At 44.4% G+C, this 101,989-nt stretch overlaps 2 protein-coding genes across 3 annotated transcripts; both read right to left on the bottom strand.

Annotated features, from left to right (window-relative positions):
* Positions 1–9,798: 9,798 nt before the first annotated feature.
* Positions 9,799–45,925, bottom strand: LONRF2 (LON peptidase N-terminal domain and ring finger 2). Of its 2 annotated transcripts, XM_050912386.1 has the most exons (13): positions 45,160–45,925; positions 28,822–28,940; positions 25,652–25,774; positions 24,473–24,634; positions 23,784–24,009; positions 21,654–21,750; positions 21,170–21,284; positions 19,767–19,888; positions 18,770–18,928; positions 15,532–15,694; positions 13,405–13,554; positions 12,867–13,039; positions 9,799–12,486 (listed from the first exon to the last, which is right to left on the bottom strand). In XM_050912386.1, the coding sequence occupies exons 1-12, from the start codon at positions 45,923–45,925 to the stop codon at positions 12,881–12,883; spliced, it is 2,361 nt and encodes a 786-aa protein (XP_050768343.1). In that variant the 3' UTR covers positions 9,799–12,486; positions 12,867–12,880. The 2 variants fall into 2 exon arrangements, with proteins under 2 accessions (XP_050768343.1, XP_050768335.1); XM_050912378.1 differs by lacking the exon at positions 9,799–12,486 and having other exon boundaries at positions 12,846–13,039.
* A 23,425-nt stretch (positions 45,926–69,350) lies between these two features.
* CHST10 (carbohydrate sulfotransferase 10) lies at positions 69,351–88,049 on the bottom strand. Its single transcript, XM_050899108.1, has 6 exons — positions 87,960–88,049; positions 82,543–82,677; positions 79,605–79,702; positions 76,694–76,928; positions 73,939–74,044; positions 69,351–72,022 (listed from the first exon to the last, which is right to left on the bottom strand). The coding sequence occupies exons 2-6, from the start codon at positions 82,652–82,654 to the stop codon at positions 71,485–71,487; spliced, it is 1,089 nt and encodes a 362-aa protein (XP_050755065.1). The 5' UTR covers positions 82,655–82,677; positions 87,960–88,049; the 3' UTR covers positions 69,351–71,484.
* Positions 88,050–101,989: the final 13,940 nt, after the last annotated feature.

The following is a 101,989-nucleotide window of genomic DNA, read 5'->3' as shown; positions in this document are numbered from 1 at the left end:
AAAGTTATTGGCAGGAACAGAGTCGGTGGGACGCAGCGCAGTGAGAAGAATTGCTGTAGGGCTCTTTCCCCTGGTGCCTGGGAGCGGTTAAGGGGTAGGGTAAGGGTGAGGCCCTTGGGCTGGCTCCGTACAGCGCAGGAGGCTTTTTGCCCATGCAAGAGCCGAGAGCCTGGTGTTCCTGTTAGACGATATGCAATGAGGTCAGCTGGGTAAACAGTGGTAACCAAAATAAAGGTTTACTGTGCTGGCTGTAATGACAGCTACACGCAGCTCTGCTACACACAGCTCCGCGACCTCCTGTGGTGTTCAGGAGGGGCTGGAGCGAACGGAGGAGTGTGGTAAGTCAGGTTGGGATGGCAGTGAGGTGGCTCAGCAAAACCATCCAAGTTCTGGCTTCTTTTCAGACTCCCCCCGCTCCCCTCCTTACACTCCAACTCTTTTGCCTGCCAGTACAGGAAAAAGAAAGAGAGACAGAAAAGGTGTAGGGAAAGAAGAGCAGGGAAACTCGGCAAAGGACTGCTAGATTTAGAAGACTTCAGAAGGAAAGCAATTCGATGAACCATAGAATCACAGAATCATTTAGGTTGGAAAAGACCTTTAAGATCATCGAGTCCAACCGTTAACCTAACACTGCCAAGTCCACCACTAAACCATGTCCCTCAGCACCACATCTACACGTCTTTTAAATACCTCCAAGGATGGTGACTCAACCACTTCCTTGGGCAGCCTCTTCCAGTGCTTGACAACCCTTTCGGTGAAGAGATTTTTTCCTAATACCCAATCTAAACCTCCCCTGGTGCAACTGAGGCCATTTCCTCTTGTCCTGTCGCTTGTTACTTGGGAGAAGACACCGACACCCACCTCGCTACAACCTCCTTTCAGGTAGTGGTAGAGAGCGATAAGGTCTCCCCTGAGCCTCCTTTTCTCCAAAGTAGACAAATGCAGAGACCTCAGCTGCTCCTCATAGGATTTGTTCTCTAGACCCTTCACCACCTTTGTTGCTCTCCTTTGGACACGCTCCAGCACCTCAGTGTCTTTCTTGTAGTGAGGGGCCCAAAACTGAACACAGTATTCGAGGTGCAGCTTCACCAGTGCCGAGTACAGGGGGACGATCACTTCCCTAGTCCTGCTGGCCACACTATTTCTGATACAAGCCAGGATGCTGTTGGTCACCTTCTTGGCCACCTGGGCGCTCTGCTGGCTCATATTCAGCTGGCTGTCGACCAATACCCCCAGGTCCTTTTCCACTGGGCAGCTTTCCAGCCACTTTTCCCCAAGCCTGTAGCGTTGCATGGAGTTGTTATGACCCAAGTGCAGGACCCGGCACTTAGCCTTGTTGAATCTCATACAATTGGCCTCGGCCCATCGATCCAGCCTGACCAGATCCCTCTGTAGAGCCTTTCTACCTTCAAGCAGATCAACACTCCTGCCCAGCTTGGTGTCGTCTGCAAACTTACTGAGGGTGCACTCGATCCCCTCATCCAGATCGTTGATACAGATATTAAACAAACAGAACTGGCCCCAACACTGAGCCCTGGGGAGCACCACTTGTGACCGGCCGCCAACTGGATTTAACTCCATTCACCACAACTCTTTGGGCCTGGCCATCCAGCCAGTTTTTTTACCCAGCGAAGAGTAGCCTGTGCAAGCCATGAGCACCCAGTTTCTCCATGAGAATACTGTGGGAAAGGGTGTCAAAGGCTTTACTAAAGTCCAGGTAAACAACATCCACAGCCTTTCCCTCATCCACTAAGTGGGTCATCTTGTCATAGAAGGAGATCAGGTTAGTCAAGCTAATGAAGAATACTTTGACTAGACCTTGTTCTGTTGAGCTTTCCCCCTCATCCCCAAAGGCATGGCTGTACCCAAGGAAGAACCAGGGGAGCAGCCCCAGCTGCAAGACACATGCTCCCTCTGGCACGGTGTGGTCAGCCAGGTCTCTCCTGCCAGCCCTCTCACCCAGCTGGGATCGCATCCAGCTCACAGCAGAATCAGCACTACTTATAGCAATCCAACCACACTGGGAAGTCTCCAGCATTAATTCTCTTTTCCTTGTCTTGTGAATAGCTCGCTCTCACTGGCTTGCTTTGGGTAGGCTGGGAGAGAGGGGGAGAAAGGTGTCAGCCTACAATGGGTGATGGAAACACAGGATCCAGAGGAAGGAGCAGAAGAAGCAGCCAGCAGAAAAGATGGGCCCAGCTCTTGGCCAGAACAAAGCCAGGCTGAACAGAGTGAGACCTGGGAGCACCTCTGACTCTCCCAAATACTAAGTAACAGTCAAGTATTCGTACAGTGCCTAACTGGTAACACTAGCATGGTCTGCTGTCAGCTGACGCTCCTGAAGCTCAGAGGTGACCTTCAGCTGCCACCTTCCTATGGTGAATTGAAGGGGATTGAAACGCGTGGTTTTAGTCTGATTAGCATCTGTATTTTGTGGCCACTTCCCTCACATATAGCAGAAAAATCTTCTACTTCATTCAGGTGCTGCAGGCAGATTTCTTTTTACTGTCTGTTCTGCATTGCTAGCTGTTTGGCTTTCTAAAGCTGTGGGCAGAGGAAATGGCAAAATTGCCTGTTGAATAGAAAAAAAAATGGCTAAAAATATGCTTTTATCACATCATGCAAACTCCGCTGCCAGCAGAAACATCTCTGACTTCTTCTGGCAAAGACCTGGATGTAAGGCAAACAATGGCATCAATCCAGCTGCCTTTGGGGTTGCCTGGATGCTTGGCTCACTTGGGCTTCCGTGAACCCACCACAGACCTTGTGCATAGAGATGCCTCTTTTCTCTTGATAATGCTGAGTCATTCAGGGTTATATGGGTGAAGGCTGATTATGAGGAATCAGAGGAGGGATCTAAGAGAGAGAGTGACTGAGCCTGGACTCTCTGGTCTGATAAAGGTCTATGCCAGCACTAGCAGTGCATTAAAAGTGGAAAAAAAAAAATAGATTGTGGGCCTGGAGAAAGAATCCCTTCCCTTGTTCAGCTCCTGGTGCCTCCTGTTGGTGCCTCTTAGTTCCCGTATCAGAAGAGAGAAACGGTGAGCTGTTAAGGCTACCTGCGCATGACTTCTTCCAAAAAATCTACCTTCACTAGCCCATCCTTCCCCACCCAAGTCCTAAACAGACCAAGCCCCTACAGTTTACCTTTAATCTTCAAATACAAGGGCTAGGGAGCACAAAGGGAAGCTAGTAAGATCATAGTCCAGAACAAGAAGTACTCCTTCACACACTGTTCAGCCAGCCTGTGGACATCCTCGCCAAACAAGGCTGTGGATGCTGAAAGTTCCCATGGGTTCGAAAAGGTGCCATAAAAAATATGGAAAAGAGATCTACTAAAGGCTCCGAAACACACAGACGTCACATCTGGCTCAGGAAGTCTCTTTGGTGCTGGAAGCTGGGAGATGAAGTATTAGTATTGCCCTGTTCTCCCCTGGGTTTTTTAGCTACTGCTGGAAACAGGGCACTGGGCCAGACAGGCCTTTATTCCAGTCCAGACTGGTGGCCTTATGCTCCTTTTTGGTGCAGTGTACTCCAGGCTCTTTGGTCATCATCAGCCCTGTATGCACAAGCCTGGGCTTGTATCCTGTCCTCATTCAATGGGAAACATGACAGACAAACCCCTTAGGACACTTCCCTCTGATTTTGTCCAAAATTTATCACCACTTCTCCAATCTTCCACTCCTTGCCCTTCCCACACACTTGGCAGACCAAGACTTTATACTCCATTTAGGGAGATCAAGCCAGAGCACTGTAAAGCCTTGTGTATGTGCTTGTCTAGGAGATGCCTGCTAGGATTCGCTATGCCAGTCACCAGCGTCATATCCGAAGCCAGCCAGAGCCAAACTGCTTCCCTTACAGCCCCACTCCCAGCTGTGCTCACCCCCTCCCACACCCAGAGTCCCTCGTCATGAAACTTGTCACTACCTAAAACAACACGCAATATAAGAAGAGCTGAGGAGGGCTTTAGGCTCCTGCCAGATAATGTTACCACCCCCACCCGCCCCCTCAAATTTGCAGCCACAGCTCAGGAGTTAGCACAACGCAGGGGCCCTTCCCGATAGGTACTTTGTGTGAAGCTGCAGATTTTGGGTGGGAAAGAGGGGTTAACACTGTGGACACACACAGCTGCTCTGTGCCAGGCAGTGCTTGTGCCAGAGAACACTCTCACACGCAGTTTATGAATGGAGGCACAGCCAAAAACGTCCCTGCTTTCCCTGTATTCCTTCTTCCACCTCAAATGAATGGAGGCGAAGCGATGAAGCGTCCTTAGCTAATCCTCCCCAAGTTCTGCACGTCCCTTCCCCTCTCGGTGCGTTTTTATTTGCAGTGGCTGTTCCTTGGTTTCTGCTTGAGCGGGTGCATGTCAGATGTGAGCCGTGAGCCGCGCGATCCTGTTCCAGGACCGGTTCCAATCCCATACGTGCTTGCAAGCAAACCCACTCCCAACACAGGGACAGATGACTCAAGCGAGAACTCAGAAATGTTTAACTCCTCTGTGCCAGGAGATTTTCCAGCAGTAAGCGCAGAAGGAACAGAGTGCTGAGCGAAAGGCAAACTGCAATCAGCAGCTGGCTCTCTAAAGGGGACTAGATTTCTCCGCTAAAAAAAGATGTACACCCAGGCTGTCTTACAACTGGAAGAATATCAACTCTTACCAATGTCTTGGTATGCATCCTCCAAGAGGAATTACCTGTTGTTACCCACAAAGATAAAATCAAGAAGCCTCTGCACTGTAGAATTAGCATGTAATGGCAATATTTGAAAAGGTCCAGCCAAAGCTGACACTTACGCAGAGTCAACTGCTGCAAAGTAAACAAGAAAATTACTTGCTTGAAAGCACCATCTGGTGAGGAGGCACCTCTGCAAAACAAGGAGCCTGCGATTCAGACACATAGCTTCTGAACGTAATCCCGCAACTGTCTGCACAGCAAACAAAACACTCTAAGTGTGCGAAGAGTGGGAGGCACATTTTTTTACAGTTCCTTTGTTTAGGAAAGTGTGATCGATTTGGGCTTCTCTAGCAAAAGAAAACATACCAGAAATAATAGAAATTCTGAGACTGGACAAAACAAAACAAAAACAAAAATGAGGAGAAATAAAAAGATCTCTGTGCACAATTAATTTGAGGAATTTGTTGATACACCGTGGCACTGAGGTCACAATATTGCAGGGTTAAGGAAGGAATGGATTGTTTTTTATGAATGTCATGACTATACCGCATTACTTGCTAAAGGTCAGAGCCTCCCTCAAATTCTATATACCGCAAGTTTGGAAGAGGAAAAGAAAAAGCTTTCCAGGACATATGGAAGCCTCAAATTGAGGGATTTGGGAGAAATATCTTGCCAGATTATTTTTTTTTTCCCATTCAAGCATTTCTTGTACTTTTCAATGGTCTGGTACTAGTCAGTGTTGAGAAAGAACCTTAGGCCACTTGGAACATCATCCAGTTCTTATGGAGGATTTACTCTGCCACTGTGCTTAATCCTGAGCTTCGTAGTTACACCTGGTGTGGGGGCAGAGGGGGCAGAGAGCTGATTCGTAACAACAGTGAGCAAAAGAGAATAAAAACTTACTCTAAAGTAACTTCATATCTTCCAGACAGTTTTTCCACACATACACTTAAGCTTTGGGGATGGTGCACCTTAAGCAAACCAGGCTGGATACTTCAGTATTAGCCATTCCTCTGGAATTACTCTCAACCCAACACAGAGCACGGTGCTTGAGGTTCGGGTGCTCCCTCACGTCCTCTCCTGCACTCCACTTCGAGCAGACACCAAGGAAACAAAGAACCAAGAGGAGGGGGAAGAGGCTGGGATGGAAATGCACATGGCACACATACTCAGTGATTTCTGGTTCTGGGTAAGTAACTTTTGTTTTCTTTGAATACCTCTATTTGAACTTCAGTCTCCATTAGCTGGCAATTAAGCTTTGGGTCTACATCCTTTGGGTCCTACTTCCACATAAGACCTCACAGATTTACTTAAACAGAAGTTGATCTCAGAGTGCTCCACATGAAGAAGCACCTGTTGATGCGCCTGTAGAGAACAGTATCATTTCCAGATGCTCCAGCACAGTGTTTGCTGAAAGTACAGGCAGGGCTCCAGGCAGCTGCCTGAAGGTGTCAGGAACGGAGTCACCCTTTAGCGAAGGCCCTGATGCAGCTTAGGCTCTGGTGGCATGTACTTGAGTTGCAGAAATGAGTTTTACCTTGACAGCCTTGTTACACCTCTTGATATAGGACCTGTTCTCTGTAACACAGAACATCACTATCGGTTTAACTGGAACTGCTAAAAGACATGTTGGTGGCAGGTTCAGACCTCCATGCAGCCTCATGGGGAAAGATCTTACCTGAACACCACAAAACATTCAGAGAGAGGGAACGGGGAAATCACATTGGTGCTGGGCAATGGCCCTTGCTACGTGGACTTCCATTCACGCAATGGATGATCTTGCCTCCTTCTGTCCAAGCTAAATAATTTCAGATAGAAGAAAATACAGCTGGCACGGAGCACTTTTAGGCATTTTCTGATTACATGACTACTTAGCCATGGCAAGTCCATCTTCTGTTAGCCAACAAGGGCAGCCAGCCAGCACTGTGACATGCCTCAGCCACCAGCAGAAAACATGAGGTATTTGCTCCAGGGCAGGGCTGAGTCTAGGCTCAAAGTTAGATGTCTTTCCTCTTATGATGGACACCACATTACATATTCCTCCCTCCTTCTGCTTTAAAAGTGTCTGTCTTTCCCTGTCAGATCTGCTCTGACAGCACGAGGGGTCTTGCTGCCTGAACCTGCTCTCTAGCAGCAGCTTCGGCCAAAAAACTGGCAACTGGAGCCACCAGCCAGCAAAACCTTCCTGGGCGTTTGGTTTCTTTCTTACCTTTTATCCCTTTTTTCCCTTGAAAAGAAAAATAGTGGATCGGCAAGGGAAGAACAAGGTCTCGTGATGAGAAGGGGCTGGGAATCATAGGAAAGACCCCAGCCACGATGAGCAGTGGATCTCCCACGGGCTTCATGAGCTGAACTGAGAGTGGGAGGACTTAATGCCACGGTGAACATGAATGGATTGATGGGCTGAAGGGGCTACACGGAGGTGCCTCCCTTCGGCTTTTGTTATGGTTAAAGAAAATTATGCTCTTGGGCACTTGCAGTATATCATCCTCAAGATACCATCTTCAGCTCTGCCTCTGGAATACACTGGGCAGGGGAAAGGGGACCAGAGCTGTTTCTCTAACTTGGTCTATGGTGAGGTTAACTGGCCTGGCCCCGAGGACCAGCTTCTGTGTTCTAAATCCAGGTCCTCCCATGAGCAGGGCTCCAATGTGGCTGTTGCACAAAAAGAGCAGCAGATGTTTATGAGAATAAAGCATAAGTGACATTTAAAAGTGAAGACATTGCTTCCATGGATGCACGAAGTCCCAAATTTAGCAGATAAGGCTGAACCCCACATATGGCAGAACAGAGCTATAAAAGTTGTCAGCAAGTGATACTCATCTCTAGTTAGAAACAACTTGTTCCTACTATGCAACATAAATGCAATTGAAAACATGCCTTTTAGCTGCAAATGTAGTATACACATTCATTAGAGAAACTAAGGAAAGTGCTGGCGTGGATTCACATTTTTTTTTTGCCCATAAATACAGAGTCTCAGATTTTTTGATCCAGATTACTCATTTTTCTTATTCTATGGCTCAATAGCCAACAGCTTCCAGCAAGTGCTCAGCCTTCCAAATGTAAGCGCTGCTGGACAGAATTAAGCAGTATTACTTCGGGTTCCTGGTTTGATGAAGCAGACAGCAATGCAAGAGAACAACAGACCACTAAGGTTTCCATGCTCTAGGAATGGCATCACTCTGCGACTCAGGGAAACGGGCACAATTTGACATGCTGCCTTTCCAGGGCTTGACATCTCCTAGTGAAGAATATGCAGGGTGAGAAAAAAAATCCTATTAATATTTACTAACTTCATGCAGTTATTTTGCTTCTATTGCTCTCAAGGTCTTGAGGTGCACAAGGATCTGGATAATAAAAAGGAAAGCTAGATCAGTCATTTTTCTCCACCTCCTTCCTTTGGTGAAAAGAGTGATGTTTCAAGAACTCCGTTATCTAGCGTATCAAAGCAGCTCAAGCAGCATTTACACGCGTACTCCAACACACACTCACAACTTCTTTTAAAAGAGCAGTCCTATAACTGATGTTTGTTTGCTCAAACATTCAGTGAATACAGGCACAAAGGCCAAAGTCAATCCAAGACCAAAAGAAAAAAAAAAAAAGGCTAATATTTACAAAAAATGCCTTCAGAGTGGTTTTGCTCAGCTGGCAGCGAGACACAGCTGAGGGATGGGATATGCTCTCTGCAATCCAGCTCAGCTTTGCCCTCCCACAACTGTGTTTTGCTCCTGCAGCCTGGCCAGTGTCCCACCGCCCCCCCCACCAGTGCCAGCCATGCCCAGTGCGGAACATCATGTTCACCTCGCAGCACCCTGAAGGTACTTTATTTCACTGGGCTTAGTCAATGAAGCATTTTGTGTTCTTCATTGCAACCCTGTTTTTTCAGAGTTTATTCCATGGGGCCAGCCAGGTCACACTTTGGTCTAAAAAAATACTCAGTCCACGAAGCTACGAAAGGAGGAGCCCACTGCCTGACCCTCTCCCATCTTCGTCGCATCCCACTCCTGGGGGAGTTAAGGGTTCATCTCCCCCACCCCACCTCTGCTGAGGGCTCCTTACCAGACCTCCAGCTCCCCTTCGAATCTACCCCTTGCATTCACACCGTACCACAGGCTGCCCAGGGTCCCCAGCAAACCCGACCGTGCCACATCCTCTACAGCCTCCCCCGCTTCTCTTGCACCAGGGCTAAAACCTTTGCCATGCAACTTACGAACCCCAACACCTAACCACTGCTTCTGGGATGCCAGTTGCTTCTTAAAACCTCGTGAGGCCAATTCCCATCCCTTGGGCTCCTGTCGAGGAAACCAAACTATCATCCCCCTTCTGACAGCAGCACATCAGCAGCTTGTTTCTGTTCAGACCGTATTTACCACAGCCCTAGCTCTTAGCCCTCACAGAGTGATAAAGCTTTCCTATAAACTCACGCTCTTATAAATTCAATCTGTTTTATTCCAAATATCACATAAATTAAATACATTTCCCATGAATATTGCAAATATACATGAAATGAACATTGCAATTTTTAAAAAAAGTTTTGGCTTTGCTTATGTAACAAGAACTGCCAAATGTGGTTAGAACATGAACTTCTCCTGTATTTACTAGATACAAAAAGGTGCAGATTAATAATTTATATTTATACATATGTACACACTCCATTTCATAACTAGCTTTAAAACAGTAAAAAATGGTTTCAAGTTTATCTACATTAAACATACTCGTTTAAATCTGGTCAGAAGCCCCAGATAAGAGTTGATACAATCATTTCACAACTGCAAAATTAAGGCGCTACCAAAATACCAGTTCCACTAGTGTAAAATGTAATAGGAATAGAGAGTGTACAGCTTTCTATTTATCAATTTAAAAGTGGACTGGAGAACAAGGAAAAAGGAGCAGTAAGAAACATGACAAGATCTACAGGTTAGAAGTACAAAGAGATCTCGATGACTATCAAATGAACATATTAAAATACAGTAGATAAAAGGCCTCAGTGGCAAACAATTAGTATGCTTCTGAAAGACAAAAAAAAGGTTAAAATATATATATCATTTTGTAGCTTGAAGCTTTACAGGTGAACAACAGGTGTAGAGGTAGAGGGATTTTTTTTTTTTTTTTTTTTTTTGGCCTCTTTACGATGTATAAAGAAGGGCCACATTCACCACAGTGAAAAGACTCATCATATATCCCAGCATCCTTGCTTGGACAGCAAGCAAGAAAAGTGTAATGAGCTAGAAAGGCAACGAATCCTGTCTATCTCTTCCAGGAGCTCAGCTCCAACGCTTCCACATGTACCTTGGCGACAAGTTACACCTAAGCGTAGATCGGCCATAACGTGGACATTTCCTCTAGAGAGAAATGAGATAGCTAGCTTTTCCCATGAGGTACTACTGGATGCTGTAGAGATTATATGGCAGAGATAATTTGGTAACCATGAAACTGGTACTTTCCCTTAGAAAGCAAGTACCACAGGGCAGTGGTGATTTTTATTTTTTTTTATTATTTATTAAAGCTTTGCTATTTGATCAGCATTCAATGTTTTGGAAGAAATGTCAGCTTTGGGCTGCTAATATGATTATATGCATCCATACACAGACAATTCCTATGTTGTCATCATTTATCCAAAACATCAGTCACTGAAATATTCACAAACCGCTTTAAACCTTGACTAAAAAAAAATCCCTCTACAGTTCAGCTTTCTCTTCAATAACTATCTTTCCATTAATTATGCAGGCCTTCATGAACACAGTAATGTCACCTTCCATGTAAAATGTGTCTTTACACATTACAAAACAGCAGTAAACAACCTCTCTTGTTCCATAGGGTTTCCTCTCAGAAGTACCTCAAAAGTAGATATCTTGAAAAATCACTTTTGCAAAGAAGAATATTCACATTAGTTACTGAGGCAAAGCCAAGAAGACACTAACTAGCACCTTGATTTTTTTTTTTTTTTTCCTTAAATGCACTCCTATATGTAAAATTAAGCACATGTAAGATCAGGGACCAGCAATATACAAACACCATCGGCATCCCCTTGCAGCTAAACTAGTAATACTCAAAACTAGGCCAGACACACGAAGGAGCAAGATGAGTGAGTCTAGAAGAAATACACAGTATGGAAAGGGATGGGAAGAACAGGAAGCTGAACAGAAAGGATTGCAAGATCAAATACAGTCCATCTTCTGGTCCGAGAATTAGTTTGCGAAACCACCCTTCGGTAGCTCAGCTGACAGTGGGCTGAAGACCTACTGACTTCTGACATTTCCTCCCCCATATACAGAACAATTCCTTTATATTTCAGTGACTTCCTCTTCATCATCTTCAAATCCTGGAGGAAATGCATTCAACTTGAATTTTGAGTATTTTGGTGATGGTAGCAGAACTTGCAGAAGGCTACTGTAGAGGTTATGACATCATTGGTTGTAAGTTATGCACTTCACAATTCAGAGAATATACTTACAAACTATTTAAATAGAAAAAGGCGTGTTCAAGGTAGAGGCAGTTACAGTACATTCAGGGTACGTTACAGAAACCATTTGTGGTAGCCATTTGCTGAAAGGAAAAAAACTCTGTATTTTTGTTTCCCAGACCACACAGGTTATAACTACAATACCCAAAGAGAGCAGGTAATACATCTCAATCACTGCATTTTAATGCAGTCTTCTTCCAGAATTCATGTGCAAAGTGAAAAAAAAAGTTTAAATACATCTTCATTGACAAATAAGGACAAAAGAACTAAAAAAGAAATCAGGCACTTTGACCATTTAGGTAAACAGCCATTTCTTCTTACCAGACTTCTGCACATGAACAAGTCTTTACATTGGTCTTGCTATGCTTGCAGCACATGGAGATTCAAGTCAACTTATTTTCCTGTTGGTAGTATCAGTTCTACTTATAGGAAACTATGCCAATTGAATTGGTAACACTGTTAGTTATTTCATTGGCAGTTGAGCAAATGTTGATCATTTGACTGACAAGCAATCAATTTAATAGCTATCAAAGTTAGATATTAACAAAACAATACATAAAAAAAATAATCAAAGAGACAAATGAAAGTTAACACCTGACTTAAGCTTGCATTGAGACTTGCCTTTATAGGTTCGGTTTGTGCCTCTTTCACGGTGTTATTGTGGACTGATTTCCATCACATACAGCAACTGGTACTAAACTACAATACTTTCGGTTTGAAACACGTTCAGTAGAGATCACCCCAACGTAACGGGAAGTTGGCATGACACTGCAGGCAGGAGGGAGATGGAAGCCTCCACGCATTTCATCCTCGCCAGTCCCACTCGTAGAGCAGGCATTCAGAGTAAACTGCAGCATGCCTACCTCGTAGTTGGGGTGAAATCATTATTTCACAGCAGCGTTTATCACACCTTAGGGAGCCAGCTTGATTTGAATTTAGCAAAAAGACCAGCTAGGATTACTTTGATTTGTCTTTTCAAATAAACCAAAGTACACCTTTCCAAACATTTTGTACATACTCAATCCGCTACAACACATAAATCACAACATGAGGGATTACCTAAGGCTACTAAATAGTGCACTTATTCAGTAGCTATTATTCTTTCAGATAAACATCCTCAGATGCCTTGACCACAAACGGCTTAATTTTTTTTTTCCTCACAGACTGCTATTTGCTGAAGAGAGAGAGATGTGGGTGTATGACAGACTGCCTACCAATTCACTACAAGAGCGTACTGTTGGTTATAGTCTTCATGCATACTTCTGCCGGGCAGCGTAACTCCTCTTCTGTTCACTACCTCCAAGAAAGTCTAGGAAACACCTCTTCAATCCACTGTCCAGTTTCCTTGTCCTACCAAGTGGAAATCCAAATCACATGCAGGCCAATGGTGCTACTCTAGTACTTAACTCTCTTGCAGGCTAGAAACATCAGCTCTATCATAGTACTTTGAAGCAATTATCCACATCTATCAGCTACGCTCTAACTGGAGCACAGCTTTGTAGAGGCTCAGATTTCACCAGGACAACAGGAGAGAGTGCAAGGTTTGGTGAATACCCAGGATAACAAACCGATGCAATCAATGGACGCTGGACGCAGTCAGAAAGGGCTGTTCCTTTTTGAAGGAATCTTTAAAAAAAAAAAAACAAACAAAAGAAAAAAACCAAAACAACCCTCCCCCTTTGCCCTCCCCCAGAACAACCTGTCGTGAGATGTTTTCAGTGCCCACTCACAACTGAAGTCCATGTTATCTGGGTCTTTTGCGAGTCACGAATATCAATACACGTCTGATGGCGATAAGACGATCTTTAAGGGAGGTCATAGCCAATATAGCCAGCTGAGCTCTGTTTTCCAGAGGCAACACTGCCAAGAGCCACCAGTACCAGGCAGGACCACTGGGGTTGCTCTGCAAAAGGACGGAAAGACATGCAATCATGCATTCACCGGCACTGCCCCATGAACATCACCACCTTCCTTCCCACCTTCTATTTGCTAAGAAAGTCACCACGAAACAGTTCAAGCAACAACTAAACACTTAGTTTCAGGTGCTCTCCTCGTCTATATACACGATTAAGACTGATCTCTTCAGATATCAACTTACATTGATATGTTTTCCACTGATTAATTGTTTTCCATGCTTCATGCTAGTAGACCAAAATAGGGTAAATAGAGTTTAGAATGTACAAAACCACAGCAAAAACCTGTCAGAAAATAGTCTTGCGTAAAAATTCTGTATAGAATAAGGCTGCATAAGTAGGAAGGTTTTATTACCTGTGGCTCTGGTTCTTTTCCTGGCATGGACCCAAAATGATTGAGAATTTGCACTTTCATATTGTCTTTAAGAGAAGTAAACCAGGCAACGGCTTGATCATAAACTGAATCATGAAGGCGGACAAGTTCTTCATATTCCGGTCCTTCAACCTTATTGTTAAAAGAAGGGAGACAAAACAAAACAGGTTTGATACTGTGGAGTCCACATGCTTCCCCAGAAGCAAGCGAAGCAAAATAATGCAGTGACTACAGCTGTTCAAACGTCCTTATCTAAGCAAACTGTACCCAAGTCTCAGATTTCAAACCTGTGATGCTGAAGTCTTTTTACCCTCCCCTAGGTGTTCTGAAGTGACATTTCTTGGAGCAGTTACTGCCTCGTTAATATCCATTCCTAAATGCTGGCACAAGAGAACAATCTGCTCTCTAATCCTGGGACATCACATTAATCATCTCAAACCCACAACCTCGAGTCCCTGTCACAGAATGACCTCTGAACATTGGTAAATTGTCTGGCAAAACAAAAGAAACACTACCGCCACCGAGCACAGAGACAGGGGGTCTATGGCACTTAGAGACCAGCAGTATTTTATAGAAGTGTTAAGGCCATGGTCGACAGCCAAGAAGGAGGAGGAGGAGGAGGGCAGACACCTGAGCAGACAGGAAGCAGGGAAAGTGGATGCTTTCCCAATACCAGAAATGGCCATAAAAAAATACCCTCCTGAGGCAAGGAGTGTTTTAGTTGCACAGGCCTAACTACTAGCTATTAGGGAAAAGAAAAAAGCATAAGCAAAAACCACGACAAATTGGTGATTTGGGTTTTTGGTTTGGGGTTGTTGGTTTTTTTTTTCCCCCGTAATCTGTACACACCAATGGTGTGATTCACCTGTGCTACTCAGATGCACATCTGAGCTAGCTGCTCTGGATGCCCTTCACAGTTGAGGAGAAACAGCTCTAGAGGGCAATTAATCTCATCTTAAGGTAGGTATCTAAGACAGAGCAGATAAAATAGGCAGCTTTGGACTGAGCTTTCTCACTATCAGATATAACACGAACGTAGGGTGCTGAACACAGACGTCAGCCTCTCAAGTGAGACAAGGTAAATCTCACTCCGATTATGAAGAGGTGGGTCTCTGGCACCATCTACAAACAATGCCTGGATACCTGTGTTCCATCACCCTTCACTGGGGATTTAAACACGGCAGAGCCCTCACTCTGAGCAGACTACCTACTCTGACCTTTCGCAGGGGGAGGCACCGCCACACAATCTGCCTTTCCTGCCCTGGCGAGCAACTGCATCATCCTGCAGAGGTGAGAAAAGCCCTACTAAGACTTTACAGACTTGCACTTCAACTATGACAGCGTGCTGAAGAGCTGTACGACCAGACTGGACTACATCAATTGGCATGAGATTACTACTAAACTCAACGTTAAGAGGGATCAGGGTTTTGCAGACATGCTCTGAAAATGATCCACTAAGTCATCATTAAGCATGGCCAAAAATCTTCCCTTTCGCCAACACCTATCACAAGCACCTCACTTGATGCAGGTTTTGTAAGAGGACTTGTTTTTAAAAAACTACTCCCCTCCCTGCAATTCTCTGCTCTCAGCCAGCTCTTACGGATGCTTCTACAGGCACGGTTAACTACATGTCACTAAGATCTCATTTTAAGAGCAGACTCCCACATTTGTTTGAGGACCTGTTCTGTAAATGAGAGCTTGGAGGTCATATGAAGTCTGCCAACTGCCTGTTCAGTGCAAGAAGAGAATAGCCAGTTCTCTAACAACACGGCATGTGCTCTTAGAAGGGTTTCAAGTCCGTACCAGTTTTAAAACGTTACTCTGACCTCATCTACACACCATGACAGACCTCAGCACCTGAGTCTCAGAAGCTACTTTGAGATCCATGAAGGGAGTGCAACACTTGAAGCAGAGATAATTATAAGGGCAGAAAGGAAGAAAGGGAAGGAAGAGACAAAGTTTGTTCCATGGTTTTCAAAATAGAGATTTAGTATTTATAATGATATTGGTTTAAAAATAATGCACAGCTAGCTTGAAATGCAACAAGGAAAGGCTATTTAAGTGAATCCAGCAATACATGAGTATGAATAACTTTGCACCATAGATCACCTTTTTATCTTCAAGATACTCGATGTTTGCTGTGTTATATCCATCTCGCTGGCCATGGCTTAAGACCCTAAAACGACGGACACCAACTGTATCAACAACTGAGCGCCCATCAGGAAAAAACTTTACGTCCCTGATCTCTAATATACAGCCATGATCTGCAAATCTGAAATGACAGAAGGGCATAAAAGTGGAAGTCATCAACAAGTGTTTATACACATCAGGACAAATACTGGGCCTAATTCACCACTTCTTATTTGAAAGAGGATCCTGCTTTGGTGACAATACATTTCTGCTTATTCACATAAGCCACACAACCCCCACCCTTTCTGCCTTCCCTCAGAGGTCCAGGGCAGCAGCATTTTCGGAGGGTATCTGCGGAGTGGGAGGGCTGGGAAGGGACAGGAAACTAAATGGAGCATGTTTCATGCTGGGAGTTGCCAGCTGCTGGTGGCAAATTCACCTGCTTTGCAAAGAAAACAAGATGGGTAAAGATACCATAAGGAAGTCCAGAAAGTGAGGAACAAATGCAGGGCTGGGAGGGCCATCCCCCTACTCTGAGGTGTAAGCAGAGGATTACAGGCTTTAGAAGGAAAAGGCTTCTATATAGCAAGACTCTTCTTGCACTTGTTTCCTTTAAGTTAAAAAAACAAAACAAAACAAAAACCCCAAAACCACACCACCAAACCAACCCCCCCCCCCAAAAACCCAAAACAAACCCAAAACACCCTCTTCACAAAAGCATATTTGTATCTGTTATATTTAAAGTAGGCACAGGTTTTAATCACGCCCTGGCAACAAGCACGCAACAAATTTTTACTGTACATTATCAGGCTTACCTACTCTACATTTCTGCTGTAGCGAGTTCACCACAGAGGCTGATTGCACAATGACTCTTCACCATGATACACTGATCTGCCAGCATTTGCAGCTCTGCACCTCAGCCTACTGCTAAGCAGGAGAATGCACTGTATCTAGTCTCATCTCAAGATACCAAATCCCTGCAGGGTCTGATAAATGTTCCATCAGGGAAATGCTTATTTTACCAGGGCTTGGCCATTTCTTACATCAGAGTGATGAAGAAACAGCGTCACTGCGAGGAAATGACTCCTGTTTCCACTCTACTAGAAATCATGGATTTGGGAGGGGGGAAAAAAAGCTCACCACTGTGAACAACCATTCTTTCCCAGCCATTGCACAGAACAAACTGAGGAAGAGCAAGAAGAGTACAGCTGCACACAGCTAAGCCCTGGTGCTCTACCAGTGGGATTACAAAAAGCGAGTTTATTATAACAATACTAGACTAAACACGATTTAAACAGCTACACAGCAATTGCTTTAAATTAATGATTTTAGCGACATTCATACAGAATTTAAAAATTAATCTAGAAGTAAAAGTGATGATTTTTTCCTTTTTTGTCATTCTTTGAGAAGTTGCTTTTGGATAGATAGCGACTGATCAAAGAGACAAGAAAGCACCTGGAGATGGGTATAAAAATGTACTGACACATTAAAAGTTTATATTCTTCTCCCAGTTTTAACTTAAAATGGAGAAATAAAATAGAGGAAGGTAATGACTTGAACATGTCTTGTCACTGTGTTTTTCAAGGGAGGTATGTATCCATGTCTTAGCAGATGAGGCAAAACAAGTTTCCCCAGTTTTTGTATTCCCAGTTGATTTTGCAATTTTGAATAAACAGAAGAACTTCTTTACTTGTGTAAGAAGCTACAACAGTCTGCCAGGTGACTACAGATGAAGGCTTCCTGCACTTCAGTGTTTGATTTAAGTTACGATGCTTAAAAAGTTTAATTATTTTAGTAACTCAAAACAGACAGGACAAAAATCTAACCATACTGGTTGCACTTTAAAATACCCTTTATGACACTATCTAATAAACCAACTCTTGTGGTTTTGGGATTGTAACACCTTGGCCCTCTGTATTAGACCTGACTCCAAATAAGTTTGGCTCTTCCACAAGCCTTCACAGATGTAAGGGGAGTTATCGCTGATGTCCTAGGGTCATTTTGTCCTCACTCTTACGAGTATTTGCTTCCAGAAAATTGATAACAGGCCTGGAAGGGACCATGGAGCACCAGCTGCTGTTGGAGCCTGAACTCCACTGAGTGCAGCACTGACAGCAGGCCAACTGGCATGAAGCACAGCCAGAGCCGACTGGAAGCCATAGCATCTCCTGTGTTCTTACTGCCACCTTACCGTCCGGTCTGGGAGGAAAAAAAAAAAAAAAAAAAAACCAAAAACCTGAACTGGACAAGGAAAGGCTGCCAAGCCCCGGTATGACTGCCCTCCTCTCAGCTCCAGAGATGATCACCTACAAAATGCTGCTCCTGAGGATGCCCGTCTAATGTGTCCTTAAAAATTCCCATGCTCGTCATCCATTCTACAGTCTGCATCACACCAACATATCTTCTGAAGTCAGCAACTATCTATTCCATCTCGTAAGGCAGACCTCTCAAGACCACCTCATTTTTCTCCCACAAGCATCTTCTCATCCCCTTCACCCAAAAACCTATTATCTATAAAGGACTTAAAAACTTGAAAGTTTTCATAGAATCATAGAATAGTTTGGGTTGGAAGGGACCTTAAAAGGTCATCTAGTCAGTCTCTGCATAGGGAGCTGGCAACACACCAGTGTCAGAATTCACAAAAATGAATTAAAGGCAAGATCATATAGAAAGACAATGTAACCCACTCACTGTAGATAGTTTTGACATTGCAACACAGTAGTAAAGACAAACATCAAAATTCAACATTCAGCAGCAAAACAGACTTCTCAGCCAAGGGTATACTTTGTCTCACTCAAATGATACCACCTATGCAGGAAAGCTATGGAAGCTTTGGATTTCTTTTAATTTATTTACTATTTTTGTTTTCTAAAACTGAGCAGACAGAGGAGCAACCTCATCCAGACAGTCAGCTTTCACTAGAACAAACAGGCTAGAAAGCTTTCCAACCACACAGACAATTAAGTGCTATTTTTGGAGCCTGTAGTAGCAGCATGAGTTGTGTTCTTGCTATCCATCCAACAGGGGAGCAATAAAAATTATGTCTTTGTGTCAAAAGGAATGTTTAAGATACAAAACTAAAAAGCCAGCAACTTTAGTATTGGTTCATAAAGGACTGGAGCAGTGGTTTGGGGAGACAAGTATACTGCGCCGCAGTACTCCATTAGCGTCACAACAGCCTCTGCAACAAGAGGACTTTCTCAGCTCATCTCCTTACCCTTTTAATTCGTCAGCTAAGCACATGCCAAACTGCTTGGTACCAGTTTCCATGCATCTTCTTATCATTAGACGATAACGAGGTTCAAAGACATGGAGTGGGCAAGGGATAGTAGGGAAGGCCATGGTACATACGAAGATGGGAACATCTTTATTCAAACTGTAAGATAATTGTTAAAAAAAAAAAAGTGTTCAGCTTTTTTCTGGGTACTGCTATATTCAGCATAAACCCTTAATATGACACTGATTCCAGTGGTCTCAGAGTCATTCTTTGTAAACGCGTATCTGGTCGAGGTTTGTCATTTTTACAAGATAAACATATTTCAGGACTCTTTCTGTTAATACATTAAGGAAACAATCCCTCTAATCTACTTTCATAGAGGAAAAGTCAGGAAATAATAGCCAATTTTCCAAATGTATGCATACTGATACATCTAGCTTAAATACACATGGCAAGATGTTGGTGATAACTTTTCACAGTAATATAGTACCCTAAGAACTAGCCATGTTCAAAGCAAGACGGTAGAGAATTCCCAAGCTCAGCAAAGCCCTTTAATTTTGAAGAATCCCACTAAGCCACTTAATTTTTTCAGGCTTAATTGCATGTTTTATACTTCTTTTTAGTTGAGTTGTAGCACAAGATCCACAAGTCACTGACAAAACTGGGTCCTTGAACTTCTCCTGACCTGAAGTATAGCCCATTTATAATTTGAATTCTACTCCCAGACAACCCCCATTATAACTTTTAAGGCTATTATATTGTTTCAGACAAAAAAGCAATTATCTTTATTTTAAGAATATTGTTGTGACTCTCTACCATCCAAGCATATTGTTACTTGTTTATCTGCAAAAAACATGTCAAAAATACAAAACATCTGGCAGGTTCATTTACAAATTCATTCATTTTGTGCATTTTCACAAGCAAATGAAGCTTCTTCAGAAATTTAGATTGAAAAATACATTTTATAACAGCTGTCAGTAGTAAAAAGAGAGCCTACTTTGACAATTCCTTCATTTCTTCCTCATAAACTTTCTTCCTTTCAGATAATTCCTCTGGCAAGTAACGGACTATCAGTTCTTCTGTAAGGACGGTCTTCTTGTAAGTTCTGCTTGCCAGAAACTGCAAGGAAGAGTCAACTCTTAAGTCTGATAACGAGAAGACAGTTAACATCTCTTCCTCCCAACCCATCCCTTCCCTAAGGCCAAACAGCACATTAGTTCGGATTGTACTGATTCCTCCTCTTTTCCAGCCTTCAAGCACCAAAACTTCCACTTCAGGATATGTGGTTCACTCCAGTGCCCATTTAACTATAACCCCATGCTCTTTTTTTGGCAGAAGTTGTACTACCAGCAAGAAAAGGTAGTCCCTCCTCACTTTTGCAGAAGACACATATATTCTTTTCACCTAGAGCTGCCAAGTTACTGGCAAGAAGTACTCCAAGTACAAGACACATTATGTCTGCTGGAGCAGAAGTGCTGACCAAGGAGTGACCATTGATCGTTCACCGCAGGTAGATACACAAACTGGAGACGTGGTATGAACAGGGCTATGGCTGGGACTCCCCAGGCATGAGCCTGAGGTGATACTGGAAGCCTCTATTCCTTTAAGCACCAGCAAACCCCACTTGTCTTCCAAGGAATGACAAAATATATTCTGAAGCAAATGAGGTCTATGCACAGCTTGATGCTGTGGGTACTACTGTGTTGTTCTGGTTTCATAGAATCATAGAATAGTTTGGGTTGGAAGGGACCTTTAAAGGTCATCTAGTCCAACCCCCCTGCCATGGGCAGGGACATCTTCAACTAGATCAGGTTGCTCAGAGCCCCATCCAGCCTGACCTTGAATGTTTGCAGGGATGGGGCATCTACAACCTTTCTGGGCAACCTGTTCCAGTGTTTCACCACCCTCATTGTAAAAAATGTCTTCCTTATATCTAGTCTAAATCTACCCTCCTTTAGTTTAAAACCATTACCTCTTGTCCTATTGCAACAGGCGCTACTAAAAAGTTTGTGCCCATCTTTCTTGTAAGCCTTCTTTAAGTACTGAAAGGCCGCAATCAGGTCTCCCTGGACCCTTCTCTTCTCCAGGCTGAACAACCCCAACTCTCTCAGGCTTTCTTCAGAGGAGAGGTGTTCCAGCCCTCTGATCATTTGTGGCCCTCCTCTGGACCTGTTCCAACAGGTCCATGTCCTTCCTGTGCTGAGAACCCCAGAGCTGGATGCAGTACTCCAGGTGGGGTCTCACCAGAGCGGAGTAGAGGGGCAGAATCACCTCCTTGACCTGCTGGCCACGCTTCTTTTGATGCGGCTTGAAAGTAGAGCACAGAAAATCCCCACATACATGCTTTCAGAAGAACAAAAACACACAAAGCTGTGTTAACTGAGGCAAGGATGTACTTACTTCTGACAGCTTTTCTTTGCAGAGTGGGCAATGCGGATTATGGTCAAGGCAACGCTCAAGGCATTTGAGGCAAAAGGTATGTCCACAGGGAGTGGTAACAGGTTCGTAGAACAACCTGAACATGAAAACATGTAACAGACAAGCTAAGCTGCCAACACGAACGATGCAAATTCCCAAACTGTGGAAAGGAGTGACTAGACCTAGCCATCTCTTCCTTTCCTGCTTTTGTAGAAAGCACAGGTGTCAGTTTTATCTAAGGATATAAAAAAGGTTTTCATTTTTAGAAGCAGCAAACAATGGAGAAAACCATGCATAATGGAGAAAACCACATCTGTAAAGATTCACCAGATGCAAGGTTCAGCAAAAAGGAACAGAGTAATGATTTAAGACATTCTCTGGCAGGTTTCCCTTCTGACACCACGAAAACTTTTTTCAGAAGCTAGAAAGGCTTTCTGATCTTAATCCCAGGTCAATGCAGTCATACCTCATGCACAGGGAACACTCAAAGTCCGATGCATCCACCAGAGTTGTTGGTATTTCACTTGAAGTGACAGCGGTGTTTTCAGGTGAAACATCTGCATCTAAGTAGTTAAGAAGATGATTATAGTAAATATTTAAGTATTACTGCAATTTCAGATGCTGTTTACGTTGTTTTTCCATAAAGAAACTAATTTATCTCTTTTCTTTTTTGAAGTTTTGTTCCAAACAAAGATATTTTCCATCTAAGTTTTAGACTTTCTAGCAGGAAATCTTTTGCAGAGGATGTCATCTATGGCCAGCGAAAGCACTTTAGAGCTGAATACCCATGATTTGCTTCTCCAAAAATGGTTGGTTTTGTTTTGGTTTTTTTTTTTTTTAAAGTCTAGTTTTTAAAATACTCTGCTATTGCTTTCCCACCACCGTCACCACTCCCACATCAGCCAGGCCAGATGTTTTAAAGTACATTAAGTCCAGAATTTAATTTGTTTACACACAGTCAAACTATTTCATCAGTGTTTATTATAGATTTCTCAGCAGGGGTAATTTTTCTTACAAGTATAAAAAAAGCTTACATTCTTCTAGACTAGGCTGCTGTGCAAATCCCAAGCTTCAGACAGCTCAAAGTTTAAGGACTACTGGAGCTACATTAGCTAATACTGATTTCACGAGCTCAGCACTCTGCAAACACAGACGCAAAAACACTTCACTTAAAATTCTGCCCACCCTGGTTTAGGGGGTAGTATATATCCCTGTGGTTAACACACTTAAAGGGTATGGGCTTCAAACTTGACAGCAGCAGCATTTAAGCTCAAGAGCTATCAGCTTGAGCTTCTGATGACATTTGTACAAGCAGATTCTGCAACTTCCTTTACAATCCGCATCTTTGTTGCTCAGTGATGAGTTGCAACAGTCATGGATGCTGCCTCCACGTCCTTTTTATTAACCAAATTCTTGACCATTTGAGGAAAAAAAAAAAAAAAAAAAAAGAAGTTCAGCTTTTTATGTTAAGTTAAAACACTAGGATGTTTTGTTAAAGGATAACTTATGCTCAGCATCTGGTTTATCTCAAGCACAGACAGGACAGGGGAGGGCACTGGTGTAGTGTGGCCTACAAAGAAAAACAGCGTTATCTTTAACCTACATCTCACATGTTAGCATTTAGTAATAGCAAGAACCTAACTGTGTTAATTCTGCAAATAGTAACATGGCATCGGGATCTAGCACAGACCAGAAATTAATGGTTATGGGTAAAACACGATCTCTGGCCTTCGCTGTGAAGATACAAGCGGGTCAGATTTCACAATCTATTTACTGAGTCTGCAGTTCACAGGCAAGTACGGGGTTTTTCCCTTCACAGCAACGTGATCAGAAACTGGCCATACATTGATCATTTGCAGAGGTGGCAGACAGACAGCAGCACTTGAAGACTTTTAATATTTCAAGGCAGAAGTCAGATTTGTCAAGGAGGTGTGGGCTGTTTTTTTTTCCTTTAAGGGAAAAAACGCACACTAGTATAGCAGCATTTTCTAAGTCCCTTTTAACCAATTATTTCACTACTCAGCGCAATATATTGCCTCCAGCATTTTTATCCTGGAGTATTAAAACTACTTTGGAGGTCTTTGTTAGAAGCTTGAGATGCATACCAATTGTAAGCACAGCTATCAAGTGACAGAAAACTGGGGGGGCTTATTACCCTTCAAAAGGCTTCTTTGTTTGCTTGGAAAATTTCATGTAAAGTTGCATGTGACTGTTTCTGATGCCAGTTAAAGACTAGTTTCCAGGCTTACTGCATCTTTCCTTCATATAGAAAGACAATGAAGTTCAGCTATACCTCTGAGACCTAGAAAATGGAAACAGCACCAGCAACACAAAGACTAAACTGTTAGTGGATTATGCATTGGAAATGGCCCATTTGAGAAAGAAAAATACAGTGTTCATTGAATAAATTGAAACTGCTCTGGAATAAGGTAAATAGGCTGTTACAGCAGAAACAGACAAACCAGACAACAAAATATTATTCCAATCCCTGTAGGGAACGTTTCATTGACACCTACAAAAAGGGAGGAAGAAAGAAGTAGTTTATCATTTTTCAGTATGTGCAAAAGAAACCCCCTTTCTAAGCCACAACACAAACCTTTTTTAGGAATCTTATTGGGGACATCCAAGCTTTGTAAATCCCTCATATCACTGGACAGCTTTCTTTTTAAGCCAACCCCAGGCAAACTGGAGAGAATAGCTCCCAAAGACTTCTTGTTGTCTTCAAAATAGAGATCCAGAATGTGATGGGAAACAGGAGAATCAGTGCTTCTAAATACATCAGATTCCTGGGACGGAGTTTTTGTTAACCTGAACACAGTATCCTAAAAAATGAAGAACAGTTATATACAGCATGAGACAGTTTTGCTCTGTTTTTTCTATTAGTTGTATACATCAGCAATAGATCAATGTCCCTACAATGAGCTTAATGAGGGAGAAAGGTTCATATCAAAGAAGGCCACTCTCCAGTTGCTTGAAATAGGGCCACTCTCTCCCTACAGCTCCTGTCCCGAGATATTATGTTCCTGTCATACTAAAATCTTGAGTGGAAAAAAAAACACCCACAAATATAATCGACCCCCATATGAAGGCATCACATTGTTTTCTGAAGAAAGTTCCATTCTCTTATTCTTCTGAGGAAGTACATCCCAATGAGATCCAACAGCAACGGAGAAAACAGGCTTACCATGAAAGTAAGTGCCTACATGAGCGCAGACAAAGACAGACAGATCAGACAGATCCTTGTGTTACTTTTGGTATTTTTATGTTGAATGCTTTTTACTTTACCTTTGAGGACCCAGCAACAGAGCTATCTTCCACAGCTGACTGTGTGTTTATGCTACTCAGAAATGCAGGTTTCAATCTTGTATGGGATGTTCGACTAGAGAAAGGTGCTGTTAGACTATCATGCACATTTTCAAAGGCTGGGAAAAACATCTCACACATTATCTAGTCAATTAGAGAGAGAAAAAAAATAATAATAATTACGATATAGATATTTATGTTTGTACGAACACAGACACACAAACTTCACAGCTTCTGGATGCCAAGAAGCTTGCAACAACCAGGACATCCTGCATTCCCCAATGCCCACAGGAAACCTGAATGGCAGTCCCCACCACAACCACAGACAGATCCCAAGGTGCTCTTCTGGTGTCCACCTCCCTCCCCAAAGGCTTCTACTCCCCAGGAGCACTGGGGACGGCAGTCTTGCATCCTTCTCCTGCCCCTACCATCTCCACTCTGACCCTCAGACCCCTACACCTCCAGAAGTCTTCAGATCATGCTCTCCTTTCAAAACCAGTTAACAGAGATGTGTTCAAGCTCTCCTCATGCTCTGCATCCATCTCCCCTATCCTCAAGCAGATTTCATCCCTAGCTAAAAGCTGTGCAGAGCCTGTTCCCCCTCTCACCAGTCCCTACCAAGCACCTTGCCAAATCCCTGTTTCTTTTTATAAAAAGCTGCCTGTATGGATGGTCACAGAGAACCTGATGATGGTTGGTTAGCACTAAGTGTGTCTAACTTCCCATAAGGGACAAATTGCTACAGAGGCTGCAGGATTTTTCCAGGACAGGGCAGCACACAGCTCCCCCTTCTCAACCCTCTGCCACTTCCCACTTAAAAGTGGTTTTCTGATGGGCACTAAAATTAGCAGCCTCGAGCCTATGAAATCCAGGTGCACTCAAATCTGGCCGACATACTGCAAGTGTAATGTACAAACAACAGCAGCAAAACCTACAGATTTGCAGTGGAATCCACAAATATACAATCCCTCTGGTTAAGGCATTAACCAAACCCAAGAGGCACCTCACACAGCATAATGCTAATAATGTTTATTGGAGAATCTACTGAATCAGATTATCTTTGGGCTGTTTACTATCACCTGAAATAACATGAATTCTACTTGGCTGCAGGAGTAAGAGCAGCATGATGGCCAAGAAGTGGCCAGGAAATACATTTTATACCTTTTGGGCTTCTTTCTTCATTGAGCTCCATTCAGGATTTAAGGCAACACAATAGAGAAACTCCTTCAATGCGTCCTCAGTCCTTTCCAATCCAGAAAGAGCTTTTGCTTTCACATAATGGCCCTGTTCACACAAAGGAAACGTACAAATACAGAGATCATTTCTAAAGTGGCAGCAAGACACCAGCAAACAAACTTGGAAGTTCATGCCTTTCTGCAGGTGAAGAATAAGACACTTTTTGGGTAACAACCTCTTTGACACACATGACTAAAGGAAAGTGAGTCCCTTTTGCTGAAAAAAGATCCCCCAGGAACCCACTGCTGCATTACGCCCTGCCAAAGACACCGCTCTCTTCCTCAGGGGGGACCTGATGCAGAATGAGGAGGCGTATTTGTCTCCCCAGGGGCCGAGACTACTACATATGCCACCAGGCTCGATACCCCAGAGAACGGTTTCACGTACCAGGGCAAACTTAACAGTAATAAATCTGCAGGGGAAAGGCAGCGGCATGGGGCAGGCTGGAGGTGGCAGCTGAGGGAGCAAAAGATTTTAGGTTCAGGACACTCTCACTTCTCCTGGGTGTCTTAACCAGGACAGAGATGATTTTTCACCTATTTTATTTGGCTAGAGAAGACCAACAAGGTTATGAATTTAGGGCAACTTATCAATGCTTAACCTGAAACCTTTTAGCCCACCATACCTCTCCCACGTCCTAGAGTAACACATCCATGGCCAACAGGTATGGCAGCCAGCTTGGGGACAAGTCCTACTTTACTTGTTACTAGCAGCAACAGAAGAATGCCTCACCTCTGAATTGCCCTGCGGATATCAATTTGCAGTTCAAATCTGGCTATGGAAATTACTTCCTTAATGATGAAAAGAAACTAAGTGTGCGTTTAAACATTTGCCTCTTGCTTATTAGACAGAAATGTGCTCTGCAAGTCCACCTCTGATCCACATGAATATCTCTAGGCTGTGCTGAAAGTACAATTTCACTAGTCTAAGAGACTGGTTAGATAAGCAGATATACTTTTCTATTCTTCATACTAATGCCAAAAGATCCAGTATCACATAATATTCCTGAGCAGGTACATCCCTCACTCTTTCAATATAGCCCTTCAAGCTGAGGCCCGTTAAGTTCTTTACCTTTCTACTGTCAGGAAGAAGGAGGCTTGTACCAAAAGCAAGTAACAGGCACTGTGTAAGACAGGTTACTTAACGTATGTCATTTGGTGACCTGACCAAGAAGTCTCAGTACACACCAATTTCTCAAGGTGAGATACATTTTTCTTTTCCTGAATGCAGTAAGAAGAGAGGTACTGTGAGGCCTGACCCTGACCTCCTCATCTTGAAGCTTGCACAGCCTCTGTAAAACCTTTTTAGAGAGGTCCTACCATGCCTGACATCGCTGTAAAGATTACTCCACTGCACTGGGGAGGCTACAAGGTTATTTGACCTCATCCTTCGGGGCCGCAAGAACAATTTCTCTATCTGAGCTGCACAGGAGGACTGAGGTGGGCTGTCTACGGACAAAATACCTAAAGATCCAACACCAGAAGTTAGGCCTAGGGACTAGAGACCCCTACACTTCAGAGACTACCGCTGCCACCTTCCCTTTCCTATTTTCACATGGCCCTAACAAGCATCAGATTGAAGGGTAAGGTCTAGGCAGGACCTCGTGCAGCAGGCAGGATCCAGGCAGGAGGGCATCTGTTTCTATCTGCCACATAAAAGTACAACTGGAAACTTCTCCCTGCCTTAGAGAGCCCAAGGACCTAGGTTTCAGAGCAACTGAAAAGAAACCAACTTGTCTATTGCTCCAATGACTACAGTGGGCCCAAGATCTTCACCAGTAACTCAGCGAGCCATTACGTTTCAGTTATCAATAAGCCCAAAGGTACTGGTAGGTGAATGCTTGCCTCCCAGGAGCTACTCCTAGAATGAGTTTAATTTTATGGTCTTTTTTTTTAACTACACAGTGCATGTTTGAGCTAATCTCTGCCACTGGATGCCGCAAGATACAAAACAAAGCAGATGCCCAGAATTCCTGGAGAACGTGGATTCTGGATCAGCACAGCTCACGTGGAAGTTCTCACACACACGCAAGCACAAGTGAAATGCGTCTGTGACACTGCTAGTTATGCCATGACAACAAATTTCTTGGTTTTAATGGGTGACAAGACAGATGGCCTTCAGAGACAAGTATCTAACTCATCAGAAACTAGACGCTTCAGACAGCACCTCTCTGCTCGCCCCACGTCTTCCCCAGCTAGAAACGGAGAGCTAGCTGTAGCCCCCCGTGCTGAGGCAGGCGGCCAAGGGGTTCATGCAACACCTCCTCAGTCTTTGCAGGGAAGCCAAGGTCTGCCTAAAATCCTTCCCCAGTTCCCTGTGCTACCCTCTCTCCAGGTAGCACCCAGGGGCTTTATCTGGTCAAACTTGTGCTGGAGTTTTGCTGCTGATGGGTGAGGGACCAACTGGAGGTGTAATCCTAGGCGGGGCAAGCTGTTGGACACCCAGTCTAGCCTCAGGCAACCAACAGTAATGACAGGCACCACGTGCTTCTTCCATTTCTCTCATAACATCACTTCTGATGCTTGCTTCAGACTGCCCACAAACCAGTGCTCCTTGTAGCACTTCCTTTTGTTACGAAAAAAAGAATCCCAACCCCCTCTATGAATCACCATGACACAGGTAGGAATCACAGATATGAACTCTTAGTATTAAAAAGGGAAAAAAAAAAAAAATCCTGAAATACAGTCTGGGGTGCTCCTGAGAAAGACACACTGGCCAGGAGGCCGTCAAAGCCACCCACTGCCTGGGACACACCATCCCAGAGGGACAATGCAGGGCCATTCCGGGCTGCCAGAGCCTTACGGACCCAATTCTGCTGCCAAGCTGCAGCACTAGCCTTAACAGACTGATGGGCACCAGCACAAACAAAACCACATCACTGCCCGCCCACCACTGAAACCCCAACCAGTGGGAGACATGCTAAGGACCTTCCAGACTTGTCTTATGAAGAACTTAGCTTTCAGTAGACATTTCCAGCTCTGTTAATGCCACGATGTTCTTCCACAACACCCTCAGCAGCAGCGTCCCCACCACAGAGAGAAGCCCCGAGAACAAGCAGTTTTCATTTTGGTCTTTACGACATGCAAGCACCGTACCGCAGGCCAGTGGGGTTTGTTTCGGCAGAGGACATCCGCGTCGTGAAGAGCTTGCTGGTAGTTTTTCATCAACGTACAGAGTTCTGCTCGCTGTGCTATTAGTGAACACTTGCAAGGAGCTGGAAAACAAAGATGGTTGCAAGGAACTCCATTAAAAGAAGCACTAGGACGCGTTAAATACAGTAACCTAATTTCCAGCCAGAGTAACCTAAAAAGCACTACTGCGTAACAGTTACATTTATACTCTCCTGTAATGGAAAAAGAGGCAATTCCTTCCTTCTTTCCTTCTTAAAATATATGCCTCTCAGCCTGGAAGCAACCTCTGCGTTTTATCTCAGAGGACAGATTTCGTATTCACATACAGGATGCCACCTGCTCTATCCCTCACCTTGCTTACAGGACACTTAAAGCAAAAAGAAAAAAAGCCCCAAGTGTTTCTCCCCACAGTGTGGCTTTGCTTGAAAGAAATCACCAACATAGGACTTCAGCTGTAAGCCACTCATTAAGAAAAATGCATGCAGCCTTCACATTTCATGCCCACTTGCCACCACTGTACCTTTGCCCTCCTCAGGGCAGGCAAACCTCTCATGAACACACACATTGCCTCAGTACCCACATATTCATGAACCCTTCAGTTTGCGTAGATTATGAACATCTCAAGGATTATTATTCTGTCCTTTCCTAAGGTCTCTATAACACATTTTAAGATGGAAATCTTCCTCCAGCATAAAATTTCATAGAACCACAGAAAGACTTTGGCTGATCCATGTTCAGCTTGTCCACCAGGACCTCCAGGTCTTTCCTGCAGTGCTGCTGTCTAGCCCAGCCTGTCCTGTTGCACGGGATTATTCCGTCCCAGGCGCACTTGCCTTTGCTAAAGTAGGCAAGACTGGTCAGCCCATGCCCCAGGCTGTTGGTCCGAATGGCAGCCCTGCCCTCCAGCACATCAACCACTTCTTCCTCCCCCCGTTTGGCGTCATGGACAAACTTGCTGACAGCGCGCTCTGCCCACTCATGGAGGTTAATGAGGCATTGAACTGCATCAGCCCCATTACCAACACCTGAGCAATGCCACTGGTAGCCACCTGCCCAGCAGCCCTCAAGCCACTAACCACCACCCCGATGGTCCAGCCAGTTCTCCACCCCTCCCACCGCTACCTCCCCACCTTGGCCAGGAGGATACTGTGGGAGGCTGCGTCAGCAGCCTTGCAAAAACACGCTAAGCCCCAAACAACGCTCTGCCTTTGTCCACGAAAGCAGTTATCTCATCTTAGGAGATGAGATTTAGGCGCAATTTGCTCTTGGTCACTCTTGACCTTCATGTGCTGGGAAAGGCCTCCAGAGGGCTGGAAGCTGGCTGCTGGATGGTGGCAGCTAAGTGCAGTAACCCTTACCCAAATGTGAGTTGGTTAAAACTGTCATAACTGGGATTAAACTTTAAAAAGGCTCCAAGGTGTGCTGAGAGACAGTACTGCCTCATTTCTACAAATTTTAAACTTCACCTCCAAGCTAACTCTCTCAAGACTTTTCCTGCAAGTGTCACCTCCTGAGTGTCCCTACGCAGGGCTCTTGTCTCCATACCTCTCCTGCTCTCTCCAGCCTGCTTTGGCTTCATTGTTTGCATCTCACTTCAGCGCAAACATCCTAAACACGTCCTCAGTAAGAGCGTATTGCCCATACGAAGCCTGGGCACACACGCCCGCGTGCATGCATACACAGAACAAGCACGTAACTGCTGCAGGTGCCACCACTCATTAAGTTCAAGCACCTACCAGGAGGGATGGCCCAAGATCATGTCCCCCTCCCGCCTCCTCCCCTCCCTTGAGCTGACGCTGGCGCTCGTGCGGCAAGCCAGGCTCGCGTGGTTGCACAGAGAACCAGAGCAAGGAATCAATTGACTGAAAGCTAATCCAATAAAAACAAATAAATAAAAAGGTTTAAGAGGATCAGTTTCCCCTCAACTGGTTCACTGTACAGCCACGCAAATGCGAGTGCCAGGACAAGGGATGCGAAAGAAAGAAGCAGCAAGGGCTGCTGCCTTTTTTGGCTGTAGTGTGGACTGATGCCAGATATACTAATTGCAGAACGATGTACCAGGGGTGATGCTGCCCCACTGGTCCCAGACAGTGATGGCTGGAGACTACACCTAAAATAAGGAGCTCTGCAAAAGCTTGTTCACATTGTGGAATTCTGCGCAGGGTGGGTTTTTTTTGTTCATTTTTGTCTTGGTTTGGTTTTTTAACTATGACACATGCAGACTGCTGCAGTGATCCACATTTCTAGCTGATAATTCTTAAAAAGACTGCAAGTTAAATGACATTGAAAACAATTAACCTAAGATCTTCAGAAGCAAGCTTTTTTTTCTTCTAGTAGATGCTTAAATATGAAATTATTTAATTTAGCTACCATTTAAGCAGCCTGTGTCTTCTGCTTGTATTAAATATGAACGCATACTCTGTATTTCCATCATCGTATCTGCTGCAGGGTATTTGTGCAGAGTATGGGGAGGGGGGCAGACGCAGTAAGCAGAGGTAGGTGCCTCAGCAGCCAGGCAGAGCGCTGGGTGGGGTATTTTTTGGCACCATGTGGGAAAGGAAGCAGTGGGAGATTAGGAGGCAGGCAAGCCAGCTTCCTGCTTCTGTTCACCACTGCACATTTCAGCCACGCTGACGCTTCCTAGCGCTTTTCAGCACACAATTCAGCACGGTTCATACATTCAGCAGACTCAGAGAGAAAACAGCTTCATCGGCTCTTTTTCGTGATCTTTTCTCCACTGCAAAAGTTTTAAGCAAAAAAAGCCACCACAGAGCACAACGGTGCGGCAAAGGCTGCAAGTCCTCCCAAAGCAAAGTCCAAAGGCTCTCACAACATGAAGGGGAAAATAACAAGCTACTGAAAAAAACCAACCCCAAGGCAAACCCGAAAAAGCTACATGTATTCAGGGCTTGTACCTCTTGTTCGCTAAGTCTCAATCAGAAAGCGTAAGGTGTGGCCCATCTTAATGAGTAACTGGCAAGGAATGTTTAGTTAACAGAGAGAGAAAGGGGGTAAAAAACCCAAACACAACAGCTTTGCTAAAGAGCGCGGTATTTATGATACTATAGTATAACAGGTTTTTGTATAGGAAGATGAAGCAGCTAGACAAGACGCCGTAGCTGGAGCGGTGCCCAGCCGCCTCCATTCAAGCTCACCCCACTCCAAGACACGGCAGCACAGCCCGAAAGCTCGCCGGCTCGCGCCCAACCCACGGTCCCCTTGCCCCCAGCCTCCTGCTGCCAGCAGGACCGTCCCGGGAGGGTCCACAGCTGGTCCCAGGGCAAGGCTAGATGGACTGAAACCTCATATTCTCTGTCAGTGGAACTGTGGCATCAGCTGGCTGACTCCAACTTAGGGCACGTGTGGAAGTGGGAAGAAAAAGTGAATGTCCAGCTACAGCCTAAATAACTACAGGGTTTCTATAAGCACCATGATATCGAGTTGTTCCACACTACTGCATGTGCCGTGGCGAAAAAAATTAGTCACAGAAGGTGGATGGAAAGGGCTTGAGGACATACAGAGTTTGTGAATGCTGCTAGATGCCTGTATACTATAAGAACTGTCAAATTTATTTGGAAAAAAATAAAAAGTCACACAATAGCCGATAGTTTGTTTGAAAATAATGCACCCATTCTTTCTTCTGGAGGTTAAAGAAGAAAAGATTTCTTTTATGAAATGACTTACTATTTCAGGCCAAATTAAAAAAGAAAAGCATAGAAAATTTTACTGTTTCCACAATACCAGCAGATGGCATTTCCTGAATCAAACTCTTCTGGGAGCCTGCAGCTGCACAGTAAAATTTATGTCCTTGTCAGCATCAGGGATCCACTGCTCAGGCTCCCAGGATCTGCGGCTCCAGGCAGCTGGGACACAGAGACTTCCTTGGAGCCACAGGTCCTGGGAGCCTTCCTATGCGGCTCGCTCCCTCCCTCCCAGCCGTAATCCCACGGCACCAGACAAACCCCAGCCCAAGCAGCGCCCAGAGCCAAGGGGCTTGGTGGCTCTCTGTCTCCTGGACCCTCCTTGGGACTGACAAGTATTGCCTACCCTGAGTGTGGTTGTCAGCTTGGATTTTCCAAAATCGTTAACTTTCTGCTCACATCACCTTTGCACTCATCTGCAGATGTTCGTTAGATTGCGCTTTTACTTACGCAGAAACTAACACCCAAAATTACTTTTCCAGATATGCCCAAGCATTCAAGTTTTTAAAAAATTATGCTGCTTAAGTTCGGGAGGCTGACAGGAGAACAGGACTCCCCAAAATCTCCTTGTGCCAGGAAGGCAATTTGAGCAATTAAGAGAATTTGCCAAACTGACCGTAGATGACGATAAAAGTTTTACTGTAATAAACTACTGCTGAGATTTCTTCCAGGAACTCAGCACAGAAAGAACAAGTTTAAAGTTGCTAGAACTCCTTAATCCTCCTTATCTGATGTTTCTTCCTAGAAAAGCATGTTTTAGTCAACTCTATTTCAATCCTAAGCATATTTCCTGAATGCACGAGTAGAACTGAAACAGTGTCATCACAAAAACACCTTTCACTCTTGCTAGTAAGAGTCAGCCTGTGCAGGACTTCAGGGGAAATTTTTCCCACATTTTAAAGAAACTTCTGTCCCTGGAGAGAGGAAGAAAATTTACTTGCTTTGTTACGTTATGCATTCAATTCTGAACAATTCAGTATTGAAAGCCTTTTCATAAGCTTGAAAAATAATATGCAACATTTATTTTCATTTCAGTGAGAAATTAGCAAGGTTTAGTAATTAACTGAATAGCAAGCTAGTTTTTCTCCTCCAGACTTCATGCAAGCATGACAAGTCCATGCAAAAAAGTGGATGCACAGGGGTTGGGGGAAGTGGTGGTGCAGAGGAAGGAGCACACTTGATAAAATAACTAATAGAAGCAGTAAAGACATTCAGGACATTCAAATAAAACTTCATTCCACAGCAAAGATGAAAACCAGAGTCAGCTTCCCAAAACTTATTAAGAGGGACAATGAACATGATGGCTGTCTTGGTTTAACCCCAGCTGGCAACTAAGCACCACACAGCTGCTCGCTCGCTCCCCCCAGTGGGATGGGAGAGAGAATCAGAAGGGTAAAAGTGAGAAAACTCGTGGGTTGAGATAAAGACAGTTTAACAGGTAAAGCAAAAGCCACGCACACAAGCAAAGCAAGACAAGGAATTCATTCACCACTTCCCATCGGCAGGCAGGTGTTCAGCCATCTCCAGGAAAGCAGGGCTCCATCACGCCTAACGGTTACTTGGGAAGACAAACGCCATCACTCCGAATATCTCCCCCTTCCTCCTTCTTCCCCAGCTTTATATGCTGAGCATGATGTCATATGGTATGGAATATCCCTTTGGTCAGTTGGGGTGAGCTGTCCCGGCTGCGTCCCCTCCCAGCTTCTTGTGTACCCCCAGCCTACTCACTGGTGGGGTGGTGTGAGAAGCAGAAAAGGCCTTGACTCTGTGCAAGCACTGCTCAGCAGTAACTAAAACATCGCTGTATTATCAACACTGTTTCCAGCACAAATCCAAAACACAGCCCCATACCAGCTACTATGAAGAAAATTAACTATACCCCAGGCAAAACCAGTACAATGGCATACTTGCAATCACCAAGACCATGTTTTCTCACTTATCAGTCTGCTTTAATTGGATTAATAACTGGATTTTTAAAAAAAATTACTATTTTCTGAGTATCATGGCTTTTCCTCCCTGCATTTACATCACTGGCAGTCTTCAGGAGGTGAAGTAACCGAAGACCCCAGAGGAAGCGCGCAAGAGGTTTTAGCGCACAGAAGACGCAAGCGAAGAAGCCTCTTCCTCCGTAAGCCCACTCTTGCAACCATGCACCCTTCCACTGCCATTATGAAGCAGGGACTTGCAAATAGTGCTCTGCAGGCAAACATAACACCTATTTCCACCAGGTGACCAACGCTGGCAGACACAGCAGCATACCAGTTTTGGAGCTCTTGAAATAGGCTGGGGCGAGGAGGAGTGCGGGGCACCACCATCCTCCACTTGGAGCCTGCACCACCAGGCGGCAGCTGGTTTGCACGTGCAAAGGCCTCCTTCCTCATCCACACTCACACTGCCCACAGCCAGTGTAATAAAACACATCACCTCCTCTGATGGAGTCTATCTCCCATGAAGCTCTATTTATTTTATTTTCTTTTATCTTCATGCAGACTTGAAGTATTTTTCCTCATGTTTTTCTTCCTTCAGAAGTGCTCATTACAAATTTCAAAAAGCCACCCCAAGCCAAAGTTTTCTCTCCTGTCACCTCCACGGAGAAGCTGGTTCAGACACCACCAGAGAGCCCCAGTATGGCTCATTTGCACCAAGCAGCTACAGAGCTGGTCCACGCCTGATTGGGACTTCACCTCTACAAGCAACATAAGCGCACAGCACACCGAGATGAAAAAGCAGGAGACCTATTTAAACTGGGGTGGACAAATTGCAGCCACCACTTCACTAGCAGAATTGAAGCAGCAATGCTCTCCCCTTGCCTTCCCACCCAAAGATACAGGACATCCACCTGCTTGCTTCTTTGCCCTGCAGCATGCTTACCTAGGTGCTCTCTGGTCTGGGGGACAGGGAGACATCAAGAAACTCCCTTGTATTATCACTTTGACTGAAAGAAAAGACACTAGCAACAGATGAGCTGGATTATTCTTAAGATCATACAATTTTAAGACTGAACTAACTTCTCTCCAGGCCTCTGTATTTTGCTGTTCAAAAGCCCAGACTTAAGAACACAGAGTTTTCTGTGCTGGACAAAATGCTTTAGATTCCCAGCAGTTTTATTTCAGGCTCACTAAGTCCTCAGCAAGGAAGCTCCATACGTTATTTAAACCTGGACTGTCATCACCACTAAGCACAGCTAATCACTACTCCCATCATTACTCAGGAGAAACACTGTAAGGGAAGTTATATGCTACCTGGCAGAAGAGCTGCTACAAAGAAGGTGCTGCTAACTTTGCGTCCTTGCTTTCACGTTGTACCTCTAGCCTCATGAGGCAGAAGCATGCCAGACCGATTACATTAACCTATGGTTTAGTTTGCATTTCCACAACTGCAAAACCAATGATAACCTTCTTTACAAACCCATTAAGCGATGAATTGCATGGTACAGCAAAAGTCTTCAATTCAGGAATGTCCCAGCATAGAGCTAAGTGTAATATACTAGATCATTGCTCCCTCCTATCCAAATCCTAATCTTTCAACACTTTGTTAGATGCATGCTACTCTTTCCAGATAAAATAGCATGCATCAACACCTCCCCTCTGTATTTTCAGTTCCCACTCTTCCCTTTGGACATTTGGGCACTGCTTCAGGTGATGTACCCCAAGTCTATCAGTGGCTGCTTGGCACTAGTATAATAAAACCATTAAGTACACAAATGTGACTCATTTTCAATGCTTACTAGTTCCCCAGTATTTAGTTTGGGATTTGGGTAAGGTTTCCTACCAAAGCCTCAGTCAGAACTGAAGTACCCTGTCAAACAGCAGGTACAGAGACTGTCCCAAAGCAAGATGCCTACAGATTGAAGTATGAAGACATAACAAGCAAGCTTCAAAACCAAAACAAAACACCCCAAGACGTCAACTCCCTGCCCGATGTCCAAAGCACCCAAGGAAAAGTCCTGACCCCCCACAGAAACATGGAGCTGTGCTAGGTGCACATGAACCTGTGATTGCAAGGAGACTCCAAAGACACGTTGTGCTTCACAGCCAGGCAGGACCAGCGAAGTAGGTCTGCCATGATCATAGTTAACAAGATCAATTTACAGCCAGATATTCTATCATAATATGACTTTACCAGTAATAACCTAGTTGCCCTCTGTACTGTCATGATCAGTCCATAAGCTACATTTCTACCAGTTACTCTCCAGGTCTCTATAACCTTCTCTTTTTCCAGTTAAAGCTTATTTCAGAGCAGAATTTCTGACTCTGCAAGTCGCAAAAAGGACCTTCTTGTTTCTCAGTTATTACCTCACTGCTTCTCTCCTCAAATAGAGCCAATCACTTAATACATTTGTAAAAAAGGAGTGGTGCAGTATCCTACTAATTTTAAGATTAGAAAGCGCAAGTCAGTTCTATGAATGTCTTCTTCCAAAAGCAGAAGACATCCTGTTATACTTTATCACAGCAAAAGAACAAGAGAATATGCTGTTTGAAGAGACTTCAAAAATTCTTCAGACTTTCTGATACACAGGTATAGTTCGTTCTCTAGGATTGCTGAAGTAGTTCAATTATTTATAGCAAATTACATCTGGGTTACATACATGGAGGGGGGGAAATACCCTTAGTGGTACATAACTATAAGTTACATGAGCAACATTAACTACTTAAAAAAAACACACCCAAAGACTGTCTACTGTACAGCATGATGCCTCCTCCCCTTTGTGCCCGTGATGGATAAGCCTCCTGTCCACCACGGCCCTAGTCTCGCAGCCCTGCAAAGCCCCTGCCTTCAGCAGACCCCTGCAAGTGGGCAAAACTTCCAGAGATCCAACTACAGGATCTGAGCTTTCAACCACAAGCTCTTTACAAATCAGGAGTAATAGGAGCTCAGGCTCCAAAGTACTGACACGTTTCCAGTGGTGTTATATATGATGTATTTACTACTATTTTTCAAGTACTACCTGAGTAAAAAAGGGGGGGCTGAGGGACAGAAGTCTGCAAAATATTTTATGTTTAAAAATAACACTCAGACTACTGCAACAGTCTCTAGGTAACCTTGACTCCTACTTTTACACGTTCTTCTGCCCCTGTAAAACAGAACAAACAGGTTTTGGAGACATGCTTTAAGCAGATTCCAAGAGGCGTTTTTACAGACGGATGGGAAAGTTCCTTTTTTAGCACAAATCCTCTAAGCAGTAAGCATCTACTATTTTTTTGTAGCATGTAATTTCAGAAAGACTACTTCTCATTCTTCACTTAGAAGTCACACTTTCCTTTAGAAGCTACAAAATTAAATATTCTTCTGATAAATTATTAGAATGAATGAACCATTTGCTATTCCACGAGTCATGACAGCTGTCTACCATGGCACTTTTTTTTTTTTTTTTAAATGGCTGGCACAACATCAAAGACTTACTTCTTTACTACTGGAAACCAGAAAGCATTCCCAAGACCCTGTGAGAAAGGAAGATTCGGTCAATCTCTTTTTTACCACATCAGAAAAAGACAACCTACCTTATCTTCTACAGCAATCTTCCAGAAACAGTGTACAAAAGAAAAGACCATTAAAGTGTACTTAATACACATAATTCGCATACAGGTGCATGTGGACGCTCTCTAGCATTTTCTTTGAACTACACAACTTCAGTGCAAGTGCATCACTAAGGAGCACAAGTCCTTAGAAAACAGCGGCAGAATTCATAAAACACATACTATGGCATCAGACACCTTTATAAAAATTTAAGAACAGCTTTCTAAAGAGAGTTCAGCAGCTTCCCTTTGCAGACAGGGACTCTTTTTTGCTGCTTCTGACCTTGACGCATGACTAACACAGAAACCCTTCAACCATCAGGTCTGCAGTAGGATAGCACCAAGAGGATGTCCCACCACCCCACCAAGAAGTTCTGATCATTGTTTTCCCCCTTATCTGAAGCAACTCAGAAGCAGGCTTGGAAGGAAAACGGCCCAGCAAATAATTTTTGGGGCATGGCAAAACACCTGCCCATAGCTATCTTACCCGTGGCTGTAAGCACTCAGTTCAACTCCCAAGAATGCTTGGTTGGAAGTTTACCCATGCCATGCTCTCCAAGAAGCAGTGCAATCCCACAACCTGGCATTTAACTAGCAGGAAAATCCATGGCAGTTGCTCTTGAATGAACTTGCACTGAAGGTCTGTAGCTTTAACAGCTTGACAGCCAGTATGGAAGGTTAAGAGATGCAGCAAGACACGCTTATTTTCTCTGTGCAACACTGCTAGTTTTTTTTACCTATTTGAGAATTACCAAAGCAAAGGAGATGCGGAAGGGAAGGAAAAGCCAAAGATACACATCAACTACCCACCTACCTAGCCAGTACGCCAAGAGCAGTGTAACTGAATTTGTTTCCAAACCCACCAACGTGAACAACTGTCTATATAGACCAGAGGAGATAGGATAAGACAAGAAGGCTACTACGGTTTGCAGATACTCTATACTGAGGTCAAACCACCCCACTTGCTACCCGAGCAAAGCAGTGGCCACAAGCTCAGGAGCATGCAGGCAACACCAAGCCCCTCACTACACAAACTCAATAATTGGCATGGGAGGGTGACGGGGGTACCGTGACCCTGAGCAGGCGAACCCCCAGCACGCTACCTAAAACAGCCCAGTGAGCAAGGCTGGGGAGCAGGAGCCAGCACTGACACCGTCCCAAGAGGCTCCATCTGCTTGAGAACAGGCACATTTTGGCCTGAGACCTCATCCTCGCACGCCCAATGCTCCCTTTATGGCTCTTTTCTACTGCCTCCTGGCCTGCCCTACCCCCTCAATTCAATTCTTATGAAGGGAGAACTTGGAAAGCGCCAGATAAATTTCCATGAATTGCTTGACCACAAAATAAATTAGTGCTGAGTGGCCACATTAAGCTTTCTTTTGGATCAGGCCAATTTATGGTGAACTTCCACTGGGACGAGAGGGCAGAAACCTCTCTCCCCCGAGGTCTGGCCAAGAGAGGCAGATCCTCCTCTTTCCACCAAACCTCAGGAAAGCTCCTACATTTTATTTCTAGCAACGCCCCAAACACCACCCCACAGGCTGGGAGTCAGCTTGCGGCTCTCCACCCCAGGAGATGAGAGAGCATCTCCAGCACCCAGGCAGCAGCCAGCAGCATCTCCCTCGCTTGCCCTGCAGCACGCTACCTCTGACACTACGTTGGGCTTGATACAAACTCACCTCCTCTCCTTGGCCTTTCCTGCACCGTCCTTTATCCACTGGAAACGGAGATCCATGTAGAAGACTTAGGAAGAAAAGGCCCCCTTTGCACATATATCTATCCTTAACTCCACTGTGTTTTTAAAGCTCTGATACAGCTGAGCTTTATCTCCTACATGCTTATTCTGAACCCTGGGGGGGGGGGAGCGGGAATTAAAATGCTGGGCAATTTGAGCAGCTACATGCATCAGCTATCCCCCCTACCAGGAGAAACCTATTTCTGCTCAGAAAGAGCCCATCACACCAGAAGTAAACAACCACTCCGAGGGACTGCTGCGGCTTTTACTGCTCTCCAGAGGCAGCGACACTTCTCAGGCTTGGCAGACTTTGCAGCGGTGGGTAATTACATGCCAGAGCCAACATGCCTCACACAGAAACGTGGTGTCCTGGCACGCTGGTGTCCAGATACGATGTGTGCCACTCTGCTGGGAGCCAGGCACACTTACACAGCCGCAGCAGGCAAGCGAGCACCTGCTTCATTGCGCTGCAGGAGCCAGGGCATGGCCATCCCTCCCCACCCAAAGCAGCTCATTCGGGATTAGGGTCAGGCGGGCGCAGCCCTTCCCAGCAGAGCCACAGCCCTGCGTGCAGGCTTGAGAGACCACCCAAGACCTGTAACTGCCAACACAGCTCAGGAACCAGCGCCGTTACAAAAACGGCAGCAGCAACAGGAGCCAGAGGACTGCCCCGCCGGGCTTTTTATCTCCAAGCAGGCATCTTCAGGCTTATTTACAGGAAAGGCGCAGGATGCTGACAGCCTGTCTCAGTACAAAGACGGGCACAGAGAAATGCCAGCTGAAGGCAGGAGCCACTGCCACCCAAACCGTCTCACGCTCTGTGCGTGTGTTTGCTTATGAGCGCGCCCTCACCACGAGGAGAGCTCAGTCTCCTTCATAGCTGTATAGCATCTAATTTTAAAACCAGCAGACTAGCACAAAGTGTGCAACATGCTCCTACTTGGCCTGCATAAGATAGTATTTTTTTGATAAATACTGTTCCCTAAGAGTGAACTTTGTTGTCATGCTCCAACCCTGCCATGATACAGTCTTTGGCCATATAAAGTTACACTTGGTACTTGGGAAAAGCCCTATTCATTATTTTCCCTATGAAGCAACAGCCACCTGCTACCTCTGTAACTGGGAATTGCTTTCTAGAAAGAAAAAAAACCAAAACAAACTCCCAAAAGTACATCCTCAAAATACCCACATTAATTTGTCACTGAAATCTAGCTTCCTTTAGTTTCAGGCACACAGCTTAAAGGGTCTGTAAGCCTGGATACACAAGAACAACTGTATTCTTCCCAGGCACAGTCCCTCCAGAGAGCATCTCCATCAGAGAGCAGCAGGTGAGAGGAAAAAGGGTGCAGAAAGCACCTACTGCACAAAAAAAGCCCCAAACCCAAACAAACAAACAAAAAAACCACCCCAAACCAACTCTGCACGCATATATCATAATATATTTTCAGTTTAATTGACCTAAGAGTTCATATAATCAGAAGACCAGGTAAAAGAGAAAGGGTGGCAGAGAGGAAGCCCACCTCTGATACCCCAGCTCTCTGAATTTCATCTGTGTGGGGAACAGCCCTGAGAGCGAGATTTGGACAATACTTGATATTATGATGGCTGAACAACATAAAGCTTGGCACAAAGAGCAATCCAGCTGGAAACAAATGCTTCCTTTCAAGCAGCCTGACATGTGCTTGCTTTGAAGCTGTGGTAATTAGATACCTTGCAATAATGACGGATCTATTCCAATGTCTATGGCAGCAAAAAAGCCACCGACTTGGTGATTTCTGCTGTTTTAAACAACGCTGTGGGCACCTCAAGAGGACTAGAAGGATCAAACAGTAAAGCTGATTTTCTTAAAAAGAACAAAAAACCCCACACAACCACACCTGAATCCATAGCAGACTCTATCAGAGCGAACATGGGAGCAGCAGTGCCATTGTAGATCCAATAGTTAAGGACAAAAGATGAACATACTTGCTAAGAGTAAGCTTTTGCAAGACTAACTAGTTCAACTGGAAAAAGTTGACAACTTGAAGGCATGCAGACCTCTTCTTAGACCTGAAATTAGGAGCAGATATTCCAGACTGTACTGGCAATAAGTGTACTGGCTACGTGACAGGAGCCTCTTATAGTTTAGACTTGAAGCACCTCAAGAACTAAAATGCAAATCAGAAGACAGAAGGTCACAACCAGAATGAGAGAAGTGACCGGTAACTGGAAAACTTGCTTTAGTATTACATCACACAAAGCCAGTTGTTGCAGATGGAGCAGGAAAGTACTCCACAAGAAACATCAGTAAAAAAATCCCACTGAACCATGTGTCCTGCCAAGAAGGCTGGAGTTTTACCTAACTTTATGCAGCAATTGTATAATCAATGCATTCATGTGCCTTCAGTCTCTAAAAAGAAATTACAAGGATACCCACGCCCTTGACTCTCAATAGTAATACATAAGCATTTGGAAGTTAAAAAAAGCAGTTACTTTTTCACACATTAGAAGTCTTAAATACCTGACAGTGGCTCATAAGCATTTCAAGTCGCCCATATGCTAACACTTAAGAAGTACTGAACAGTTAGGAAACAGCCATGGTTTTTTTTTTCTCCTATTTACTGCAATAGTTGGCTGGAAAGCAAGAAGGCAACTCCAGCAAGCCAAAAGGCAGTACCTGATGAGCATGTGGTAAGAATTTCAGAATGTGAGGCTCAGACAGCAGTTCGACCTGGGAGAAATGGCATCAGCACACACAAAACAGGAAAAAAGGTGAAGGGTTGGGGGGTGGGCTGCCCTTCAGCAACAGGAATTTGGATCCGCTACGGGGAAGTTACAACATGTCAGCCTATGGTTTTAGGATTTCAAAACCTAGCAAGATACCTGCTATTATTTTTTAATTAGAATTTAAAAAAAAAAAATCTTATTAAGCAATTTTAGCATCACTGACAGAGCGAGGAGTTTCTGAACAGATTCCCAGCATGCTTGGGAAATCACAGAAGACACAAATAAGGACACTGCAAGGGAGTTATCTCGAGACCCTGACACACAGCAGCCACTGCTGGAGATAAGTGCTCCAGGGACAGGAGGGGGAAGGACAGGCTGTGCGAGAGTGCTAGCAGCACACTACAGTCTTCCCTCTACTTTCACCCCTATGCAGACAGAGCAAGCAGCACACGCGACAGTGAGAAACAGTTCTCTAAAAATCACGTCAAGCACTTACTTCATTGACCAGGTGCTGTTTTCCCCAGCAGTGGGACCCTGAACCCAAAACATTAAGAGGCTCCACTACTGAAAACTCACTGTATCCACCAGTGACCTACATCAAGCCTCTCCCCTCCCTCTGCTTCACCTTCCTTCTTAGGCTCTCCGTCCTGCCCTACTTTAATAGGGATTACTTCAGCTACACTGCGTAATAGTTTTACAGGGAGACTCGGCTAGGACCGAAAACTTGTCACATCTAGCTGGAAAAGTGGAATAAATAGCAGAAGCAATGGTTTCCACAACCAGCATTAGCTGTGAGGTGACAGTATGTTATGCTATCCCAAACTCTTGTATCTCAGATGCCTATCATGCAACCGCGGCAAAAAATGAAAGCGAGTCAGGGGCTAGCATAACAGTGTGTTTCTCTCCACAGTGTTGCGAATTAATCTGATAAAATAATGATAAAATAATCAAAGTTTGATTCTACATATATAGAAGAGTTATAGAGCATAGGTTTGTTAAGTTTGATACAATTAACTATAGAAACTTCACTAGAAATTAATGGCATTTTTGTTTTGTTTTAAGAAACTAAGGAGATTGTCATGGATACCAGTTATGCTGCTTGGAAATCCCCTTACCCTTCCCATTTTGATTTGAATATCAAGGATTCCAATCAGTAAAGTGAAATTGACCAATGATTGGTTTAGGCTAAAAATATTGATAAGGTTATATAACTAATAAAACCAATCATAGTAAAGGTTAAATTTAATAGCGAGCATATTATGCGTTTTATGTAAAAGAACTTATGTAACAATGATTTGACAGAAAAAGTGTATAAAAAGTGGTGGATTTTGATGTGAAGGTGAACACGGTTTGGCGGAGCTATCCCCGCGTTCCCAGCACTGAATTAAAGGAGTGCCTGCTTATCCGCATGTCATTGGTGTTGATAAGCTCTTTCCATCTCATTTGGTGACAACAGTAGCCAGCAAAATAAAAAAAAAAAAAAAAAAAAAAAAGACAGCCATTTATCCCTAGATGTGAAAACGAGGAACAAGAAAAAGAAATTTTACTCAAAGTAGTGAAGGAGCTCTTCCACAGAGGAGAGGCACAGCTTTCTCTACATTCATCTTCTGAAGAGATTTACCCGCAGGATTTCATCTCTGTTAACACGACCAAGGCTTTCTCCCCCTTTCCTCCTCAATTAAATCGGACATCTATCATGCTCAGACTGGAGGAGTGGCAGATCCCGGGGATTTGCTGAGATCCCGGCTCTTCCCAGCTCCCTGCCTCTCTCCAGGCGTTTTAGATATTCACGGCGTTGTACCACCCCCACTGCTTGCAGAGCAAACAAGCCGGGAGCACGCACGCACACAAGCATTACTATAAGGCTACAACCAAGCGAGCAGGATCCACCTACTACTCGGCGCAGAGACTGAAAACAACCTAGTTTTGATAAACTAAGGCTGCCATCGGTTTGGCAGAGGAGGAAGGCAGACGGTGCCATTTTTATTTAAACCCAGGCTCTTCAGAGAGTACTTTGCACACAGAAATACTGCATGCCTATAAAGCGGGTACACTCAAAACACGGGCAGACGATCCCCACAAGTCAAAATGCAGATTTATCTTGAATATTTTGCACAGTGTAAGACAAAGGAAATTTTCTGAGCCTACTGGTATTTCATTAAGTGTTTTCAAAGGCTACGTTTTGCTGAAGATGCAGCTGCATGTAGCTGAATGAATCCGATCCACACACTAATTTCTTCCACGAAGCCGCGGCAGCGCTTAACACGACCACTACGGCGTATCCTTTACTAAAAGATGGTTTCCCCACAAATAGGAAAGCGGGTTTTCTAGAAATACTGCATAATGAGTCATCGACTGCAGGCAGCTAAATGCCAGGCACCTTCTGAGCAAGGACAAAAATAACAGCGGAACAAAAATAGCCATTCACTTGGTGGGGGGGGAGGAGACCCGCTGGCAGGATTCATTCTCAAAACTTCCCCCAGGTGCCCTCTCCCACCCTTCACTACAAATCCCCTCCCTGCCCGGCTGCTGCGGGAGGGCAGCCTGGGGGCCGGCAGGCAGCGCTGCCCCCGCCTCGCACCTTCCTCCTCCTCCTCCTCCACCGCCCCCTCCCGCTCCCCCCGCCGCCGCCGCCGCCGCTCACCCATCTCCAGGGCTTGGTTGTACTTCTCCAGGGCGGCCGGCAGCTCCTGGCGCTCCCGCAGCGCGTCGCCCTCGGCGCGGAGCCGCCGCGCCCGGCTCTCGGCGCCGAACCACTTGTGCAGCAGGTTGCCCAGCACCACGTTGACCCGCGGGCGGGCGGCGGGCGATGGCGGCGCGGCGGCGGCGGCGGGGGTCGTCTCGGCGGGGCGGCGCGGGCGGTGGCAGCGGCCGCAGTCGCCGGGCTCGGCGCAGCGGCGGCAGTGGGTGTGCCCGCAGTGCAGGGTCACCGGCTCGCACAGCAGCCGCCGGCACAGCGGGCAGGCGAAGAGCTCGGGCGGGCGGCAGCACGCCGGGTCGCCCAGCCCCTCGCCCTCCGCCCCGCCGCCGCCGGGTCCGCCGCTCCCCCAGGGCGGGAGGCGCAGCTCCTTGTCACGGATGCTGAGGGCGAAGCTCTCGGCCAGCTCCCGCAGCTCCTCGGGCCGCAGCCGCGCCAGCCGCGCCGCCGCGCCGTAGGCGTCCAGCGCCTCGGCCATGCGGCCGGCCCGCGCCAGCGCGTCGGCGCGGCGGAGGCACAGGCCCCGCTCGGGCTGCGGCAGCCCCGCCAGCTCCGAGCCGTAGATCTCGGCCGCCAGCTCGAAGTTGCCGCCGCGGAAGGCCTCCTCCGCCACCTGCAGCATCTCGGCGCAGGGTCCCCCCGCCGCCGGGGCCGGGGCTGGTGCCGCGGCGGCGGCGGGGGGCAGCGCGCAGGGCCCCGGGCCCAGCTCCATGCCCGCGCGGCGCCGCCGGCCCTGGGCCGCCCTACTCCATGCCGGGCCCGCGGCGCTGCCGACTCCGGCTCCTTCCTGGGAGGGGACGGCGACGGGAGGGAGGGAGGGGGCGGGTCACATCGCTGCAGCAGGGGGGCGGCTCCCGGGGGGGGACGACGGAGGGGAGGGAGGGGATGGGGATGGGGGGGGGCGGCTCGCACCGCCCCCGCGGGCCCGGCTCCCGGCTTATGTAAGGGGCGGCCGGTTGTGTAAGCCGCCTCCGACCGCCCTCCCCCGGGGCGGCGGCGGCGGCGGCAGAGCAGAGGGAGCGCTACTTCCCTCCCTCCGGGCCCGCCCGGCGGCCGCCGCCAGGTGCCGGTGCCGCACGTGCCCGCGCGCCGCCCCGCCCGCACGTGCGCCCGGCCCACCGGCGGCGGCGGCAGCTCCCTGCTGCCGCGGGAGTGGGGCGGGGGGGTTTCCGCTGTGCGGCTCCTGCTGGGCTCAGCCTCTTCCTTCCCGTTTCCTGGTGCCCGGCCTTAACCGCTTCCTCGCCGGCGCTGCCCGCCCCTCCCCTCTCTTCCCTTCCCGTCGGGGGCGGCCGCGGCGCTGCTGCAGCCGCCGCCGCCGGGTCCCCCTCGGCGCCGGGACCCCCTCGGCGCCGCCGGGCTGCCGGGCGCTGCCCCTCCGCGTGGGGCGAGCAGCGCCGCGTGGGGTGGGTCGGGGTATGTTATCGGTTATTGTTCGGTTGTATTTCCCTGGTCCCCGAGAAGCGAGCACGTGTTGTCTCTTAAATATAAAAATAATAATAATAATAATAATAATAAAATTTCCCAAACCCCACAACTCTCAGAAAAAATCCTTTTCTGTAAGTGGCAGCTTTGCCAGCTCAGCTTGGGATCCGCGAGTCGTGCTGAGCGCTGGCTTGTGCATCGGCAGCAACAATAAAGATAATGCAGCTGGAAGTTAGTTAATCATGCGTGAGTCAGAAAGGAATCCAACTTGCTCCGCAGGAATAACAGGAGTGAAAAAAAAAAAAATAGGCAACGTTTATTTTAGACACAGTTGTAAACAAACCGTTCAGAGGAGCGGAGAGCCTGTCAGTCGAACAAGGAGGTACGCGTGTCCTGCTGCTTTTTGGATTGCAGCTGGACAGCAGAGGGTATTCTGGTCTTTGCCCCTCTCCTGCTAGGCCTTAAGCCCCCAAATGACATCCTCTTAGCCCGCGTTAGGAAAATCTCATTCCTTAACTATTGTACCAATTAGTCTTTATAGTATGAAATTGTATCAATTTTCTTAATAGTATGAAATCCTATTAACTTTTCTAAGATATGTATAGTTTACATCATATACTGCATAGTCATGCTTAAGTAAGCATGAATAGTCATGACCAAAGGACCCCAGCTGATGGCAAGGAGGAGAAGGACAAGCCCCCACCCTGGAGGTAAAGATCTTTGTTTCTCAGAATCTCAAAGCCGTCCACGAAGGATAAAGGAGACCCCTGGACTACCGAGGTAACGCCAGCATCCCAGCCCCTCCAACACCTCTGTGAAACCCTCCCCTTACCTGGCATCATAGATAGGTAACTGTAGCAAGACCACCCCCAGGGACTTCTACATCAATCAAGAAGCAGGGGGATGATGGCCGTAGAAGTATCGTTGCTTTGCAAAACAGTAATTTGTGTGCCTTAAGTTGTTCCATGACTGACTTACCCATTTTGCACTATTAATGGTTCTAAGAATGGTTCTTTGAGCGATGCTCACTGGTCTGACACTTGCACCACCCTCCTTGGCTCAAGGTTTGTATCCAGAAGTTGGCCTCGGCATCCCATCACTATTTCATCATTCCCTTTCTTGACATTTTTACTTGGAATTACAATGGGATTGAATCCCATTGCTATTTTATTGAAGTCAGCTGGGGACACGATTCATAGCATAGAGGACAGAAGCGGTGCGACTAGTTCCGCTCTGCCATATAAAGGACAAGCCACAGGATCTTGGACGGACGATGAAAATGTGGACTCGCCGCTTGAGGCACCCCCCAGAGTTATCCTCTGGTTCCTGGGGCCCTGACAAGGAGCAGCAGCATTTTTGCCGGTTGCTCCTGTCCCGCTCCCCCGGCCATTAGGCTCTTTGGCTGGGAAGTCCCCAGCAGCCTTCCTTGCTCTCCTGTGGAAGGAGGGAGCAGGCGAGTCCGTCCTGCCACGCCGCTTTTCCCCACGTGTCTTGGGATTGCTTCGGGATGGCCCTTCGCTTCCGGTCATCCCTTCTGACAAGCAGCTCGGTGGGCGCCGGCTCAGGTGGTGGTATTGACCACGGCCAGTCAGCCCCTCCATTTGGTGCTGCGCTTGTGTCGTGCCGTGCCGGCATGCTGGGATGGCTGCGGTCCTTTCCTCATCAACGCTCAGCAGGTGCTTCTAGAAGAACCTACCGCAAAGTGAGGCTATGACTTTATTTAGCAATGTGATCAATAGCCTCTTGGCATGCAGCTTCTGTTTTTTTCAAGGCATCTGTTTGCGAGGGAACAAAATTACCTCGCTGCTGTTCAAACTGACTCAGCGTGCCATCTTTTTCCTTCCTCCCATGTACAGAATTGCTTGCCACTGGTGTCTGAGCACACCTGCATCGCTCTTCTCCTCCATGCCTATTTTGGGGGCCGTGTTCTTTTGCAGGTCTTCTTGCTCCAGAACACGCTTCGTTTGTACGTCTGGCCAAGGCACTACCCTGCACTTGTATCTGCTGTTTCCCTATCTGAGCAACAAAGCCACTTTGATACAGCTCCCTTTTGCAACATCGATAAGAATTCACTGAGCCACAGATCTTGGATGGATGATGAAAATGTGGATTGCCACATTGAGCCACCCCAAAGTATTAATACTTTGCAGGAAAGAATGACAGCCTAAGAAACAGCAGGAAACAGAGGGAAAGAAACTAAAATAAAATTATTAATGATCTATACTTAAGAAGCTCATGCTTCTCACTGAAATTATCGGTAGTATGCCTACCTCAGCGAACGTGACATAGGAGACTCCGGCCAGGAAGTTCCAGTGGAACAGGTGCCCCATGACGTGGTCGTGTGGTTTATGGCTTCTTGTTGGACAAACTACGAGCCACTGATTGCAACAGCCACAAAACAGAATGGATTTTTCATAAAGGATCTGAAAGCTGACTGAAACACCCAAGTTGATTTATAATTTTTATTAGAAGAAAAGCTATAGCTACTGCATAGGATTGAAATGTTGCCTACTGCAGGAGATGAAGGACCTCCTCCTGTACGCACTAAAACCATCGCAAAACTTCTGCTGGCTTCATCATCTTAAAAAAAAAGCCCCGTCACTCAAAATTAGCCACTATGCGGCAGGTTGTTAGAGGTGCTCCCCGTTAGCAGTATTATTTTCCTGTTAATAGCATGCTTCCACTTAGGAGTGCCCTCATCACGCTCTCTCAAGCAACATGCAGAAGTCCACCTGCTTTCCAAGGGGAGAATTACAGGTGTTTACTCCACTGAGTCACTGTTACACACTTCAAAGTTGACACGAGGTTTCCTTTAAGTTTGTAGCCTAATTTTCAACTTCTTCCCCAGGCTCAGCTTTCCCAGGGTTTTCCCCAGGGTAGAATTTTCTTGAAGGGGAAAGGAGGAGATGAAGCGACTTTGAAATGACAGTATTTACGTATTTGGAGGGCATTTTTAATTCCTCTAACAGTTTTCTATTCCAAGGTAGTTTGAAGTGTTAAACTCCAGTTTGTTTTGATGATCTTGTGGAGGAAATCTGTCTTTTATTGTTTCAGAATAAGTTAATTAGGATATAATCAGCGCACAGGCACACACACACGTACCATGCTAAAATGTTACAGAAGTTGTAAAGTCAAAGACACAAAAATTAGGATACAGCATAATTAACGCTGTGTATGCTTATTTAATGTCTTCTTCATGCATTAACCTGATACGATTTTAATTAATCACATACTATTTTGTCTACAGGATGCATGCCACAGGAAAGAAGATACTCAGTTAATGGGCATCCAAACAGTAATGTTCTCCCTGGTCACTGTGCAGTCCCCTGCACCTTTTAATTTGTATTAGTCATACCTTGCTGCAGTAGCAGAATTATAAATTTCCCCATGTGCTTTTCTATAAAATTCAGGGTACAGCATTGGAATATTTCACAAATATGCACATATTTACATTTTCAACAAGAGCATGAGTCAAAAGGAGTAACAGTACACCCTTTAACAGCTGGGAAGTTGAGGTACGGGTGAATTAAGTCCAGAGTGGCCACTAACTTGGGGCACTCGATTTCGTGGATGACATTTCAGAACACGATTTTTCAGATACGCAGATTATTTCAGAAGTACAGCTTCCTTTGGCTGAGCTGCAACTGGACGGAGGTGCTGAGACTTCGGTCTGAGTTTGGGCCTCAGCTTGAGCACTCTGCAAATGAGAGCTATACAATTAGTGATCCCCCTCCCAAGGCATGATGTAAATGCCTTACACTTTGGCACAAAGAAAACCCATGGCAGAGCACAGAATGCAGTCCTTCCAGCCAGCACTCAACTGCTTTTCTACCTCCCTAATCACTGCCTCATTTATTACAAGCTTTCCAGCTTTCAAAAGAAAAGGTCACTGTATGATTATTAACTACTAAAGTCTTTGTCAGCTTAAAGAATTTGCCCCAGCCGAAACAGCAGAAATACAAATTTTTAATTTTTTTTTTTTAAAGAAAGCCTTTTTTCAGAAGTATCATTTTTATAAGAAAGTTGCAGGGTAGTGCCAGTGATGAAAAAGGTGCTAGCTAAAATCTATTGATGTTAAACATAACGAAGATTATTTTTTCCCCCAGAAGACGTGTAATACGTTCATCCAGCTGCTGCGAATCACAGGAGCTAGGACTGTTTCTGGAGGTTCTCATGCTTCCTTGCAACATCCCAGACAGGGAGACGGATCTTGTCTTTTCAGCGTGACACACGTGTATCGTGTACAAAAGATATTATTCTTAACTGCATCCTGCATGGGCTGACTGGAAGATTAAACAGCTTAATAATTGTCCAACAAATCATTAACACATCCTATGATGCAAACGGAGCCAATTAAAGTGTACTACTGGATTCCCTTCCAATAGCTGCCACGTGGAGCAAGCGGCTCCTCATTACAAGATAAGCACTGTTAAGAAAACCCCCTTCCCTAACTATTATATCAATCAGTCTTTATAATATGAAAGCGCATTAACTTTGTTAATATATGTATTAGTTCACATTATACACGGTAATGTAACGAAGTAGTGAAATTTTACTGGAGGCTGGTATTGTTCACACTTAAGTAAAACAAACTAAAGGACAGCCTAGCCCTGGAAATAAGGACTTTGCTTCTTGGAAACTTAGAGCTGTCCATGAAGGATAAAGGATACCCCGGGACAACCAAGATACCGCCAGCATCCTACCCCCCCTAACACGTCTTTGAAACCCTCCCAGTGTCGTCTGGCTTCCTAGATAAGTAACTCTGGCAAGACTGACTCCAGGGACATCTGGATCAATAGACAAGCAGCAAGAAAGTGGCAAAAATATAGTTACTTTACAAAGTTTTACTATGATTAGTAATTGGTAGTGTGGGTGTTAGTGATTAGTCAAATCGTGTTGTACCTGAACATTTGAAGGGTGTAAGAATCCTGTGTAAAACCACATTCGGGGTGCCCCAATTTGGCTGGGACACCTCATGCACATGAATAAATATTTACTCTTGTAATTCTCTACGTTGTGCCTGAGCCTCTCTCCTCAGTCGGCACGGGCCAGTTGCAAATTTTCCTGACAGCACCTATTTCCTAATCGGAGGGTTACAGGGAGGGTAGCGCCCAGTGGGCTGGGGAGTGGCTGCCATCCCAGCACACACAGCTGTGGACGTGGTTAGCTCATCCAAAGGAGTTCTCTTTCCACATCAGTTGCTTTGCTAGTTCCTAGCATCGAGTCGAGGAATTTTTCAGTCTTGTTCAATAAGCATCAGCTTGGATTTTCAGAATATCACGAATGTTTTCCATTGTGCTGGTTTGCATGCCTGAAGAACTAGCAAGACCTCTGTTTCTCTCTGTTGCTGGCGCTGTCAGGGCTTTTGGCAGGCACAGGGTTGGAGCGGGATGTCCTCTTGTTGGGCGCTGATCTCCATCCACCTCTGGATACCCAGGCTCAGTTTGCCCACCCAGCGGGAGGGGGTTCTGCAAGCAAATCCGTGGTGAAAATGGGTCAAGTTACACCTCTGTTGCAATCCGTTTGAACTGTGGCTTAGCAAAGCCCCACTCGCACTCCTTCAGGCTGTTGCACATGCTTAAGTGCAGCAGCACCTGGGACCAGGCTGAAAGCTAACAGCCCAAGCACTTACCCCACGTGGGTGGAAAGTGCTGTCATCCAGACTCATGTCACGTCAGGGTGTCCAGAAGTTCAGTGAGATGACACACACCACGGCAAGGGACCCTTCTCGCATCTGGCGTTGAGCTCGTTTTAAAAGGCAGGATAGCACACTGCAGTTGGTGGCATCCCAAATCCATTCTGGTGCCAGGCACCCATGTAGGTGGTCGGCCAGCCAGATGGTGGGGACAGCAGGTGGCATCTCCATGGGTACAGGAGACATCTATTGGCATTCGGGGGCCTCTCCCATTTCTGCAACACTGCACAAACATTTTTCAGGGAGATGGGCTGCCTTGGAAATACGGATGGGGATCAGCATTTCTCAAGGTACGCTCTCTCCCGGTCCTGCTAGGACATCATTATCTTCTCAGATGTTTTATCTCACTCTTGTCATGCTTGACTTTTGCGTACGTATAATCTTACATCTCTCTTTTCACATGGCATTTTTTCACTGAGAGACATCTTGTTTTCCAACTACTACTATTAGCAGAAAAAGGACCCATTGAAACATAGCACTTTGCTCCATTTCAGAAGGGATTCCCCTATAGTTTTACAATGTCGGTGTAACACACCAGCAAGCCTTCTCTGAGACTGTGCTCTGGAACAGATTTTCTAGGAGCTTGGAGAAGGACATCCTGGTGTTGTGCTCGAGCATCCTATCTGTCACAGCTTCCCACAGTTCATGTGCTGAGGCCCAGGTACTACCCTCATTAATAGCGGTGTGGGGGCTTTCGTTTTGGGAGTGCTGCCTGGGATTCACCAAAGGCAAAGCTGGACCTCAAGTATGAATTTCTTTCCCCACTTTAAAATTCTTGGTCAGTTGCAATCCAACATGAGAAAGGCGAATAACATCAGACGCACGCATGAGATACTGTTTTGCCTGCAAGAAACTTTCTTGTCCTTTTTGATCGCTTCTTCACTGTGAGTCAGCCGATGACACATTTTCATGAAAATCCCAGACATTATGCTTACAAAATTAAATGTGGGTCAGATGGAAAAAACATTGCAAAGAGCTGGCAGTGTTAAGGCAAAAAAGAGATCACGTTCCTACAGGTGTAGAGCAGTGCAATGTCTTGTTCACCCTGGAAATTACTGATTGCTGTCTTCATGACCCCACTCAAGGAATACTCTGGGAGTCCATGCTGCAGCAATCCAATTTAAATTATAAAGTGATTCCTGGTAAGGTGTTCAGCGTGGGCGCCTCACAGAGCACCCGTCACCTTGAATCTCATTGCTATCATCAGCTCAAGCATTAGAAACCTCCTGATGACATTCCTGGCCCTAACAGTCTAGCAGCCTACAAAACGCATAAGCAGGTTGGAAGATAAAATTTGGAGAGAACATAGCAAAATAATAACACGTCTGTTGTTCTTTGCCAGTCAAGAGCAGACAGGACAAGGCAAGTTTGCACCTCCTAAACAAAGACTGTTTGTCCTTTTTTTTTTTTTTTTTTGGCAAAGGTGAGTATTGGAAGAAGAGTGTAGTGGTTTTTCATATTTTGATTAAACGCTGATTTTGGGTCACCATAGCAGAGCAGGCTGCTTCAGCAGAAAGGTCAGCCATCCTGTTCTGCAGGGTGTGGCCAAGGGGATGAATTTCATCAGACTGTCCAAATCAGGGCATCGCTATTTCTGAGTCAGAGCCTTCAGCTCTTCTGCTCAGCGGGCCGTGCCGTGGAAACATGTGCTCCGGGAAGATCACTGGATGGTCACTGGGGGACTTGGAGAGGGAGCTGGCTCCAAGCATCTCAGCCAAGAAGGCAAACTGGATATTTGCTGCCCCAGGAATGAAAACCCAGGTGCTGCGAATCTCCTGCAGCATGAGGAGGATGCCAAGCCAAGATGAGGAGTGAGGTTACATGGCATGACCGTCCCTGAGGATCAGCAGGGATGACAGAGTTGGTGTCGCCCAGCCAGGAGGTGTGGTTGCGCACATCTCCCCACGCTCAGCCACCAGGACACAGGCAGGACCACCTACCTCCATCACCGGGGATCGGGGAGGGCGGCAGCACCACGGCCACCTTCCCCACCGGAGAAATGGCCTTCACCAGGGGAGCATCCTTTACCTCAGAAGCCAAAAAGCCAGGAAGCAGGGCTGAACAAAGCTATGGAGGAGCCTGAGGGAGGTTTCTGCTTACAGAAAAGAGCTGAGGCAGTAAGAGGACCTGAAGGAGGAATAAGAGGGCAATGGACAGGAAGGGAAGGAGGCTTGAACAACTGATTAGTGAATGGGCACCATCAGAAAAGAGACCAGAGATGCAGAGCAGCTGTTTCAGTCATATGGGAACAGCATGGCTGAGGCCAGAAAAACAACACAGGAGCGTGAAGAGACATGAGACCTCGTCTGGAAAACACAGTGCAGGCAGGAATAGAAACATTTAGACAAAGCCATAACATTAGGGCCAAACCATAGGGAACCAAGATTACAGGTCTGACTAACAAGAAGTACAGTGATACGGATGGTTGTGAGCAAGTGTGAAAAGATCTAGCCTTTTGGGCATGGCTAGGTACCCACCAAGGGCTGTTAGGAGGATGCATCATGACTTATTTTAGCTGCAGAGAGAAAGAAGATAATAGCTGAAGCTGTGTTTGGGGCTGACATCACTCAGAGGGGCACTGGAGAGGAAAGCTCTGAGGGACAGCATCCTTCTGCCCCAGGATGGAAGGGATTAGGACCTGAAAGAAACAGGAATCAGGAGGCAACGGTCACAAAGCTTCCATGGATGACAGGACGTAACTGCAAAACACATTGGGTAGGGGACAAAAACAGACTGGGGGGGACCTAAAGTAGAATTAGAGGAAAATAAAAGTCAATGGCTCTGGGTAGCACGTTGACAGCATTTGGAGGTGAAGGGGCAGGCAGGCAGGAAGGGCAGCACTCTGTTGTGTGACGGCTGCAAGAAGTGACATTTTCCATGCAGGCTGGTGAGAAGCTGAGGGGAAGAACGAGGTAAAGGGTAGGAGAAAGCAGGAGGTGAGAGGCTACAGTCTCTGGGGAAGGAGAGGCTGAAGACAGCAAGCAGTTTTAAGCTTCCATGGCAGCAGTGTCATGGGGGATGAAACACAACAGGTCTTTCAAATGGCTCGGATGTCTTCTTGAACGTCTTTTAGCTTCGAAGAAATGAGCAAGATTCTGAGTGGAGAGGATTTTGAGCAGAAAATACTAAATTCAGCCACAGGACCAGAAAGATGGAAGAATAGAAGAAGAGGAGGAAAAGATAAAATGCTTGCTTTGTTTGATTATTTTTTTTTTTTAACCTACATCCACTGGATTCATGCATTAATTACTGAAGAAAAACAAAATCACTTCAGGGAGTTGGCAGCTGAAGATAAGGTTATGTGCACGTACATGGCTCAGACACAACTAAGATAATCCTTTACGCTGCTTTATTCAACGTCTTAATCCAGATTCACTGGGTGTTATCCAGCCAAGAACTGATCAGTTTTAACACTGATCCAGATTTTAAGGAAGCCAATAGTAAAACTTCAAAGGATTAGATCAGCCCTTTTAATGAAATATCTGAAAGCAACTCTGTCTATCAAAAGGACCGCACAAGCAAAATGTAGGTATTGGCTCTGTCATAAACAAATGGATGGATATTTTGTGAATCACTCTGTCCTGGGAGCAAAAGAAGAGCACTGGAAAGTGAATGCCTGTGTAATAATCATCATCTCCCCAATTAAAACTAATTATTTGGAGAGAAGTAAGACGAGAAGGGAAAAACACTTCTGTGATCAATTGCAATTGCAGCATGTTAGCTTGCATACAAGCAAACTTTTCCGAAATGGAAAGAGTACAAAAATAGGTGTAGGGAGTTTGTAGCCATTTTGATTCAAAATATTTTTTAATGAATGCAGCAGTGATTAGAATGAGTAAAACCACATTAATAATGTCTTCCATCAAGACATTTAGAACGAGACCTCTTAAAGCCATTAAGGTTTCCAGTGAAATTTACTCTGAACAGCTAGCAGGGTCATACAGAACCAGATACGGCTTTCAAATGTGTGTGAAGCTCATACATAAAACTCATTCTTCTACTCATGCAACCACATGAGTAAAAATTTTGTAGTTTCTCAGTCACAGAAACACACAGTACTTACTTTTAAGAGCTATAAGGAGATGTATTTTAAATGGTTGTCCCTATAAAGTCCTGATATGGAATAGCCACAGCTGACTGCTAAAGCTGACCATTAATTTACATGTTATCACATGAATAAGCCTTTTTCCAGCCTACTCTCAAGCAACCTGTGCATGATACATAGCTTACATAGTCTACCTTTATTCTCCCTGCATACACACACACACATCTATTTTCTGGTTTTATTAAACTAGTAATCAGCAGACTCCACACCACTCTCCTCTCTTCTAGCAGTCTCTTCTCTCCAGACTGCTTGGCTCAGATCCTCTATAAACATTATTTAGACGGTGTCTTTCAACTTCCTTATTTTTCTAGGTGGGGCAGCAAGCCCAACCCTTCAATAGAGTCAGCAGATTTCATGTACCATGGAGTCAATGCCAGCTAACCAGGTAGAGTAATGCAGGCAAGTGTCACTGATTACTTACAACTACAGTCAAGACTAATTAGTTCCAAGGTGTGCCATATCTCACTAGGCGGTCAACTGGCTCACTTCAGACTGAAATTCAAACTGGTGGCTAAGAAAAAGACTCCCAGTGTCTGGAAACCTAATCCTTGCATCTCTGGTTTGTCAGGTCAAAGAGAACAAACAACAGTGCCATTAAGTGTGAATAGATGCAGGTGATTTACAGAAAGATACAGACTGCTGCTACACAGCTGCAAAATGAAATGTCTTCTGGATACTGTGCCAGGGGTTTAGATTTACACCACGAGGGAATAAAAGAGCTCCTAATGCCTCTCTCTTTTATTCCAGGCTCGGTCAGCCTGATTTGATTCTTAAAGCACATTTCTGGAAACAGGGATTGAGAAACAAAACAATGCAATTTTTTTTACATTTATCCCTTTCCATTTCTCTTCAGCTGACATATCATGGGACTGACATACAAGGTCAAAGAAGTTGAAAAGCTGACAGTGCTTTTGCAGTGCATGCCAGGAACAGAGCCTTATTCCATGGAGGGTTACAGAAGCAGTGACGTACATGAGAATATACGGCAGAAACCCCACTGCTACAAGTCAGTCTCAGTTCTTCCCACCTCTAATGATTGTTATGGCAAGGTGCAGGATCCTCCACCAGCATCTATGCCAGAACAGACATCACATCTAATCTGGCTGTAGCAAACTAAAGCATCCCAAGTTTGAACAGACGAAGTTTGAAGAAAGTTTAGAGTAGATATAAATAATAAATATTTAACTGTGATGATAATGGAAGGTAATTACCTGTGAAGGTAATTAAAACTAAGACATTTTACTAAGGGCTGTGATGACTTCTCCATTAATGGACCTTTGTAAATTCAGGTCAGATTCCTTCCTCCTCCCCTTTTCCAAACATGTACGCGTGGTCAAAACAGAGTCAATTCAGGAGTATTGTTTAATGGCTGTGTGATGTAGAAAGTCAGAAGAGATGATTACGGAGTCTCTGTACAACCTATGAACCAGTCCAGGACACGGATCCCTAACACAACTTTTTTCTAGCCTCTGCACTCATTCTGGTTGAGTCTCTCTTGGAGTTGTTTGCCCATGTTTGGGTGAAGTTTCACTCGGGGCTTGCACAGCAACATTAATATTGCCCTGTCTTCACCAGAAATCCCTGAGTACATGCCTAAATAACAAATACTAGGCACAGGAGTGGTGACAACGCTTGACTCGCTGCCAGAAGATCTGCGTAAAAGCATTCACAGCAGGGCAGCTTAAGGGTATTCTGATTTAATTTAGAACTCGAACATAATTTTTCTTAATTAATTAACAAAAAATACTCTGTTTCCAGAGTCTGACCCTAGTCCCCCTCCCAACCCATAAAATGACCAACCCCCCCCACGATAAGCCAAATAAGCAATAATGATGGAAGCTAACCATTACCCGTTTACAAGGAGTCTCTCCATGCACATTTCATTATCTTCACACAAATACCTTATGGCTTCTGCAGCTGTAAAAGGATTATTAACAGAGTGGTTTGCGTTCCTACCACACACTGAACACCCCAGTTGCTACACGGGTGTCAGCTTCAATCAAGGCAATGCGTAGCAGCATCGAACACTTACTGTGTGTCTCTGAAAGGCACAGCACACACATAGTGCTGTTCAGGTGTGCCAGAGGTGCTGTCCTCCAGTAAAACTGGGTCCATAGCAGTGGTGCTCCAGGTTAAAAACCTGCCAGTGAGTCAACAGCATGAGCTGTCAAGCCAGAGGAACTTCCTGACAAGTGAAATTGCTGTTTGCGTTTTGCTCAGCACGTCACACCCAGTATATGTTACTTGGAAAACAGCGTGTGAGCAGGAGATCACATTGCCTGGGTACGAAGGTGCTGGTGGAAAACAAGGTAAGGAGGTCAAGAGTACAGCCAAGCAAGAGTTGCTTCATTTGTGTCTCAAAGAGGGGATTCTGAGTGCAAGGAATTCTACAAGGGGCCTTGCTTGCATGCCAAGGGGGTCGGAGAGAGTAATGTTAATCAGGTGGAGAAAAAAGGCTAGCAGCCGATAGGATCACGTAAGTGTCCCTTTCTAGCCCACTTGCAGTGAATGGCATTTGGCCAGCATTTCACCTTCTGCACAGGTCACTTCATGGAACTACAACAGGCATGTTCCATGGGCTCCTCTTACTCCATAAAACTTGTGTTTTCAAGAGAAAAAGGAGAGAAAGATAAAGGTAAGAAGTAAGTTGAGGAGAACTACGCTTACTGCCTACCCAGACCATAATAACAGAAAAATGTGGGTTGGAAAGGATCTCTGGAGATCATCTATTCCAAACCCTGCTCAACACAGGGCCAAACTCAAAGTTAGATGAAGGCACTCACTCAAGAAGATCGCTGTGTACAACGGAGTTTCACACACCTCCAAGGATGGTGATTCCTCGGCCGCCCTGGGCACCTGCTCCAGCACTGACCCACCCTTGCTGTAAAGAGCCTCTTTTCTTATATCCAGACAGTTTGCCAAAACTTGTGACCACTGTCTGTCATCCTTGCAGCTCCAAGAATATTCCGTCTTTTCTATAGCCAGCCACCCATTAGGCAGTTGAAGAACATAGTCTATACAGCTGAGGAACATACAGTATATAAAAGGGATAGGAGGAGGTAAATTTATATACTATGTGCTCCCCAGCAAGCTGGTCCCTAGCCTGTGCTGATGCCTGGGATTGTTCTGCCCCAGGTGCTGAACCCTGCACTTCTTGTTGAGCTTCATGAGGTTTCTGCTGGCCCAACCTTCAGGTTTTTCAATGCTGCTCTACCATCCAGCATAGCCTTCTCTTGCCCAACACACCATTTATTGCCATCCACAAAATGGCTGAAGGTGCACTCTGGCTCATCATCCGAGATCAGTGATGAACATATCGAACAATACTGACCCCTTGTATTGACCTTGGGACGCTCTGTTTGCTATGCTGTGCCACCTGGATATTGAGCCATTGATTATTACCTTTGAGTCCAGCAGTTCGGCCAACTTCTAATCCATCTTCCCGTTCCTTCACCCAGCCAGCATTTCCTCAGCTTTCATATGAGAGCTCCTGTGGGAGACCACATCAAAAGACATTTTAGAGACAAGATAAACAATATCCACTGCTGTCCCCTTGTCTCCGGAGCCAGCTGCTCCTGCACAGAAGGTGGCCAGGCTGACCAGGTGTGATGTGCCCGTGGTGAAGCCATGCTGACTGATCCCGACAGCCACCTGGTACTTCATGTGGTACTTTTCAGCCTGAAAACGGATTCTCAGGGCACGTGCTGTGCAATTCTTGCTGCCCAAGGGATGGAGGCTGCCTGCCCTGCCGCTCCCTAGATCCTCATTCATTAGCATTAGCCTTTTTTGCCATCATCAGGGAGGTCTCCATGATTTTCTACTGATGATCGGCAGCAGTCTTATACTCACATCACCCTCCAGCCCCGAGCATTTGTGAGGAAAACTTCTGTAGCATATGAAGACTTGTGCAGTGCATTAATACATGTACCATAACAGAACAGAATCACACAGACAAATTCTTCCTGGAATTAAGACTGAGATGAATGGATTTCTGTACTGTGGCTTTAGCACATGCTCTTCACATATTCACCACCACAGTGAACTAGTGTGGCTGTCCCTTAAGAAACGCACCGAGCCCGTTTGTGTACATCCTTATCCATACAAACCCCCTTCCCTCCAAAACCAACCTTGAGTGTCAAGGCTGCAAAGTCACGGTCAAAAGTTCAGTAATACTAAAGTTAGAGTGGTCTAAAGAGGTGTGAATTTACAAAGAGAGATCCTAGGGCTTTATTCATACTGGCAAGTGATGGGGCCCAACAGGAGCCAATCGGCAGAGCCAAGGGTACTGAGGAAGCTACATCCTCGAGGATGTTTCCCTTCAGGAGGACACGTCAGGTACTCATGTTCAGCTGAGGAGCCCAGTTCTTGCACCCCAGGAGCAAGGCATTTGAGCCAGAGAATGAAAGAAGTGGCCAGTCCTGAGCTTCATTTCACAGGCATGCTCCTGACCTGCACTAAAACTTGTATCAAGACACGCACTGGACAGTCCGTGATTTCATAGCCTCACAGCCAGCATTAATACCAGCTGCCCTGGCCTCTAGGGAAATGTGCCTGCTAGTTCTGGCTCCCTAACGTGTCCCCTCACATCTATGCATTATGCCTGGTTCTCCTCCTCCACGGCTGGGCAGCTTTTCCATGCTTTGTTTTGTCCTTCAGGTCATGTTTATATGACACTGCCCAGAGCAGGACTGAGAAAACTCCCATCTTTTCTATTCCTGTAGAGTTTTCCAGCCAGTAATTATTTTCCCAAAATGCCTGTGAGGTGAAGGAACATGTATTAACCCCAGAGAGATCTGGTGTACAGAAAGCATAAGGAAAAAATACCCACCCATTTTGGAGTGTCAGCTGAGGCACCTAAAACCTGATTTAATATTATATTCAGACTACAGCCTTGACTGACTTCAGTTGCAGCTGTGAACAAACAGGGCTCGTGCAAGTCATATCCCAAGGCTTGCGGTTAGAGAATGAGGAACCTGTAACCAGTGACATCACTTGTGAGAAGTCAGGGTTAGATGATGTAATTAGCATCATGCAAAACTTCTGCGGCAACTGCTGGCAGATTGTAAGATTATCTTTTTTCTTCATGCAGTTCTCCCCACTCTCCATACCCACCTTCTATCTTCTGCAAGAGATAATGAAGCAGAACCACAGGCATCTTACTCTTCTTCAAGACCCTGCTCAAGCCAGGAGCCCCCATCTCTCCAGGACGATGAATGAGACATGAATTCTGTGAAAAAACATGTGACAACATAACGAGAATAACTCCTACGCTAAGAAGTGTGGGCGAGAACGGCAGGGGGAAGCCCCTAATTTTGGCATTTCCCAGCCTTTTGTACCAGCTGTTGCAAACTCAGCACTTCCTGAATGTAAATTTCTAGACATAGGCCAAAAAAAAAGGCAAAAAGCAAAGCAAGTCCCGTCAGGCCTGTCATCCTTCACAGGTTCTTAGTGCACGTCTTCTTGCACAGTCAATCCCTTGATTCTCCTCTGTCTCCCACCCTGTTGGATTTCAGTCCTATTACTCTTCCCTCCCAAGCTTCCCTGAAGTGTTCAGTCTCCTTATCCATGCCTATATCCCAGATTCCCCCCAAATTATCCTTGCCCCTCTAGTCCCCAGTGGCTGACCACTCGGGTCTAGCCCCTGAGGCTGCAGCAGGCTGTTGCAGCAAGGAGCAGTGAGGAGCCCTCTTCACCATTTGCAGGCTGGGACAGGTCATCCCTCTGTGAAGAATTTAGCCACCAAGCTCTAGGGCTTTTTCCAGTTTGTGCCGCCTGAATTCTTCAAAGATTTGTCATTTCCCCAGTGGTTTTATCACACAAACAGCAAAAGGCAAATTTCAAACAACAGAGTGACTTCACCTTCTCACTGAGCAAGAGATCAGTGTAGCACACCAAGACTTTTTTCCCATCAAGGGCACAACACAGCCTAAATAATTTTCCTAAAGGATATTCCCAGAAATGGCATAATCATTTTAGCTCTTAGAAACAGTCAGCAAAATTAGAAGTAATCAAAGCCAGAGGTTTATAAAGAAAGCACTTAGGAAACCTAATTGCAGCTGGCACTATCAGCTCTACATCCTGTAAAAGAAACTACCTCAGCCAAATGCCCTAAACTGCACGTAAGCTCCTCCAAGTTGAAGATTAGGTGCTCTAGGATCCAGTCACACTTACAGAACTCACCTGAGATAACACAGGCATTAAAAAAAGCAAAACTCAAGTAACCCCACGAAACCCCAGGTTCCCTGACTCTCACCCATGCCTGCCCTCTCAGGTAGAGCACTAAATCTTTCTCTGCCTTTAGCTCAAGTAAAGTGCCTAGCAGACTCGGTACGTTTCAGAATATCACATTACAAAGAAAGCCCTCAACTACATGTTAAAGTTTCAGGTGGCTAATGAAAATATCGCTTGCAGTCTGGAGTGTCAGGTTGCCGCACCAATTGCGAACATATACACCTCTGATCGTTTGTGTGTCAGGGCAAAATTAAAATAATGCATCAAATTAAGCTCCTGACAGTATTCAGCGTAACCTGCATTAGCTGTAAGCACTGGCAGCCTACATGCTAAGTTCACTCTGCATGATTGAGCCCAGAGGTTACAATTGTCTTTTAAAGGTATCTGCTGATAATAGAGCCATTAATATTTTATTGCTGCTCTATCTCCTACAGGAACTTTTCACCTTCTCTAAACACATTACAAATATCTTCAGTACTCCCAGCCTTGTAGGAAAAGTTTTGTTTACAGGGTGCAGTCATCAATAAAGCTTATTTGGTATGTTGTCCCCCCAGCAACAGCTTCTTCATGTCTGATAATGGCAGTTCCCCTCTGCAGAAAGTTCTCGTTATTCTCCCCTTCAGGGACGGGGAAGAAGAGGTGGACTGAAGCTTCGTGATTCATTTTCAGGAGGCGATACCTGTTTGAGCAGGATCGGCAGAGCCTGCAGTGGCGATGCCTTGTAGAGGTCCTCCCAAGCAATGACACCACACAGACGTCTGCGTGCACTGTGCCACGCTGACAGTTGAGTCAGTCTGGCCAGTTAGGGATGGGGTAGCTGGACGTGGAGCAGAAATCTAGTTTCAGTGTGCTGCCCAACCTCTCCCTTGGATTACAAAGGGAGAGGGGCTGGGGATCCTCAAAACTGTAAATGAAGAAGTTACTCCATGATACTCTTTTACCTTGCCTCGTTTCCTACCAAGTCTCTTCTATTGGTGTCAGACATCCAACTCAAACATGGACAGGGTGAAGCACTGTAAGCTTTCTGCTAAAGAAACAAAGTCAGGGAATTAACTCCGCACTCCTGGCTCCTTACAAAATTTAACATTTCTTCCATCATCTCCAAATATGATTAACGCGTGCTAAAGAATATAAGGAGGCAGGAGATGGCAACAGCTCCCCAGCTATAGCGCATCTCTTAGCATACAAGACTGGGATGGATGTATGTGGCTGTGTGACATTGGCCCCACCTGCCTCTGCTGATCCTTCTCCTCCCAGTCGGATCACCCAGCGCTCACACACCAGCCCTGCTCCGCCGTCCTCGCAGCCACAGCTCACTGGTCTGAGAGAAGAGATGGGACCTGAAGGATCAGCTGGGACATGAAGTCAAGGCTTCTACTGCTTTAACAGACAGGGGCATAGCAGCCTAGTGTTATTTTGCTTCCTTTATATACACCCAAATGATGACAGAGCCTCAAGGTAGGAAACCTCCTCCCAGTTTCCAGCCTCAGCTGACTCCTGGCCAACTCAGACTGGTTTGTGTTTCTGACTGCATCGTCTTCTGGCTCCCCTCCTTCTCTGGATGTGAACTTCTCCCACTCCTTCATTTCCCCCAATACAGGTTTAGACAGCAGTTATACCCCTTCTCCTTTCTTAGGCTAAACAAGTTCTGCTTACTGCCTGGGAGGTGGGCTCTTCGTTCCACTCAAACACCAGCAGCCCCTCTCTGCATCTCTGCTAAATCCCCCCAGTCACAGCTGATGAGAACCTGAAACGGGGTCAAGGCGAGGCCTCTCCCCAGCCTTAGTCACCATATTTATTGGCTATTATTGGAAATAACTATAAAGCCAATATTTAGCTGGATGCATGCAGAATCAGGTGGTAGCTTTCTCACAGCCATGTTATGCCGCTGGCTTATAGTTCTTCATTAAAGCCTTCACATTGTCCTTCTGGTCTACCTACAGTCCCATTACATACTTTCCAATGCAAAGTGTTTAAACCTGAAACAGTTCCAACTAGAAGCTGCAGAAAGGAGGCACCAAAATAATGGAAGTAGGAAAACTCTGCCAATATTGCTTCAGAACAGGAGAGGAGTGCACAAAGCAAATCTACCATACTGTATTTTAAGCCCCAGTCCATCAATAAGCGGATTACAATAAAAAAGTATCACTATCTAATGAAGTGATTTTTCTCTGACTGGCAAGCAATCATATGACAGACCCTTACATGGAGATAGCAGTAATGCACCTAAGTTGTTTTCCACCAGCATGGCATTTCCAATAACCTATTAAGTCAACCCTAAACCCACAAAACCCAATCACAATTTACTGTAGTACCCTGCTCTCACACAGAGATGTATGTGAACGGTGTGCTGAGATTAAAACCTGATTAAAACACTGTTATCATCACTGGTCAGCTTCCAAAAAGTGAAATTATGTTTATACTGTCTAGTAGTCAAGAGGAGTAAAGCAACACACTGCCACTGCTTAGAAAGCAAGGAAGTAACACCTTTGCTCCATCTTTGCTATGCAGTCCTGTAATGCTTCATGGGACAAAGGTCTAGCCTCTGAGAATCTATCCCGATTACACCAGAGAACAGCAAGTGCATGCATGCATGCAACTGAGACACTAACGGGAAACCCACCTACACTACATACTACACTTGACCTGAGCCAAAAGGCCGAGAACCTAGGTCCTAAAAGCAGCCCGAGTATACAAAATGGAGCGAATGGCGTGGAACTGTGAAAGGGGGTGTGGAAGCCCCTTCCTTGTGCTGCTTCCTTGTTTCTTTCTTGCTGCAACTCTGTCCCTAACCCCTTTCCTCTCACACGTTTCTAAATCCATAATCTTAATCATAAATACATACCCCAATGGGTTTTACAGCAAAGAGCTAGAGTGAGAAGATAATGAAAGGAAAACAGATGCTGGCAGATAGAAGCAGCTTGTGAAGTGGACAGAGGCATACAAATAAAGGTCTACTTTAGAGTCCTGTTCTCTCCAGAGTGTTTGCTGAGTCTTCTTGCTCGCTGCCTTTTCACAAGAACAAACGGTACAGCATTGCAAAGATCAGTCAGAAACCGAGGAAACTGCGTAAGTGCAAAGAGTCAACTCTTACTCTACAAAATGCTTAAAGCAGAATGAGAATAAAATAGGTAGATCCAAAGTGAAGCTTTGCGGTAAGGCAGATTTCAAATTTTACTTGCTGTAAAACCTTACTGGAAGCCATTCAAAACATAAGAACAAAGATGCCAAATACAGAACAGCGATAATTTTTCCATAAGTGAACTCCTGACCAACACATGAAACATTTAAGAAGTAGCTCATGCAATCTTGATGTTTCACAGTCTCAAGTCATTTGCGATTGCTAACAACTCCCTGAATTTTCTCTTTGTGTTCCTCAAAACTATGGAGAACATTTTGTATTTCCCACAGCCTCTTCCGCCCTTCTGACAAAGAGAATAATAACAGGTCATACTGTGGTATATCATCCAAAGACCTCTCAGGACATAGGAAAGAAAACTGAATAAAAGAGAAAGGCTGTAGACAGGAGGAAAAAAAGATCTACAAGACTAAATGTTCCTACTTCTTAGATCACAGTAGGTGCGTAACACGCAGTTGTTGAAAGAGCTAGTTATTCCACAAGAGCTTTTTCTTCTCCTTGTATGCTTCCAGCATAGCTATACATTTTTCCTAGATGAGATCCATTTACTTAGGCACGACTGAGAGCCTTGGCTAGCTTCTCAGTATTAAATTGCTTTCCAGAATGTGTACAGATGCCCTATGGTCCACGTTTACCCTCCTATTTGCAGATTTGCTTCTGTCCCACAAACTGCTCAGAAACGACTTGTACACATCCAGGGTGGACAACGCATTTCTGGCAGTTAGGGTGGGTACTGCACATCCAGGTGTGCAACCTTCAGGATTATTTTTTCATTACTTCCTTTCCACTTCTTTTTTTTTCCTTTCTGTGATTTCAAACAGACACCCGCAGCAGATGCTTCATGCTTTCAGCCTGCCATGTGCATGCTGTCCCATCGGCAGCTGCTCCTCTGGCATGCACATACACCATACGGAGGAGCACGCTTGCTCCTCTAACACCTCCCATAAAGCTTCAGCAACTTTCCTTCAACATGGAGTCAAGCATCTCCGGGGGGCTTTAAAGCAACTGCCTACGGCTTTTTTCAGCGTTGCTCTCCCAGACATTGCCTTGCCTGGGTTTACCAGTCTGGAATTTCTATCAGCGCAGTTCCTTTTTATGACTCAAAGCAAACACACATCTTTTTTCCCTTTCAGTCCTGCCTGGATTAAAAGAGAAAAATGAGGATTTTACAGTAGCTAGCCCCGAACAGCACCATTTCTGTGCTTACACCAGCCTGTTGCCACCAGCTGCATGGCTGCAGGCCTAATGCTCCTCGCTTCATAAGGGAAACGTCTCCAACTGCACAGGAAAACAGGCTGCAGGCCTTTCAAAGCTGCTCTGGTGGCGACGAGATGAGGCACCTCAGGCTACTGCCACGCGCAGGAAAGCAAGACGACAGCTCAGCTGCACACAATTGCATTAAAAGCAGAAAACCAGAGATTTATACAAGGCAGCACCGAAGTCAGCTGCACACATCAGTGCAAGCTGATCTCACTCCTCCTCCAGGAGGGAGGCACTCTGCGCTCGCTAGCCCGAGCACTGCAGGCTTTGCTGCTAATAGGATCATTTCCTTCTAAAACCTTCCCCACAGCAGCGGCCCAGGAACACGCACAGCTAACTTGGGCTGAAAGGGAATTTTCCACCACCCACAAGCCTCTTTCTACCTTGCACAAATCTTCTCAAGCGCAGGCCACAAAGAAACCACACCAGCCTCTGCAGATGACATGTAACAAGCAATTAGCCATGATAAATCTTCAGGGCCCAACTCCTGTGTCAAGTTTCTTTTACACCCTCACATTTAAAATAAGCACACGTTGAATTTACACCTCCTTCCAGGTCCCTTCACATTGCCATAATAATAGGATGGGGGCTTAGTGTAAATCACGGTAAGGCCATTAGGCAGAAAGATCATTCACCCTCTCTCTGTCAATTAAGGAATATCAGATACAGGCAGATACACCCACGAGACATCCTTTTTCATCTGAGAACATAAGCTTAAGCAATCCCTATATAATCACTCTTTTCTCAGCAAACTTTCTGGAGCACAGATAAGATCAAAGGTGGCATTCCCAGCCAACAAAGTTATTAACACCTCAAGGAAAAAGTAATGTTACACAAAAGCCGGAGCTGTCTGATGGCTTCCTTGATCTGAGGACAGAGACAAGTGGTAGCAGCAGGGGTGTGCTACCCTCAATACAAACAGGGCAGCATCTAAGCACGAATAGGAAAACAACATGCTTATCTGTGAAAAATATGTATTTTCAGGCCACTTTTGAACTGCTACTTCTTTTAAGGAACAGTTCCCAAAATAAAAAATTGCACATATATTTTAACTACAGAAAAACATCTTCATGGCACGTGATCAGAAAGCACACTGGTGATAATGCATTGTGTGCCGAAGTTAAAAGAAAAGGGGACAGGCATTGCCCTTAAAGTTGGTTCACAAGCAAGTGAATTCTGGATCCATTTTCACCACAAGGAAGAAAAAAAACCAACCCCAAGACCTCAAAAAAACCCCAGTCAGCTGTTCTCTAGAAGTGTCCTTAATTTTATAAGGAACGTGAAGATAACAGACCCATGGAATACATTTTAATTCATTTTTGTCTTTGTTAGCGGAGATCAGAGGCCAGACTCTGAGCACTAGGGAAGTGAGTCCATGGGAAACAAGGAGCTCCACGATGAGCAGAAGCAGTAAAACTCAGTTTCCTGTCTGTACTTTCCCTAAAGCTAACATACAGCACGGACTCTCCAATGTACAAAGAACATTTCCTCTCCTATTTTCAAGATTACTGCAACTCACTATCCCTAAGAGCTCGACTTTCCTCTGTAAAATGGGGTTAAAATGGGCCAGAGGATTCAAAAGCTGCTGAGGAGAGACAACAAAAAGAAACAGATATGCACAAAGTAAGGATGCGAGTTTGTTTTCTGAAGCTATAACAACAATAAAAGAAGTAACATCTGGGCCAGCAGTTCCCAAAATATGACATAAGTATCACTTGCACTTTGAAAGCGGTATGCAAATGACATCCGAACAGCCAAATGACGTTCATGCATGCCACTGGAACTAAATTTGTAAAAGCCTTGTATAGAGTACAATTAAGCTCAAACAAAACCCAAGCATTTCATTCATCATAACTAGCAGGGCAAGAGCTTCCTCCCCTGACACAGTATGCTCTGGCCACCCTACCTGCACCGGACCGACATAAGGAGAACCCGACCATACCTCACCAAGGGCTTTCATGTTATCAGAGTTTCTGCAAGATTCATGAAAACCGCACCATCGTTACTTCAGCCATGTGAGGGGAAAAAACACACTTCTAGAAAGAAAATATAACTCAGGAGGGTATCATTGAAAGGAGGAACTTTGTGCTTGAATTGAAGAAATGGTAATGAGTGTTCCAGTCCCAGCCTGAAAAGCACAGGAGCACAGAGCTGGGAGAGCAGTACACACCTCTGCCTATGTCAGTCCATAGCTCTGTTCACATTTGCTGTCAGATGCCTGAAAGAACTCAGCACAGAGAAAGTTATTAGAAAAAAATATTATTACTTAATATTTACGTAGCACTTTCCACCTGGCAATTTTTAAGCAATCGATACATTAAGTAATTTACCAAGAAAAATAAAAACATACATTGGCATTCTGTGTGATCAGTAGCTTATGCTTTCAGAGGAAAACAATTCTACTTTATCTTTATTAGAATTAAACTTTAAGGCCTGAATTTACTATACATTATTCACTGTTACATTTTAAATCAGCAGAGAGGTAATCAATCAGGTCATTAGCTCCAAAATGCATTTAACAGTACATTTTGCTAAGTTCCCATATTAAGAAAATCACAGAAAAACCTGGAGCTGTTAACATCTTTTTATCATTGGTTAAGAACTAACAAGTTAGGGCACTGTAATTGTTGTTTTAAAAAAAAATTTTTTTCAAAAAAATCCCACCTTTCAGCTTTGTCACCCTGGACTATTCTCTTGCTAACGATGCCCAGTTAATGATTCTCCCTTATTTCAATTAGTCTGTTGAGATCTTTCTGAAATAATTTCCAGCTACAACAGGGCTTCCTTTTTGTGGGTAGCAGCACATGTCAGCTTGGCACAGCTTTCCTTTTTCCAAGTGCAAGATGCTTCCTTGTGTTGATACAGGAAGCTACCAAAAACATACTGTGGCTGGATTTAAAAGCAGATTCCATAGCACTGGCCATCATTAGCATTTCTAGCCAGCAACATTATGCTGATCTGAAAACTAATCTTTGGGACTAAGATTTAAAAAACACAGTTCACATGCTTACTATGACAGACCAATTCCTGTATTTCAGATACGTGGTCTCTCTCTCCCATAGCCTGCGGGATGAGGTGGCGGCGCACTGATTTTTATTGCTGGTGAACTCAAACAAGAGACTGCTCTTTATGAGACACAATGCAAGCACAGGCAAATATGATGGCTGCATCCATTTAGTTCTGGTTTTCCTTTTTTTAAATGCATAAAATGGGTACATAAATTTAAGTGACATTCAAACTCCTGGCAAGTAGCCAACTCACCCCATTGGTAACACAAATGTTGGGCATTTTTGAGTCGGGACACCACAGCAGTGAATCACTGGAAAAATCAGGGATTCATCCTGTCTCCTTTAGCAGTAGGGAGATGAATTTTCAGAGGGGGGTAAATTTTCTGTTCTCTGAGGTACTGAACATTGAGCAAGGCTGGACATAAGAAAAAGGTAGATCGTTAATCCAAGTAACTCTAGCAGCTCTTTTATACGACATCCCGCTTTTGTGGCTTCTTTATTAATCTTAACTGTTAGAAGACAAAACAAGTTAAATTGTGTGAGAGCATCTCGTGATTTCTATAAGTGCTCCCGCAAATACAATACTTTATTTTAAATTAATTTTCCTTAAAGTTTCCCTAGCAGTTTCATATTTCTTCTATGCTCCATTTGCATCTGGTGTTCTCAGATAACTTACATAGCCAGGAGTTAAGTAGTATCTTGAAAATCAAAAGTAGAATTATGAGGCTCAACAGATCAGTAGTAAGTACAGTAAACACTTGACAAAAATACAAAGACAACTGGGCTCTGGAACCAGTCCCTTTTTTAACACCTCTAAAGCTTCTGTCTAATTAGGTTCATTTTGTGACAAACAAGAATGGGATTAGATCAGCATTACTGTTATTATAGCAGCCACATGACCGAACTTAGATGATTTTATTTGTCAAGCATTTAATCAATTTTTAGTCCTGTACTGGCCTCTCATTTTCAAAGCTCATGGGAGAGTACATGCCTTTCTCATGAGCATGAATCATCAAGTTCACGCACATGTCAGAGTTAACCTACAGTGAAATTGCCATCTTTATAAATACTTCACAACATTTTAAAAATGGCATTCTGTCTGGGAGAAGGAGGGGAAGATTCGGTCTCCCTCTTTTTTCCTGGAGGGAAGAGGGGAGAAGTGGAACTCTGCATTTCAGATAACAGAGACTTCATTCCTAACAGATTGCAGTGTCACATATTGAAAACATGGTCAGTAAACAACAACTATAAGCCCCTACTTGTTCATATGACAAATATTTCACTGAAAAATGGAGCAACATCAAAAAGCTAGAAAACAAATGGTCATTCTCAGCTCTGTCAGTGTTGCAGCTGGTATTCACGCAGGTTTAGATTAATCCATGAGACACTTCTTCAGAGCTTATCCTAGGCGTCAGTTAAGCAAGAAATCTGGCTCCCGATAACCAAAGAGTTTAAAATCGCCTTCAAACCGCGCGTAGAGGCGTCTTATGTCTCTCTTGCTAACTCCCGAAAAATACCGCTCTACTTTTGTTTTGTTGTACACTGTTATGCCTGGTGGAATCGTGGGGTATGATACCAGATGGTCTATGCCAGCTGCTTTCAAGATATACGGAGCATCGTCCTCCAGGGTTTCATGGTGTCCGATCACACTATACGTGATTTCACAGGGGGCGCAAAGTTCCACATACGTTACCCAATGAATGATGTGGTCACCAAACTGAACGTCCAGCCATCGGTGATTAGGGTCACCCAGATAGCGCACAAAATCCTCAAACTGCAGCCCTTTGGTCTCTGTGCGATTCTTTCTATATTTACGAATGATGCCAGGAGCAATTTCATGCCGGTACCAAGGTTCAAACCGAGGATTGTGCACAAACTTGTCTTTAAATGCAGAAATAAGTCTTTCAAATGGATCTCTAACAATAAAAAACTTGAAGTATAAATTCAGTCTAAACAGAGGAAGGAAAAAAATAAGAAATTAAATAATTAAGGAAAGTGTTTAGGAAAGTGTTTAGAGTGTGTTTAGCAAAGACTTACAAAATGTACAGAAACTGACCACAGACACAGCAATATGAATCTTACACCACTTGCATACTCTATCAATATTATCATCAATAGGACTAGAAATACAATTTCTGTCTTTTTACTAACAGATTTTGTATACAGTGCAAAGTGGAAACAGTTCATCCTAGTTTTCACATTTTATTCAAACTGGAGGAGCTTAGTTTATCTCAATCCATATAAACAGGAGATGAAAGATGCTGAAAAGATGCTGAAAGCTCCAAGTCAAAGATATTTTTAATGCCATGTGATTAAGCTCAAGAAGCAAAATACACAAAGACATGGAAAAAGTGGTTTGGTATGCATAGAGGGATGCATTTTTCACTGGCATGTAGTTAGACAAATCACTGCTTAAGTAAAAAAAAAAAAATATTCTGGTATTTTATTTGATGTTTTGTCATGCTTTCAATAATGGTTGAGAACATTATTTTCATGAGACCACAGTTTTCAACAGAATTTCACATTTTGTTGTGATACCACTGAGCTGTAATATTCTGTAGTCAGAGATTATCTGTAGGAGGAGTAAATTAAAACCAAAGTTTATTTCAGTAAATAGCTGAGAAAGGAGATTTAGAGCCCAATCCTCACGGAAATAAACAGATGGACTCTTTCCAGCCTCAACACCCACTTGGATCAGTCTTCAGGTTCTCCTGACTTACTCCTAACCAGGCAGGGCTAGAGGTCAGCAAACTAGATCAACAGATCCACACCATCCCTCTCTCTATACCTAAACTCTCTGACATTTTATTTCAGAATTCCCAACCAAACCCATGTTATGCATCTCCAGCACAACTTCTGTGGTGGGCTGACTGCAACAACCCAAATCATAATGGCATTCAACTTCAAATAACCTAGCTATGGCTCATCCCCAAGTTAAACACTTACTTTCTATGCAGGGCTGTTCACAGGGAGGGAGAACGGATCCACATTCTCAAGAACACGGTGACAGTATTTTATCTTGCACACTATCAGCACAATCAAGTGACCCCATTTCCACAGGCACAACTGTGATAAATGTATTTGTACCGCTGAATGCAACAAACCTCGGACTGAGCTCTACTCATAGCTGACACCACAAGTATAAGGGGCTAACTCTTCGGAATGGCTTAATACACACAAAAACCACGCAAGCACAAGCTTACAAGTGTCCACTGTCATCTTAAGTCCTGTTCTCTCCATGCTGCCACCCCTTACAGGGATTATATATGGCATAGGCCGCAGTAGAGATGAGAGCAGTCACAGTCAAAAATCTAGCCAAAGTAATTTAGAAGGCTCTACTGCAGAGAAGTATTTTTTCTGCTCCGAGAAGAACCAGAAGCACCCAAACAGGAAGACAAAGTGGTTCAGCAGAATGGACAATACTCTCAGGCTAAGGAGCATTAACGTTTTAAACCTATCCAGTTCAATCCCAGTAAGTAAATCTGCCTGCAATGACAATCTTAAATGTAGGCAGTAAGATTTACTGTACAAGGCATCAGGGTGGATCTTCCAACTAAACCTTCCCTTCTGAAGGTGAACTATGTAACAACTAGGTATGCATTGAACTACAGAAACCCTATATCCAGAGGGAGTTGGTTGGCTCACCTAACTATATCACCAATTACAATGATGCTCTCCTTCAAATCCAGTAGGGAGGTACTCACAGCAACATCTGTGAGGATAACAGAATAGTGCCATAATACAAGCGGTGGAGCAGAAACCCCGTAGTCCTCAATTCCAGATGTAGACTTCAACTGTACTCTTGACTGTCCATAACACCACTGACTCCAAACCCGTCCCACACCCCTGGGAAGCCACCTCTTACCGTTTTTTAATTTCAGAGTCACTGAAGGAGGACAAGCGTGGAAGGCCATTCTTCTCATGATCATGTACAACATTTTCTGGGATCTCTTCTATGGAAGAAAATGCTCCTAGATGAATCAAAAAGAGAGAGCAAGTGAATCTTTCACGGGGAAAAAAAAGTGAGCACAAGCAAGCATGTGTGCCTTTGGCTGACAGCTTTGTGTTTTATCTTTCTCTTTTCTGTATTTTTAGCATTTATGGTTACTATGTTTAAAACTGTTAAATGATGAGAGATTCTGACTGCGAAGCTGAAAACTGTTAAAGTTCTTTAGGGTATGTGATATCAAGGTCCAAGACCAAATGGCCTCCAAACTCTCAGAAAAGCACATTATGCAAATTTCATCAGCAATTATGTCTAAGCCTAAAACTCCCCACCTCAGTGTCCCCATTCTCTTTCCCTCTGCCCACACATACAAATCGAGGAAGACTTTGAGGATTAACTCCAAAGGAGGAACCAGCTTTTTGGCTGAGTTTCTACCACCAACAAAAAATAAATGCCGTGGGCTGCTTTTGGAACTCCTTCAACAGAAAAGCACTTTGCTGTCAGGATCCATGAAGTTCTTTTACTGACTATGCTGTGCTGAAATAAAAATTCCAATCATACAATACTACACAGATTAAAAAGCACTAAAATTAACAACAGAAAGCCTCCAGATATTCATTTCTGCAAGCACATAAGCTGACAAGAAAAATAATGTCACTAAATTCTGATGCATTTATTTTAAGATCCCGATCCTGGAAGTTTTTATGATCTTGAGAAATATCTCATGTGGGCCCCTTGCGCTTTAGGAGTAAGCCTTCACACAACAGCATCATTTCAGAGTACCAACCTGCAACAAGAACAGGGGGATACAAAACAAGCTCTTTAGGTGAAAGCCTCCACAGCCTTCTCTGTTCCAGAACTGCAGTGAATAATCCACATCACTCAGCTTCTCGGTTTTACAATTTTTTTTTTTGGTGGTGTATTTTATTAATTTCAGTTTTCTAATTATATATTTTGGTACTCTGGGTGAATTACACGTGGACAACAGATGTCAGATTAGACAGCCTCAGAAACCAAAACCTTGCATTCATCCAGAGCAGAGATTCAGTACAAGCAGTGGCAGAGTTAGCTCCCCCACAGTGCCACAGCTGCATTTCTCCATCCTGAACCTCCAAATACCACTTAGGTATTTGGATGTAAAGTATTCCCCCTCAAGTATCAGTCCTGCCTGCTGAAACTACCCAAAGAGGAGAAAGTTAGATCAACTGCAGCGGTAGTCCTCAGCAGCAGATATTAGTACGCTGGCAGCTCAAGGCAGAAGAGACCAGTGTTTATGTGGAAACAATTTTCTATCATTATCCAACATGCCAGTACTAGGAAGCTCAAGGCGAAAGGTTCCCTGCTGGTAAGACATGAGTTATCCTCCACTCAGGACAACCAACATATCCCTGCCTGTCCTGAGCTATTCTTTGCATGTTATCTATGTTAAATTCTGATAAGAGCAGGTACTTCTAATGCACTCTTATAGTTTCATATTTAGCACTTTCTTGGAGTGTGGCTTTCATAGGCATTTAAGACACATGCCCATACCTATGTGCATGAGTATCTTTGCTGGATTTTCAGCTCCCATCCATATATCAAAGTTGAAACTAATATTAAAGTTTTTAAAGACATACTCCTTCCTACAAAAGTTTTGCTGAGGGACACAGTTCCTTTGCCAGTTTGTGACCATTTCCTTCTGGGTGTGCAAACTAGTTCACACGAGGTAAAGAAAACATAAAAACGCAAGTGCAGAGCTGGCTGTTCGCAGGCTGCTTCTAACAAGAAAGCTGGGTTTACAGTGCTCAGGTTTTGCCCACATCTTGGTGAGCTATGCCACCTGCAAAACCACAGAAGGACCTCAACTGACCTGACTATATGTAGCAAATTCACAGCCCTGGTGCACAGACAGGCAAGAGAGTCTCATGTCAAACAAGGGTGTGTTATGTTAAATACGATCATGTTAGGTTTATGTGTGCAGGTAGTGGTACAGTAGAAAATCTTGAGGAAATGAGTTATTTTTATTGGCATACCAGGCTACTAGAAGAGGATGGTAGGCTACATATAGACAGGCAGCGTTCACCTTGTAGATCTTTTTTCAAACACACTAGTCCCTTTACTCCTTCTTTTTCAGTCTTTTATAACATACCTTTGTTGACCAAACTACTGCCTTAAGCACCTCAGAATCTTCATAAGTCCTAGGATGGCTCACTGATAGCACATACGCAAGATTTCAGCAGTACAGACCACCAGCAGCTGCCAAGTTTTAACTAGCTTTCTTCACGGCTAAAAAACCCTAGTTAAAAGTCAGTGGCCACAAGTCAGAAATTTTATATTATTGTTTCTTAGGGAATTGTGATACTTTGTAATTTACTTGTTTCAAATTTTATAAATTAGTGCCACCCCTTCAAAGATAACCAATCTACCTCCCACATGCATATGGGTACTCTTTCATGACTCAATAACTTTTGAGCCAAGTAATAACAATATTTATTTTCACAGAAAGAACAGGTGTATTTTCTTTAAAAGAGATGTTTTGAAAGGACTAGAAGCAACTGTGAATAATGAAAGGCTGAAATTGAGTATCAGTGTACAGAAAAGCAGAAAGAATCCATTTTTGTGTTGTCCCAGTTGGACCAATTCTGTTCTTTCCTCCTCCTCAAAGAAACCCACACACCCACAGCAGAGTAGATACCATTTAAAACGATCAAGACTTTTTTCCACTGAGTGTTGCCCACTTTTGGCGTCTGACAAAACAGGATCTTGTGCTTGTCACACACAAATATTCGGTCCAAGACGAATTTGGAAACTGCAGTGTGAGAGAGATTTCTCAATGCAGTGTCTCTGCAGACATTCCTGAGAAGCTCAAGTCTTTCCATATGAACCAGGGGCTGGCGGATCAGATTTCCAGAAAAAGCTTTTCCAGTTGGCTTTATGAAATGGAGAGGGGAAAGAAAAAACAAAAGTGCAAGAATTTAGTTTTCAGATCAAATTCTAAAGTATAAAAATCCCCAAACTGTAGATCCTAATGACTCCCAGATTCACAATTAAAACATTGTTATGTATTAACTAAAAGGAGTAGCACACAGTTTCCTTCCTGTGCTGCTGCTGTACACATTGGTTCGACTCTTAAGTCATTACGTAGTAGTAGACAGTAGTAAGAGCTTTTCCATACAACAATTAAGTCGCTGCAGAGCAGCAGGGTCTTATCTGTGTGGATAAAACATGACTTGACCAAATATTGGAACTCCCACAAAGCTTCAACAGCCAGTAAGAAAGCTTCTGAGGGGCTGGACAGGAATTTCAACAGAGATTAAGCTTTAATCTCTGAGAAGATGGGGCTTAGGGATGCTGACCCATCTGGCTGGGAAATAAGAATTTAGGATAAAAGTTCTGTGTTGTTAGCACCTGTAGGCATTCAGTGTTTCCATTTATCCAAGCTGCAACAAAATTAAGTGGACACAAATTCACACAATGAGCATCAGCGCTTACTGTGACAAATAAGAGAAGTAGGCAGGACTCCTCTCCCCAAAAATGGATGAACTGTTTGATATGTCTCATTTTTCTGAGACTGAGACAGGAACCATGACCACCTCTGCCTCACGATTAGTGGGGAGAGAGGAAAAAGGAGCTTGTCTGATTAACAGGTGATGGGAAATTTTAAATTTCTACTGACAAATCTTCCCCCTTCCACTAACTGATTTACACAGTTGGCAATCCCCAATATCCATACAGACTAAGGAACGTACTGATTCAGAGCAGCTCTGCAGAGAAGGACTTGAGGATACTGATGACTGAAAAATTGGGTATGTGCCGGCAATATGCGCTTGCAGCCCAGAAAGCCAATTGTATCCTGGGCTGCATCAAAAGAAGCATGGCCAGCAGGTCAAGGGAGGTGATTCTGCCCCTCTACTCCGCTCTTGTGAGACCCCACCTGGAGTACTGCATCCAGCTCTGGGGTCCTCAGTACAGGAAAGACATGGACCTGTTGGAGCAGGTGCAGAGAAGGACCACGAAAATGGTCAGAGGGCTGGAACACCTCTCCTATGAAGAAAGCCTGAGAGAGTTGGGGTTGTTCAGCCTGGAGAAGAGAAGGCTCCTGAGAGACCTTATTGTGGCCTTTCAATGCTTACAGGGGGTTTATAAGAAAGACAGAGAGACTACAGGGCCTGTAGGGACAGGACAAGGGGTAATGGTTTTAAACTAAAAGAGGGTAGATTTAGACTAGATATAAGGAAGACATTTTTTACAATGAGGGTGGTGAGGCACTGGAACAGGTTGCCCAGAGAAGCTGTGGATGCCCCATCCCTGGACGTGTTCAAGGCCAGGTTGGATGGGGCTTTAAGCAACCTGGTCTAGTGGAAGGTGTCCCTGCCCATGGCAGGGGGGTTGAGCTAGATGATCTTCAAAGGTCCCTTCCAGCCCAAACCATTCTGCGATTCTATGATTTTAGGTACAGTGTCCAAGCTACACATTAAAAAGGAATGATGTTACTTTTTGTCCCAATCCTCAATAAGGAAAAAAAAAAATCTCATTCTACTTTTTCCTGTTTGTTACTCTTCTCCAATATCCCCTGGTCAGAATGTAATCTGAACAGCCTGACAGATTGTTTATCTGTCAAAACAATTCCTTTTGCATGCAACCAGGATTAATATTATTGTTCTGTGTTTCATGCTGTCGGGAAGTCAAGAGGGAATAGTTTTAGATCCAGAAATCTTATTATCCTCTTCCATACAAGTAAAGGAAGATATTAAAACTCACTACACAGATCTGCCAGCCTTCCACTGAACAAAGTGTTTCTCCTAAGTATTTTGAGGATAACTTAAATTTCAGGTTTTTTACATACAAAACCAAAAAGTGTCATGTTTATACAGAAACCTATCTTCCATGCTGCATCACAAAAATACTCTAAACATAAGATGACTTATGTAACCAATGGAAAAAAAATTGGCCTTAGCCCACTATGCAACTAGTTTCAAATTTACATTTGCATATGGGACTTTCAGAGTTTCCTTGTAAATTAGCAAGTACCACATTTGTTCTGCTTTATTGCTGAGAGCACAGAACCATGCATCTAAAGGATCAACTGGTATTGAATACTATTGTGTTCATGTTCTACTTTGGAAAAACGTTGAGATGTGAAACACAAAGAGCACAAAACATGAAAAAGAAATGGAGACTGATAAAAAGAATTAGAGAGATTGGGCAGAGAACTAAGAGAATAGACAAGACACAGGCTTGCCCTCAAGAACCACGAACCTGATGGCTATGGCAAGGCAGAATACAAGTAATCCAAAATTGGGCCATTATATTAAAAAGGCTAGCAAAAATGACTGTCCTGACTTGATAAAGGAGTACTGTAATGATTTTCTCCTAGAAATGGAAACACATTTAAGTTGAATCATTCAGATGAAACAAGACAGCAGGTTACTGTAACAAACTAGCTTTGTGAAGCTAAAATGAATTCTGTTGGCTCTATCTAAATAGAACAGCCTGAATAAATAACTCCTGTCTAGCAATTCCTTTTAACAACAGGAAGCCCTTACTTAATCTCTTATTTTCTCCCACTCCTTAATACATGTAACCCTTATCTCAACAGTATGCACCTGGAATTCTTCAGGCCAATGTTTCTCCTCTGGCACAGGTACCTCCTCCACTTTTGTCACAGCTGTCAGTATCAATGGCTCTTGCTTGGCACCGTAGCCTAAAGAAGGAAGAGAGATAAGAGCATTACAGAAGGTGGGGAGAAGGCAACTATTTCTGCTTTACCACTAACACAACTGAACATCACTTTCTGTATTAAGCTTACAAAACATTAGGATTTGTTTCCAAATGGGAAGGTACTAGACAAGACATGAGACAGACTATGAGTATTTTAAACAAATATTCCCACATTAAAAAAATCCCACATTCTCTGTGGGAATTTTGGACACAACTTCAGTTGAGTTTTATCAAAGAAACAAGTCCATTATCTTTTATTTTGGTCTTTTTTAAACAAACTGTGCAAAGAGACATAGAAGTCATAATCCAAATATCACGATTGGTAGACAATTGAGTATAACTATATGGACTTGACAGTAGGAGAGTTTTATTTTTCAATAAAATTCCCAAAGCATGTTCAAATAAAAAACTTCATCTAGCAGGATTCTCCCTCCCCTCATATTAGTAGACAGGTTTCTTCTGTTGTAAACTCTTAGACATTACCAGAAGAAAAGTGTCATTAAGGACCACCTTTTATTTCTTTGATGTTCTAAGTGAAGACCTCTAACTAGCAATAAATACAAAATCCCCTCTTTCTTTATTACTGGACTGATGGCCTTCCTTAGAGACTCCCACAACGAAAGAACAAACTTAGCTGATACTCTTGTTCTTCTTTAATGATTTTAGGGCAGCTAACAGTTTGAGACCAGATTAAAGTATGTAAGGGAGGAACCCTTTGCATCTTTTGCAATTGGTATGCTACAGGAAAACTGAAAAATAACACAAGGCTGTAGCTTTACTTTACATGGTGCGGAAAGATCAAAAATAATTTAAAGCAGCTTTCCCTAACCACAAAGCAAAAAGAATATGATTTCTCCCCAAAAATTTATTTCCATCCACATTGGACTACTTTTCCCTTCATATAGTTTCTTCTATAGTTCTGTTCTTCTAGTTCCTTTGTCTGCCTCCACAGTGGCTTACTGTTTTATGGTCAAGAAAATGTGTGTATTGCCTATGTCCTTTTCTTAACGGAGTACTCTGCCTAGACTGAATTTTAACAAAGGGCACACATGGAAAAGCAAGTTAAAACTGAAAACAATGTAAGCATCCAAGCAATCAGATACAGTAAATACTGTTGTGCACAAACTTACTTCACAGTATCCTTTTGTAAAATCAAAGTAATCTGATTCAGTGAAAGAGCAGTTAAAGTATCTTTCATTATCACTGGGTAAAAGCATGCCTGCAGATGCTACTAGAGATGACGGACAGAAACTTGCTCTTTCTCATTAAGAAGTTCCTATTGCTCATGCACCTGAGACATGAGTAAAAAGCTTAAACAAAAGAACATCGATTCATTGAGCATCTGCTGGTTTTGTTCTAGCTGCTAAGTAGACACATCCAAATAAGGAAAATTTCTGACAAGCCATATTTTATTAAGTCTAGAAGAGTTCCTCCAGGACTGGCCATCCTGTTCGGACTTTCTCCAAAATTCTGTTGGTATATTCAAATTACTTCCCTTCGTTAGTCCCAGTACAAACACTGGTATCTCCAACATATACATACACTTAACCACAGTCATGCCTTTGCAGGACTGGAGCTTAAGAAATTATACAATCTTCTGCTCAGAGAATTATTCAAAGGGGAAGGAAGATTCAGCATAGACAAAAAAAAAAAAAAAAGAGGAAAAATTGGCAAGCCAAGATAATAAAAAGCAAGTAAATGCAAAGGGTTTACTCTAGTAAATTTTTTTTAAAACTACATTTTAATCCTCCTGACAAACTCTGATGGAAAGAACCACTCAAAGAATACCTGAGCTGGGAAAAAAGAATTGACATAGAATGAAGTACTGGAAGATTTAACTACCTAACATAAGACCAACTTATTTGCAGATGTACTACGGCTCAAAAACAGCTGGGACCAGGGAAAGCTAAGTTAGCCTACAGTTCTCATCTGTAAGACTTGCTGAATAAATCTCCACACAGAGGTATGCTATTTAAAAAGATACACCTAATATATTAACCCACTATCAAGCCACTGAAACAAATGGCACTAGCGATGTCAGCACTTCAAAAGTTACATATGTTTGCATATCTTAGGAAGATGCAGAAATACAGATCTCTTCGGACTGCAAGTCGTGTCATCACCTTCACCCTAAACTCTCTGTAGGATGGCTTTGTAACAGTAGCTCCTCAGCAGACAGAAAACTGTAACATGCGGTGTGGTGTCATCAAATGGCTTAAATTCCTCACCAGCTTAATACCATCTGGGCTACTTAAGCTAAGCAAAAGCCTATAAGCTGTTTGTCAGTCAAACAGCAGAGCATAAAACTGAATGCAAGAAGCAGGGCAGAGGTGGCTAGGCTAAGTGCATTGCAAATGAAATAAAACTTTCCACAAGTTTTACATAATACTGCAGACACAGGACAAGCAGTCACAACAGGACAGAAACCAGTATCGTGTGAAATGAACACTTTAACTCCTTGTGAATCTCCTTTGTCTTTAAACGGGTAATTGTGCTCTGTTGTTTTGCACGTGACTTCTAGTAGATGAAGATACTGAAACTGAGTGTATTTGAGAAATTGGACCTCACAAGACAGTACTGCCAAACATGGTCCCCTCTGTTCTTAACCACCAAAAAAAAAGACATGATGTTAGTTTTGCAGACTTCTACCAAGAAAAGCAGAAACTGAATATCAGCACTGTCACATCTAGAAATTTAGTTATTCTGTTCTCAATCCTACTGAAGAAGTGGTAACATGCCGAGAACTACGTTACACAGATAGAGTATTTGTGTGAAGCACTATTCAATTTTCTGTTTCACATCAAACATTAAAGTTGAACTTACCATCTGAGTCTTTAAAAGTCAATGTGATAAACTTGCTAGCAACCATGAACATGAATATCACCCAAAAGCATGCAGCTAGCAGCAGCCACTGGTGGTGCATGTTGTCAGACATGAGCCATATAAAGTTGTTGCTTCCTGTTTGAAAGAGGAAAGATTGACACATTAATTATTTTTGTTCCAGTTTAGAAAGATACTTTCCATAAGTCTAATATGTATGTGTGTCATAAAACATAGCAGTAGATTTCACTTCTTACTTTTTGTCCTTTTGGCTGGGTTTTTAACCAATGTTAAGGCTGAGGCAATGTAACTGCTGGCTGCTATCAAAGGGAGGCTTCAGTCCTCTTTCACCCCCATGTACACATTCCCAGTCCCCTCCTTGTGCTGGCAATAGCACTGTCTGTCTCACTGATCAGGGAGACAGACCAGCAAATCCCCCGATTTTTTTAAAGTGTAGTTTATTTTTCAATTTGACTTTGCGAGATGGCTCATTGTAGGAAAGGAAGGGAGAACAAAGAAAGCTCCCCTCTCGGCGGTAGCTAGTCAGCAGATCAACCAAGCTGTAACATTAACAGTATTCTTAGTTATCCCAAGTCAGCTCATGACATGTAACATGGACTCCTCCCCTGCCCAGCCTACATGAATTACAGGCTGGAAGCTACTAAGCCAGAACACTAACCTTAACCTGACAAAATATTTAAATATATTAATGTATCTTTTTATCTTGTCACTTTTATTGCCAGCAAAGTATCAACTGTAGGTTCTCAAAGATTTTTTTACTTCCATCGTGCTAAGCACTATCCACGTAAACAGTAAAAAGAGTTTCCTTGCAGCAGTGCCTACTACCTGCAGCTGCATCCCTGCAGGTAAGCCTTAAAGACAGGACTTCCCCAGGAGTGCAGGAAGGGTTACCCAAACCATTGAGACCGCAGATTCAACACGCAAAGAAACCACAGGTACTGGCTGAATCCAAGCAGAGTGAGGATGAGGATACTGCACAGTATTACAAACACAAGGTGTCTGCCCTACCTCGCAGTTTTTAAGTTGGCTGGAGTGCTCTGAGCACTTCTCAGCTTGATTTTAGAAACTGTAACCCTAATAAATTATGTTTTATGGTTAAAAGTTAAGATGCAATATAAGGAAACCAATTACAAAAAAGATTTAAGTCCCCAGCCATTAAGAGAAATGTAAAATTTTAAGCTACCTCTTTCGCTGAATTTCCAACTTCTGATGGACAATGCATCCAGGGAAGCACTGGGGCTAACACCAAGTATCTGTGAAAGCTCCACTGCAAAATTTAAGCTTCCATAACTTTAAGAAAAAACAACAAAAACCTAACAGCAAACATCACTGCCTACCTACCAAAACCTGAGACTCCTCAGGCTTGAATATTTATCCTGCAAAAATAAAGCGCCATTGTCTCAGTTGTTGCTGGAGAGAGAAAGATACTTGAGGGCCTGAACTCAGGTGCTGGAAAGTTCAAATGTAAGCAAATGCTTCCTTTTGAGGACACATACAACACAGCTTCAGAACACTTAACCAAAGAGGATCTAACACAAAAATCTCATACAATGAGATCCTCTGAACGATCCTGTGAGGTTTGTGCTTGTAGCCTCGGGAAGAACAAAAAAACAAAAACATCCACGTAACTAGCAATAGGATCAAACTCAGTCCTGAAGTAGCCAGATGCAACTTCAATGAGTCACACCTGCGTGGTTTGTGATCACACTTTCTATACAGCCACTTGAGTGAATTGTCAGGGAATAAGAGATGTCCTCATTCCCAGCTAAGATGCTAAAAACACGTTAATACTTCTAAGCAAACTTTGTATTTTTTCAGTAATCCACCTTTTTCGTTCCCACAAAGCTTCAATAACAGAAGTGAGCCTGGTTTTGACATTGTTTCAGCATGTCCACCTGTGACATCAGTACTACTGCTACAGGTGCTGATTGCTTTTCCAACTAGCTCTTGCCTTCCAGCAATGCAAATGTTTCCAGGAAGGGTTCTCACTGTAGCTGACAGAAGTGAAGCGTCTTCAGGGTACGTCAAAAGCCTGTGCAGGCAGACAAGCAGTTCAAAACACATTTGGGACCCTATGTGAAATGGGTGAGAGGAGGAAAAGAACAAAATATCTCCAATTAAAAAAAAGAATTCATAATTTTTAGCTAGGATGACAGCGTTCAGGCCTATTTTTATTTTCTCAGTGCAATATTTTTCAGTTTGGCTTCTCAGAAGTCCTTTGTTTCCTTCTTTTATGATTTCATTTTTAAGTACTTCTCCTAAAAATACTGCATTTAGGTAAAAAGATGCATCAACCGTCTTTTGGACAATTACAGGTGCTGTGACCTCCATGAAGACGATGTTTGTCATCTCCCATTTTCTGCTGCAATCCCCTAGCTGCCAACTGAGCATGCAATGTCTGCGACACATTATTCTTCAACATCGAAAACTGTTGGCCAGGAAGGGCAAATAATACGGTGTGAATTCCAGAGCACTGGCCTCTTTCCAGCTTAGTTCAAAAGTTATTCTCATCCGACCGCTGCACTAGTGCAAAACTTGCTCTAAGATTCATGCTGAAAACCACCAGGTCTCAAAGGTCCTCATTTTTCAGTCTGACACAACATCCACCATCTCCCATTTACAGCACTGAAATTTATCACCTTTGCTTTCAGACATCACAATCATTTGGAAAATTTTCCAACTCTCACAGATGAGAGAAATGCAAAATAGATGTCATGACACAAAACGTAGCAACGACATTTTTACTTTTTGGGTAGCTCTGCTAAAACCATGGGAACCATTCGACTTTCAAAATACAATTGAACCTGCCTTCAAGGCAGTAGACTGACAGAAGCTTGCAGAGAACATTCTGCAGGAGGAGAACCTCTTTCTAACCATCAGCTGAAGGCTTTTCAGAGATATAATGAATGGTCTGGGCCAGACCCTTTTGTCTAACCCAGCACATTTGTTCTACATAAAGAATGATAGAAATGGCCTCCAACATTGGTAGCATCCTTGCTAGTCTGCCCGCTTTTATAATGGTGATGGATGCGCACCATTCAGTAAGGATTATTGATCTATATCCCCTTATGTAATTTATGTATTGGATTTCTAAGAAGTTGTGTTAAATGACACAGGAAAAGCAGTTTCCACGTGCTCTGACCGGAAAAGCAGTTAGTGCACACAGGACCCTGCTGCCAGATCCTGTGCTCTAGGGATAGGAGAACAACATTTCAGCCAAAGACACCTACAAGCAGTACGCTACTTACCTCAAGGACTGGGCTCAGAGACCAGAAAGGGGACAGAATTGCAGTCACATCCATAACAACCACCGCTATTACCCTTCAATACGTCGAAAGCCGAGAGGAAAATATTAAGCAGTTTTGTCTACTCATTTTTTTATGTGCACAGCAAATCTGTAACCATACTCATCGATGTAAGAGTCTTGTCAGAGGATCTGTCATAATGTAATTACAATGGCTGGCACTGTTACTCATTTCTAGCATCCTAAACAAAACTACATCTATATCAGCAGCTCATTACCCATCTCAAGAAGCAGGACTGTTCAAAATTATATACAGGAGTAACTCAACTATTATGCTCACGTAAATGCAATGATTAGCAACATTTTTAAAATAACATGTTTATGTTGTTTCCCTTTCTCTAGCTTCTTCTTTAGTATTTTTATCATTTTCACATAGGGTAATCGCACTTCCTGTTATATCTCTGATCTTACTGCATTTCTGTTGCCTCTCCTGCTACTTATTTTCTAGTGAATACATGTACTAGCTTCTATTTTTTCTCTTTAATAGTTTCCTTCAGCTTCCAAATGCATGTTTTACTTCTTCTTGCCTGAAACATTTTTTCTTTACAAGTAGAAAAACCAAGAAAGCTGTTGGAAGGTTTAGTCCGTTTTCTCACAATGAAATATGTAGGGATTTTTCAGGTTACTCTTTCTCCCTCTTATTGCAGTTCCACACTTTTTAGGAGCACAAGATCCCCCAAACCCCTCTCTCCATCCACTCCTCTGTCCTTCCCTCTCTGGGCTAACTTACCCCAAAGACAAACGGTCACATAACCCTCAGATCAGCCAGATGCCAGTTTTGCATGAGAAAAAATGGGATCGCAAACACACACACAAACACAAACCAAAGATCAAGACACAAAGCATGGCAGGCTTGACCCATGGCCTGTGATTAACCTATTACCTGGAAAAAACACTCGTACTTTGCGGAAGACTGCTGTCTTCATGTGAATGATGGGACAAAGCGCAGAAGATTTAAACAACATTAAAACCCAGTGCACGGCCTCTGCTCTGCAGCTTATGCTGCTTGGATAGGGACTCCTTGGCAGGACAGTCCCTGCACGCATCGTGAATGACAGCGGCACGCCGGTAGTCTCAAACTACCAACAGCACGTGACTAATGATGTAATTTGAAATGGAACTGGTAACGAAGGCCAAACAACAGCTAGCTGGGATACCTAATCCATTTTCATCAAGGCCTCCTTTGTGTTATCTTGAAGTTAAGAGGTCTGGACAATTTATTGCACTTTTAAAAAAAAATCTGGACTAAAATCTATCACACGCTCCTTTGGTAAGTTGTGTGGTGCTACTAAATGTTATAACATACATTATAACAGGCATTTCTGAAAGCTGGTTCTTTCCTAAGGCTTTCCTCCACCCCGACAGCATGAACAGGCCTATCGCCTCCGCTCTTCCAGCTCCTGCTGGAGAGCGGAGCCCTCCCTGAGCGTGCACAATTCACCTGTCAGCGGGAAGAAAACCAACTACCGGAGCAGCAGCCCCTGCAACAGCTGTGTACCCCACCTCAGCCCGGGGCCAGGCTCAGCGTGCGCCAGCTCCACGGCCCCCAGGCTGGGAACGGGACCCTGCCCCCCCCGACCCAGCACGCCCGCGCCCTCTTCGACAGACGCCAGGTCCAACTCCACAGGGCACCCCATGCTCTTCACCAGCTGGGAACGGCAGCGGCTCCTCTTTCCCCAGCATCGGGGCTTCCTGGGGGCTCCGTTCACCGCCCAGGGTGGGGGGATAAAAGCAGAAGGGGCCCCGCCAAGAAGACGGGACACGGCCGTGGTCTGAGCCAGCGAGAGGCAAAGCCCGCCCTCAGCCCACAAGCCGGGCTCCGGGCGCACGGACTTGGGCTGAACAGGGGTAAACTTTTCCCGTTCCGGAGGAGGGAGCAGGGCGGGCTTCCCTTCACCCCCGGCAGGTAGAGACAACAGACGCCCGCAGCGCCCGCTGGCTTCCTCGCCCGACCGGCCGGAGGAGCCTCTCCCCCGGAGCAGGCAACCATGAACATGAAAATCGCCCCTCGCGGCCCTCCCCGGCCACAGCCCCAGCCCGCCCCCGCCCCGGGGTACCGGGCCTCCCCCCTCGCAGCGCCCCCTCCCCGGCTTACCGGCCCTCCAGCGCCGCGCCCCGCAGCCTCGGCCCTCAGCGGCGGGGCTCCGCTGCCGCCGGGGGCCCGCCTCACTCGGCGGCGCGGCCGGCCCGCTCAGGCGGCCCTGGCTGCTGCTGCTGCTGCTGCTGCATCCCCTCCCGCCCGGCTGCGGGCGGCGGCGGTGGCAACGGCGGCTCCTCCCCGCCCCCGCTCAGCCCCGGCTGCCGCCGCCCGGCCTTGCTGCTGCCGCCGCCGCCTCCATTTCCTCCCGCCGCGGGCAGGCTTCGGCCTCGGCCGCGCCCCCAGCCCCGCCGCCGGGAAGGAGAGGAAGGTGAAGGCCGCCGCGGAGACAGCTCGGCTCGGCTCCGAGGAGACGCAGGGCCGCGCCCGGCCGCCCGGAGGCGGGAGGGAGGGAGGGATGGAGGGCGGGCTGCTCTCCCCGCCCCGCCTCGCCTCGCCTCGCCCCGGCGGGAGTGGGGCCTCTCAGCCGGCGGGCCGGCCGCGACCCCCGGCGAGGAGGGTGGTGCTGCCTCTGGCCGGCCTCAGCCCCCACCTCGTCGCCCAGCCCCGGCCCCCGCCTCCTCACCGCGGCCGCCGGCCCGTGACTACCAGTTTTCGCAAGGTGGCTGGTGCTTCTCGGCGGGGCCCAACAGTCAGCGCTCAGCTGGACTCACGTGTATACACGTGTATTTGCGGTTTTTTAACTGTTCAAAATATCTTTAATAGGTCCCTAACGCTCGCGTTTCAAAAAAAAGAAGGCTGAAAATGCGACTTTTGTGCACCTGCAGGACACCAATACCCACAAATCCCATCAAAACCAGGTGCTGGTGATGGGTCTGTTTTTAACAGCTATTTAAACAACTCCTTTTGGGGACGTATTGCAGTGCGTGGCTGTAGGGATGTGTTACGGTGCTGAGGTGGTGTTTCCTAAACTCTGCAGAAATGAAGCTCAAATGGTGGAGCAGGGCCCTCTGGATGGTGCCTGGAGGAGGGGGTGACACTAGAGCAACGCCACCCCATTTTAAAGCTCATTGAACACTGAGGTGCTGCGGGCACAATTTCCAGTATGAAATTAGGTGATGCAATGCAAGGGACCCACCTGACCCCAAAAGAGGTGCTCCTGTTACCTGACCCAGCACAAAAGCTGTCCTGTAGTATGTCCTCTTGTGTCTGGTCACCGGAATTGATTTGCCCACTGGGAACTGGTAAATTGAGTGGGGGGCACAGGGAAATCCCATCTTTCAGGCAAAGGCTCAGAATAAACAGCATCCTACGGACAGTCTTGTTGATCAGCCCAAACTAGTCATCCAGGCATGCTGCATGAGAAGCCCTTGCTCCAGCCTTCATCTCTTCTTCCATCTCTGCATCTTCTTCCCAAGTATATTCCGTCCATGGAAAGACCCACACAAACAGCATAATTTTGAGCTCAGTGATGGGAGAGGTGGGAGTCCCAAAATCCACACAAGGAAGAAAACATGACTGAGAAATCTAAGTGGATTTTTAGGCTTTGGGGAATGATCCCTGAATCCCAGACCAGGTGGTCTGATGTCCGCGCTACGCTGGGTTGGCCCCCTCTGCAGTAGACTGTTGCTGTTCATGCTACACAGCACTTCACCCTGGTTTTCCTATGAGATCTTGTGTGGAGAACATAAGACAAAATTGGCAATTATGGGATTCTGTGAATAAGTAAATACCTAAACAACGTCCAGTCCCTTGAAGCTGATTTACCACGGAAGACTTGAACCCTAATAAAGTCATGCCCTAAACCCTAATAAAGTCTATGAGGAGCACAGGGAAGCTTGCTGCAGGATCAGAGCCAACGGCTCAAGACAAATTCAGAAGAGACAGAATTGTAGTAGCAGTTTCTATTTGTCTCTGTGTGTCCGGTTACCAATTAATGAAAATAATCCAATGGAATTAGAGTTTAAAATGCTTTCACTTTCAATGCTAAAAAACATATTGTAGATTTATTAGAGTCCAAATCAAAACTGATACAAGCAAGTTTAAACTGGTGCCTCTTCTAGAACAAGGGAGAAGAAACATAGGTTAGAACAGGCAACCTTAACTTAAATACTCACCTCACGTACTTCCCAACCTCTCATTTTATAGTCTGCGTCACTATATGGAGCCTGAGTCTGAGACTCACTGACACACATGCACATGTAACTTGCATGGTTTCCAATCCTGAGTCGCAGGTAGTAGGAGTCTGTGTGCTACATTAGATGCCTCATTGAATGACCAAGAAGCAGGATTCCTCCCTGTTAGAGGAGGATTTAGTCCCTCTGATCCATGCCATTCCAGACTTGATTGATTACCATGGTGCGCTATGCTGGAGCCTGACCAAGGAAGCCCAAGAATGCTGTTGCTGGTACAGACACTGTGGCCAGCCTACGGAGCAGAACAGGCTAATGCAAAAGCATTAACAACCGTGCATTCAGTGCTATGCTGACGGCTGCTAGCCACCAGTGAAGCAGCAGAAACGTAGATCTCACTGGGAGCCAGTGGCCAAAAACCAGTAATCAGAAACCCGAGTTCTCTGCCTGACTCTGTGTTTGTTTGTACCAGCACCCTGGGACACCGCATCCTTGTGCCTCCCTTCCTCTACCTGTGAAGTAGAAATGGTGATAGTGATAGTTACCTTGCTGGCAAAGCACATTGGAAATCTGTGGCTGTCACCAGCTTGAGTCTTGCACAGGCTAGAAAGTTGCTTCTTTCTTCAGGCTTCAGAGTGTTGACTACAATTGCAGCCACGGACAGATTTATTAATAAGTGGTCTCCAGCTGTGGAACCAATTCCTGCCAGATTATCAGGCTCAGCCCAAGTATTTTAACCTTTCAAATATGTTGTTACTGACATGTATAATAATTAATCCAGTATAAAAGGAACCAATTTTCCCAACTAAGCACAGTTAATAAGCTTTGTTGTCAGTAATTGGGCCTGAAAGTGTCTGATGAAGTTGAAGAATGTGTTGCATAGGCAACTGTACAGTCGGATTATACAGTTGCTAGTTCAGGCCAACAGGATTCTTGCTACTAATAACCCTGAACTGTAGTACGGTTTAGTGCTTTAGATAGGCAGCAAAATCAACGTTTGAGTCTGGGTTCTTTTTAATACTAGAGAATTTTTACACTGCCAGAGCAATATAAAGAAGAATTGTGCTGGTGAAAAGTCACCCTCCTCTCTCTGGGACGTTCTAGAGTGACTGCGGCTTCCTCAGAGATACACCACTGAAACCAATGGAAGTGATGTGTCTCTAAGGACGTGAGCCTAAACTGGAAAATTTTATCTTAATAACACATTCAATGTTTATGCCATTAAAAAAGGTTTTTATGTCCGAATAACTCTCGTATATCTTTATTCCAGGTTTGACATTTCTCCCGGAAGAGTCTTGCAAAAGACCAACGTTTGCAGCTTGGCCAGTCAGGAGGACCAGGTGTGACACTGGACACCTGAGCTGCAAGAGCACATTCAAGCATTTTAAGAAATTATTATCTGTCAGTGGCAGGCTGTCTTGACTTCCCCTAGTATGAGTTAATTCTAAATAGTGTTTAAACATTCCAAAATGTTTAAATGAGTCCCTGTCTTGGACAAGATAAATAATCATCCATACTGCAGTTTGCATTTGAACACATCCAGCCTAATCACACTGAAGGCACACTCATTTTCCTTGACCTTCCAAGCTCATCCTATTCAGCAGAAGCATAGGCTTGCCCATATTGTTCAACTTATGCTATGTTTATATTTTATTCTTTGCTGTTATTTCAGGTTTTAATCGAGTGCCAATTACTAGCATTACTTTTGGTAGCCCTTTTAGTTGTGCTTTGCCTCCGTAAGAGCTGACCTTAAGACAAGTCACCTGTTCAGCATCAAGTACTCAGGAAGAATAAACCTTATTTAAATCAGCAGGAACACATGCTTTTCCTAGTGCAGTGCCATTATTAGTGTAATCACCTATATCTGCTTCATGGCTGCATTTCTGAGGCATGACTGATCACCAAAGGAGATCTCTTGTGTACAAGTACGTTGCTTTTCAGCTGGTCAGACATGGAACATCTGGCATGTAATACATTTATTAGGGTGTGATCTTCATCACCAGATTCTGCCTCTTTCTGGAACTTGAGCGAGCTGGTTTAAATGTGGATCTGGTTGATACAAGATAGAACATATAGAATACCTTGTGGCCTCTACAGTCATTAAGAGACACTGCAGCAATCAAAAAAATCAGGCTGAGGAATACAGGGGTGTACAGCCTCGTACAGATGCAGGATTTACTAGTATGCTCTAAATATAATACATAAAGTATTATGTATTTCCTGGATTATTTTTTGTATCAACTTTAGCAAGGAGTGATCTATGAAGTGCATGTCTAAAATAGCTGGTGTATAGGAAAGACTGAGATGTGTGGAGGGATTGGGGGGGCTTAGGGCTGATATCTGCAGCAAAATCAGACTGGCTGTAGTAGGGACAAGATCAGATCCATAAGCAGCAAATGAGACTTGTTTTCATTTGAAGATTAAGTCCACTTTTTATTTCAGGGTAGAAGCAAGTTTTATCTCATCATAAGCGCCCTGGAAATTGTTAAATCTTTGTATATCATTACACCATTTGATTACCTTCTGAGTAGAAGACAAAAAGTTTAGACTGAGGTAAGCAAGTCATTAGCTGAACCACCTAGTTTACCTTATATTCTTAAGACACTTAGTCTGAGCTGGTAGTTTGAAAGGGAAAACAGCTTTGTGGGGTTCATTAACAGCAATGAGCCAAACATGTTGCCAGGACTGGGCTAGAGTAGCTAAGAACTACATTTAATTATCAAATCAATGTCAATTAAAATTGAACCCAATAATTCAAAATTAATTATATAGGTCATAAAATGAGTGCAGCCAACAAGCAAATTATCATGTCAATGTAGCAAGATAAGTCAATTCTTTAAACAAAAATCAGAAATAACAATTGAGTTTTAAGTCCCAGTTATGGGTGTTTTCCAAAGTACAGAAATTAAGACAATTGACTGAATCAATTAGTATTCAAAACAAGTTACTTTACTTCAAAGGAACCTGCTACCCTCTTTTCACCCTCCGTTTTCCCCATGACCTGAATCAGACAGCTGGATTTACCAACTTGCATTTCTCTCTGTGGCTGGCAGAGTCAAACTGGCAAGCAGCTGAGTCTTCAATTCACCTGCTGCATCCACCAAGGGACAAATTAGTTCCAGGTGACAAAGTTGCTGTGACACTGCAGGTACGGCGCTCACCGTTGCATCTGTGACTTAGGCTCCAGCAAGGGCAACCTGCACGTGCCCCTGCCCTGCCGTGCCTCGCCAGGAGTTGCAAGATTGGCGATGTGCAGACGCAGAGCACCAGAGCTGCTCTGGGCACAGATCAAGAAGCGAGGCAGGTCTCTAAGGTTTTTTTGTCGTCGTTTCTCAAAAGGGAGTATGGGGTGGAGGCAGCTGTGCTACTCTCAGCCAATACTTTACTGTGCCAGTGTTTGAGGTCACACTCTCAAATGTTAAAGAAACTCATAAGGACAGCGTGCTAAGCAAAAGACACAATTCCTGACCGATCTGATACCAGTAGTGCTGCTGTAGCAAGGGTCAGGAGAGCTGTTGTCTTCTGCGTGATTATCACCCCATTAAAAAACTGACCAGTTTTGGGGCAAGCAGAAACACTGGAAGGTCTGAGGGGTGACTTGGGTCATGGGAGTGTGAGAAAAGAAAAAGAGAGGTGGAGGGAGGCACAGAACCCAGGTCCCATTTGCTAATGCGTGTAGGATCAGAGTGTTTTACTTTAAGTGGAAGAGCTTTCACAGGGACATTGAGTGCTTGAAATAGTTTATAACTTGCCGTTGGGGCTGGCTCTTGGGAGGTGGCAGATGTGGTATCTATCAGGAAGAATTTGAACATTTGTTTCCCATATCCCAGTAGCCCAATAATTAACTAAGAACCGCACCACTCTTGTGAAGGCAAGAAAAAAATGTTCATGCCAGAAATTCTAGCAGATGTAAGTCTAGAAGTGTTGTCCTAAAACGACAGGCATCGCTCTCCAATCCAAATTCAGGAAGGCAAGTCTGTGAGAGTTAGGACTTTACTTCACAGCTCTTGGCACGTCCTCCCGGCCAAGGCAGTGCAAAGGCAGTCTGTGCTCCGGCCACAGGGAGTCACTCCCCAGGGCCCGTGTCCTCCTGCACGGTGCAGCCCCTGTGCCTTACCTCGGTGCATGGTCCTCCGGCTGCATGGTCCTCAACCAAGAGTAATTTTGGAGCTATTTATGTCTGACTGTTTCCAATGGAAATTAAGAGCCAATTTTTTTTACAGAATCTGGAGCCTAGTCCATAGTTTCTTTGATTCTTTATTTAAAAAGAAAAAGAGAAACACAAGGTGGAAATTCCTTGTGGTTTTAGGGCATTATTCTGCTGCCTTCCTGAATGTGAGCTGTTAATGTTACCGTATGCCCTTGAACTCACCATGCATGTTCACATGCTAAAATATTAAAAAGAAAAAAAGGGACAGGGAATTTCCCCAGTCAACATGTAGACAGAAATAGAGATAAGAGGAAGAGTTAAGTTGAAGAAGTTGAATTGTTTCGAAGAATGTGGCCTTTGGAGTTGCAACGCAGCGGTCAACAGAATTCTTCAGCCACTGAAACTTATATTGAAGTCTCTTGCCCTTGAAAAACAGAGACATCAGGCCCACAAGAGCTTCTAGCTTTACCTTGATTTTCTGTGGCAAATTTTTATTTCCTTCAGCTTAATGTTTCCCAAAATATTAATGCACAGCCAGTCTTGGGCTGCAACAATAAAATGTTGTTCTCGCTAAGGCAAGAACATGTGGGAGATTGTCTATTTGAAAGGTCTCATTTTTAAAATTAGTGTATTTTAGCCAGTTATGGCAACCACCACCAAGGAGAGCCCTGAAAATATGAGGGGTTGGGTAAACATAGAAAGTTTTATGACACAGCTTTCAGCCTCACTACCAGGAAAAGGCTTGAGAGTATAAGATGATTTCAACATTTAATAAAAAGCTTTGACATCTCCTCAGATATAACTGATGGTCATCAACCAACTACTCCATTTATTCAGCTCACCCTAAGAGTAGTTGATGTTTTGGAATTGCGTGACCACCAACCATTCATCAAACCTGGTGTCAGGACCAGCTGTGATAGATCAAGCATGAGAAGCATCATGGCTTATCCCCAGGAATGTCTTCATCTAAAAACAGGGAGAATGATTTTACATCTTCTTGCTATGTATTCAACTTAAATGAAAGAGAGTTAATGAGATGAAATCTGTGTTCACAGACAATCTCTCACGATACCCAGTTACAAAGCACACAGTTAAATGAAGAAGTTACTGTTGCTATTGCAATTGGTATTTGATAAACAGCAATATTGAAGGTGCCAGTTTTGCACTTCAAACAAAGAAAAAAGTCATTATTGTTTAATGTATTAGATTATGCTTTATATCCATCACTGTAGTGTTCAAAAAAGTATCAGGATATGCTTTTTCAGCTGATGTTGCTCTAAATTGCCAAATCTACAACTGAGCTCAAAGTGATGAATTAAAAAATGACCAAGCCAAGCAAAGACATGGTTTTCAAATGTGAACTAAATATTATCACAAAAAGTGGATTCTTTAGTGGTCCAGGATACCAGCTCAGAGCACAGATCCTGCTGACACGACTCTATTCTCTGTTCCTTTATAAATATTGTGGATAGCCCGGATCAGCTGTATTAAGCATTCCTCCTCTTGCAATCTAACATCATAAATTCTTATTGATACAATCTTTTTTGACCATTCGGAGGCAAACCTTGCCCTTTCTTAGGCTGTCAGCTCTTGCTGCAGGGCACTAGGTCCTCTGTTCATCTTCAGGCCCTGCTCACAAGAATCTTACAGAATCACAACTATTTCTTTTTTTAGCGTAAGGGACACCCCAGCCCTGCATTTGGAAGCATCGCACCATTTAGGCACGTTTCCCCAGCAACACTGTCTTTATTTTAAGTTGTAGCCCCAGAAAGAAGGAGGCTGCCATCCATCCACCCACCCACCCACTTACGATTGCCTCTAGACATTCTGTCCTTTTATTTTTGACATCATTTAACTAGTAGGCTTTCCCCGGTTTGAAAAAAGCACCAGAGCGGTTAGCATGTGCTTCGTTGAAACATCCTTATTTCCTAATTTACATGCAGCTTCCTTGAGCATGCACTTCATTAAGGAAACCGTGTCACTCGCTGATCCAGCCAACGCAAAGAGGGCAGGTTATTTTGTTCTCCAGGAACGATAACAACAGTGACACACTGGGCCTCATTCTCTTGCGTAACTCATGGTACTAGATTGTGCCTAGCACTGTTGTTGTCTAAATGCGCTCCTGTTACAGAAGTTATTGGGTCATATAAATTTCTGCTGTTCTCTCAACGATGTCGCTGGAGTTAGAATAGGGAAAATTCATTTTGGCTATGTTTTCTCCGAAAGAAGGCGGGAGCTCTGCTTGATTGCTTCTTTCTTTGTTTTATTGTCACACTGTAGCCCGTATGAGGTTAACCTTAAGCCACCGCATGCAGGTTTCATCTTATCCAACTCCTTCTTCCCCCAGGAAAAATTGCTTTTCTTCACTACGATTTTACAACTGGATAAGTGAAGCGCATTATTGATTCCATGGTGAAAATAAAGCTGCTTTAAAAAATGCTTGTTAATGGTGGTTTAATACTGAAGTTACTTCAGCACTGCCTTTCAGAGTTGCAGGGAAGATCATGGACCGTAGCAGCATCGTTATGTGCCAAAAACTCAGCAAATGACTAGAACCTGTCAGGCTACACTGTAAAATGAATGTGTAATTTTTTTTATGTAAAACCAGCAGAAATTGTATACACAAATATGTTTCTCGGGTAGAATAGAGGACATTTAAAAATATTTTTCAATTGATAGCTTGGATTTTGGAAATATGTCCAATATCCTCTCTAGAATTTGTTTTTGAAATTTTATTATGCATCGTGAAGCTTTAATATAGTCTTTATTGTCTTCTTTAATGTTGTACTCATATATCTTACTGCATTTCATCATAGATGAATTGGTTTTTAATTTTACATCCCTCCTCACTCTTCCATTAAACACTATATTCTTTAGACACTGTATTGCTGGCCAGGAATATGAAAGAAACAGAACAGAAAGAAAAAGAAAATTTAAATTGCATGCAACTAATTCCCCTGTCTCAGGACTATTCATCCAACTAAATAAGCACAGCATGGTCTCCAGTTTCATATGACCTCATGAGAGTCACATACCTCCAGCCATCTCAAATCTCTGAGGTTAGCAGTGACAAACCAAACAGGATTCACCAGTTATTGCACCGTATCCTTTTATATTAACAAGTGATGAGATGCAGTCCCAATGTGTCATCTCTGCTAAAACCTCCCCCCACTGAGATGTACTTAGGAGAAGGTGGCTGACATAACCATTGATGTGGCTGCCTGTTTTCTTTCTGAGTTTTGGCTTTTCCTCCTTCTTTAGCAATTAAGTCTTTCCAGGTAAAAACCCTAAATACTCTGCTTGTTTTTAAGTGTGGTGTCTTACAGCAAATTATACTGTGGAGGAAAGTCTGTCTTCTCCACTTACATGCAGACACGAATGCTAGAGAGGCTCCAGCCTCTGCTTGTTTCTGGTAGTAGGGCTGAGACAGGCAGGCACTGCGTTTGACAGAATATGAGGGACAGAGTGCTCCTCTGCTGAGTCAGAACTTAGTTTTCTCTGTGGATAGTCACTCTGAGAGACCTAGCTCTCTGCTCCATTCTTTGTCATTATTTGCCTCAAGTCATGCTTATTCTCTCTCAAATTTTTCCCCTTCTTTTTTGGCTTTGGAATAATTCCTTCTTTATTTCAGAGCCTTCAGAGCCAGCAGAAAGTGCAGCAGTTGCTATTTAAGACAGACAAGATGCATTCTCAAGATGTGTTACTATAAAAGGGAAAAGAAAGCTCACTATTGCATTTCATGCACAGTGTTGCTAGCATTGAGGGACATTCAGGTACATAACTATCACAGGGAAAAACTGCTCATAGTTTAAACTAAATCAAGATTGAAGAGCTTTATTGATTTATTAACAGCACATAATTAATCAGCAATTGGTGAATAATATATTCAAGATCAATACCAACAGATAAACCAAACACTAGGCACTCACAAACTGTTACTGAACTCCTACAAATTTTTGAACACCCTTCTATAACTAATCCCCAAAGTTCAAATCCCACACAGGGAGTGACAGGTGCCCACCTCCCTCCCCTGGGTGCGGGGCTCCCCTCCTTGCCCACTTCTCCTTTGGGGGATGTGTCTGCTCTGGCTGTGTGTGACCCCCCCACTGCTCCCGACACCCCCTGAACCCCCATGCCACCGAGGAAGCCCCGTTGGGCCACAGGCGCAGGGTCCCTCTGCACTGTGCCCACCGGGTCACCCCGCTGGGTGCCGGCCGTGTCCCCTGTTCCACGTGGATGCTGCGCCCTCGGTGCTGGGCAGAGGCCGTGGTGTTGCGGGGCCAGCCCTGGCACTGCCAAACCCTGCTCTGTTCCCATTGCCAGGGCGCTACCCTCTGTTACAAATTTTGGTGCATCTTTTGTGCTTCTTTTCAAGCTCATTCCTTCTTTGTTTCAAAAGACTCCAGTTCCCTGGTTACTGTTAAATCCTGCTGATGGTCGTCTTCCTCTTTAGCAGCACCACTTTGGGCAAACGTCCTCTCAGACAGTTTCTGACGCTCTGCTCATGCATGTTGTTAACACTCAAGTTCCTGTCTTACCAGGCCATTTTGCCAAGGGTGGGCCATGAAAGCAATCCCACGCACAACATTTTGCTGGCAAGAAATACTTATAACGAAGAGAAAGTAAATGTAGATGGGGGATAGGAGCTACAAAATATCTGTATTTCTGCCACTACACTATCGTTCTCCCTCATTTGTCTTGTCTGGCTGCTGTGTCATACTAGGGGAACTCTTTTTCTAGACATTTATGTCTAACACTGAGTCTGGATCTTTGACTGGAAACTTTGGTCCCTGTTGGGCTCAGCAGGGGCTCAGCAACACGCAGTCCCCAGAACAGAGACCAAGTGAGCAGAAGGGCTCATTCATGGAGTCCTTCCCGAGCAGGGAGAGCTCTCTTGATTCAAGGTTTGGCCTACATGGAACAACTAAACTCAAGAAGATAATGTGTAAATGGGGTGTTAACGGAGCCAAATTCTGTGAGACAGAGTCCTTAATTCCGTGCCTATAACAAAGGCCACTGTGCTTCTGCAAACAGACCTTTGGGAAAGGACAATTAAAAAAACTGCATTCAAATTTATTTGAGGAGGAGATTAAAAACTTTAAAAAGACATTCAACTGCAAAATAAAGAGTCCCCTCCAAAGGAAAGCCTGCCTTTTGTTTGCCAGTGACTCTTCTGGCCAGCTGCTTACAGGCAGACCAGGCAGATCTTTTGCAATCCGCGTTAGGGAAGAGACGTATATGCTCTGTGCACGAAGGGCTCTGGGACTCAGGTGCGGAGAGAAACAGCTACTGAGGGTGAGATGCACTTCTCAGTAGATGCTATGGGGGAGGCATCACTACTGACAGGCAGTTTTGGACCCTAATTCAAATAGTATAAACAGACTTAGTATTAATGGCTCTTAGTTTATTGTTGTTTGCCAGTCTGGTCTGATCACTAGACTCAGGAGTGGCCATTTCCATGAAACTTACAGTTCCAATATTTTCAGGCCAATAAAATGCTTTAAAAGCTGAAAAGCTTTTGCTTTTTGCTACAGTAAAGCTTTTGCAGAGTGATATAATCTAATGAGATAAGAAAATACTCAGGCCAATGAGTGTCCAGGCATAACCACTTCGGCCAAAGGGCAGCGTAAAAGTTAGCTCAAGTCTTACAGTTGTCAGGAGTCAGAAGACATACAAGAGTTCATACAAGTGAAATTTAATGTGTCAGGGAAGCAATCAGTTCATTTTCAATGCCAGTAAAATTCTGTATAAATACATTCGACCTGAAACAGAGTGAGAAAATTAATTGCTTTCATATTAAATGAGCCAAATTACTTAATAAGAAAAATACAGATATCTTCAGCAATAATTGTAAGTGACAGTGTTTGAGTACTTACTCATTTTGAATGGCACTGAACTCAGATCTCTGACAGGAGTAAGTGCTGCTAAATATGGCTAAGGGAAGCCAAGCTTTGGGTTAAACTCCTTGCTCCTCACTCAGTGATAGATGCATAACTTGGAGTGTCCGGAGCCCTGAGCTCCCAGTTATTTACACATTCAGCTTCCTACATGGGTTGTTTTTTGTGTATGGTCTTAAAGTCAGGCAGATAATGAGCAATATCACCAATGCAGAGTTGGCGGGTCATATAATAACGAAATGGATTAACATCGTCTGGTGGTTTCTTCTCTCTGGCTGGTGGGTTTAGAGTGAGTGGTGTTTGAGGAAACTTGGTCGGGTAGTAAAAATGGTCTGGGATTGGTTCTCCCTGTAGCCAGCTCTTGGTGAGACAAACATTTATTTTAACATTTTCTCTTCACATATACTAATGGAGATTTAGGATTTGGGTATTTGCCAGAAACCTGAGACCTAAGGTATACATGTTAGCCTATATCCTTTACTCTAGTAATTGGTGTAAGGTATCCATTACCACAGACTGTGGTAATCCCGCTATAACACAAAATTATGATTTACATATAACTATACTCGAAGAAAATTAAAGCTACAAATTAAATCATTCAGATTTAGGAGGCATGGATGAATGAGTGTCAGCATTATAATTCACCTATTAAAATCAGACCTGTTCAGCTGGTGATGCTAAGTATGTGTCAGCCACTCCAGTATTTGACTGGGACACCACCTGGAAATTTCTGGTAGGGCACAAGCTAAGAAGCCAGGAACAAATCATTCTGGACAAATCCTTGATGAAAGCTCAACCGCAGATATTGACTGAGTTATCCCACCAGTTGCCTAAGCAGAACAGCATACTGCTTCCCTGTTCAACTGGGGAAGCATCGAATAAAATTAAGCCAAGTGAAAGTTCCAGATTGAAGATCTTTTCAAATGCCTCGAAGTGTACTAATTATAATGAACTTTTAGCCTGCTGTAGCCCAATATAGCCCCTTGCCACAGTACTGTTTCCATACAGCACAACCTGATAGGTGCAAATTGCTTCTTTTCAGAGGAATTTTCACTTCTCTGGCTGAACGTAGCAGACATAAAATCACGCTTATCCAAGACAATAGCCAAGAAACTATTCAAAAGAATGCAGATATTCAGATTCCTGGTCTAGTTCCCTAACTTCCCCATTAGCACCCGTCCTCCATTTTGACGCTTTTGGTTGGCTTCTTGTCTTTGAACTCCTACCCTATGGGGCATGTTTTTACTGATCCCCTTGAAATACTTACTTGCTGGCCTACTCAACTTTAAGACCATGGCTTTATAGCTGTAAAGTATAGCAATCCAACTACAAACAAAAGCATAAAATTAACTATTCTGTACTTACTTGACATTCTGACAACCAAGTTGATACCTATACTAGATGTCAATTTTACAAAAGTGTGATGTGTGCTGATAAAGCGAAGTTTGGGCCCACAGTCCTGAGTGCGGAATGGAGCCTTGCCCATGTAAAAACAAAAATGAGATGATCTCTCACTATTTGGACCACTTGTCTGTGCTGGAAAGGTAAATTAATGTTAACTAAAACCGCATTAAACACAGCCTTGTATTCAGCATAAATAGGCACTCTCATATTTAATAGAAGACGAGTGCTGGGAGATGTCTGCAGGCTTTATGGCAGGTTTGCCTAATAAGTAGCCTCCAATTTCTGCAGCTTTTCTCATCTTTCCGAACGGGTCATGGGTAAGGTATAGAAAGTCCTCAGAGCAGGATAAGGCTTTATACCAAGCACTGCCAAGCTGCAGAGAGTGAGAGGCGTGCGCAGGCAGAAGCAGCCAGTTGGGATGCACTTGGGAACTGCACGATGGCGACATTTTGCTGACTGTCCTTGCTGCCTGCAATAACCTGCTGATTTCATTGCAGAGATCAT

The sequence above is a fragment of the Gymnogyps californianus genome, chromosome 1, assembly GCF_018139145.2.
Source record: "Gymnogyps californianus isolate 813 chromosome 1, ASM1813914v2, whole genome shotgun sequence".
Lineage (NCBI taxonomy): Eukaryota > Metazoa > Chordata > Aves > Accipitriformes > Cathartidae > Gymnogyps > Gymnogyps californianus.
This window is presented reverse-complemented; position numbering and strand designations above follow the sequence as displayed.

Excerpts from the sequence above, each read along its gene's own strand:
- LONRF2 (XM_050912386.1), bottom strand. The coding sequence starts at position 45,925 with ATGGAGCTGGGCCCGGGGCCCTGCGCGCTGCCCCCCGCCGCCGCCGCG. Across the intron at positions 21,285-21,653 it reads GAGTGTTCCCTGTGCATGAG|GTTGTTCTACGAACCTGTTA; the intron begins GTATGACTGCAT and ends TTTCATGTTCAG. Across the intron at positions 19,889-21,169 it reads GCAAAGAAAAGCTGTCAGAA|TTTCTGGCAAGCAGAACTTA; the intron begins GTAAGTACATCC and ends TCTTCCTTGCAG.
- CHST10 (XM_050899108.1), bottom strand. The coding sequence starts at position 82,654 with ATGTCTGACAACATGCACCACCAGTGGCTGCTGCTAGCTGCATGCTTT. Across the intron at positions 76,929-79,604 it reads ATTGGCCTGAAGAATTCCAG|CCAACTGGAAAAGCTTTTTC; the intron begins GTGCATACTGTT and ends CATTTCATAAAG. Across the intron at positions 74,045-76,693 it reads AGTCTTGATCGTTTTAAATG|GAGCATTTTCTTCCATAGAA; the intron begins GTATCTACTCTG and ends TGATTCATCTAG.